We start from the raw sequence: 143,126 nt of genomic DNA, 5'->3' as shown, positions 1-143,126 counted from the left end.
GTGAACATTTCACCTAGCATACACAGTTGTACACAATTTTGCCTAATATACACATTTTTACAAAGCAATTTCCTCTAATATAACACATCATGCTGTTTTCGTGAATATATGCATTTATGTGCCCATCACCCCCCCCCCCATATATGCATTTTTGTGCATTCAGATTAAGTGTGGATTTCAAAAGGATGGCTGTGTTTCAGTTTGTGCATTGTTTTGGATAGTGCAAATCAGATGGAATCACTTTTAAATGCAAGCTGAATCAAAGTCCTCCCCCATCCCTCTTTTTAAGAAAACAAGATATTGGTGTTGCCAGTATTCAAAGTACACTTGCCCACCTTTCAGAAGGTGTAACTTGAGAAATGTCAACTCATGCCAAAGGTGAACAAGAACTGCACAATTCTTGCATGAGGGTAGAGAGGTAAAGGACATTTTGGTTTCTAGTCCATACTTTTCTCTCCTTCTCTCTCCCTGTGTGTGTGTGTATTTGGTTTCGGTAAGCTCCCCTTATCACTGATATATGCTCACTGCCATTAACTTACTCCTTTTCCAAGTTTTATATATTGATTTTTTATTTTTTATTGCTGCTTTCACATCTTCTTTAAACCAGGATGGCTTTTCCACCAATGCAACTTAAGCATGCATTGATCTCTTCAATGAAGTTTATAAATCCCTGATCAGTTACAAATAGTCTTCATTGCTTGCCGGTTAGCACATCATACGCAAGCACACTTTATTTATCTTGCTCTTCACAAACGCACTTCCAGGGCTTGAAGTCAGCAGAACTTGGCTATTGACTTAGCAGCTGTTCTTAGCAGGCTGGCGCTGTGAATCTCAGCCCACTCACCGCAGAATAGTACCGCTAAAGCCAATGTCACAACAACGAAGGTCTCGCAACACAATGAATGGTTTTTTTCAGCACAACCGTGTAGCAGAAAACCCGCCACTGAATTGTATTAAGTCAATATTGTACCCTAAGCACGTCAAAGTTTCAGTCTAGATTTAACGTTTTGAGTTCTTTGCAATCACTGCATATTCTTTAGGCATTAATAAATTAACCTGCATCTTCTTGCTTACATTGTATACAGCTTGATTGCACTCATACATTCAACTTTAACAGTGTGTGCGTGCACATCATTTAAGGCTGCAATCGTATAAAGCTGTCCAGTAACTTTGTTCTCTGGGTGGCTTGCAGCTTATAAAATAACAAAGTAAAATTTAAAAACACAATATGCTAAACAATTTGCAGCACAAATATTCTTCAGCAAAAAGCAGAATGAAAGCAGAAAGTGTGCTAATGAAAGCACATCAACAGCCATCGAGAAGACTAAAACAAAAGATTTTTCAAAGGCTGTGAGACCCAGGATAGGTACACTAGTACAGTTAAAACAGCCCAGTAAAGCAGCCATTAAGGGCGCAAAGTCTACAGCTGCCACTGGGCCAGCTGTGGGGGTCATGGGAAGTAGCGTAAGTGCCACAACACCAGAAGAGAGGGAGGCCCACTAGCAGGAGGACACGTATGTGAACAGAGACCCCCTAATAATGTCACAGAAAGCTCTGTGGGTATAAATGTCCTACTTGTGGTGGAGACCAAAATGGGACTGCCTGTGGGATGTTGGGGGGGTGACTGAGGATCATAGGCCAGCCTGTTCACTCAACACCACCTAAAAACTGGTCAGCTGCCTGCCCTGGCCAGGATTGCACTCTCCCCGAAGGAGAGTTTGGGGGTGCTTCTGGGTCCAGCCTTGTCACTGGAGGCCCAGGTAGCTTCTGTGGTTAGAAGCACCTTTTACCAGCTGCAACTGGTGTGACAGCTGTGGATGTTGCTGAGCGTGGAGAGCCTGACCTCAGTAGTTCAGGCATTGGTGACTTAAAGACTGGATTACTGCAGTGCAGTTTATGTGGAGCTGCATTGGATCCAGAAGCTGGCATGGTTGCTGGCAAGAGTTATGCACCTCCACTCAGAGATCAGCACTAGTTGCACATTTGCTACCAGGTCAAGTTTAAGGGGTTGCTCTTATTATATAAAGGCCCTAACAGTTTGAGACCTCTTCACTTGCTCAAATTGATCTGTGGGACTGACACTGTTATAGGAGCTGCATAAAACTTGTTCCAAACTTGCAAGAAATTGATCTTTTCCTGGTGCAGCACCCGCACTTTGGAACTCCCTGCCAATTGACACCAAGCAGGTGTCTTCACTCTTTTAGGGGCCTGTTTAAAACATTTTTGTTTAGGCAAGGCTTTCCAGAGATATAGATGTTATGTGTGTTTTATTTCTTTTTAACTAATGCTGATTTTAATAATCTTTTGAATATTTTGACTACCTGTTTCTAACTGTTTTTAATCAATCCTTTTAATATTTATTTTATACTTTTTGTATACCACTTGGAGGGTTGTTGTTTTTTTTTGCAATCAGGCAGTATATAAATTTTGTTAAACAATTTTTGTTAAATGAATGAATCTATTGAATATTTTAAAATTCCTGTCTTAATTGTTTTTATCAATATTTTTACTGTTTTACTGTTTTATTTTTATAAACCCCCAAGAGGCTATTTACAATCAAGTGGTATGCATATTTTGTTAAATAAATAAATGGAATAAATTAAAAGGGCCCAAAACTATGGCAGGGACCTACACCTGGGAATTCAGTGATAATTACTTCATGCACTGTATAAGATTGTGCTGTTAGTCAACCAAAATATTTTTTAAGAATAACCAAAACGAATCATTGGGACACTGTGGTTTGACAAACTCTAGAAATCTTCAACAACAGTAAACTCTTTTTTAAAAAGTTAACTGAGGCTTCTCACAGCCTCAAATGTACCTTGCAGGGCTGTTGAAATAATTACTGAGACAACATGTGTTTATTCAACAGTGTTAGTAACAGCACAGGGAACTGCGTAATACCAAGTCAGACCATTGGTGTATCTAGCTCAGTATTGTGATACTGTAGGCCCACAGCAGAGGGGGAAGCAATTTGGGTTGGGACTATGAGGCTTGCAAGTACAAGGGGGATGGAAGCTTTTCCTCTGCATCATTTCAGTAATTTAAAATGCAGACACACAGATCATCTACTAGCTGCAGAAGGAGAAATAGAAAGATACCCATGTTGTGCCCACCTTCCTCCCTTCCCTTTTGACTACGGGCAACTTCAGAGCAGTAATTTAAATCAAGAAGAGCAGTACAGAGGTAAAATTTGTCCTATAGCTTTGATTGCAGTTACTCACTTTGGCCCTAATTGTTATTTCCTCTCTCATAGTGCCAGCCCTACTATTGGGCCGAGATCCTGGATGAGCCAGGAACATCAGCAAGGTGTGGTTGTGGTTGCCCTGTACCCCCTGAGCTCCTCTGCTGTGTTCATATGCACTGGAGGACACTGTCTCTTGCCAGTGTTGACACTGGTCTCAGCTGCAAGTCCAGTTGGCTTTTGTACATGGAATGCAGACACTGCCATTTTGTCCTTAACCTCAGGCAGCCAAATTTCTGCAACATTAGCCTGGGAACACCACACTAACTCTGCTAGGATGCCTTCCTCTTCTTGTTTAGTTCTTCATCTCTCAAAGCTATGCATCTGTTTCTACATAATGAGCTTCTCCATCTTGCTTCTTCTTCCAAGGATCTTCTGGCTTGACTCCTGCCCCACAGGAGTTTGTCATGAGCCTTTATTGGCTCCTTGCGGGCAGCATGAGGAATTGTAGTCCCACCACGGCATCTTGAAAGGACCAGGTTAGGGAAGGCTGCCTTAGCAAAGCTCTGATGGAAAAGAGGGAGACCCTCTGGCTAGACTTCTACTTCTACTCTCAGTTACCTGTTCAGGACAAGCCTCCTTGAAACACACCTGAAAGGAACATGAGAGCAATTGTTCACTCAACAAATGCTGCAGCAGCCCCCAGTGGCTATCAAAGAAACTGCAGCAGCTCATATTCATTTTATTTATTTTTATTATTATTTAAATTTGTATACCACCCTTCATCCGAAGATCACAGGTCAGTTCACAACATAAAAATACAAAAAGAGAACACAAAATGCATAGCAAAAACAAACCAGTAACCCTCCACCCACAGACCGATTTTAAATGACATAGAATGGGGGGGGGGTTCAAACTTTTTTTCTCTGAGCCACACTTTCAGAATAAAAATTTGCTCATGCCACACTGAACTCTTTATTGATGAGAAATACATTGGGGAAATAAAAGGAAACATTGCCTAGCAGTTCTTGATTTATAACACAACTACTTCATAATATGATCATGGGACATGGCAGCTGCATAAGAACATGTATCATTCCCAAAATATAATGATAAACGAGCCTCTTATATATGTACCTTAAGTATGTATACAAACTAAGAGGTGTGAGTTTGCTTTTGCTGGGTAATCTCATTTATATTAGGTCTAATTTGAGACAAACCAACTCTCATCTCCTTATCAACCCAACAAGCCTTTCTCTTCTCTTCTCTTCTCTTTTCTTCTCTTCTCTTCTCTTTTTGTCAGAGTTGAAAATTCCTGTTCACAACAATATCTTGTGGAGAACTGTAGAAGAATACCCAATGCTATTCTGCAGCACTCTGTGAGAATGGCAGTTCTGAATCACATCTAGGATTGTCCTCAGTATCACTTGATGCTGTTGCTCTCATTTTGAAAAGATATCTATCCATATTCTGCAAAAAAGAAAATGATTTTGATACTATACAGTGGTACCTCGGGTTAAGTACTTAATTCGTTCCGGAGGTCTGTACTTAACCTGAAACTGTTCTTAACCTGAAGCACCACTTTATCTATTGGGGCCTCCTGCTGCCACCGCGCTGCCGCTGCACAATTTCTGTTCTCATCCTGAAGCAAAGTTCTTAACCCGAGGTACTATTTCTGGGTTAGCGGAGTGTGTAACCTGAAGCGTATATAACCTGAAGCGTATGTAACCCGAGGTACCACTGTACTATGCTAACTGCTTAAATGCTTAAATGTTTCTTTTTCTGTTCTTGAATCTTCCACACACACTTGCCAGCCTCTCCTGCCACACCAGTGGGGCGCACCACACTCTTTGAGAACCACTGGAATGTTTATCAGCCAAAGGTCTGGTTAAAGAGAAATGTTTTCGCCTGGTGCCTAAAAGGTATGTAATGAAGGTGCCAGGTGAGCCTCCAGCTTCAGCGACATGTGGAACTAAGAATTACAAGTCTGTGTCATCCTGGCCACCAATGGTTTCTAGCTAACTCTGCAGCATTCCTTATTGGCCGATAGTCTAAATCACAGAACCATAGAGTTGGAAGGGACTATGAGGGTCAAGTCCAAACCCCTGCAATGCAGGAATCTTTTGCCCAATGTGGGTCTCGAACCCTTGACCCTGAGATTCAGAGTCTCATGCTCTACTGACTGAGCTATCCCAGCTTAGTGGTATAGCACGTTCTATACAGGGGCAAGGTTCAATCCCTGGCATCTCCAAGCAAGGCAATGAAAGGCCTTCCATCTTGAAACCCTGGAAAACAACTGCCAGTCAATAAAGCAACACTGAGCTGGATGGACCAATTGTCTGATTCAGTATATGGCAACTTCCTATAACCCTCTTAATTGACACTCCTTGTGTCTTAAGAAAGGTACATGTTTGAAATGAAGCTAAATTTGGATCTTCCATTTTATTTTCTGGGGACGATATAGACCTCAGTGTTAATTCCCTGTTAGATTTGCTCATAACATTTGAATGAGAAAATATAAAGTTTTTTAAAAAAGTCCAGTAATAATCCTTGACTGGCACTCTTTTTTTCAACTTGCCAACAAAATTAATATATATATATTTTCCACCAGTAGGGCCCTTCTAATAGATCTGGAGCTTTGTGTTTCTAGGTGGAGTTCCATTTGGTATACAGTTTGGCTGAGGCTGTTAACACTCCAGCTAACATTCTGGTGGTGTCTGTAATGCTGGCTCCTCCTTGTGTTTTTTGGGTTTGAGTTTTGAAAACTAATCTATATGGCAACTTTAATTCTTAACAAAATGGAGATTTGTGTCAGTTTATGTGATATAGTAATGATGTGTCCTCGGTGGGATCCACTTAGGGCATTAGCCACTCATCAAATGGTTCCTTTTTACATTAAATCCCTACTTTGCTTTATTATTTTTTCAAAAATTGTATCCAGCCCATTCCTTAAGCTCAAAGCTGGTGACAACCATTCTAAAGTACAACACAAAAATACTGAACTAAAATGAACTAATGGATGAACGAATCCAAAAATTAATTTCGGCACATCGGGGGGGGGGACCCACCCTAAAATGTTTCATTGGATATGGCATTGCAGTTTCCCAGCTTGATCTGTTTAAAAAAATTACTGACCCTTGTTTTTTTTCCAAAATGTGCATTGCCTTTGCTTATAACATTCATATATGTACGTGTTTCTTTGTCATTTGCAACTGCCCAAATATGATGATGGGTATGATTTCTGTATTTCCTACTGAAGTAGCATTTGCTGAAATCCCACTGCCCCTCTCTGTGCCTATGAAAAGGGAGACATCTGTCTGCAGCAGGGAACCTACTGTATCTGTACATGCTTCCTGAAGAGACCCAAAATGTGCAGGGAGCCTCCATGAATTCAAGAGGTTGCCAGTCACAAACAGTCACCTTCCTTCCAAGATGGCATAGAGGAGGGCAGAACTAACGTGCTCATCCCTGCTCCCCCTACCTGTCTTCAGGTGTTTCAAATACCTCAACAGGGCTCCTGTCCTCAAATTCAGACATACAACACTTTATTGTGCATTAAATTCAACTGAAAAGACACTCAGAATTCTCTAACGCTCCTGTATATTTTGGCTGCACTCTATACAGCGGATAATTCAATTGTTCCCAGCACATGCACGACTTTTATATTTTATTTGCTTTGTGATAGTAATAAGCCATAAGCATCTTTTCAACAAACTAAAGGGGTGTTTGTCTAGATTATAAACATAATTAGCGTCCTGAAGCACTCATTAAATTGCTGACAAGCTACAAATGCCCTGAGGGGCAATGACTACAAGGTGGAAATGTTCCCATGAGTGCTTACGAAAAGTGACAAAATAATTGTCAGTTGACATTAGTGGTTTTTAATGAATTAAGATGCTTCTTAATGGCTGCAGGAACTAGTTATATTATAAGCACCTTCTGCTTATATTACATAAGCACTAGTCCATATTAAACACACCACAGAAGATTCACTTGTCAGGGTCCACTGCATACGTAATGTGTTTTAGGCATAAACTCAAAACATTTTCTTAAATACTTCCCAATGTAAAGTGTGAATACAACAAACACATGTCTGTAAATACATGTATCATGTATACATTTGTTAGACAGCCAAGACTGGCTGTGGGTTCCTCCAGATAACCTCTGTATTGAGTATTCATATGGATTTGCTTGCAGAACACTTACATGAAGGTGAGACTATGCTTGGTCTTTATTGAGCATTCATTCAGATTGTTTGGCAGGGAGGTTATATACATCAATAAGCATTCATCCTAATTTGCTTGTGGAGTGTGTACATACATCTCCTTATTAATCATTGGTTTGTCCACTCATTGTCAAAATATTTCCCCATCACTTTCCTAACTGCAAATGTTCTTTCTTAAAAAATGGATTTGTTGTGCTTGGGTGATGGAGGGCTTTAATGCACTTTATTGCATACGTCTACATTTACAGCATTAAATTTGAATCCTTCCTGCAAAACAGTGACAGTCTGGATGCACCCCAGTGTGTTCTGCACAGCGTGTACTTGGCGGTAAACCTGTGTGTGTGGTTTTGTTACATGTGATTTACTGATCCGGTTCTGCTGAGAAGTTGGCCTCCCCATAATTCCTTCACCGGCATGTGTGCCAAGTATCAGACATGTCTGTTTGCATGGGACAGCTTCATTCGCAAAGAAAGTGGGGGTCTATGTTTCTCAGATCATAGGTGTGCAGGTGAGGTCCCTCCCCCTCTTCTGGGGTATCACACCCTATAGGGAGAGTGACATGTGGGAAGGAGAGGGCTCAGCTTCTCTCACCTGCTTGCTCCTTTGATGTTAATATTAGACCCATCCACACACCTTACTTTATTTTATAATGGAGCAGAAATGCAACCAACAAACACAGCTGCCACAATCACATCCAGCTTGGTCCCAAGATTTAAATAACAGAAAGGAAAATATACCTTGTAAATACTACAGGCTGGACAGCCTCATGGGGAGTGGGTCTTTTTTATTTCATTTGTTCTTTCTTCACTGTCCCCCTCCTATCATCTTCCTTCCTTTTTTTCCCTTTGGCTTTTCTGTTTATTTGATTATCTCTTTGCTGTGCATAGTGGTTGGATGTACAAGAAGGTAATTTCTAAAATTAAAAATATCCATAGCTTTTAACCGAGGTGGATTTTTTCAGAAAGTTTGACACTGCAAAGGCTGTGTTAAAAAGAAGGTGGAATAAGCAGGTTGGAAAAATTAGATGGGGGGAATTAAAATACATATAAGTAGTTTAAAGTGAATTTATGGGTTGACAAATACATACAAAAATTAATAAAATGTAAATTACAACAAAATTGTTTGGCATGGAAACCTGCTTTGGCTGCCTTTACGTCAGCTGGAAAGTGCATCTTCTCATTTAGGCAACTATTTCACACATTACACCAGAGTAGGGGAACCTGTAGCAGCCCTCTAGGTGTAGTTACCATTATTAATTTCATTCATTAATCACTTCCCATGATTGACAACTTCTACATCATAACATATATAAAAACAGTTATGTATTTTAAAACATTTGAAAACAATTGAGTATATAAACAATAAAAAACAAGTGCAAATATAGAAACATTTTAAAACAGCAACACACAAATAAAACAATTCAGATCTAAGATGCATACCAGCTGGGTCAATAAATTTTAGAAGGCTTGTTATTTTTACTGATATGTGTGTTTTTATGCACACTTTTCTATATGCAGCTCTGTACACATTACTTGACTGAAAAGCTGCATTGCAAAATTCAGAGATGTGTGAATTTCAGAGGATGGCTGCATGTCGGTTCATGTATTGTTTGGAAAGTACAAATTAGGTAGGTTTTCCTTTAAATGCAAACTGGATTGAAATTCCCACCCATCTCTAGTTACACAGAGGGAAACCCGGGTTGTCCACAATGTGTGTACTTTCCACTGGGGCCAAAATTTCATAGTTCCTTGACAAAAGTGCTTGTATGATACAAGTGTGCAATTTTTCACATTCATACTTAATATTCTTGGGTGTGCACTTTAAATATATTGGCTATCTTCACATTAAGGCCTTTTAAATTGTGCAGTGGGGGAAAACATCCATGGGGTGATTCTGAGTGAAGAAACAGTGGGAGGGGAAAGCGATACATACAGTCCGTTACGTCTCCCGTCAACCACCCAGTCTGAACCTGCTTTCCTTAAAGAAAAGTATTATGCTGGACCCTTAATACTCACAATTAGCACATAAAATGCAATAAGTCCATTAGGTGTCCCCCTTATGACAATATGTGGGATGTCCCCAATTGCAATCTGTTTCAAAGTTTCTGTTCAAATGCTCAACAGTCTGCATTTTCTCTTGCTCTGAACACCTAAGCCAAATGAACAACAATTAGATCTTTTAGAAAAAATTTATTTTGGTATTTCTTTAATAGACTATGCCAATTTATTTCTATATCTATATCTCAGTTCATCTGACATTAAGTATTACTTCACCTGCTCAAGATGGTATTTAGTGTTTAACAGGACTGGGGATCCCAAGACATTTTGCTCCTTCAGGCAAAGGACAAGATGGTGGCCCCTCTAGTCAGTATAGAGCATCACTTGAATCTTACCACAACACTGGTAGTGTCCTTCGCTGGCTCTGAGGGCAACATCATAGGAAGGGGTTTTATCCAGCCTTGCAATGGCTGCAGGAAAGGGACACTGAGCAACATCATGGGAGGAGTGTTTCTTAGGCTGTGGTAATGAAGAAAGCTTGTGCTTTTGCACAAATAGTTTTTTGTGCTAAATGACCCGTGAGGTCAATTCTGACACGGAAAACAAATCTCTGGGCTGAGATGCACCTCCAGATGTTCAATGATTCTAAGGGTTCATCCACACTTTTGCTTGACCCATATTTTGATCTTATTGTATACCGATTAATTTCCCTGGGTCTGAGCGCTTTTCTCATTGTTCCACGGCTGTGCCTTGGGAAAATCAGATTTTAACCGCTGAGTTGAAGCTCAGTTAAGCAAAACTTCTCTCCAGATTTTCCACACATCTGATAATATCTGATTCAGCAGGTAAGATCAAATTTTCGCAAGACAGCCGCAGAACGAGAAAAGCTGTCGCATCCAGGAGGATTCGTCGATACACAATACGATCAAGATACGGGTCAAGCGCAAGTATGGAAGACCCCTAAATGTGCATCCACCCCTGATGCTGGCATTTTCTAACCCCCCCCCCCCTTTCCAAGTCAGTCTTGTACTTGGCGCATGCTGGTAGATGTTAAGTAACTCCTGGAAGCTTGACGTCCATCAACCCCTGCTTTAAAATGTTCACATATATTAGTAGAACTTAATAAAAAATCTATATATCCTCCAACAAGCAGCTCTGATGAAATGTGTGGAAACTGCCTGCTTCCCTGTACAGCTTCCCATGAATATCCCTGCTGATTTTTTCCTCCTGAATGCTGATGCAGTATTTAGCAGAACTGCTGATGATACATTTTCTTAAACACACACATTACACAAAAGGAGATTATATTTTAGCCTCTTTTACAGACTATAAAAATCTGATTCACCCTAATGAAACAGCAACTAAAAAGGCTTTCTCTTTTTCTCTTTCAATCTTTTGGCAGTTTCCCTCTTGTGCTATTATGATTCTCTTCCCCCACTCTTTCTCATATTATCAGTGTTTCTTTCTCATTTCAACTTGGTGATGTGTTGCTGGGACAACTAAGTCTGTTAACCTTCTTAACTCTGCCATTGTTATTGCCTGGTGTGTACTTAGGAGGAGTGTTTTAATTTCTTACAGGATATACTGTGTGCATGCCAACCGCAAAAGAAAGATATTAGAAAGGGAGGGGGGAATCTTGTAGTCTTTAAACGTATGCTATTCTAATCATGTCTCCACCCCATTTCCTTTAAATCCATCATTTCAACACCACAGACTACAACTTTAAACTTGCTTTTACACCACTGAAACAAATACTCTGTACAAGGACATCATCCATATTCAGACTGTTCCCACCCACACTTATGAGGTGGAGTGCTTACATTCACACAGAAAGCCATGTGTTACTTACATATGCTGGGTTTCCTGGAAAAATAAATGTTCCTAATAAAGGCCACTACTATTCTGTAACTACTTTACTTTCTCTTTAAACCTCCCTGTTATCCTTTTGATAGCAATGGATTAATGGCTATCCCACAAATCCTTGTCATGGATGGGAGGAAATAAGGAAGAGGAAAATATACTTTAGACCTACTCTGTATCCAGGCAGAAAGAAATATAATTAAATCACTTTCTCTGACTATGAGCCCTGCAAAATAAATCACTAACAAGTGCTGAATGCTGGTGAAGTTACTAAACTTACAGCTGTGAAGTAAATACCCTTAAGAGGTGGATATGAACTTTCAATTTCAGGAGGAATTGGTGCAGGCATTGCACGTATGGTTATAGGCTCCGCTATTGTGTTGCTCAAGTTCCCTGTAGGCCACTAATGATGAATACTAAGTACAGAGCGATTAAGGTAGCAGATCACAGGATGGTCCCTATGTCATTGTTTTCATGGGGAGGGATTGGTAGCTGTGGGCCAAGGGGCCTGATACGCCCATAGAAAGAGAGCACCACTTTTAAGTGCTTGGAGCTGCTTGGCAGAAGTATTTTGGGATGCTGTGGTTGCTCTGAGACTGCTGTGCTGTCAGACCAGCACAGCCTTGCTAGATGTTTCTGCTTGATTTCTACCTACTCAGCCTGTTCATGGTTTATTACAAATGACACTGTAGGCTATGGGTAGGCAAACTAAGGCCCGGGGGCCGGATCTGTCCCAATCGGCTTCTAAATCCGGCCCATGGGCGGTCCGGGAATCAGTGTGTTTTTACATGAATAGAATGTGTCCTTTAATTTAAAATGCATCTCTGGGTTATTTGTGGGGCCTGCCTGGTGTTTTTACATGAGTAGAATGTGTGCTTTTATTTAAAATGCATCTCTGGGTTATTTGTGGGGCATAGGAATTCGTTCATTTTTTCTTCAAAATATAGTCCGGCCCTCCACAAGGTCTGAGGGACAGTGGACCAGCCCCCGGCTGAAAAAGTTTGCTGACCCCTGCTGTAGGCTCTCTCGTCATCCTCATACAAAAGAAAACTCAACCTGCGTACAGTTTTTAGAAGATATTGACTCCAGACAGCACAGAGGTGATACCTGCAAGGGATGGCTGTGGTCTGGAGGGAATTGACCCAGCTGTCAGTGGGGTCTCAGTCACCATATCTGATCAGATGAAGAGCCTGGGAGAACACTGCTGGACCTAGCACTGCTCTTGAGAAGCAGGTTGGAGTTGTTGCTGTGAGTGCCTTGTGCTGCATTACCCTAAGAAGGCAGGTCAGGCTTTAATATGCTGACTCATGCTTATATAATTTGCAGGTTTGGTTACAGAAAGGTGTACTCTACATGGAACTCTTTGTCACAGTGTCTCAGAAGGGTCAGTGCTACTGCATGCCTCCTAAGAGGTGTTAGAAGGCAAGTGCATATTCAGCCTGTTTATGCCACCTGCACTCTGGTTGTCAATTTGTTTCTGGGCCCAATTCAAGATGCCAGTTTTGGACTGGTATGACCTAAGATACTCGTATATATATATATATATTTGTTTCTGGGCCCAATTCAGGATGCCAGTTTTGGACTGGTATGACCTAAGATACTCATATATATATATATATATATATATATATATATATATATATTTAAAAACCATGTATTTCCATGTGAGCTATGGTGGCCACTTACACATCATCCAAAAAGAGGACACATCACCAGGGGGGACATACACAAATGTTGTTTCTTTTCTAAAGATTTTCATAGCTGTCAGAGCTGCCCCTAGGTCCCAGCTCACAGAGGACCAACGCGAGGCTGTCGTTATGTACAAAAGTCTTTATTGAGGTTCAGTTTCCATTTCAAAGCCGCAGCGCGCAGCTCTACGTCTTAAACCCTAGACCGGCGAAGTCCCGTCTGAATCTCCTCCCCTCTGACACCAGTTTAAGATCCTAGCCCTGCTCCACCTTTTCCGCTGCTTTCTCCTCCTCTGGGTCCTCCTGCCCGCTGGGGCATCCCCCTTTCTGGACTCTTCTGACGCTGAGTCGCTTAACTCCTCCCCCTGCCTCCGGCGGGCTTTAGGACCCGGTTCCCAATCCTCATTCTCTGCTGTCCCGCGCTCCTGTACATTTGAACTTGCCTCTCGCGCCAACCCAGTGACCTTCCTCCTGACCGTTACACTACTTCTGTCACTGCTTCCCTCTTCCGGGATACTGGCCGGATCTGACCTCCCCTCCGTTGTCTGACTCTCCGATGGAGGTGTGGTCAGCCCTGCCTTATCTTCTCTCCCTGGTGGGGAATGCACTGGCCCTGATCCTTGGGACTCTTCCCCCCCACTCTGCTCTGGTGGGGAAGCTGGTCCTGATTTCCAACTACTGCTCTGGGAGTCCCTGCTGCCCCCTTGCTCCTGGGACGTTCCCCTTGGGAACCCCCTACCCCTGGCCACTGGCGCCCCCTTCTGTGAATCTTCCGATTCGCTAGAGAGGCTCATGGAATCCCTCGGTCCACTGTCCTCTTCTCCTACGCTCCCCTCGGATTCTTCCCCTTCGCTCTCCATCTCCTCTCTTCCCTGTGCCTCTGCTCCTGAGCCCCTGACAATAGCGTTTGCCTATTCTAAATTTGCATACATTAATATAGATGTGAGGGTTGAAAAAATACAATTTAATTGGAAATCCTTATTTTCACAGTGCCCTATGTGCCTGCTCGGTCTGCTGTCCAAGTGTTCCCTACTGATGGCCAGCTTCAAGGCCCCTCCTGCACTCCCTTCTTAGGGTTCTCCATCCTTGCCTGGCCCTGGACCAGACAGCTCTTCAAACAGATGATGCCTTCAAATAGAGCACTGTGATCTGTAAAGCAGAGGACATGTGGCCCCTTGCCTCCCTAATATTAGCCAACGTGCCATCTGATGTCTAGTCAGAAGACTTTACTGTCCCATGCTTAAGACAAGTTTGGATAATAATGGTTAGCAGTTGAATTTTCACTATGACTATCCTCAAATTACGGAGCTTCTTCCCTGAAGGCGGTAGAACTACCTCCATTGCCTTAGATCTATGTCTTCTACTGAGTAGTTGGTGAGAAGATGTTTTTCTATATGGCTGTTGTAATGCTTTGACAGGCTACATCCACACCAAACAAGCACTATGATGCCAGTCATGGCTTCCCCCAAAGAATTATGGGAGCTGTACTTTGTTTAGGTTGGCAGGAGCAGGGACCGAGCAACGGGAGCTCACCCCGTCGCGGGGATTCGAACCGCCAACCTTCTGATCGGCAAGTCCTAGGCTCTGTGGTTCTTAACCCGAGGTACTATTTCTGGGTTAGCGGAGTCTGTAACCTGAAGCATATGTAACCTGAAGCATATGTAACCCGAGGTACCACTGTATACATTTTTTTAAATATATATATATATATATATATATATATATATATATATATGCTGATTTATAAAAACATATGAGCTGGTGCATATGAATCAGCTGATTACCATGTAATGTGGACAGGAGGGTGGGTGTGTATACACGCACACACACATGCTGCGATTTTATCTGAAGTCGTTTTAAGACAGGATTTCCTTTTTCTTTTTGATCACAGTTGAATTGGTTCTACAAATGCAATACCCTATATAATAAGAAACTTCAGCACTTCCCAAATATGCCAGCAAAATACCAGTTAAAATATGCTCACGTTTATTACAGTTTGATTACACCAAGAATTTAATTGTGCATGTGTTGTGCATACAATCTCCAATTATTTCAATGTCAACTTGATGTCTCCCTGACATGCTTTTTGTACCTGGATCAATGCTCTTTTTAACAACTAATTGATCTTTTATTAACATGTATTAAATGTAAATTAAAGACTTAATTGAGATGCTTAATCTGGAGTGTCTCCGTATATCATCCTTATAAGCATAATGTATAATTTAATTAATTGAAACAGCTGATAACAGCATGTCATCTGTCACTATATTCACTGACCTGGGAGCCAATTCTCAGTCTGAGGAGCTTGCCATATATGCAGCCACGGTCCTGAAGACCCATTTACTCACGAATAAAACTTGTTCCAATAGGATTCAATGACAACTTGATCCACAATTGAGTTAATGTGAAGGACATCAATTTAAATGGGTTTGGCCCAATAGACTTCAATGGAACAAAACCAGCTGAAGCCAGAATTTCCACAAACACTAAAAGCAGCTTTGAGCAATCCTAGAAGTGTCCTGTGTTAATGCAAGCTAATATGTCTGAAGTGCTCTGCACACATGAAAGTGCTATATAAATGCAAGGTAATATTATTTCCAAATAAGGCAGCCGCCAGGAGAGAGTGATTGGCCCCTAGGTGAACTTAATAGCCATGTAGGGATTCAAACTCTCTGTATACGTGGCCCTCTTGTGATTATTATGTTAGCTGGTTAATGGGTTATTTATTACCCTCTTTGTAAAGAAAGAAGGCCAGGAACCACACATTCTAATGCACAAAAAGAATATCACTCTAGAAACGTACAAAGCTACCATATAGTGTGTCAGACCATTGGTTCATCAACTCATCCAGCTAACTCAGTGTGGACCACATTGCCTGGCTGCAATTCTCCAGACTACGGTCTTTCTCCGCTCTACCTGGAGTTGCCAGGGATAAAGCCTTTGACCTTCTGCATGCAAAGCAGATGTCCTGCCATGGAACCAAGGTCCTTCCACAGCTTTCAGCTTCTGTTCACACGGTGCATCTGCTGCAGGAGGAAAAGGTTAACCACTGTATGGGAAAGATTTCCGACCTTGGGATGGGGACCTGGTCCAGACATTTGCACCTGTCTAGACTATTATTCAGGGCGCGGGTGGCGCTGTGGGTTAAACCACAGAGCCTAGGACTTGCTGATCAGAAGGTTGGCGGTTTGAATCCCCGCGACGGGGTGAGCTCCTGTTGCTCGGTCCCTGCTCCTGCCAACCTAGCAGTTCGAAAGCATGTCGAAGTGCAAGTAGATAAATAGGTACTGCTCTGGCAGGAAGGTAAACACCATTTCCATGCACTGCTCTGGTTCGCCAGAAGCGGCTTAGTCATGCTGGCCACATGACTCGGAAGCTGTATGCCAGCTCCCTCAGCCAATAAAGCAAGATGAGCGCCGCAACCCCAGAGTCGGTCCCAACTGGACCTAATGGTCAGGGGTCCCTTTACCTTTACCTTAGACTATTATTCTCCTGTGAACTTCTGTTTTCAGGAGTTTTGGTTGGTTTCAGAAAGCAGGCCCTTCTTTGCCTTCATTCCCAAGTTACTGAGCAACATTTTAATGAAGCATTCTAAAGTGTTTGCCTTTGTTTTCTTTGCGAATTTAATTACGCTCTGATTACTGAATATCATACGATGGTATATGCCAAGTATATTCTCCTTCTCCTTCTGCAGAGCATCATTATCTCTCACCAATGAAGCTGTCACAGCTTGCAAAGAGAATGTTTTTTTGTTCCTATTCCACCGTGGCACAGATAACATTTCAATAGTTTTCTGCACCACTCTTCCTTTAGCAGTTTTGAGTATTTAAAGAAGGGATGTGGAACTTGTGGCCCTCCAGATGTCATTGGACTCCAACTCCCATCAGCCCCAGCCAGTATGCCCAATGGTTAGGGATGATGGGAGTTTGAATCCAGCAACATAGGGGTTTATTTGTTTTTCTTTATTAAATTTGTATACCGCCCTTCATCTGTAGATCTCAGGGCAGTTCACAACATAAAAATTCAAGATAAAAGTACAAAATACATAATAAAAACAAGAACAAAAAAGCCCAACACAATTGAAAGGTTATTGAATGTTAATCCATCAAAGGCCTGGTTGAAGAGACACATTTTTGCCTGGCGCCTAAAGATGTATAATGAAGTTACCAGCCAAACCTCCCTGGAGAGAGCATTCCACAAACAGGGTGCCACTACAGAAAAGGCCCGTTCTTATGTTGCTACCCTTCAGACATGCCATGGAGGAGGGTCTCGGATGATGATCTCAGGGTCTGGGTAGGTTCATATGGAGATTGAGATATTGTGGTACTTGAGGTATTGTGGTCCTGAGCACTGTTCCCCACCCTTGATTTAAAGCATCACAATAAGAAACCATTTCAGCCATGGCTGAAAGCAAGCCTTTTGTTCCTTACTGCTCTACAAACACCCTCAGGTCTCAAAGGGTGCCTCTCACCTGTCAGTAGTCAAAGTGCAGAGCAGGAAATTTAGACTAGCAATTAAGGTGTTCTGTTACCCTGGCAGAATAAATTCTCTTTCAAAAAGAAACCAGTTTTTGCTGTTAGGAAAGTGACAGGGAAATGCTTGAAAAGTGTGGAATGGACAAATGATCCAGGGGGACATGAATAAACGCCCTGCATAGGGATGAATGCTTACTGTTGTATAACTTTCTGTTGTGTAACAGAATAAATGCTCAGTAAAGCTTGGATATAATCTAAAATCTGTAAGCCTTATGCAAGCAAATCAGGATGAATACTGAAAAAATAGGTCATCAAGAGGAGTACAAAGATAGTAACTGAACAGTGGTTGTAGGTTCTAAAGCTACAACAAACAGATCTGTCCATATAAGCACACTTCTTCCCCCACCATAGAGCTCTTTGTGTCTGATCATTTGAGACATCAGAAAATCAAATCAGTACCCACTGATGCTGGGGAAAGAAAACATGTACAGAGTTGGCTGCCACCCAGCACCACATGGCTTGCACACAAGTATGTCTTGTGGCTATATGACCAGATAGAAAGTTCAGAGTATTTCATGGAAAGATGTGAACCACTGACCCAGGAAGCTTACGAAAGGACAAAAATGGAGGCTAAATTGTATGCGAATTGGGAAATTGACAGTTGGTGTTATTTTTGTGGCCAAGAGTGTGAGCCAAGCAATTCCTCATTTGTCTCGCCTGAGCCATGAATTGGCTTAATGTCCCAACGCACGCAAGCATTTATCCACCTCTCCCCAAATCTGCAATATGGGTATAGTAGCACCAACAATCCTTACACAGCCGTTGGAAGGATTGTTGAGATGATGCATGTGAATCACTTCAGGAAATAATGGCACTCAGGAAAAGCATGATGTAAAAGATCCCCCCCCCCCCCGTATGAGCATTGACAATAGTACATCAACAGCCTGGGTGTCCTCTTGAATTAATGGAGGCCCTGACATTGATCAGAGACATTGTCCCCATCACTATTTATGCCTGAGTTGAGGCACGTCACCCAAGCATTAAGTTTAGCTCTCGCCTCCATTAAGTGCATGAACTGTGATTTTAAAAGGCTCCATCTCTAACAGCCATTTCAAAACACCAAGTTAATTGCACTTACGATGAGATAAACAGTTGTATGAATCAGCCTTCGGAACTCACAAGGAGCCGCACAATGCAGCTTCCAAAAGGTAGCCTCAAGTTCACCTGCATCCATGCACACCTCACATACTTTCTGGAAAAGTCCCCAGACCTTTCAAGAGGACACTTAGGAGACTGCTGTAGAGAAAGTACTTTAAACAATGTGCTTTATTTTGCAAAACATTAAAATGTCACATGGATGAAATCTAGGGGCATTTCCTACAAGTATGTAAAGCTGGTTATGAGGAGCTTAGTGGTGGTTTCAGACAATGACAGGGCTACAGGGAGTTCTCTAGGAGGTTGCTGCTGCTGCTTTTATAATGAGGTTTGTGAGGATGCCTTTCAGGCTATGGTTGTGGGCTGCTGGTAGGAAATGGCAGGGATCATGATCCAGCAAGAGGACACACCGCAACCTCCTTATTATTTCGCACCTGATAAAGCCCATGCCCCCTGTGCTTGCGCCCGAGTGTGAGGACTTCCTCTCACACCATCCATTCCATGGCAATAAAGAATTTCATTTTAAGAACTGAAAGATTTAATTTTCAAACATAAAATAGGAAAGGAAGTGTGTTTTTAATAAAAAATATATAATAGTCAAGAGATGATGTTTGGAACAAAATGTTCTGGAAGAAAGCTGTTCCCTCAGGGCCATTTTTTTTTCTTTAAGTTTTGCATATTACAATCTGATTTTTTATATATATAAAAAATTCCCATTTTATATTCACACCAGTTGCCTGAATTTAAATATCTCTCTCACCTGAGATTAATACAGGCTTCACCCTGAATTACTTCCCAACCCTGAAGTACAGTTCCAGAAAGCAGAGCTCTCCACAAATTCACTTCTCTTTTAGAAGCATAAAAGCTTATAAAATATATGAAATATTAAAAGTGTGTGTATGCACACGCATACACACACGCGCACGCTAAGGCAGAAGGAGCAGAAGTAACCATGCTAGTATGGTTATTTCCCTTTCCTAAGAAAACATAGTTTGACTACAAATGTAATTACAGATCTATTATTTAAAATCATGAGATTTTTCTCTTTTCTCTTCACATACGGTGAAGGCTCAGTCATAGGCGTGTTCACTTAGAAATAAGTTCCATTGAATTCAGCTACTTCCCAAGCTAGTGTGGAAAAGGATCATGGCCTACTGTTCAACTGTAAGGAAGAATCAGGGCAGTGTTATGTACATATTGTTCCTATAATTCTTATATAATGGAAAACATTTTTTTAAGGAACAACACAGGCAGTGTTGTGTATATATTGTTCCTAGAATTTTTATATAATGGAATACACTGATTATTATTTTTCCAGGAGCAACAATTTAGTTGATAAACAAAACTGCAAGTGCTATCTTCTCATTAGTCTGAGTCTATATTAGCAAAACCAGCTTGGGGGGGGGGTGAGTGGGAGGCTGGGTGAATATTTCAAGGGTGTTTTTTATGGTTAAGGACCATTAGTTAATTGCTATTTATGCAGCCCAACATTTTTATATAAGTGTTTAACTCATTTTAAAGCCACTGTTTTGTTTCTGTTGTATAAAAGCAAACACTTAATCCACAGTAACCCTCTTCTCCAAACCCCTGAAGTGAGTTGAAAGAGGACTGACTGTGTTTCCTGGCATTTACTGCTTAGAAACTAGAACAGTCTGACCTCCCAGAGGATTAAAGGCCACATTTTATTTATTATTCCAGAGTCTAGATTTTGATAGAAATAGAGGGGGGAAATCATGCAGGCTGCCTTTTGCACTGGCTCCACTCTTTGTTTTAATCTAGCTCAGAGGAAACAAGCAAACGAACAGGCCATCTGCATTATTTGCCTCCAATTTAATAAAAGCCGGACATCAAAAGAGCATTGACATTCCCCCATCCCCAGCATCTTCCAAACACCCAAAGGGAAACTATCCTACCGCTTCCCTCCTCTCCATCTTTGTCCCACAACAGATGCCCAGGGAAATCCTTCCTTCCAAATTGGGGGTGGGTGGGTCGAGTTGCCATCATAGCCCGTTGGAGTTGGGAGTTGTTGGCCCCTTCCAAAACCATCAAGTGCTCTGTGCTGCAGAGTCAGGAGAAACATTGTGTCTGCCACTCCTGGCTTCAAAGATTGCCTGCACATTATGCTTCATAACTTTCTTTTCTAGAAGGGTTACATACTTTCTTTTTTAAAAAAATGCAAGCTCAGAGTCTGGGAACCCTGCTAGCATGGGCCCTGGTGCAAAAACTCCAAATCCACCATTATATTATTCAGCCATGTTAGGTTCTTCAGGAATTCCTGTTGCCAGGTGTCCAACAACTCACCTATTAATCTCAGCTCCAACTTCACGCATTGGCTAAAAACACTGACAGACGAAAACTGCTCATTTAGCAGGAATTGCTTAAAAGAGTACCTGCACATAACTTCAGTTCTAGGTGGGCCATGGAGAGGAGAGGACAGGACAGGACAGAAAAGAAAAGCTCAAGCACACCAATAGAGGCCTTCATAGGCACTGGGTCCCTGCCCTAATAGAAAATCTCCAGTGACGTTAACTGGGGAGTGGGAGAAATAAGGAGTGGAAACACCACAGCAAACTAAAATACTAGAATTTACCAGTGGCAATGCATTGTTTGTAGTCAAATTTCCAAGATATCCTCTAGTTAACCATGCATACGTGGGGAGCCCTCAGCCACAGGGGGAGCCTAACTCTGTGTATACTGTGCATACCTACCAATCCGCTGCTGACTGCTGCAGCCTTGTTGAAGAAGAACGTGCTCTGGATCAGCCTTTCCCAGCCTGGTGCCCTCCAACTGTTTTGGACTATAACTCCCACTATCCATGACTATTAGGTATGCTGCCTGCAGCTGTTGAACGTCTAAAACATCTGGAGGGCACCACATTGGACAAGGCCTGGATCTTCAGTTTCCTTATGCAAAGAAGCTGTGTTTCTCCCGACCCACCAGCTTAGCAGATTCACATTCTCGTTCCGTTGTTTCTGGTCTGGTTTTGTTTTCCCCAAATGTTCTGTGGTTCTTAAGCAGCCAGCGGAATTAACTGGATAGCTGTGTCTTGTAATAATTTGCTTATGATCAATTCAGGACTTTGTCATGGTCTTTTCACTTTGGGGATTGTGCTTTATATGTAAAATATGTATATACTAAAAAGGTATCTGCTGTTGGGGAAGAAGGCCATCCTGCATCTGCTCAATTCTTCCAACTGCAATAAATTTCTCTGCTAGCACTGCTCATCTGAATCAAATATAGTTTATTTCATTTTAAAGAAGTAGGGTTTTTTTTTTCCATTTCAGGAAAATGAATGTTAGAGCCAGATAAGAAACTATAGTCTGCTTTCAAGAAGGTTACAAGAAAACTGCATCTTGCATTACTAATCCTTTATCTTTCATGTTAACAAAAAGATTACTGACATATTTTTGAATCAAAGAAAAATAAAATAGCAAATGCATCTAAAGGACTGTGTAACTTTCATGCAACACACAAATCGGTTGTTAAACGTAGTTAAAAAAAGAGAAGGGAATGAAGGGAAATTCATAATACATTTCCCTTTGTAAAGTGAGCAAACCAACTTTGTGCAATAGCAGAAACTACTGGAGGGAGGGAGGAGGCTTCTTTCATGTCATAGACTAAGGATGAATTTATTTCTAACATAGAGGTTGAGTCTGATTCCCATAGAGCCATTGTATGAATGTATGATAGGACCTGAAAGGAATGTATGGCTTCCCAAGAGCAAGGCTGTATGCCAAACTTTGCCTGGGCCATGGTTCTTACAATGACTGAATGTAAGAGCCCTACTGGATTAGGCCTCTATTCAGTCCAGCATCCAGTTTCATGGAGGCCACCCTGATGCCTGTGATAAGCTTGCAAGCAGGAACTGAGGGCAAGGCAGTCTCCTGAGGGCTTCTCCACATTTCTTTCTGGTCCAAGATTTCCCCCTGCTTGTCCTAGGACTTCTAGGCACAGATCCGAGCAGGGTTTGTTTCTCCCACCGCTTTCCTCAGGAAAACCCACGGTTTAGCGCTGAATCGGAAGAACATCAATCCATTTATCAAACTCAATTTATGTTTGTTCTCTTTTTTTCCCCTTATAAAAAGTTTATTTAATCCTGGAAAAGGGCTTTGTAGATGATGGAGCCCACAAAGGGCGAGGTACTGTGTTATGTGATTGCACAAATGTGCATGGGAGGCAGTAACAAAATTAACACACACATACACATACCCATACACACACACATCCACAGATATGGAAATCAAATCCTGAACTGGCACTAATTCTTCAGCAACCTTGCCAGAGGTAGCAGGCTCAGAAACTGATGCTGGCATTTTCCCAGGCTGGGTTTTCCGTGGGGGGGGGGACCCCACTTGAACCAGTGCTTGGAAATCACAGAAAAAGCAGAGGAAATCATGGACAAAAAGAAAGTGTGGCTGAGCCCCCAATGACTGGCATTGAGAGACTGTCTGCCTCTGATCCTGGAGATAGTATACAACCAGGCAAGGCAATGTCCTCTCACTGGTAAGAGTGTTGGACCTGGAACATCAGGGTTCAAATCCCCACTCTGCTATGAAAGTCACTGGGTGATCTTGAGCCAGTCACTCAATCTCAGCCTAAACTGCCTCACAGGGTTGTTGTGAGGGAGAAAAATTCTCCACCAACAGTAAGCACCTAGATAGCAGACTGAGAAGGCACTCATAATGCAAATTTGTCCTCTTTTTTGCCATGTGTAACTGTCCTCCCCACTCACTGCATGCAGTAGCTTACAGAAATATGGTAAGCTGGAGCACCAGTTGCTGCTGGGAGCAGGGGGTGTAGTGAACAAATAATGACATTGGGATAGAAAGTTAAGGGGGTCTAGCTAATATGACAGAAAAGTTAACTGAGTACTTCTTCCAAGCAGTGGCGTAGCGTGGGGGGTGCAAGGGGGGCCGGCCGCACCGGGCACAACATCTGGGGGTTAGGGTTAGGGGGCACAAATCCACAGGTTAGGGGGCGCAAATCCACGGGTTAGGGGGTGCAAATTACTTGCCTTGCCCCGGGTGCTGACAACCCACGCTACGCCACTGCTTCCAAGACTCTCCTCTACCTTTCAGAGTAATACAAGACATGATGTAACTAGTCCGTAACTATTATTACTCAGGAAGTCTCTTAAGTACTTGCCAAGATCATATAACTGATCTTCACACTGATGAAAGCAAGAATTATTTCAGGAGCCCACTGACACAAGCCAGTTAGGTCCAGGGATTTTAGGTTAGCTGGGCTTTGGAAATGGTGTTTTTTTAATAATAATAATAATAATAATAATAATAATAACTGCAGTGACAGCTGTTGCCTATATTTGAATTGCTTAATGCAAACTAAACTGACCTCTGGAGTAAGCCCATTATCATGAAGGTGCACAAATAGCACTACCTTGTTTGAGAAAGTGAGCCCCAAATAGCTTTGAGCCTTTCATGGCACAAGCCATGGTACTTAGGCCAAGTATTAGTTTTTACTGGCCCTCTTTGGAAGGTTCCAGTTTCTCTCTCTCTCTCTCTCCACACACACACACACGCACACACATTCCTCCAAGTATAGGCCACATCCACAGCTACATCTTTCCACAGGAAATTATCTGGCACGCTTAGCAAACAGTGGTTCATTGGGAAATCCATAATTGAATTCCCTGGCCATTCAGTTCTTAAACCTCTTTGATCAGAATTAGTTAATTACATTGGGACCAGTTTGTTCCTTGATACACATTTTGCCATGTCCCCCAGATATGTGACTACACACTCCATCCGTATTGTATTCTTTGAAATGCATTTATGAGCCTTTGAAGCTCTTCCCCTTTAACAATGTATTGTTCATTAATACGTTGCCTGTAACATTTCCCCATTAGGAAATAGCTGTCCGTGACTCACTTTGGGTGGAATAAGTAATAATCCAAAGGTAATTGATAATGCCATAGAGTAATGGGAGTGTGCTACAATGTATTGCCCCCTTCTTCATTTCAGCCCATTACTCCGGTTACCTTTAGAACACCCTAAATGAATCTTTTTCCCTGCCTGTGTTTGTGGACCGACAAAGTCATTGAGAATTCAACAATCAAAAGAGTTTGTACTTTCCATAGGCCTTCCTCTACACATTTGTGCTTGTGAGAATAACACATCATCAGACCATAGCCATCATTCTGATATCAGCAGGTAGCAACCGATAAGAGAAGCAAATCTAGACAGAAGTTTAACTGCTATTAGCCACACCAGAGGTGGCAAACTTGTACCCCCTCCCAAAAAAAAATGTTGTTGGGACTACAACTCCCAATTATCCCTGATCTGGCTGAGGCTATTGGGAGCTGAAGTCCAACTTGCGGAGGGTCATAGGTTCCCCACTCATAATTCAAACCAACCAGTTGGTCACATTATTACCGTATTTTTCTCTCTATAACACTCACATTTTTTCCTCCTAAAAAGTAAGGGAAATGTCTGTGCGTGTTATTGAGTGAATGTGTGGTCCCTGGAGCCGACTGGCCTGAGTACAGGGGCAAAAATCCGATCGCGCGGAGGAGGGAAGGCTAAAGAAAGGAGGTTGCTGCTTTCCTGCATTCTGCCTCAGGGTCTTACTGCCCACCCTCTTCTGTTTCCGGTTGCTGTGTTTGCTCAAACGCAACAAAGAGCAGGGAAATCCCCTGCCCTCCTGGCAAGCAGAGGGGAAAGGAAAGGATCCTGTCCTTCCTTCTAATTCCTTCCTAGTCACACTGCGCGCAGGCTCTAGCCCACCCGGCTCAGGTTCCGTTGGCTAGGAGCGCAGCTGACAGCCACCACCTCCTCCTCTCCGTGCTCCGGTGCTGCTGCTACTGCGCCCAGCATTATAGGGACTCGCAGGCAGCCAGAAAACATGCAGATGGGAGAGGGGGGGCTGGCTTGGGTGGGTGGGGGAAAACTTTTGCCTTGCTTTCCTCCCTCCCGTTAAACCCCTCTCCTGCATTGTTAGCCAGCTGCTTCTACGCACACCCTCTCGTGCTCCTTGTCCCTCCTGTGTTTTTCCTTCCCTCCCCACTTAAAATGTGGTTACAAAGCACAGATCCACATGGATCCTCAGGATCTTTGCTTTCGGTCACCCCAAATTCACCATCAGATCACATAGCATGTCCATGGCTACAGCCTGCACCAAAAAAATCATGCACCCACTGTTGCCTGGGGCTGCAATGGTGCAAAAACGTGGTTACAAAGCACAGATCCACATGGATTCTCAGGATTTTTGCATTGGGCTACCCCAAACTCACCGTCAAATCACATGTCTGTGGCCATGGCATGAAGCACAAAAATGATGCATCCACTGTTTCATTCAGATTTTTTTTTCTTGTTTTCCTCCTCTAAAAACTATGTGCGTGTTATGGTCAGGTGCGTGTTATCGAGCGAAAAATACGGTATATTTCAGGCAATGCCATAAATCAGGGTGCTGGCACAGGGAAAGAATGACTGACTATAAACACAACCAGAACTGATATATAGGCAACAACCGATTTAGGTGTGTCACCGAACCTGGAAGTAGCTCCAAAACATCATCAAGACATCACAAAAAGGGGTGGAACAGGGTGGGGTGGGCTTAAGCACACAGGTGTCTGGAATGTAACCCCCATGCAGAACAAGTATTGTCTGTAATTGTATGAGAATATATTTATGATCTTTAGATTGACTTACCTTTTTAGAGGCAAAGGCACTGCTGGCTCAAGCTTTTCTTCTTGTGTTTTTCCTCACTTTCTGGCTACTGGAACAATGGGGAGAGAGAGGAAGAGAGCAGGGGAGCAAAAAAGTTATAATATTGCCATAAAGTTGTGTACTCCCTCTTACTGCAATTGCATACACACATGTATATACACAGAGAGACAGAAAGAGCAATCCTATTTAGGTCCACTCAGAAGACCCACAAAGTTCAATAGGACTACTTCCTGATAAGCATTCATATTATTCTTCCAGTAATATGACCCACAATAACTGTATATCCTGCCTCATATTCACTATTCCTCTCAAATAGGATAATTCATAAATAGTTTCGCAGCTACAAAACCTACATCAAAACCTAAACTGACAGAACCTACTGAAGAATACTTACTAGTCATTTGTTACAAATAAACATCAGTTCGGCTAATTTGTGTCTGTGATAATGCAAACCTTCATGTAGAGCTGAAGTCATAGGAGCCAACTCCTAGGGGCCAAGGGATCTTCACCCCCCCAATAAAATATTTGATAGGGCCAGTCGTCCCGTCCCCCCAGTTGATGGACATTGCCATTCAAATAGTGTGCGTGCACCACGTCATATGATCAATTATGCGGGGTGGGGCTTACCTGAGGGCCCCCCCCCCATATTTTATTCAAGTTGGCACCCCTGGCCAAACTTACAAACATTGTGAAATTATACTTGTTGCACAGCCCAATAGGGAAAATCTTAGGCCAATTTATGTGACATATTTTGCCTTGTAAATACACATGCAACTGCGTTCTGACAAAACAGAGACCATCTTTTCAACAGAACTGAAAGAACTTATTCTCACCCATTGCCCTTCAACATGACCTACATTGGCCCTGTGGTCCATTCATATAAGGTCCCACAAAAATCAATCCTAGAGCAAACCCACACAGAAAATAGTCTTAGGCCCAATTTGGCACGATCCGTGGGTTTGTCAGTTCATTAATTCCATCAGTTAGTGAAGTACCGTATTTTTTGCTCCATAAGACTCACTTTTTCCCTCCTAAAAAGTATGGGGAAATGTGTGTGCGTCTTATGGAGCAAATGCAGGCTGCGCAGCTATCACAGAAGCCAAAACAGCAAGAGGAATTGCTGCTTTCACTGTGCAGCGATCCCTCTTGCTGTTCTGGCTTCTGAGATTCAGAATATATTTTTTCCTCCTCCAAAAACTAGGTGCGTCTTGTGGTCTGGTGCCTCTTATAGAGCGAAAAATACAGTAAATCTGTGTTTGCTGGAGCTAGGGGAGGTGAGAAGTGGAATTCTGGATAACACTAATTCACAATATTGTTGTATTCACCACAATAACAGGTGGTGAATATCAGGATCTACCCTTGCACGGTGAAACTTTTTAAAAAAATGTTTAAGAATATAGGAACATTTCACTAGATTTGAAAATAGATTGAACCAAGAAAAAAAATGATTTTTCTAATATATTACACTATACAATGTTTGTACAGGAAGGCACTGCCTAATACAGATAGATGTTGGAAGTTTAATGCTGTGAAGGCCATGTTGAGGCCTATGATGTGGGCATGTCCAGCATTATAGTCTTTTTGGTCTAAAGTTGTTTTTGTATAACTGCTATACTGGCAAAATGTTTGATATTTGCAGATGTTCATGTAATTTTAAACTGTATTCCTATAGTGTGGATATTAACAATGGGATATAAAAGTGGGTGTTGTGAGCCCTTATGGTTCCCAAGAGACTTACTTCAAGTGTGGAAGGATAAATATTTGAATATATTTTTAATGAATGCCAATTTCACGTGGATACCTATTTGGATAGCTGGAGAGCTTAAATCAACTTATATGTTTAATTTCAGCTGAAAGTATTAATAGCTGTTGTGTTCCCAATGTGAGCTGGCAGGGTGTATTATTGTTGTCTGCATGTGTTCTGTCTTCTTTTAAAATCACAGAATCACAGAATTGTAGAATTGGAAGGGACTACGAAGATCATCTAGTCCAACCCCTTGCAATGCAGGAATCTTTTTGCCCAACATGAGACTCAAACCCACAACCCTGGGATTAAGATTCTCTTGCTCTACCAACTGAGCTATTCCAAGTGCCTGACTGAGCTTTCACCCCCTTCTTTGTTAAATTTGTCACTCAAAAAATAAATATAAAAAAGGGATTTACCCTTCTCCAAGGGAAATATTCTGGGGGTTCCCCCAAGCTTTTTGAAAATTAGAGTTTTCTACAGACACCTCTATATCCAGGCAACCAAGGTGCATTATGATAGTATGAAGGTATATTCCAGCCAGGCAAAAGTTCTTGAGGAGGGCATGGAGAAGGGCTGGTGAGGGGTGTAGTCTGGGAAGGGGAGCCTGTGGAAGGGTCTCAAAGGCCAGAAAGACATGGAAGGACACATTTTGCCCCAAGGTCTGAGGCTTTAAGATTGATAGCCAGCTTAGAAGCTGTTCCAACAGCAGTTGCTTGCCTTCCCAGCAACCCCAGCCCCACCCCACATTAACAGACCTGGATTGCATAGCAACATAACCCCCTCGTTACTTTGTTTTAAGTCTATTAATATAAAAACAAATAGTAGAAACACAAATATTAGATTCCCGACAACCTCTTATTTGTGAATTCTCTTATGTTTATTCAGCATCTTTTTAGTCGTCTCCGAGTTTGGCAAAGAGAGCAGCACCCTCATGTGGAAATTTGCGGCATGAACTTCCAACACATATTGCAGACATTGTCCGTGAATGGAGCATGGGTTGTTTCAGTTGCATCGCATCATATTGATTTGTTGCAATGTCATTTCTCAGATTGCTTGCCATATATGACTGAACCGCCAGACAGAAAATGACTTCCTATAATATGGCAAGTTGAAGCTGCAGAGAACCATTCATCTGAACCAGTAGCCCACAGATTGTCCCTCACTGCCTGGTTGGACCGCATGCCCTGCTGTACTCTTAATTTGAGGTGATAAATGTTGGGCAGCAACATGGACACAGCCCAACTGTGAGAACCAGGCCATATGATCAGCTCACCCTGTGTCATAGCCACAGACACCAAGAGCCACATTCAAAAATATCTCATAGGAAAACATTTCCTGAGCATAACACCTCAGGTAAGATACTTCATATTTACATGCTCCTGCATGTTCAGGAAGAAATCCCTCTGTGAAAAAACAAAAAGCTTTAAGAAAAAGCCTTCTCCCTGGGGTTCAGTGTGAGGGAGCACTCCATGCAGTCTTTCGTTTACATGTCTGAGGTCCCAATTGCACTATATATTTAAAACTGTATCATACCACTTTAAATAGCCATGGCTTCCACCACACACACCAAAGAATCCCGGGAACTGTAGTTTGTGAAGAGTGTTGACAGTTGCTTGAAAGTCCCCCTATTTCCCTCACAGAGCTATAATTTCAAGAATGATTTAACAGTCCATCCCTCTTCCTAGGGAACTCTGGGAATTGTAGTTTTGTGGGATACACATTGTTGTTGTTTAGTTGTTTAGTCGTGTCTGACTCTTCGTGACCCCATGGACCAGAGCACGCCAGGCACTCCTGTCTTCCTCTGCTTCCCGCAGTTTGGTCAAACTCATGTTTGTAGCTTCGAGAACACTGTCCAACCATCTTGTCTTCTGTCGTCCCCTTCTTCTTGTGCCCTCAATCTTTCCCAACATAAGGGTCTTTTCCAGGGAGTCTTCTCTTCTCATGAGGTGGCCAAAGTATTGGAGCCTCAGCTTCAGGATCTGTCCTTCCAGTGAGCACTCAGGGCTGATTTCCTTCAGAATGGATAGGTTTGATCTTCTTGCAGTCCATGGGACTCTCAAGAGTCTCCTCCATAGGGGTCCCCTAAAAACTATCAGCAACCTCAACAAACTACAGCTCCCAGGATTCTTTGTGGGAAGCCAGTGAGAGAGTGTGGACTGAGGAGGGCAGGGTTCAAGAAGAGCCCCAAGGAACTCAGGTTCTCCAGTCCTGCCACACTAACCTTCATATTTGATCTTTCCTTCCTGATTAAGAGCTCTGTGAACCCTTGACACTTTGCACGTTTAAATACAATGCATGTTAATACAAAAAGGGCGTAACCTTTTATCGATTTCTCCTCTGTCCCCCGGAGCCTATATAGCAATAGCAATCCATTACACAAATGTTGCCAGTCAAGCAACTATTCATTTAGCCATGAATTCAAAGCAAATCAAGTTAATAGGAATTTTGAGTAGGATTTGTAGACTACTTTTCACAACCGAGGGATGAAGGCAGATGTCAGTGAAACTTGCTCGCTTCAAGGCAGGGTGGCTTAAGTATGACTTTGGTTCCCTCTGCTGGATATTGAAAATAGAGCATGACTATTCTAAGACATTATGGGGATAATTGGGGACTTGTGTTTTTAATGATATGCAAGCTAGGCCCATTCTGAAGTAAGGGAAATACTCAGTGCTGGCATCAGATATCAGAAGAGAAGCAATGTGTACTTATATATTGCCATAAATGTGGCTCACACATCAGTCTGCTTAACTTGTACCAGTTCATCCAGTAGGGTCAAGTATCCCATGTGGTTTGTCTCTGAGTAACTATGAAACTGCTGTCAGTCCTGCAGAGATAAATCCCACCATGGGAGGTGACTCAGATGAATGACTTGTTGGATGGAGCAGTTGCCACAGAGGCCATTTTGAGTAACTCCTGCAGGGCAGCCATTTTGTTTGAAGTAGCTCACAGGGTCATTTTTCCAGAGTAGCTTGTTATCCTCTACATTAAATCATTCACCCTCTCCATTCCCATTGTTACTACTTCCAGAATACTCATGAGTTATCTCTCCATTATGCCAAGGTGCAGAGACTAGGCACACTCATTTTGTAAGTAAACAAAAGTAACAAGTTGCTCGTTAATTATTATTAACGACAAAGGTAAAATCAGGTAGAAGTTGGTCCACCCACTTCTGCCTCTGGCTCTGCCCACTGCTGGCATGTGGTCCTAGGAAAGTTGCCCATGAGGGAATTCAGTCCTTAGGTTGAAAAAGGTCCCCCATCTACATAAATTCAGCCTGGGGTTAAATGAAAGGTCAAGGATTTGTAAGACGGCGTGTGTGAGGTATGGCTGTACATAGAAAGCTTTGACTTGTACTACACAAAGGTAAATACTATACTTAAATTGATGGCTATTTCTTTAAGACTTACGGTGTATGCAACACTTTTTCTGTCTTCCATCAAAAACAATGTTATCCATCTCATTGTCTGCTGTGGCAAAATTACGCAATGGACTTAATTAATTACAGAAATTGCACAGCTTACAAAAATTATTACAGAAAAATGTGACCACATTTTTTCAAGACAAAGGAAACTCAATGTAAATTTGGGGTGGGGGAAGACAGAATGTGATCAGTCATGTATCATTTGCAGGCTGAAAGCAACAACAGCATCAAATATGAATCATATTACCTGCCTTGATTTCTGTTCTGGACATGGACAAATAAGCGAACACCTGCAATTTCTGCTCTTATTTCTGCAAGAATTCTCTGACATCCCTATTCTATATTATAGCCTTACATCTGCTTTATTAAATGTAACTGTCATGGCTTCCTCCGAAGAATACTGAAATGCAATGAGGGAGGTAATACTTTGAGATTCCTCACAGAATTATAATTCCCAGAGATCCCTGAGGGGAGAGAAAGTCTATTAAGCCAATTTTAGTCAGTGAGGTAAGATAAACCTTCAGAGTTTGGATTGTGGGAGGATTGTTTTCCACATTCTTGAGTGCAAGATAAAGATATTTCTTTGTACTCACATATTCACTTACCTTACACTTACAAACTCATTCCTGAATTCAGTTGCTCTGAACACTGTAGCTAATACCCGCATTTTTTAAGGACATGCATTCTGCCCATGATCATTAAAGCCAACTACTAAATGGTGTCATACTGTATTAGTCCAAGTGATACATACAGGCAACAGGATCTGCTGGATGTTTAAACTTTTCTTTTTAGTAAAAAAAAAGAAAATTCTGCATGTCCCGCTGGGACTATGCAACACTATCTAAGAGACCAGGCAGAACATCTGCACACTGATCCCCACTTTCAAAGATAAACGTGCCCCTTGCTAAGCAGCCACCAGGCATCTCTGAAAAGTTACAAATTGACAACATTCAGAGGAATATTCTTCATTCCTAAGCATATCACTTACGCCCCCTGGCACAAAGCGCATCCTGTCTTATTAACGTCTTTGACATTTTCTAGTGAAGAAGCCTAGGTGAAAAACAGAATGGTGAGTGGGGGGAAGGGAGGCAATCGGTTTCCGTTAGATTACAGGAAGAATAGAGCTACAGAGATTCATTGTAGTCCCAGCAACCATAGTGTCCTTATTTATTTAAAATATTTGTCACCAACTCCTTCATTGCCTAAGCAAGCTTGGACTGGGTTTCATTAATATCAAGCACACAGCACATATGAAAACAAAAGAGGCACGGAATATACACAGGTAACAAAATAAACAATGATGGACCATCAGTCCTCACCTAAAAGCCTGGGCAAATAAGCAGATCTTCAGCTGATGCTGAAAACTGACAGGAATCAGTGCCAGCAATATCTAAGAAGGAAGGGGGTGCCATGATGAGGTGCCACTACTGAGAAGTCCCCCTCTAATGTGTGGGGAATTAGACTCTAGTTCCCATTTGCAGAGTATGTGGAAGACAGCCCACGGTTGTTTGACCCTTTAGTTCTCTTTCCTATAAAACACGCTCTTATAAAGAACATGTAACTTGTAGCTAGTGTACTTGCAATTGAAGATTAAATATATATACCACGCAGGTGGATGTTTCTTTTAGTTGCTAAAACATCTTACATACACTAAACTGTTACAGACTAACAAACATTTACAGACTGGCTGACATTCTTGACTCTGAGGCAGACAGCAGCACAACACAACACAACATACCTGCTGCTCTGTTAAGACACCCCAGATGGTTAATAACTGAACCAAATGATGACAACTGCCTCATGCACATGGTATCACAGGGCTCTACAGCCCTTTTAAACTTTAACACTTTACATATGCATTTTGGATGCTAACATTCCATATAATGTTGCCTCATTCTGGCTTTCAGTTAATTGTAGCACAGTTAAGAGAGGCTGCCCCGTAGATGATGATTCGACTAGGAGCTGAATACGGGCAGTGAGATGGCATGTGCCACTACACTCAAGGGCAGCAGGCTAGTTTAGGAGGTATATGTCAAACCGGTGGCACACATAGCCCCTTTTTAACAGGGGACTGGCTAGGAAACCCACAAGGAACAGCTTGGACAGGAGCTGCCACAGCTTCCCCCCAACCCCACAAAAATGTGTCTGCCGCCTCAGGCAGTTGCCTCACTTTGCCTAACAGTAAGGTTGGCCCTGCACAAGAGATCTATAAGATCCAAACCAATTTTGTAGAACAATATGTCAAACATTTTAATACAATACCACCTATCCTTCCAATCTTCAAAGCTACTCTCCATGGTGCTTGTCATGGTACCATCTTCTGAACCATGACAGGGCCTTTTTGGTAGTAGCACCAAGATTAAAGAAGCCTGATTGGCACCCTCTCTTGCAGTGAAGATATTGCACTTTCACCAAGGTGCTTTAACCATTCTCTTGTGGTTTGTGATGTTGCTGCTCCTGTTTCCTTTAGGTCCCTGTTTTACTAACTGTCTTTTATTGCTGTGATTTTCTTGTGTGCTGTTTTTAAATTCTTGTAAGCAGATTTGGGGACCTTGTTGTTGAAAGGTGGGATAGAACATTAAATAATAAATAATACATTTTCTCAGATATCTTTTCTCCACACACACCCTCGAAAAAGTAGGAAAGGGAAATCACTGTCTTCACAAACAACTGACAATATCATTCATTACAAAAAGTACATCTATCTATTCCAGAGACAGAGACATCCTATCTTTAGGAAGGGAGAATTGGCTCAACAGTTTTGGGGTCTCACTAAAGAGCAGTAAATTGCCAATTATTGTATTTTTGGTTCTTACATTTTTACCGCCTTGGGGAGGGAGGCACAATTTAACTTTTCTGCCTCAGGCTTGCTCAGAGGACAAAGTGCATTCCTAATGCCCAACTTGCTGCAGTACATTTTCCCCGTCTTAGCTTCCTTTTAAGAAAACCATAAATTATTCCAGAAACCAATGGTCATCCAATGAATCTGAATAGTGAGGAACTCAGGACAGACAGAAGGGAATACTTCTTTGCACGGCACCAACTTAAATGATAAAATCCACTACCACAAAAGGAAGTGATGGCCACCAATTTGGGTGGCTTTAAATGGAGATTAGACAAATTCATGGAATATAGGGCCATCAATGGCTACCAGTCTTGATGGCTATGGCTACCTCCAAGTTCAAAGGCAGCATGCTTCAGACGACCAGTGACTGGGGAACAGCAGGCGGAGAAGACAGTCGCACCTCCTTTTCTGCTCCCAGGCTGTCCATAGGCATCTGATTGGCTGCTGTGGAAAACAGAATCGTGGACTAAACAGGCTTTGTTCTGATCCATCAGAGCTCTTCTTATGTTCTGGAGTCTTTTGTTGCATACTCTGCATTTCTCAAATCATTCTGAGCCTTCCTCACAGCCCATCTTCAAATATCTTAAGGGCTGTCCCATGGAAGATGGAGCAAGCTTGTTTTCTCGTGCTCTGGAGGTCAGGACTCGAACCAATGGCTTGAAGCTACAAGAACGGAGATTCCGACTAAACATCAGGAAGAATTTTCTGGCCGTAAGAGCTGTTCAACAGTGGAATGGACTCCCTTGGAATGTGGTAGACTCTCCTTCCTTGAAGGTTTTTAAGCAGAGGCTGGATGGCTATCTATGGATGCTTCAGCTGAGATTCCTGCGTTGTCAGGGATTGAACTAGAAGACCCTCAGGGTCCTTCCCAACTCTACAATTCTATGATTCTATTATTCTCCCTAGGCTTGTATTTCCAAAACCAGTTTCCCACACACTGGAGGACTCCCCAACTCCCACAATGTCCTCCTCTCAGCCACCATAGGTTTAGAATGCATCTTGTAACTGCAACAGTACTGAAGTCACTGAGGCTACCCTAACAGTCCCTAACAGGGCACTCTGAAGTTTTTCCCAATTCCAATCAGATTCCTCTTTCATTGAGTGTAATAGCGCTTTTTAAAGCCCCATGCTAGCCAGTCTCTCCCTCCCCCTCTCTCTCTCTTTCTCTCTCTCTCTCTCTCTCTCTCTCTGAATACCTCAGAGGAGCTACTTTGCTTAGAGGACCTGATCTTTTTTTTAAAAAAAAAAAATATTTATTAAAATTTTAAAGGTTACAGAATGAAAAAATAAAAATACCACATTAAACAAAAACAAAACAACACATCACATCACATCACAATATGAAAAAAACAGAGAAATAAAACCCATTAAACAAAAACGCAAAGAAAAATACATCAGATCTCCTCATTACTAATCTTTCATTAGCTTATTTCCTTCACCTCCTCACACCTCCCTTTTTTGTATTCTAGGTCAATTATCCATTTCAGCAAATCCTTTCCCTCTTTTAAAATTTTTGTCCTGTAAATTGTCCTAATATAATGTAACTTTACTTTTCCTCCTTTCACCAATTAACAGTCAGTTATTCCCAAATCCTTTATATCATTCCTGCTAAAATCATATAATATTATTCCAACATCCTTCTAACAGGTATTAATTTTACAATGTTTCTGTAAATAGTCTTTAAATTTCCTCCAATCTTCCTCCACCGACTCTTCTCCCTGGTCTCGGATTCTGCCAGTCATTTCCGCCAGTTCCATGTAGTCCATCACCTTCATCTGCCATTCTTCCCGGGTGGGTAAATCTTGTGTCTTCCAGTACTTTGCAATAAGTATTCTTGCTGCTGTTGTAGCATACATAAACAAAGTTCTGTCCTTCTTTAGCACCAATTGGCCGACCATGCCCAGGAGAAAGGCCTCTGGTTTCTTCAGAAAGGTATATTTAAATACCTTTTTCATTTCATTATAGATCATCTCCCAGAAGGTCTTAATCCTTGGGCACGTCCACCAGAGGTGAAAGAATGTACCTTCGGTTTCTTTACATTTCCAACATTTATTATCGGGCAGATGATAGATTTTTGCAAGCTTGACTGGTGTCATGTACCACCTGTATATCATTTTCATTATATTCTCTCTTAAGGCATTACATGCCGTGAATTTCATACCTGTGGTCCATAACTGTTCCCAGTCAGCCATCATAATATTATGTCCAACGTCTTGTGCCCATTTAATCATTACAGATTTCACTGTTTCATCCTGAGTATTCCATTTCAACAGCAAGTTATACATTCTTGACAAGTTCTTAATTTTAGGATCTAGCAGTTCTATTTCCAATTTTGATTTTTCCACCTGGAAGCCAATTTTTTTGTCCAACTTATATGCTTCCATTATCTGGTAATAGTGAAGCCAATCTCGCACGCTATTTTTTAATTTTTCAAAACTCTGCAATTTTAGTCTGTCTCCCTCTTGTTCCAAAATTTCCCAATATTTCAGCCATTTGGCCTCCAGAGGACCTGATCTTTTGCACTCCTCTCCCACTGAGTCTTGCTCAATTCTGTGGAGGCTCACCAATCCATTACAAGCTGCTGCTAACGCATCTCTCTCCTTGTGTACACATTGCAGCCAGAATTGTATAATTAGATATTCAAGGGCAAATGCTAACAGCCATTCTCTATCCTGGCAATTCTGAAAGAATAGAAAATATATTTTCAACCTGTAGTTCACGGCCACATTGTGCATACTAGAGTTAAGCTAGCAGGACACCCTACTAAGAGCTAGTACTTAACAACATATTAAAAGAGAGCAAGAGATTGCCATTGGAATAAGTGGAGAAAGGCTGAATGTTGTTCTCAACCTTCCCTCTTTGTTCCCCTTCACAGGTTGCCACATGGACATTTCTAAACAGGAATCAAAAACAAAGGCAGGGACATTTTTGCAAAAAAGCTGAACTACAGCAATAGGTGAGCAATGGATTGCAAAGGCATTTTCAGAAGTCTCAGAAATATGAACTTGAACAACTTGATATTAACCTTGGACCAACAGAGATGTCCTCAGTTCAGAAGCAGAAGAGCAACAGAAATTGCCAGACTTCCAGAGATCAAAGCTATTGACATCCTTGGTATAACCGGTAGCGATGTTGAATCTATAAAAAAAGCTGTGGAAATATGGATTTATTGCCAGGATACCTCATTCTGAATAGCACACCATATGTAGAAAAAAAAATGGCAGCATCCACGCATGAGAGAGAGAGAGATCAGCAGGTTTAGAGGAAGTCCAAAGTTTGCAAAAAGAAAAAAAAGCTTTCGCTTTAACCAATGAGAATTAAGCATACACAGTGGGCATAGAGTTCTGGCTTTCTGTTGTGGGGGTCAAAAAATGGTTGTATGTGGAATGTCATATACGGACACAAGCCCTGGCTGAAACCCTGGACAGGAACACTCCATGCAGCAACATTTTGTTGCAGGTCCCATTTATCAGCACAGGTTCCATCACAGGTAAGCAGTTAACCTAAAATTACATCTGTGCAGGCACCTACAATGCTACTGGCTTTAGGCACCTGATCTCCTGAGCATTCAGAATATCATTTAAAATTCCAAGTCAGAAAACTTTTGAGGGAAATGGCTTCCAGAGGAATAGCCACATCAAGCCTCTTTCAGCAAAAAAAAAGAAAGAGTCTGGTGGCACCTTAAAGACCAATAGATTTATTATGGCATGAGGTTTTGTGGACCATAGTCCACTTCATCAGATGCAGAAGACTCTAGCAAACAGTTGCCTTTGCTATAGTCATTATAACTAGCCTATTCACTATGCTGTTCTAGCCATGTAACAAGTGGAAAGGGACTCTTGGCAGTGGAAGGCAGAAAAGTTTATAGAACAATGAGACTGATATCCCACATTTTCCTATGGTGTGTTGGGTGGATTTGGAGTCCAGCCAACAAAGGTTATGGGCCCAGCACACTTCCACTGTCCAGTTCTGCTAATTACTTACTGTATGTAAGTAAACATGGTGGCACTATCATTGAGATCCTCTTTCTGTAGCTTGATAAGTTAAGGGTCTTGCTGCAGGGGGAATAGCAGATAGTGAGAAGAGAGAAACTCTGTTTCCTTATTTAAAGAAATGGGGGGTGCTCGTGCAACCTTTCATTGTTGTTTACTTTTACAGGGGTACCTTGGTTCTCAAATGCCTTGGTACTCAAACAACTTGGAACCCAAACACTGCAAACTTGGAAGTAAGTGTTCCGGTTTGCGAACCTTTTTCAGAGGCCAAACATGCTCCGTTTTGAGTGTTACGCTTCTGATTTGAGTGCCACACTTCCATTTTGAGTATTACACTGAGGTCTGTCAGTTTTTGCTGTTTATTTTGTGTTTTTGCTTTTGTGGCTCTTTTTTGTTGTTTTTGTGACTATATGGAACCCAGTTCAGCTGCTGATTGATTGCTTGTGTGACTGTCGTTGTTGTTTATTGCTTTCGCGTTATGGATCAATGGTCCTGTTAGATAGTAAAATGCATGTTAAATTGCTGTTTTAGGGGTTGTTTTTAAAAGTCTGGAACGGATTAATCCATTTAGCATTACTTTCTATGGGAAAGCGCGCCTTGGTTTTGGAACGCTTTGTTTTTGGAATGGACTTCCAGAATGAATTAAGTTTGAGAACCAAGCTACCACTGTACTTTTCGAAAAGCCACATGACCACACCAACTCTCTTTTTTAAAAAAGTAATAATTGTTTAAATGAAAACAATTCAAAATTGCTGTAGGTATTGTGGGGGGACTTCTCCAGTGTATTTGTCAAAGTTACTACAAAACCTGCCAAGCTGTTTTGACCAGAGGCGGCCCACACACACAAATGTGCATCAGTGGCAACTCATCGACAAAACTGCCTCCAAGCCTCTGCAGAGCTTGATTCGGCACACTCAAGGCCACGTTGCTCCAGCCCAGCGCATTTCAGCACTGGAAAAGATCCCAAGTTTGAAAGCCAATATAAACAATCATTTAGACAAAGTAGAGGGAGCAAATACAAATGCCCAGATTTTCTGCCAGGCTCAAAGAGCTCCCTGCTTGCCCAGTGGATTAAGGATGATGGAGGAAAGGAATTAATTCCTTTAGTGTAATTAACAACTGGGCCAGTTCTGGAGGATCTTGGGCTGGTAATGAACCATGGCACCACTTTAATTTCTTCCTTGCCCCACCGTCTTGTTATTAAAACCAAGAATAGGTTCCATCAAATATCCCTTAAAGGGAAAAAGGGAAAGAGAGAGGGGAATGGAGCCGGATTTGTCTCAATGGAACATGATAAATTAGACTTTGCAGGATAAAGGGAGAAGGGGCGAAGGGGAGGGCACGGACTGTGAATTTCTATATACATGCTATGTAGAGTGTGTGGTATATATACCTACATATATTCTCTTTTGGAATGACCTCCTTATGCCCCATCCATCAGCCTGGGGTTGGTTTATTCTAACTAGCAGATTCTTTTCTTCTGTCTAACAGGCCCATCAGACACAATCTGCATGCCAATTACTGGAACAGACCCCCTGATACTGAAAAATGGAAATTAGCTGTCAAGGCAAGGCATCAGCTGAGCAGTTCCGATTGCTTGCTCTCTGTCTGTGGCTCATATCCATATCCACTCTGTTCTGTCTGCTGCTCCAACAAGGGAGCCCCCACTGGAAAAAGTAATCTAAAAAAAATTTTTTTTTCTAAAACACCTACCACACTTTATTGTTATTCGCATTAGTTGCCAACATTGGGGCACAATGTGAAATTCACCAGAGGGCAAGAGCCATTTGGAGGGGAGAGAAAGGAACTCTGATAATTGCATTTTGGTGCTAGGCAGATCAAGCAATCCAATAAAAGGACACTCAAAGGAAATGCTAATGTAGGACAAGTGGAACAAGCAAGCAAAATGGCTTCCGCGCACTCAAATCTTACTCAGCTTCCCCCTTTACATAGTCATGCCTGGCCCAGCTGTCCTGGCCTAAGTGATGGGCAATGCTCTGTATGTGTACATGTGGATACATGGAGCCTCAGTTGTCACAGCAGCAGTGCTAAAATGAGGTCTCATGGGTAGGGGTTATCATAACTTATGTGTATTCGCCCTTATCACAGGATGTTCTGATTTTGATATTACACTTTTCAGATCTTTAAAAGCAACCTGCTTGTCCATCGTCTACTTCTGGATCGACAGCACAAAGGCCTGGAGTGTTGTTAGTGTTGTAATTTTTGAAAGTTGCTATATTGTACTAGCTAAGAGTGGGAGCTGGGATTCTCGTTTCAGCTAAGAACTTGCCAGGTGGACTTAGACAAGGCTCTGTTTTCCCAGCTTTGGCCTACGTACACACACACACACACAATCCCCTGAGGCACAGACATGATCAGTGCTTTTTTCTGGGGGGACACAGGGGTATCTATACCCCTAAACATTTTGTGAATCTAAGTTTGGCCTCATTGAGGGGCAGTATTTCAATATTTCAATATGAGTAGGAAAATGAGAGTACCCCTAAACATTTTTTAAGGGGGGGAAAGCACGGGACATAATAATGCTAACAATTATACGTCAGAGAGTAAATGGAGAACCTCTGGTTCCATCTATTGCCGGACTACCAACTCCCTCCATCCCTTTGCTATGCAAATACTATTATTCATTATATTATTATAATGCCCTCCATGGACTTTGCTGCTACCCCACTTTATCTCTCTGCTTTCATGTCACTATCTATTCCTGACTGCAACCTTCTCTTCTCCAGCTCCGCCCACCGTCCGCTATCTGAAGGTCTCCTGTGCCCTTAAACTATCATAGAGATCACTAATACAGTGGTACCTCAGGTTAAGTACTTAATTCATTCCGGAGGTCCGTACATAACCTGAAACTGTTCTTAACCTGAAGCACCACTTTAGCTAATGGGGCCTCCTGCTGCTGCCGCGCCGCCGGAGCACGATTTCTGTTCTCATCCTGAAGCAAAGTTCTTAACCTAAAGCACTATTTCTGGGTTGGTGGAGTCTGTAACCTGAAGCGTATGTAACCTGAAGCGTATGTAACCCGAGGTACCACTGTATTGGAGGAAGTGTTTGGGTCCTGAGCCATTTAGGGCTTTGTACACTAGTAATAACCCCTTGAATTGGATCCAGTAGCTCACAGACAATCAGTGCTTTCAGGACTGGCGACACATGGTCCCATCAGGCTGCCCCCACTCACCAACCTGTCAGCCACACGAGCAGCAGCTTCCAGTCCCTCTTCAAGGACAGCCTTGAAGGTGTAACAGCCCCACCTAGAGTGCAGTAATCCAGGCAGGATGTCACCAGGGCATAGAAAACTGAGGACAGTCCAGTCTAAGTTGGGCATAAGCACTCTTTGCTATGGAAGTCACCTGAGACTCAAATGGCAGGTTGACAGACTGGTTCAGTGTCTCTGTAACACTGACAGTAAAAAGAGAAGAATCCCAAGAATCAACTATAAAACTACAGGAGCCCCCTAAAGGCCAGAGGTTTGTGACTGTAGCTCACTTACAGGCATCTTCACTCCACCTGTGGCTGACATCCAATTTTAATTTTATTCAGGCCTGTTGAATTGTAGTTCTAGGAAGGATCTAATGAAGGATTTATCATTTGTCTCCTAAAACTACTGTCCCAAAGACCCTTCAGAAGAAGAAGAAGAAGAAGAGTTTGGATTTCATATCTCGCTTTATCACTACCCGAAGGAGTCTCAAAGTGGCTAACATTCTCCTTTCCCTTCCTTCCCCCACAACAAACACTCTGTGAGGCAAGTGGGGCTGAGAGACTTCAGAGAAGTGTGACTGGCCCAAGGTCACCCAGCAGCTGCATGTGGAGGAGCAGAGACGCGAACCCGGTTCCCCAGATTATTCAAGGAAACTGTGGTCTAAGACAGATGTAACACTGACTGTAAAGGGCTCACATTCAGGGCCCACTGACTTGGCCCCACACAAAGTGAGACCAGTTCTGCCCCAATCTCCCTTTTTCAACATACACAAACCAGGCTTTGACCTTGACCTATCCTCACTCCTGGAAATGACTTGTATGCTGCTTATTTGCTGCTTCCTACTGTTTCCCACTAAAACCACTTCTCCATGCATTTGAATCCCCTGTGGGGAATGATACAGGGTCTGTAGATTGATTTGGGATCAAACAGTCCCTAATAAGAATAAGGGGAGCCTAGTACAGCTGTCGCCCATCTTCACAACTGAAATGACAAGACTTGGTGTTACACCCCAATTTGGGGTTATTTTAAGAGTGAAAAGCAGGTAACAAATCTTATAATAAATACCACATACATATGGGCCAACTGAATGCTGGGTCAGCTGCTAGTCTGACACCCTTTGCCATGTTTCAGGTTGTTTGCATGTTTCTGAGCATGGCCTGCACTTATTGCTTTATTTATTATATTAATATTTATTGTTAGATAGAACATTTTAAAGTGCTCAGCTTCTCTGGAGAGGCCGGGAGGGGGGGGAATGTGTCTTGGTACCAACATCGTAGGTCCCAACCTGTCAAGGCTGTGTACAGACAGCTTTTGTGAACTTGTAGAACCGGTTTCTTCATAGTTTAATCCTGGAGAGGAAGAGCATGTTTAAACTAGATCTGAGTCCAAGTTTCCCTGAAGAAATTTTCCAGAGATTTTTCTTTTCTACCCACTTCTCCCACAACAGAGAACATTTTTCAGGATAGTCTTCAAATATTCTTTGCCTTTGAAGCAGGGAATGATGTTAGGTCTGGGCCATTTTAATGGTTGCAAAATGGTGGCTGGTCTTTGCGCTTCGTGGATGTCCCCATTACCCCTCCTTAGAAAATGTTCGAGAAGTTATCATCTCCATGGAGTATATGCTGCAGAATGGTTACCTTTCTCCTCCTAGAGCGCAGAGTTTGTGGCGCCATTTTAGCTCTAGCTTAAACTGAACTTGACACTTCCTGCCCAGCACCACTTTATACATGCCCCTAGTGCAGCTGAGCCAATTTCATATCATCTGTGTGTCAAGATCAAACATGTTGCCCGTCAGCTATCAGATCAGTTGTTCTCTTCCCGATTTCAGTGGCCTACAGCCCCTTCACTCCATTCATTCAAAACACTATGTTGCCACTTGAAACCATCATTGGGCTCACACAGCTACAATTCCCGGTATTACCTGGGGAAAGGGATTGACTGCTAAACCCATCTGGAAATTGTAGCTCTGTGGGGGGGGGGGACCTCCTAATAAGTCTCAACTCTTAACAAACCCCAGCTCCCAGAATTATCGGGGGGGGGAGGAGATAATCAGCATTGTTTAAAGTGGTATGATACTCCGTTAACTGTGTAGTGCAGATGAGGCCTTAATCCACTACTCACCTCATCACTTTCAAGTATACCTTGATAATCACACAACATCCTAGAGCATGAGACTATTAATCTCAGGGCTGTGGGTTTGAGCTCCATGTTGGGCAAAACTAGATGACCCTTGTAGTCACTTCCAGCTCTACAATTCTATTACAGTGGTACCTCGGGTTACATACGCTTCAGGTTACAGACTCCGCTAACCCAGAAATAGTACCTCGGGTTAAGAACATTGCTTCAGGGTGAGAACAGAAATCGTGCTCCGGCAGCGCGGCAGCAGCAGGAGGCCCCGTTAGCTAAAGGTTAAGAACAGCTTCAGGTTAAGAACGGACCTCCGGAACAAATTAAGTACTTAACCTGAAGTACCACTGTATTCTGTGACCACCTCCTTTCCACAACCAGACTGAAGCAGAGTTCCTCGCTCTTGGCCCTATTAGAGCGTGCATCCTACTTGGCCAATCCCTAATTAATACAGTATTCACAAGGGTTGTATTATTGTAGCTGCTGACAAGCATCACATAGCCCTGCCTCATTGCTACATAATAACCTCATATATCAAACTGGAAGAGACTGCAGGGCCCTTGCAATAGAAGTGCACACTTTATACGCTGAATATCATTATCCAAAGTCCCCCGTTCCCTTGCTTGATATGCAAAAATTCTTAGGTTCCCCAGAGTACCCGGCAAAGAAAATGCCCACCCAAAATGAACATTTGTTATTTTCTAAGACTTGAGGCATAACATAACCGGGAAGGGGTGGAAGGGGGGCATTGAAGTCAGCTTACCCAAAGATTTCATCAAACTGTCTCTGTGGGTGAGGAAAGAAGAGAAAGGGTGGCACCTGGTGGCAAAGAGGTGAAGCACATCTATTCAAATTAGAAAAGAACTGGGAATTCTGCATTGAGAGTGCAGGAAAGAACTTGGGGCGTAACCTGGGGTGCTTGGTAAGGAACCAAACATGTCTAATTGCTGCTTATCTCACTGGACTGTAAGCATGGCTAACTTTCTCTAGACTGCAGTTCTTAACTGCAGGCAAAGGAAATAAATCCAGTTTAGAATATGTTCTTTAAAGCAGAGGCGGGGAAACTTTTTCATCCTAAGGGCAGTATTCTCTTATTGGCAATGTTCTGGGAGCCACATCCCAGCAGTGGATGTGGCCAGAATATAGATTTTAACCTCTGTCCAATAGGCTACTTTCTATACACACTCACATACACAGATTTTCACTTTGTTGAAATATGGCAACCCTAAAGGTAAAGGTAAAGGGACCCCTGACCATTAGGTCCAGTCGTGGCCAACTCTGGGGTTGCGGCGCTCATCTAACTTTATTGGCTGAGGGAGCCGGCCTACAGCTTCCGGGTCATGTGGCCAGCATGACTAAGTATGACTAATACAGTATGTGGTCGAAAAAGCTATGAGTAGTATTAACATTTTAATGCATTTCTTCCAAATGAGGCCATGATTTTATACCTGCTCTGCTTGAGGTTCTTAAGGCCAAACCTTTAACTCAACTGTTTCATTAGATTCAAATCTGGGTGAGCCTTATAAAACCCACAAGACCTTCCGTGGTCTTAATAGCAGTGCTTTTTTTCTGGGGAGACGCAGGGTTATGCATAGCCCTAAACATTTTGTGAATCTAAGTTTGGCCTCATTGAGGGGCAGTATTTCAATATGAGTAGGAAAATGAGAGTACCCCTAATCATTTTTTTTGGGGGGAAGCACTGCTTAATACCTTAAGATAAATGTTCCCGGTACCAGGATGTGTTTTGAATACTGCTCTGTGATTCAAAGCTGGTTTTCCCTCCATTTCCACACAGGTTTGAATGAGGGCATTTAACTTTTGACTCGAGTTGAATTTAGCCACTACTGCCTTGCTTCCTTTAGTTCTGCCTGATTCCCACAAAAGCAGCTGGATGAAAGCCATCAATTTAAGGTTATGCCTTCTTGGCTTTTCGCCACAATAGTTACTAAGTTTTACGTCTCGGTAAAGCAAAACACATATTGAAGCAATGCCTGTTTGACACTGAACAACAGAGCAATCTCTCTGCAATGAGAAAACTTTATCCCTGCTATGACTGTTTTCTAACTAGTCCCCTTGATATAATGGCACCTTATCTTTGGAATCTAACAAATCTAAAATATAGAAGAGCTTTTTCGAGTGCACAACTGAATGTGCTTCCTTCAGCAATACTTGAGAGGCCTTTTATGAGAAGCCCACTCTATAACTGTACATATCCATGTTGAGATTGAAATTCTGAACGCATGGGTCCATATATTGTTATTTCATTTATTTATTTATTTTGCTTTTTGTACAGAGACTCCAGTAAAGAGTTAATCACCCCACCATTATTATCTAAACTGGGGCATTCATCTGATCATTGTATGAAGCTTTAAAGGTACTCCTGGACTTCTTTGTCTGCTTACAGTAGACTAAGTTAGCTGGAAAGACTACAAACTTAAATCAGTTTTATTTCAATATAAGAGACGTGCTGGCCAGGGCTAATGGGAGCTGCAGTCCTCTTTACCCTGACTTTACACCTGCAGTGTAACTTTTTAGAAACTCACCTTCTTTCTGTGACTCTCAATTGTTTTTAACTGTTTTTAACCTTGAGTTTTAATTGTTGTAAGCCGCCCTGTGGCTTTGGGGGTGAAGGGCAGGGAGTGCATTTCAAATCATAATAATCCAGAAATCTGGAGAGCGAAGGCTGGAGAAGGTTGAACCAATTGTTGGATTATCATAATGGAAATTACAGCAATTCTTATAGCTGTTAGGAGACCTCTATTCCCCTGACAGAGCTACGGTTCCTAGAGTGGTTTAATAGCCAATCCCTGTTCTCTTAACAGACTAAAATTCCCAGGATTCTTTGGGGAAAACTATAACTGTTTAAAGTGGTGTGATACTGCTTTAAATGTATAGTGCAGGTGGGGTCAAAAAGGGAAATGGGAGGGAATCCTGAAACCTTGCCCTCTGACTCCCCTCAGTTTTAGCCAAACCATTAGGAATATCCCTTTTAAAACAAACAAACAAAAACAGTATTCTCTGGGCTGTCATAGAAAGTAAAGGGACAAACTTCGTTTCTTCTCCACCCCCAATAATTTGAGCAAAACTCAAGTTTCCTTGTGAATGGATGTTGCAGAGATTAGTCATCTTCCTTAAAGAAAACACACAGACACACATTTTTACTATGAAAGATGACAAGCAGAACTGAACTTACAAGTGCTTTATTTATGGCATCAAGTCAGCTTTCATATTGGCTTTAGACTTAATGCTGCCCATTACTCTGCAATACGGCGGAAGGACTGGACCACTGGGGATGCAGACCCCCACTCGACAGGTTTACTATACTCTCCTCTCTCCAGAAGATACTGCCTGCCACGGAAATTGGGGTGTTCGTAGAAAACCCAGGCCCCATCCAGGACTTTGCAGGAGTGGATTTCGCGCAGGTGAAACTGATCCATGACAGAAGGGCAGTCTTCTGTGGATTCATGCATCTGGCCACTAAAGTCACCCTTCTCAAAGAGCTGAATTTGGTATTTGCCTGTACTGAGCTAGAAGGAGGAGGATAGAGAACACAACATGTTATTGAGGAGCTGAGCAGAGGCTGTGCAAAGTTCAGACGGCAAAATTGGATGGAAAATAGACATTACCCAATAAAGCAAAGAATGTATTGTGGCTGTGGATGCAGAACCAACCACCACTTTGTGTGTATTTAGTTATCTTTATTACACTTTTTATAATTTCTGTGAGATCCCTGTCAGCCAGTGCCCTCTAGCAAGAAGCAGGAAGAATCTAATTCATTACCAATTGTGAGTACAGGACAGGGATTGAGAACTTGTGCCCCCCCCCCAGTTGTTGCAGGACTCCAACTCCCATCATCCCTAACCAATGGTCATCCTGGCTTAGCCTGATGGGAGTTGGAGTTCAACTTCTGGGAGACCACAGGTTCCCCATCCCTGTTGTAAAACCACATGGTGGGAATTGCACATGGCACAGGAGTGGCTTGGCCAGTGCAGTGGAGATGCAGCAATAACCTCCCAGAAGCAATGTTGCTGCCGCTTACTGGAGGAATGAGGCAATGGTAAAGTTGGGGCTGCACAGGTGCACTGGCAAAGCCAATCCAGCACTCCTGTCAATGCACTGACAGAGTTCTTACCTCATCATCGTTCTGCCTCCTTCCTTCTAGTAAGCAGCAGTGGTGTTGCTGCCGGGAGGCTGTTACTGTCACCCCTCTGGGCAAGCTGTTCCCAATATGGCATATATTACCTTTAATATCCTATGGCATATCAGACTCCAAGGTCCCATGCGACATGAATTCTGTTAACTATGCTTTATAGCCTACCAGAACTTTTGCAGACCCAGGCAAAAGGCTCTATCAAAAGAAGTGAGTCCTCCAGCACCATCCCAGCCTCAAAAGCATGAGGTCAGGGATGATGGAAGCTGCAGTTCAACAATATCTGGAGGGCACCACTCTGACCACTCTTGCTTTAGGTGGATCAACTCATAGACATCTGGTTGGCCACTATGAGAACAGGATTCCAGATTAGATGATGGGTCTTTGCTTTGATTCAGCAGGGCTCTTGGAAGCAAGAAAGCTTTCACATTCGTCAATGCAGGCAGAAAACCCATGGCTTTCCATTTGTTGTTGAACTACAACTCCCATCAATACTTACCATGGGCCATGCTGCTTGGGGCTGATGGGAGTTGGAGTCCAACAACATCAGGAGGGCCACAGTTTCCTCACCCCTGTTTCAGTGTTTATCCACGTTAATAACATTAGATACAGATACAGTGTGAGGATCTGTGTGTACTTAAAAAAGGGGGAGACTTATAAATGAACCTGTCTCAAGTGTCAATATCCCATTTTCCCAGATTTCAGAGGAAGGAAATGTCCGACTTACTAGCTGAATAGATTTGCATGAGCTGACGCGGTCATTTAGGCCCATCCATCGTTGATATTCAGGATATTCCCCATGAGTCAGCACGTACATGTTCCCTGCAAAGTTTGGCCGCTCATAAACAACCCAGGCACCCCCCTCCACACGGATAGAATTGCAGCGGCTCAAGTCAGTGTGGAAATCCAAACAGTCCCTGTCAGACTCATAGCGGCGCCCCTGAAAATTCTTGCCTTCGTAGAAGGTGATCTGAAACACAAGCAAAGTACAAAAGGAATCATGCTTCCATTGGACATGGTGCAGCTTGGCTAAAATTACACAGACACGAGCGACGGGAGTGTATAGCAATTTCAGTTTCTCTCCATTTCCTATTTTTTTCCAAGCTTAACTCCAATTTGGCCCATATCTGCATCATTTTCCACTTTCTTTCACATCTGCATGAAAATTTGTGAAAAATGCATCCTCTACAATGCGCATTTTACATGCAATTTTACCTCATTTTTTGCAATTTTCCAGACAACTATTTTGAAAGCTATTTTCACTACTAGATGTATTTCTGTGCACTGTTTTGCTTGGAGAACTGCATCACAAAATTTGGAGAAGTGTAAATTTCAGTTCACATATTGATATGTGTCTAGGTCAGTTTGCATTAAATTTATTTCCTATCCCTAAATAACAAGCTCCACTAGGAATTCCTCTTCCATTTTTAGGTACAAGAGAGTTGCGCAAGAATACCTGCGACTTAGTTACCACAGGTGAATGCCAAGGCTCATAAACAACCCAGGCACCATTCTGTCAAGCTGACAGAGCATTTAGGCAAAAAGTACCCTGAGTGTCAACAGGAAGTCTATGGTAAGGTTGCAATTAGGTTAGCCAGTATTACAGCAATAGGTACAGATGACATTTTGCATTTCTTATGGATGACATGACTCTCTTGAGCTCACAGCATTTCCTTACTTAAAAAATGTATAAACCACCCTTCATCCAAATGTAGATTTCAGAACAGTATGCAAAGAAATGTAAAATTACAAATACAGCATACAACAAACCAACAGCACAATAAAGTTAGGAGGAATAAGGCTATTAAACCAGCTCAAAATGCCAAAATTCAAAATGCCTTGCGTGAATAAAAAGGTTGTGACCTGATGCAAAAATAATATATTGTCAGTAGCAGATGTATGTCTCTCAGGAGGGCATTCCACAGTCAGGGAGCCACCACAGATAAGGCCCTCTCTTTTGTATATGATGTGTTTCACCTAAAGATGGAACATGGAAAAACACCTCCTCTGACATTCTTAGAAAATGGGCAGCTTGGTAATGAATCCTATCCTGCTACTTCACACAAGGGCATCACACTGAGCGCCAGAGGGGGTGGGGAATCATCATTTCAGTTCAAGACAGGGGAACTCCAGGCTACCTTAAACATCTGTCCCTTTCAGAATGTGCATCAAAGCCAATTCACACAAACCCTGTTTGGACAACATATCCAGGGATAGGAACATGAGGAGGGAAAGTGAGATCACAGCTGTCTCCTCTTCCAATATGTTCTATCTGAAGCAGTAAACTTATGCTTCACACATTCAAACCATACAAATATTCAGTGGGTACACAGATTGCTGTTTGGGGGAAGTGGTTGTGTGGGGATTACCATTTGCACCCGATTCTCTGCATGAATCCTGCAGCAGAATCCCACCACTGGCCCACCATCTGCTAGCCCCACCCAGCAGAGCAAACAGAAAGCAATTTTCTATTAGCTCTGCTTCCACCAGAGTCTACCTACTGGACCCTTGACCAAGTACCAAAGGTTGTAGCTGCTTGACATTTCAGAGGCAGGAAGTGTTCTCCATTCTTGGTCAAGTCTCTTCTTCTTAAATTGGAAGAACAAGAATTTAAAGGTCACGCAAAACAATACATTTGTATTCCTGTGCTTTATTGTTTGTACAAAGACCCAATTAGGCAATCCAGATTAGGACTAGGGTGGATGAGAGGAGTCATCACATCTTTAAATGCCCTTCTCCATGTATCACTGCCAAATGAGGTGTGATAGGTGGCCAACTCTTCAGTGGCGGCATGCCCTCCCCAGAGAGGCTCATCAAATAAGGGGGTGGGGTGTTGGTAGTTATTTGCTTAGATTTTGAAACAAACAGCATCACAGATAATATCTGACAGGTGCCCATTTTCTCTTATGTGACCACTTTCCAAATTGCAGTTACAATAGCAATGGCGGTATCTCCCCAGTAATCACTTCTGGGACATGTAAGACAAAATAGCACAGCAACAGATATGCAATGCAACATGAAGGGAAGACATCTAAGCCACACACAAAATGCACTTCGTTTTTTACTCTGATAACCGATCAAGTGGGGAAATGGGTATGTTATGCAAGACCTCCCAATCTGCCATAATTGTCCATTTGGATTTGTCAATATGAGTGACCCACACTTGACAATAGCAGAAGCCTGGAAATGCCCTCAGTGAAGCAGTGTCATATCTTGAAGCACAAGCAAAGCTTCTTTCTGAGAGCTTATTCTCCTATCTCATGGTAGACTCTAGGTAATTATGAGTGGTTTTGCAGTTTGGCTTGTTAGTATGATGTGAAAGAAGATACAATTGTGCCTATGTGACCTTCCAAATTCAACAGCTCTGGTCATGCATCCCCAATACGAGAAACTCATGGCCTTCCAGATTTTGTTAGGCTCTAATTCCCATCGATCCCAGCAAGCATAGCCAATGGTTGAGGATTATGAAATTGTGGTCCAGCAATACAGTGGTAGCTCGGGTTACAAACACCTCGGGTTACAAACACTTCGGGTTACATGCTTTGCTAACCCAGAAGTAGTACCTCAGGTTAAGAACTTTACCTCAGGATGAGAACAGAAATCGTGCAGCGGTGGCACAACGGCAGTGGGAGGCCCCATTAGCTAAAGTGGTACCTCAGGTTACGAACAGTTTCAGGTTAAGAACGGACCTCCAGAAAGAATTAAGTTCGTAACCAGAGGTACCACTGTATGTGGAACATCTCAGGTTCTCCACCCATTTTATGCCTTCTAAATAAATACAAATGTAGAGCACATACGAAGATACTTATTTCACATGCAGCATGCTGCAAGTTTATCAAGCTGAGCTGCACGTCCTCTGCAAGACTATTGATTCTATATGTGAAATAAAGCTGCACTTAAAAGAAAAGCACGCCACTAAATCCATGTTCCTCTTTATTCCTCTTCCACAGAACAAAGAACAAGAAAGGAAATAAGCATCTCACACTGTCTAATGTTGTCATTCTCAAATACTGATCTCAGTTTGACAGAATTATATCTGCTGGAGCTGCTACAAGGAAAACTAGGAAAGTCCGCTAATTATTCCAGGTGTTTGTTTATTATCTAACCTGGTACGTCTTCCACTAGTACTGAACCACCTGCCTCCTTAAACAGGGAGCCACTCAAGGAGCTGCTCTTTTCTTGGTTCTGCCAAGCTGGCAAACAATGCATTCCTGTTAGAAGAGGTTCATTTTCTTGCAGACAATGAGTGGAAAAGAGGCACCACAAACATACTTACCTTGCTTCCAGTTTTGGACATGATCAGTGTGGGGTGCAAATATTCCTGGAGGAGGAGGTGAACTAGAAGCAGCTGCCAGAGCCAGAATCAGGAAGCCTCATTTTATAGCGAGCTCATTTTTAGACTAGACATTCGCTTTGTCATGAAAATGGAATCCAAAAATTGAGTCAGTGATTCTGAGGCTATTCATCTGTTCTAGAAAAACAAACAGGATTACAAAATAAAGGCAGGCTTCATTGCTCCTTTTATTTTTCGGCATTGCCTGTTGCATTATCAGGTTTTGAATGCTTTGCTGAGTCAGAACACTGAACTCCTGTCAGAAATATTCAAAATAAAAAGTGCTTGCCCTCTAATAATAATAATAATAATTTTATTATTTATATGTCACCCATCTGACTGGGTTGCCCCATCCTCTCCGGGCAGCTTCCAACCAAGTATTAAAACACACAAAACCTCAAACATTCAAAACCTTCCTGTACAGGGCTGCCTTCAGGTGTCTTCTAAAAGTCAGTTGTTTATTTCCTTGACATCTGATGGGAGGGCATTCTACAGGGCGGGCACCACTACCTAGAAGGCCCTCTACTGGTTCCCAGGAACCTCACTTCTCACAGTGAGGGAACAGCCAGAAGGCCCTCAGAGCTGAATCTCTGTGTCAGGGCTGAATGCTGGGGTTGAAGACGCTCCTTCAGGTATACATGCCCAAAGCTGTTTAGAGCTTTAAAAGTCAGCATGAACACTTTTGAATTGTGCTTGGAAACATACTGGGAGCCAATGTAGATCTTCGCTTCCAGTCAGCAGTCTAGCTGCCGAGTTCTGGATTAGTTATAGTTTCCCAGTCACCTTCAAGGGTAGCCCCACATAAAGTACATTGAAACAGCCAAACAGGAGATAACCAGAGTACCACTCTGGTATGTACCATCTTAGTGGAGTGGGCCAACACTCCCAACCCAACTTTGACATATGTATAGATATGAGTTCAACTACAGAAACCCTACAGGGGGACTCAAAATCTAGAAAACCACACAACTCCTCAACCTTGCATGAGTCAGAAGGTAAACTGGGGAACATTAGCAGAGGAAAAAAAGTGCCTTTGCTTACAGAGAATCATCTGAAAGACAGCTAAAGGGGTATTTTATTGCTTAAGGGTATCTATAAACTGCAAACTAATAAGGTATATTGCAGCAGCATGTTCCAAAATACAATAAAAACCATTAAGACATCTTAGAATAATAAAGTCCAGGAACAAACGACCAACAATGGATGTAATAAATTCTCTAAAAATGTTTGATGAAACAAAAAGGCTTTCAGCAAACAAGAAAATATCAAAAATGTGCCTGTCTGAATTCATTAGGAACAGTATTTTAACAGTATTTTAACAGTGGTGCCACTACAGCAGGAGGCCTCCAGATCTATGTGGCCCTTGGGATCCTGCCCAGGGATTTGTGGGGCAGTAACACTATCTGCCATTGACTAAAGTATGTGCCATGCTTTTGCATATTGAAACATTTCAGCTTCACAGACCCACATGGAAAAGGAGTTTAAACTGGAGCACAGAAGCTCTGCAACTACAATGCTCCAGAGATGGTCCATAAAAATAACTCCTGAGTGGTGCCAACATGTATTATTTGTAGACCATAATGTGGGAATGCTTTTGCGCATCACACAACAGCAAACCTAGGTTTGCTATCACATATTGTACCCACTTGGCTTTGGGCACTGAGTTTTTAGGTATACACCTAAAACTATTATATGAAGTGGGTGCAAATGATAGGGCTTTTATTATTCTGAGGATCTGGGACAAAAGGAGCCAGGCCTGTGCAGAGCGGGAGAGGTAGCCGCTTGTCCTGGGCCTCAGAAGACTAAGCCAGTTGTGGTGAGCAGCAAGGACCAGCTGCTTTTTTGTTTGAGTTTATAATTTTATTCAACAAGATTCCTGCCCTGGGCCTCTAAGCTCTACACAGACTGAAGGGGGCAATATCACAGAGCAATTTCTCTGCAGTATTGGTGAGGTAAGGGTTTTGTTAAGCAAACCTTGTCTCCAGAGTTCTTTAGGGGCATCTATGTTTCCACTGCAAATACCTTGAGGCTAGATTTGGGGACGTGGGTGGTGCTGTGGTCTAAACCACTGAGCCTAGGGCTTGCCGATTGAAAGGTCGGTGGTTCAAATCCCCGCAACAGGGTGAGCTCCCGTTGTTCAGTCCCAGCTCCTGCCAACCTAGCAGTTCAAAAGCAGTTCAAAAGCAGTCAAAGTGCAAGTAGATAAGTAGGTACCGCTCTGGCGGGAATCATAGAATCATAGAGTTGGAAGAGACCACAAGGGCCATCGAGTCCAACCCCCTGCCAAGCAGGAAACACCACCAGAGCACTCCTGACATATGGTTGTCAAGCCTCTGCTTAAAGACCTCCAAAGAAGGAGACTCCACCACACTCCTTGGCAGCAAATTCCACTGTCGAACAGCTCTTACTGTCAGGAAGTTCTTCCTAATGTTTAGGTGGAATCTTCTTTCTTGTAGTTTGGATCCATTGCTCCGTGTCCGCTTCTCTGGAGCAGCAGAAAACAACCTTTCTCCCTCCTCTATGTGACATCCTTTTATATATTTGAACATGGCTATCATATCACCCCTTAACCTCCTCTTCTCCAGGCTAAACATGCCCAGCTCCCTTAGCCGTTCCTCATAAGGCATCGTTTCTAGGCCTTTGACCATTTTGGTTGCCCTCCTCTGGACATGTTCCAGTTTGTCAGTGTCCTTCTTGAACTGTGGTGCCCAGAACTGGACACAGTACTCCAGGTGAGGTCTGACCAGAGCAGAATACAGTGGCACTATTACTTCCCTTGATCTAGATGCTATACTCCTATTGATGCAGCCCAGAATTGCATTGGCTTTTTTAGCTGCCGCGTCACACTGTTGGCTCATGTCAAGTTTGTGGTCAACCAAGACTCCTAGATCCTTTTCACATGTACTGCTCTCAAGCCAGGTGTCACCCATCTTGTATTTGTGCCTCTCATTTTTTTTGCCCAAGTGCAATACTTTACATTTCTCCCTGTTAAAATTCATCTTGTTTGTTTTGGCCCAGTTCTCTAATCTGTCAAGGTCGTTTTGAAGTGTGATCTTGTCCTCTGGGGTGTTAGCCACCCCTCCCAGTTTGGTGTCATCTGCAAATTTGATCAGGATGCCCTTGAGTCCATCATCCAAGTCATTGATAAAGATGTTGAATAAGACCGGGCCCAAGACAGAACCCTGTGGCACCCCACTAGTCACTCTTCTCCAGGATGAAGAGGAACCATTGATGAGCACCCTTTGGGTTCGGTCAGTCAGCCAGTTACAAATCCACTGAGTGGTAGCATAGTCAAGACCGCATTTTACCAGCTTCTTTACAAGAATATCATGGGGCACCTTGTCAAATGCCTTGCTGAAATCAAGGTAGGCTACATCCACTGCGTTCCCTTCATCTACCAGTGTTGTAATTCTGTCAAAAAATGAGATCAGGTTAGTCTGACATGACTTATTTTTCAGAAATCCATGCTGACTATTGGTGATCACAGCATTCCTTTCTAGGTGCTCACAGACTGTTTGCTTAATGATCTGCTCCAGAATCTTCCCTGGTATTTATGTCAGACTGACTGGGCGGTAATTATTTGGGTCCTCTCTTTTCCCCTTTTTGAAAATAGGGACAACATTTGCCCTCCTCCAGTCTGCCGGGACTTCGCCTGTTCTCCAGGAATTCTCAAAGATGACTGCCAGTGGTTCTGAGATCACATCTGCCAGTTCTTTTAATACTCTTGGATGCAGTTCATCTGGCCCTGGAGACTTGAATACATCTAGACTAGCCAAGTATTCTTGTACTATCTCCTTAGTTATTCTGGGCTGTGTTTCCTCTACTGAATCATTTGCTCCAAATTCTTCAGGTCGGGCATTGTTTTCTTTATCGGAGAAGACTGAGGCAAAGAAGGCATTTCACCATCTTCTCCTCTGAGTGACCCCACTGTTTCTTTGTTCTTCCTTTTGCTACGAACATACCCATAAAAGCCTTTTTTGTTGCTTTTAACCTCTCTAGCAAGCCTGAGTTCATTCTGTGCTTTAGCTTTTCTGACTTTGTGTCTACACGTGCTGGCTATTTATTTGAATTCCTCTTTGGTGGTTTCCCCCCTTTTCCATTTTTTGTACACATCCTTTTTTAATCTTAACTCAGTTAAAAGTTCTTTAGATAGCCACCCTGGCTTCTTTAGGCACCTTCCATTTTTCCGTCTCATTGGTATTGCCTGAAGTTGTGCTTTTACTATCTCCCTCTTAACAAACTCCCAGCCATCATGAACTCCGTTTCCTTTTAGTATTACTGTCCATGGGATCTCACCCAGCACTTCCCTAAGTTTTATGAAGTCGGCTTTCTTAAAGTCAAGAAATTGAGTCCTAGTATGCTTGGCTGCTCCTTTCCGCTGTATAGTAAACTTCAGAAGAGCATGATTACTCGCGCCTAATGATGCTTCCACTTCTACCCCACTAACCAGGTCATCAACATTGGTTAGGACCAGATCTAAAATGGCTGTTCCTCTTGTTGCTTCTCCCACTTTCTGGACAATGAAGTTGCCTGCAAGGCCAGTGAGGAATTTGTTTGACCTTATGCTCTTGGCTGAGTTTGACATCCAACAAATATCCGGGTAACTGAAGTCCCCTATTACTACTATCTCCCTTCCTTTTGCATGCTTGGCCATCTGTTCCAGGAAGGCATCATCTATGTCCTCCGTTTGGCTTGGGGATCTATAGTAAACTCCCACAATGAGGTCACTGTTATTCTTCTCTCCCTTAATTTTGACCCAAATGCTCTCACTTTGGCTTTGAGGTTCTAAATCTTGGATCTCTTCACAGCTATACACATCCCTGACATATAACGCCACTCCTCCTCCTTTCTTGTCTGGTCTGTTTCTCTGAAATAGATTGTATCCCTCCATTATTACATTCCAATCGTGGGACTTATCCCACCAGGTTTCAGTGATGCCTATTATGTCATATTTAGTTTGCTGTACCAAGAGCTAAAGCTTATCTTGTTTATTTCCCATGCTTTGCGCATTAGTGTACAGACATTGAAGTCCATTAATCATTCCCCCGTGTCTCTTATTTAAGGATTTTTTCCTCCCACCACTAGGTCTGCATGCTGTTTGCCCCATTTGGCCTATGACATTTGGATGATCATCTTCATCAATTGATAGACTCCTACCTTCAGGAGCACTGTCTCCCTCCCCCACATTAGTCAGTTTAAAGCCCTCCTGATGAGGTTTCTGAGATTTTTGGCAAAAACATTCCTCCCAACAGTTGTGAGGTGCAGCCCATCGCTTGCCAAAAGTCCATCTTCAAGAAACTGCAGTCCGTGATCTAAGAATCCAACCGTTCCTGTTTACACCATTTGCGAAGCCAGCTGTTCACTTCCACTATTTTTCCCTCTCCCTGGGCCACGTCGTTCAACTGGGAGGACAGATGAGATGACAATTTGTGCATTTAATTGCTTCAATTTCCTGCCCAGAGCCTCGTAGTCTCTTTTGATCTTCTGGAGGCTATTGCTTGCAGGGTCATTGGTTCCCACATGAACCAAGAGGAAGGGGTATTTGTCAGTGGGTTTTATGATTCCTTGCAGTCGTTCAGTTACATCTTGGATCTTAGCCCCGGGGAGACAGCACACTTCCCGAGACATCTTGTCAGGCCCACAGATCACTGCTTCTGTTCCCCTCAGTAGGGAATCCCCTATCACCACTACACGCCCCCTCTTAGGTCTGGTCGGGGTTCTTCCGTGAGCTGTCCGTTCCAAGGTCGCCTGCACATTCCCTGAGGACTGACTTTGCTGCTCGTCTTCATATACCTGATTGACTGTAATGAGGGAGAGATCCTCAAATGGAGTCTGCTCTTCGTCTTCCATGCTAGGGGAGAGGACCTCAAAGCGATTGTGTATTTCTAAACAATCAGAGCGAACCCTGGGCCTCCTACTTCTTTGAGTCACGTTTCTCCATATATCTGGCTCCTGTGTTGGTGAACTAGCCTCCTTCTCAGGGGAGTCCCGTTTCCTCCTTGGTGGAGACGGTGTGCTCTGTTGCTTCCAAGAAGAGCTCCAGCTCTCTAATTCTTTGGAGCGTAGCTACACGTTCCTCCAGTTGCTGGACTTTGTCTTCTAAGAGGGCAATCAACATGCAATTGCTGCAGGTAAAGCTGCCTGCAACCTTTGGCAAGATGGCAAACATTGCGCAGGAACCGCAGGCGACTGCAAGCTGTTCCCTCACCCTCCATCTTGAGAACATGTCGTTGGGGGTGGCTACAGCGGTCCACCATCATAAAAAGCGTGAAGACAGGACAAATAACTCCCCCCCCAAAAAAACCTAGGTCTCCCCCAACAAACATTTGAGACTAGCTCCCCTAAATCTACAAGATGGATCAAACTGCACGCGCCTCCCACAGCTAATCACCTGCCTCAACAGAAACCCTGCCCCCTCTGACCCTTGCACAGGGAGAGCAGCTAATCAGCCACAAAGAAACACACACACAAGAAAACCCTTTTTGCTCCTTCTTCAGCTGCTGCCCTGCAAGGTAAACAGCGTTTCCATGCACTGCTCTGGTTTCACCAGAAGCGTCTTAGTCATGCTGGCCACATGACCCAGAAAAACTGTCTGCAGACAAACGCCCTCGGCCAGTAAAGCGAGATGAGCACCGCAACTCCAGAGTTGTTCATGACTGGACTTAACTGTCAGGCGTCCTTTACCTTTTAGAGTTGGCATCCGTCTGTCTCAGGAGAAAATAAAGGAGTGAGCCTTTGAGGGTGAAGTCAACTTGTCGGAAGGTTGCAGCACCTGCTGTGGCTGTAGAGACCAATACAGGAGAGACATGTTTTGTTGCAGCTGAGGCAGATGAAGGTCCAATTGTGCTGCTGCAGATGCACCATGGAGTTTCTTCTCTCTGTGCTCCTCCCAGTGGTCATTCATCCTCTGGTTACTGCTATGGATTACCCAACTTGCCTGTCTCCAGGCACTGTGGTCGTCTGCAAGGGATTCCCGCATGGTGATGTTGCCAGCCTTCATTTCACATTTGCAGACATCTTTGTAAACCAGAGTTAGTCTGCCAGGGAGCCTGGTACATGAAGCCAGCTCCCTGTACAGCACATCCTTGGGGATCCTGCCATCTTTCATTCTGTGGACATGATGAAGTCAGTGCAGAAGTTACCAAGATAGGAGTGCAAACATGCTGGGAATGTAGGCTTGAGAGCACATCTTTGTTTGAGACTCTGTCCCATTTTAGATCAATTTAGTGTGTTTAGCAAAGCGAACACTCCTTTGCTTTTGACTAGCCCTTACCAATTTATTCCCAGAATCCTGGTGATTCACAAATTGTAGCCCTAAACTTTACCTACCATTATATCCTCTGGATTGCTACTCTACTCAGAATTAAGGATAAATCAACCACACAATTAATCTTCTACTGCATTATTTTCAAGCATTTGACCTTATAACTAAACGAACCATTTACAGAATACCAAAGGAGTTCCTAAATCTGTTTTGACCAAGCTATGCAATGTGGCAAAGACCACTGCTAAACCCAAAAACATTGCCTAAGTGATAAGAAGGATCCAAATCTATAAAAGGAAGATTGAATTGTACACAATCAACCCAGTTTTTATCATGACTTGAGATCAGCTGCATTCAGATGTTATATTGAGTTGGATGTGGGAGAAGAGAAATGAGCAGGATTTAAACCATGCAGCAGAGACACACACACAAAATAAAGCTAATTCAATGAGCCAAATCCTCACATTTTTCTAGATATTAAAATACTTGCCAACTGGCATGTTTAAAAGCAGGAAACTTACAATATGCACAATAATGCACACAATTAATTGCTCAGAAGGTTGAATTTCAGTGTGGCGCTCTTAGAACCAATTTACTTCCTACAGAACAATTTGAGCTTTAATTATCCTTTGTGTGGGAAGATTTAAAAAGTTTGAAATGGTACAGCTCAAAAAATTAACTAGACGCTCATTACACTCGTCATTGCAACCAGCTAGCAAAATATCCCCATACACTTGAGACGTTATTTAACAGCAAAATCCCAAAATGGATTTATTGGTGGAAGAAAGGGGGGACAGGACAGAAGAGAGATTAAGAGAATAAGAGAAAATAATTTCAGAAGACATGGGCTAGCCAAGAAATGTCAGACATTTAAAAAAAAACCTGAACGTAAGCTGGCTTACAGCTGTCTTTCTCCCCCATCTATTTGGCATTCTTTGGTTATTTGAGACAGGAGAAAGGGTACCCCAAAACTTTACAGGAGAGATGGGGAATATGTGACCCGCCAGCTGTTGGATTCCAACTCCCAGCAAGGCCAGCCAGCATGGCCAATGGTCAAGGAAGCTGTAGTTCAGCAACATCTAGAGGACCAGTACTTCTCCATCCCAGCTTTACAAGGATTCAGCATCCATTGGAAGAAATGGGAAAAGGCCTAGGCAGGGCCATATCCAATGGTGTCCCTCCACTGATGCTCTTTGATGCAGAGGGGATTTCTCCACAGTACCAGAGAGGGAGGGAGGCCATTTTTGCCAATTTCTCCTCCCACGGCCTCCCTCTATTTTGCTCCAGAAGGTTGGAGGACCCTTTAGGTGAGAGGTTGCATGGGAGGAAGTGGCCAAAGATGCCTCTCATCTCCCTCCTGCTGACAGAAGCCTCCTCTGACTCAAAGAGCCTCCCATCAGTGGATGGACACCATCAGATGCAACCTCTAGCATTAAACTCCTTGAGATTTCTTACATTATTAAGTAAACTGTATTTAAGAGGACTGCTAGGGTCTGGATTTCTTTCAATCTATTACTACTTAGAATGGTAGTTATGCAGAGAAACACGTTTTAAAAACGTGTTGCAGTTTACTAGCTTTGCAAAAAATAATAATAATAATAATAATGCAATGTAGTATAAAAACCTTGGTTAACTACTGCCCCACAACCTTCTGGAGCATACAGCAGGGGCATGCAGTGGGAGGGAACTGGCAAAAATGGCCTCCCTTGATGTAACTGCTGACCAAAACCTCTGCTGGATCAGATTTTACAAGTTGTTCCAAAGACTAGAAGGCACTTTTACTGTTTGTAAAGAGTGTTTTTTCATTAGTTCAATTTATCTTCCCAGCCTTCTCTTCTTCGACCTAAAGAAAAATTCCACTAGATGAACCCTGCAGCGATATTCTGTTTTGAATTCTTCCCATTCCCATGTACCCAAAAAGCCACCACGCTCTTTGCACATGATTGCACAGGTTTCAAAAGGGTGAGGGGGGAGCAACACTAACAGCTCTTTCAAAACAATTGGGATTTCTTCCAGCAAACAGTGTTATGTTTGGGTTGCACGCTTCTTCATTCCTGCTTATTGGAACATCCTCACTTAACATGCCTTCTTCCATTAGTTCCCCACCCCCAACATAAAAGATTCATCCCCATACCATTAAAAAGCAACATGGGAAGCAGCATTTTTGCAGTGTATGGAACAGGATTGGGGCATTTTTTTTATTTTGTTCATTTTAAGTTACGGCAACCTACTCCCAAGTCTTCAGGATAAAGAAATCTGAACAAACATATTATTGGAAATGCTTTCTTCACCAGAGCGATAAATAGAACTGTTTTGAAAGTAGCGAACTGCAATCTGTGGCAGGTTTCTTTCCAAAATCTATAATATATGCAAGATGTAATTTTTGAGGTATACATTTGAATATTAATTCTTAAAAACATGAAATGGGTTTAGGAATAATGTGACATTTGATCTGTGTGTGCTCCTCTTCAGTATGTTTGAGCTTTTAGTGTACTATTATCACGGTTTTTGGCGTTAATTCTGCAACAATTGAACCTAGAAACTTGCATTTCAGTCCTCTTCCATAAAAATGAAGAGTTATTCAACTGGGAGTTTCTGCTGCTTGAAAGAAAATGTGACTTTGTAAATGGAAAATTTTAAGATGGCTCTCGTAGCACTATGAATCCAGAGTATTAATGAGAGCTGACATTTGTAGTATTAGACCAATTAGGCGTGCATGCTTTGAAGTCATTATAGATGAGAAGCATAACAAAGCACTTCTGGGGTTTGATGATGTGAAAGACATCCATGTTAAAACCCTGATTCCCTTGAATATTTTTTCCCACTGCATATAAGAGCTAGATAGTTTTAGTTAATTAGAAAAACCACCATGATTTCAGAAAGGAAGGATTTTAACTTTGTCCTCCATGTTAGCATTCAAATTTAGCCAACACCAAGTACACAAACAATCCCTCTCCCTCCACTTTTATACACAGAATGACAGAAAAGTTGCAAAATGTGAGTAGAAGGGGAGAAATATGCAGCTCTACTCAGAAATAAGCCCTAAAATAAGTTTAATAGAGTTTATCCCTGTGTGTGTGTGTGTGTGTGTGTGTGTGTGTGTGTGTGTGTAGGATTGCAGGCAAAATGACTTTATCCTTTTAACAAGGTACAACAGGAAATATCTTGAACCACTACCTTTTTATAATTGAACAACTTTTGTTCAAAACTGTTATGCCTACAGTTGTCATAGATGACCTGGACACATGTTATTTCACTTCCTTACCTTCTCATTTCAAAAAACTTTTGCCTGGGCTAATTCACTGTCCTACCTAGGTGTGTCTTCAGAAAAAGCAAGGTAAGTCAGTACACCTTATGGATTCACAATGTGTATATCCATCTTTGTGAAATGAATGTTTCAGATGAGAATGCTATATCTGTAAAGTATTTTAAGGGAGCAGGGGACTGAGCAGGATACCAGTGTTTTTTTGAAAGAGGAAAAACGGTGCCTCCGTGACCCTTATTATGTTGTATAATGACAATAATGAAAAAGGTCATTTTTAATTAAAATATGGAAAAGAAGAAAAAAGAAACAAAAGAAATCACGTCAATTTAAACAAATTTCATAGTTGAAGTGTTAAACAACTGGTATAAAAATACATCTGAGTTTTATACAATACAAATTTAGTTAACAGAAGTGAAAAGGTTCTTTCAGCAGCCAGAACCTTATTCCTGTCTTCACACCAGGAAAGTAAAAGTCCTTTTCAGGGTACCTTTATACATAAATTTCATTTCAGCCATAGATAGAAGTGTTAACAGCAAAGTCTTGGCTTGTTTTCTATAGATACTGGCTGTCTGAGAAAGGTGTAGAACGAAGGGAGATACGATGACAGCTGTAACAGGGAGAGAAAGTCGATCCTTGCCTTGACAATAAACAAAGCAAATTCAAGTTTCCAAATTCATTAGTGTTTTAATCAGCTTGGCTCCAGTTTATTGCAGTAAAAACACTTTCAGTTTTGCAAAGTTCATCTCTAGAACTGTAACAAAGCAGATAAACAGATTGTATTTGTTGAATGCAGCAATCTACAATCCCATTGCTTCTTTACAAAACAACAACAATCCCATTGCTTTCTGACTACACAGCAATTATTAGCTGGCATCACACTCTCTCACTCTCTTGCATGTACACACACACACACTCCACTACAAAAACGTCATCATGTGGGTAAAATTCCAGTTTAGTTCACCACCACTATGCAACTGCCACAAGAATGAAATAAAAGTATCAGAAGCTTAGTCAAATACCAATAGTACACAGAAAGCATTTGCTTTATATCGGTGCTGTGGAGAATACTAAAGAGATGGAATGACCTTACACAGGCATGGCCAAACTTGGCCCTCCAGCTGTTTTGGGACTACAATTCCCATCATCCCTGACCACTGGTCCTGTTAGCTAGGGATGATGGGAGTTGTAGTCCCAAAACAGCAAGAGGGCCAAGTTTGGCCATGTCTGACCTTACAGCTTTAGTGACACTGAGATAGAGAACAGTTAACTAGGAACTAAAGAAGTCACTAAAACTCTGTTGAAGCAGTATGTTTTAAAAGGCAAAAGGCAGCAGCATGACAGAGAACAAGAGCTAGGTTGTTTTGTGCACAGAGTGGCACAGTGGATATTCTGAAGATGGGATTAAAAGAACCAACAGGAGAGCTTGCGCAGAATAAGACGGAAAAGAAGGGAAATGGAGAGAACCAGTGTAATGAATGACACAGTGCTTTAAATGGAAATACAAGGAGCATGGAGTAAAATGAGTTAGAAGTTGAGGAGGGAGATGATGCAAAGACTTAGGCTTCAGGAAAGAACAACCAGTGGAAAGCATATTTTGGATACCTGCTCAAGTTCACAGTGAGAGATGGGCAGTGGTTCATCTTGGACCTCTCACTGGTCTTTAGAGGCATTCAGAAGCTTCACATAATGGCAGAGCTTTCAGCGTGTACACATTAGCAGCCTGGGACGCAGTTAAGGTCATTCCTCGACCCCTCCACAGACAGTGTTTCAAGCTGCATTTTTATGTTGCTGTACACACCAGGGGACGCAGGTGGCGCTGTGGGTTAAAGCCTCAGCGCCTAGGACTTGCCGATCGAAAGGTCAGCGGTTCGAATCCCTGCGGCGGGGTGCGCTCCCGCTGCTCGGTCCCAGCGCCTGCCAACCTAGCAATTCGAAAGCACCTCCGGGTGCAAGTAGATAAATAGGGACCGCTTACCAGCGGGAAGGTAAACGGCGTTTCCGTGTGCGGCTCTGGCTCGCCAGAGCAGCGATGTCATGCTGGCCACGTGACCCGGAAGTGTCTCCGGACAGCGCTGGCCCCTGGCCTCTTAAGTGAGATGGGCGCACAACCCCAGAGTCTGTCAAGACTGGCCCGTACGGGCAGGGGTACCTTTACCTTTACCTTACACACCATTACCTAATTTGTTTGCACACACAAAACCAATTCTATTCAAGGAAGCCATCATCTGCACATGTGTAAAATGTGCACATTTCAGCTTAGCTGTACCTTATGTTCAAACCAGATAAAAACTGGTTTGAGGGAAAACACATAAAGCAACATGGTTTCTCAAGAAACCAGAGAATACATATCAATTGTGGGTGACGACATGTGTACTCTGCTTCAAAAACCAGCAGTGGGCACTTCCTGTTTCCGGCAGTGGGAAATGGTGGATCCCACACAATTGGACCTCAGCCGTTCCGATAATTCAGGGCTGATATGGGGGTAATTAGCCCTGGCAGCCTCCCCAGGGCAGGGGAGGACTATCTCGATGACCTGTGGTTTGCCCCAGATTGCCGATGTGGCAGACGGCAGGGGCACTGGGTCACGGAGCAAGGGACGGACTGACACTCCTGCGACGCCACCCCATAGCCGGACGCATCTGTTTGGGAAAATATAAAGATTTGGAAAACAAACAGACACGCTCTGAACTGACAAAGCTGAGGGAAAACCTGCAGTATGTACAGTCTCTGGTGCAAAAGATCGAGCTTCAAAGAGATCCTCATCATGACGTTTGGAATCTGGAGGGGCTTGGTATGTTTTTTTCTTCTCCCTCTAACATTAACAATTCGTATTGCATGCCAAGCCTCATTAAGAACCTAAATTGCTCTTCAAAAAGTGAGTACAGATGGATTTTCATATATAATTGGGACCTATTCGCAGCCGCTTTTCTTCTAAGATTTGAAATGCCTGTTAAAGACGAAAACAAAGAACAAAGGGCAAAATGGCTTCTACCCACCACGCACTTATGGAATATCTGAAATACTTCCCTGATTAAGAGAAACAGGAGCTAACTGATGGTTGGTCATAAAGATTGGAAACAATTTTATATATACAACTGTTTGCAAAAAGATTTTTTTTATTATGAGCGAGAGAGAGGGCTAAATGGATGTCTGGCAGCCCCCCTCTAGGGCCCGGAGGGGGGATTGGGTGGATTCCAAAGGCCAATTGTTAACTGTTTGATATATGGCTACATTGCAAACAGTCTGCTTAAGAATAAAGAAGGAGGTTTCTCTCTGTTTCTTTGATAACACCTGGACGGGAAAGATCAATGATTTAGGAGCTGCCAAAATAACAATTCTCAAAGAGCTGGACAGAACTTTGAAATTGGATGCAATTAAATGTAGTGGTGCGATGAAAAAACCAAAACAGCTGAAAGAGTAGAATATACAGACAAATCTGCACTCCATAGGGGGAAAAAATCTGTTTTCTGACATGAATGAGGATCACAGAACCAGAGTCAAAACGTGGAGGAAAAAATCGGATATGGAATTATGAAAAGCATTGAGGATGTTGAGAGGCAGGACTATGATGTTGAAAGCGCTTCGGAATTCAGACCGTGGGAAGCCAAAACAAAAATTATTACAATTTAGAAGACAATTGGACTTTTTTTTTCCAGTTTTTTTATTTTTATTGGATTTGATTTGATATGTTAATTGGATGTTTTTATTGGAAAACTAATAAACGCTTTAAAAACAAACAAAAACAAAAAACCAGCAGTGGGAGTGCACTGGAGCTGAAGTAAACAGTAATATTTGCACAACTATAATCTGAAGCTCAGTACTTGCAAAGAAGAGCCTCTGACCTTTTCCCTCATGGAAATGGACAATGCATTCTTGCTGAGTTTTCGAACTGCACCAAACCAGCAAAGCCTCTGACTGCCTCTTCAGTTCAAACTAAACCGCTTTGATGTTTTTTCTACAATCAAGAGGTATCTAAATTTTAGTAAATTAATTTAATTAATTAATTAATTAATTAATTAAGACGACACCCCTCCCCAAACTGAGGAAGAAACAGAGTCTGCCAGGGTAGTGGGGAGAGAAAGAAAACAAAGGAGACAAACTGTTTAGTTTTAAAGAACATCCTCCACAGGTAAAGGGGTGCCACACTATCTGGACCTATGAAGTGATCCATCTGAGCAATTCTAGTTTGTAATGTGTGAAAGACAATATACAAGCTTTTCACAATTGCAGAGGAGAACATGGCCTCCGGACTCACCAAATAACTGTGTACTTCAAAAGCTCTCCTATCCTGCTGCCTGCTTAGAACCTGCAGCAGGAAGCACCAGGCTGTCAAGTTGTTGGCGACTGCCTGTCTGGACTAGCCATTCGTTGAACTTGTTCTCCACATACACCTGGAACGTCTTTCTCTGGTTCCTGAAATCCAGTAAAAGATTAGCACTATAATGCATACAATGAATGTAAGACCCATCAATGAAAATATCTGCTGAAGTGCATGCACATGATTCAGAAGTTCTGGTTCGGGGGGGGGGTTGCGATTTTCATGGTCCTACCTAATTTCATTACTATTTAAGTACTGCTACATGTTGGAGAGCTATATTTATCAATTTTCAAAGATATGGAAACCTTTCCTCCACAAATTATCTTTGAAACTGTTTTTGTTTACCTTCTTGGAGAAGAGAACAGGACACTTTTGAAAACAGAACAGGTGAGTGATAGTTAAATTACACTCCTGTGTCTTTTAAAATCTGTTGAACTTATTTCTGCCCATCAGAGGAGTAGGAACCCTGCAATAAAAGGTGTGAATTCTGCAAGGAAAAACAGTCAATTTGTTCATGGGGTTTTGCTTTGGGTGGGCGTTTTTTTGTATACTTTGAGGGTAGAGATTATTTAAATGCTCTTGAGTGAAAGGGAACCTCTAATCAAGACGGCTTTGAGTTTGTATATTAATTCCTATTAATTTTTACCATTCATGCCCCACACATTGCGGATTCTACTAACTCTAAGTGGAAACTGGATGACTTGGCCAATCGTACGAATTCAAACCTTATTCAAACTGCTTCTGAAATTATGAGGTTTAAAATAACTATAAGTTTGGGGTGCTTCTGGAAGACAAGACAATTCTTAAAGCTTGGACAAAGGACACGCCTGACCAAGTAGGTCTACCATGGCTCCATTGGTTAGGATGTAGGTCAAAAGATGTTGAGACATGCAGCCTGATCCTATCCATTTCTACTTGGAATTAAGCCCCATTGTGTTCAGTTGTCTTATTCCCAAGTAAACGTGCACAGGATTGCAGCTATACGAGAGCAAATCAGATAGTAAACATCATATCCAAGCAATCCCATCTAGGTGTCAATTCAATGAAAATTTACTTGCACATCTGCGCAGTACTTTTAGAGAAATGGTGGCAGGATACACAGCATGTTTAGCATCAATGTAGTGTTTTTCTCAGTTTCGTGAGTCAGTTTAAAAAGCATCAATGTAGTGTTTTTCTCAGTTTCGTCAGTTTAAAAAGCATTAGCTAACAAGTATATGACTTATAAAAGATTAACAAATGGTTTGCAGCTGTCTTGCAGAAATTGTGAATATATACTTGAGCAACATACATGTAGCAATCTTTTTATCTGCTAACACTGCTACATTTTGTTCTTATCTGCTGCTGCAGCTGGTTCTTCCTACCTGGAAGAAGAAGATTGTTTACTTACTTGGTCAGACCCGCCTCCTTCACGGTCTTCTGCCAGATATGAATTCTCTGTTCTCGTTGACTCAGTGCCTTTTGGTATGCAGGTGGCAGCCCACCAGGTATTTCTGTGGTATCTCCTTCCATTTCAAATGGGACAACAAAGGGGTAAAACTCTGACGGTGGGAGGAGTCTGAAGACATTTCGATCACAGTTCTCTTTACATACTAACATTGGATTATCCCAATAGTTAGGCACGGTAGCCAGGCCAGTCCTGCCCATGTGGTCCTCAAGCTTTGGATAATGCGTATGGAAGGGGGCAAAAGTTATTGCTAGGTTCCCCAGTAAGATGAGAGGTCTAGTTGGGGTGAGAACATGCAAGGTACAACTGGTGGTTGATGACAGAGACAGACGGCGGCAAACAGCAATAAGTGTGACATTGTCACAGCTGTGGAGGTGAACTACTGTTTGCACTGGGCCAAGTACAAAGGTACTATTCCTGCACTTCTCTATGGTCACAGATCTGAAAGAGGAAGAAGGGAAAGCAGCCAATTAAAGCTGGAGCAAAAGAACACAACAAAAATGGTCACATAGCTTCGAAATGTGGTTGCAAAAAATGACTGGTGAAAGCTCTTTCACCTCAGGGGAGAAAGCAAATAGATGAAGGATTCACAGCAGCGATGAATCTTCACGTGCGTATCTTCTAGGGTACCTGAACTTTTTGCCAGTGTTTGCTTGTAAACTTGGCTCATCACAACGATGCGGTGTGCTGAAGGGACCATATGAGTATTGCAGGCTATCTTAGCTCGCCTGGTTGTTCCTTCAACTGCAAGAATAAAATTGAACACTGCTTTTAAAAAAAGTGAAAGAAGCCATTTTATAACAGCAAGAGAAAAGGGAGATTTTATCCTTGTGCCAAAGCTTTGATGGCCTGAAATAACGGTACCTTGTTGTGCCCATGCAAGTTTCTTCCCAGACTTGAGACAAACTGATGTTCCAAACGGGTTCCCGGTCAGACAAGCCCTCAGCCAGGACTCAAGCTTGGGGAAGGAGAAGGCTTTGGAAATCTTTGAGTAGCCACTCTTTGCATGTAATGGCTGCCAGAGTGCAAGTGCATGCAGAGGGTGGACAGTACTGTTTCTGTTCACACATCCTTCAATAAGGAAGCCAAGAGCGCGAACAGCCTCAGGTGACATCAGGCTATTGTGGGTAGAATGTGAGGAGGCAGTGAGCTGATCCGGGTCCAGCAACAGTTCGAGAATATCCTGGAGATGGTTCTGGATAAAGTCTTGCTGATAGCTGTCATTCCAGTTCTTAGACCATAAGAATAAAAACAGAAAAATATCAGATACAGAATGGACATTCACACAAACAAAATCCTAGGTGGTGGTGGTGGTTGTAATAGAATACTGCCCTTCATCCGAAGATTACAGGGCAGTTCACAACATAAAAATACAAAATGAGAACACAAAATACATAATAAAACAAAAACAATTCAATAACCCCCTCCCACAAACACATTTTAAAGGCCATAGAATGTTAGTCAACCAAATGCCTGGTTATAGAGAAACATTTTCACCTGACACCTAAGCCTATGTAATGAAGGTACCAAGCAAGCCTCCCTGAAAAGAGCATTCCACAAACCAGGAGCTGCCACCACAGATAAGGGCCATTCTTGTGTTGCTACCCTCCAAATATCTTGTGGAGGCACACAAAGAAGGGCCTTGGATGATGATCACAGGGTCCAGGTCCGTTCATATGGGGAGAGGCGGTCCTTGAGGTATTGCAGTCCTGAGCTGTTTAAGGCTTTAGTCATATCTCGGGATGAATACGCTTCAGGGTAAGCATTTTCGAGTTGCACTCCGCGGCGACCCGGAAGTAACAGAAAACGTTACTTCTGGGTTCCGCCACTCAAACAGATGCTAAAAATGACGTTACGCGCATGCGCAGAAACGTCGAAATGCAACCCGTGCACTCGTGTGTTACGTTCGCTTCAGGATGCAAACAGGGCTCTGGAACAGATCCCGTTCGCATCCAGCGGTACCACTGTATAGGTCAAAAACAGCACTTTGAACCGGGCCCAGAAATGAATTGGCAGTCAGTTCAGTCAGCAGGAACAGTGTGATATGCTATAACCATCTTGCCCAATGAACAACCAGGCTGCCATATTCTGCACTAGCTGAAGTTTCCAAACCATCTTCAGAGGCAGCCCTACATATAACACATTGCAGCAATTTAACCTAATGGTTACCAAAGCATGGATGAAAGAAGAACTCAAAGAACCTCAAAGCAATACCTTAATCTGATTGGTGGATTCTCCAGTCAGACTGTAATTCTTGGATCTAGGATTCGGCCACTCATCTCCAAGTAGATATGTTCTCAGGGAAACCTTGTTTAGTTGTTGAATATAAAGGAACAGCAGGAACTGTAGTGTGTCCACAGACAACTGAGCAGAGATTAAAAAAAGGTTTATTTTAAAGAACATTCAAGTACATAATTTAGCAAGGGTTCTTATTTTATATTTAGCAGCATGTAGTGAAGTAGAAAAGAAAAAGACAGACCACTGCTAATTTTCTTAACAACTAGAAGCAATTATAGTGGCCCAACAGCTAACCTCATATTGGATTGTGGCTCACATGCAGCATGTAATGTACTTGGGCAGGGGCATTTCTTCCACACTGAGTGCATGAGAAGCCTGGGTCAGTAAGGCTGCTATGAAGAGCATACACCCATAGTATTAAAAATGACAATATGACATTCCATGCCTTATTCTTCTGCTTCTCTGCCTCCTCCTCAGTTGCACAGCTGGATATCACCTCTGCCCATTCCAGTCGCTCCTCTGAAGTCCGTTCAACAAGACTGTCAAATAATTCAAAGTATAGCCAAGCCAAGTCCTTTTCTATCTGCAGCTTCCCACAGGCAATGTGTCGCCACATAGGCCAAGAAAGGTGTGGATAATAGCCTTCACTGGAGCGCATCCGGACATAAGTTGACATCTTCCGAAGATAATGCATGCTAAACTTGGAGGGAGGTGGGATTTGTAAGGCTCCCACTATAAAAGGTTCCATTTTCACCCAGAGATTGACACTGATTTGATCCATGTTTGCCATCCACAAAACTCACATCTATATTTTCAAGAAAATGAAAATAAGAAGTTAGTTCGACCATTAAAAAATAATAATACACATTTCCATATTTTCAGATTGAACTTTTTTGCAAGGAAGTCAATGGTCTATTTCCCCCTTCTATTATGCCTTCTTTTTTTGCTCAGTATCCTATATTTAAACATTTGCAGTCCCAAACCGTATGCACACGCTCATTCTACATAACACAGAAATGACTACTGAGAAATTAAACTTTCAAATATATTGACTGGGTCCTGCCAGCCCCAACCGGCAAATATTTTTAGCTAAAGCTGTATTTTGAATTAAGTCAAAGTTCAAAGGCGGACAACATTGGCTCTTTAATCCCTCCTCCTCAGTAGGAACAGCAAGAAGCTTGGGCAAACCATTCTCTTATTCACATTAGACACTCCTGTTTGCATATGTCTTTGCTCATGCAAATGAGGGAACAGATGGAAACTAGTACATAAGAGGAAAATGCTCAGGAGTTTCTACTGTAGCAGCTCACTCAATATAAGGAACTCTTCAATAATGGCATCTCTATTCAAGGCAGCAAAGGCACAGTAGAGTCATGTACTACTACATGGCCTCAAAGCCAGACAATATTACGATAGACATACCTCCTGTTGCCCAGACTCCAGAAAGCAGGCCAATTAAATCTTACCAGCTTTCATTATTTCTAAAGCCCCAAACTTTATTTTCAACAGTCTTCCTGCTGCTTTGCATACAAGTTTCTTCCTCTCTGTGCTATTTACTAGAGGCAGCAGGACAGAATGCTATCATACCCGTGTTTGCAAAGTTTTTTTATGGGTCTCTTCCAAGTTCCCCTAGGTCATGTGTGTCCCCCACCCCCCATTTTTTTATTATTATTCATTTAAATAAAAAATTACTACCTCAAATTTCACCCTGCAACTCATTGTTCCAAGAAAACATGTTACTGTTAAAGCAGGTGGGGAAAAGGAGATTGAGACTTTCCAGTTATAGCACCCCACCTTTCAAACTTCCTTCTCATTTCTTATTTCGGGGGGGGGGGGTTAAAAATTATTTCCCAACATTCATGTTTTAATTGTGTTTTTATCCATTTACTTAGTATGCCACTCTGAGAAGAGCCATGGCTGAAGAGTAACTGGCAACGGTCTTAATGAAACCAATGAGACCCAGCTTGTCCCAGACCGCAATTCCCACCCACCAGTTGAAAATCTCTGTCCTCTAGCTGATTCCCTAGTAGTCATACCTCAAGTTGAATATGCTTCGGGTTGAGTGCGTTCGAGTTGCGCTCCGCGGCAACCCAAAGGTAACCGAGTGTTACTTCTGTGTTTCGCCGCTCGCGCATGCGCAGATGCTCAAAATGACGTCACGTGCATGCGCAGAAGCGGCGAAACGCAACCAGCGCACGCGCGGACCCGTCAGGATGCAAACGGGGCTCCAGAGTGGATCCCGTTGGTACCACTGTATTAGGATCCCGAGGTACCACTGTATAAGGAGAGAGGTTTCCTCACTGCATCCCGCTGCTCCCTCAGTCAACACTGGCACATTTTCCCTCTCTGACAAGTAATGGAGGGCACTCCAGTGAAGCCCCAACCCACTATGCCTGCTTCCTGTCAAGTGCAGCAGGGCAAGGCGGCAAGTTTCTCTCTTCCACGTGCATTTGAAAGTCCCGCTTTTTGAGGGGAAGAGCGAATGAAAGGGCGACCCCTATTTACTCATGAAAGGCTCCAAGGCAAGCGTCCCCAACCTGCGGCCCTCCAGATGTTTTGGCCTACAACTCCCATGATCCCTAGCTAACAGGACCAGCGGTCAGGGATGATGGGAATTGTAGTCCAAAACATCTGGAGGGCCGAAGGTTGGGGATGCTGCTCCAAGGCAAGAGGGAGGAAGAGGAGGCGGAGGACGGCTCCAACCTCTGAAACAGGGGAGAAGGGAAAAGTCCGTTTCCCCGCCTGGGAGGTGGGGCCCGACAGTCCGCCTCAGGCTGAGGAAAGAAACTCCCGCCCGCCTCCCGTTACCTGCGCGCCTCCGCCGGCGCCTTTCCCGACCCGGCTGCGCCGACCGAGTTACTTTCGAAAGCCCGCGGCCTCCGCCCACCACTGCGCCTGCGCACAGAGCAATCTGGACGCCAGACGCAGATAAAACACTCACCCAAGGCACATTCGAGAGAGAGAAATGCTCGCCTAGAGCGGCAGGGCCGTCATTGCGAATCTCTGGCCCGTGGCAAGAGCAACAGCCGCCTGCCTCCGCTTACTAGCTTCCAGCACTTCCGCTAAACATGCGTAGTATTCCAGTTCGAATGCTAGCGGAGTGGCCAAGAGGAGGCCACTGCGCCCCCTGCGGAGGGGAGGAACCGTCAGATTCTTACATTTCTCTGCTATTTGACCCCCCTGCTTTGATCCCCTCACCTCGCACACATATGCCGATGTTAATTTATCTGCCCCAACCGAGGATAACACTTCAGGTATCCGGCAGTGAACTGTCTAGTATACAATTTATGGCATGAACGTATTTGTTAATTCTTTAGGCACCGCAAAGCTGTTATTATGGCAACTCCCGAAGAAACAGGAAAGAACACAGATCTGGGGATAAAGCGCTCCCCAATTCCCCAAGGCATTTAAAGGAAAACTGAAAATGGCATTAGCTTGACGTTTGAATTGATTGTCATTCATTTCGATCATCCTCACGATTGATTTTTTAATAATAGCTTTTAAAGTCCTTCCGTTTGCTGCAAACCATCCATAAGGAGCCGCAGGCAAAACAATGAGTAATAATAACAATAACAATAATAGAATTTAAGCGCAGGGAAAGGAAGTAGGAAGTCCCTTCTTGAAGGCGCCGTCAGGCTGCTTGCGATTCTGACCCGTCCCAGAAGGCGGCCGCTCGCGACAACGCAACGCCCCAACGCTACACTTTAAGGCAGCGACGCGCGGCTTCGCCCCGTCCCCATTTGTTGACGTCTCGAAGTCTGGTTGGGCGGCTGTAGCCGGGCCGCGGGTGAAGTGTGCGGTTGTGATTGGCCAGCGGCGCGCGCCGAGTCGGAGCCCGATTGGGCGGTTAGCTTCACCGGGTTCTCTTTCGTGCGTGCCTATGGTTACCGGCGTGTGAGAGGAGCCGAGAAGGGGGCGCGCTTGGAACCTGCTCGAAGAGACCCCCCTCCCGCCCGCCATGTCACCCCGCTCCCTCGGCGGGCTGCTGCTGCTGCTGCTGTGCCTGCTCGGAGACGCCGTCGCCGGGTGAGCTGAGGGGAGCGGGAAGGGACCGGGAGGAAACGGCGCCGCCCCACCGGTACTGGCAGGTGGCCTCGCGGTCGGGAGGAGCCCCCCTGCTCCCCTCGCCCCTCACCGCCGCCGAGGGGGCTTCGTCTCGCCCGCCCCTCGCCGCCACCTCTCCCCTTCCTCACAGGGACAGCTCTCGCCTTCCTCTTCCCACGCGGGGCGGGTGGTCCTGTCCTCCCCTTCCCCGGTTACAGCCGTTATGGCTCCTCCCCCTCAACCCCCCCCCCCTGCTCAGGGTGACCAGGAAGAAGGCCGGTTTTGCTGCCGCTTTCGCAGCTTGTGCAGACGAGGGAGTTTCGGTTGGTTGGTACAGTGGTACCTCGGGTTAAGAACTTAATTCGTTCTAGAGGTGTGTTCTTAACCTGAGGTACTACTTTAGCTAATGGAGCCTCCTGCTGCCACTGCGCCACCGGAGCATGATTTCTGTTCTCATCCTGAAGCAAAGTTCTTAACCCGAGGTAATATTTTTGGGTTAGCTGAGTCTGTAACCTGAAGTGTATGTAACCTGAAGCGTATGTAACCTGAGGTACCACTGTATAGTCGTGTATTTCCACCTGTGGTTTGGGGTATCAGAGTTTTCTGGCCAGGACTGTGTTCAAAGCCCTCTTCAGCCATGGGCCACACTCAGCCCAGCCCACTCCGCAGGGTTGTTGTTGTGAGAGATTGGAGGAATGCCTTTGCCCACTGCCTTGGGCTCCTTTGAGGAAAGGCAGGTTATAGATGTGGTACGTGGCACAGAAATAAGTGCTGCCCTTCACATCGCGTTGTTGTACAGGTTGAGATGCTGGTGCACTGGGAACAGGCAGGAACTGAATGGAGGCCAGTACACTGTGACCTGATCCAAAAAAAAGTGGAGAGGTACTGTTGGGGATGTGTTTGTCTCCTCTGAAGGAACAGGTTCGCAGCCTGGGGATAGTTCATCCATCATTGTCAAGGTGCAGGTTGTTGCTGTCATTGAGCACCTTTCACTGACTTATCCATGCTCTGATAACCCTCAGATTAGACAACTGTGATGCATTATAGGATCCAGTAACCTCCTGAGAGGGACCTCCCCCCTACATTGTGCTGTCTCAGCTTTGAAGTCTGCCAGGGAGGCGCTTTTGCTAATATTGTTGAGTAAGGTTTGGGAGTCTGGTTCACCAGAAGGCTTTTCCGGCAATTGCTACCTGCTTGTGAAACACACTGTCCCAGACATTTGACTGATGCCAACATTGAACATTTTTCAGCACAGGCTGAAGACCTAGCCCTTCTTCCAGGTATTTTGTGTATGTTAGGTGTAAGAACCTGTATGGTTTGATAATGATAGGTAGATTGATCAATTGTTTTAGGGTTGCACTGTATATTTTCAAAGTGCTGGTTCAAGCCCTTTATAATATGGGGCTCAGGGTACATGAAGGAGCGCTTATCCTTGTATGCCTATCTGTACATTAATATCTTCATAACTGGTCCTTATTTAGGTTCCCTGCCATCTGAGGTACAGTTGGGTGAATATTGGGGAAAGGGCCTTCTCAGTGGTAGCCTCCCAGTTGTGGAATGTTCTCCCAGGGAGACTCACTCTGATGTCATTTTGGGTTCAGGGAAAGGCCTTGTTGTTTCTCAAGACTTTTAAATTCATATTGATCCATTTTGTCTTGGTTGGACTTGTTTTTATGCCTTTTCTATTTGTATTATTTTTATATATTTTGATTTGCTTTATTGTGAATTGAAATTTTGCCAGTCACCTGGTTACACCACTTAGGGATCGGTGTGATTAAGCTGTGTACAATTTTTTGAAATAATTAAAATATATAAAATATAAATCTATAATAAATAAAGTACAGGAGCATGCTATTGAACACAGGGTGTCTTACTTCTGAGTAAATATGTGTAGGCTTGCCCCAAATGACATTGAATAAAGATAAGGTCTGGGAACTCCAAGATAAAACACAGCCACTGTTAGTTTGTGTGTAACTTATGTTTTCTTATCCCTTCTTGTGACGCTGGTTGAGAATGTACAGTATCATAAATCCCACAAGTAAATTTACTTATTTGTTAGCTTATACATTCCTTTCTTTTGAAATTGCAATAATCAGGGAAGCTTACACAATTAAAATAAATGGCTGTGGCCCGATACAGCCACCTTATTGGAGCTAAGTATGTCTGGGTTTGGTCTGTTTCTAGATGAGTGTGTGTCTTGCAACCCTATGTACATGACTTGGAGTTCCGTAGTGGAAGAAAGGCAATATATAAATTTGCCTAAATAAATAATAAATGCCTAACATATATAAGTCTGCTAAGACTGTACTGTATTAAAATAATTCAATCCATCAGGCCAAAAGCCTATTGGAACACAAATGTTTTCAATAAATGGCAGAAGCTTAAGAGTGGGGACCAAGCAAGCCTTCTGTTTTTCTTCTCACTGTAATTGTGTGTTTTTGGTAACACCTTTTATTTCATATACTTCACATCCCATTTTATTTGCATCCGCTTTCTGCCAATGTATTCAAAGGGGTATCCAATTTAAATACTAATGTATGCATGCCTACACACAAACACACTATTGTAGCCTTCTTATCACATCAGCTCCTTAATTTTTGCCTGTGTTTCTCCTATTTTTTCTTTCCCCTCAGGGGACACAGGCAATGAGTAGACACTTGGGAATATGCATATTATTAATGTGTAGATTAAGACTGCATAGTACATTTATAGGGCAATCTTAAGTTTATTTACTCTGGAGTAAATCTCACTGTGTTCAGTAGGCCTTACTCCTTAGTAAGTGTGTTTAGGATTGCACTATTAGAGAGAGACTGGCTGTGTATATGGCATGTGGTTTTCAGTGAGCTCACATTTTAAAAACAGGACCTTCCCTCCAAGTATTCTCTGGCTGAAAGTTCTAATACTTCCTTGGAGGCAACATTTCTGTCATTCTCTGGATGCCATGCTTGTAGAGCTTTATTACAAGTTATAATTGTTGTGGTAAACAACAATATTGGAGGGGAAGAAGGAAACGGAGCCCTCCTCCTGTTCTCTAACTTTTAGTCTGAGTATGTGGTCACATTAAAGAAAGAAGATGCACAACAATAACTGGCTTCGCTTTTCTTTTAGGAGAGATTTCTACAAGATCTTGGGGGTGCCCCGTAGTGCATCTGTTAAAGACATTAAGAAGGCCTACCGAAAACTCGCCCTGCAGCTTCACCCAGACCGGAATCCTGATGATCCACGTGCGCAGGAAAAATTCCAGGATCTTGGGGCTGCCTATGAGGTTGGTGTATTTGGGGAAAGTCTGTGCCCAACTAGTGCACCTATTGCTTTCTCTGTTTCAATCTTTGCTGTTTGGCAAAACCTTAGCAGAGTGAGCAGTAAGTGGACAATGTCTTAAGTCAACTACAGCGTGGTTATGATAGAGTGTCATTAACAGGCATTCCTGGAAAGTCATCTCCATCCCCTTTCCTATCATTCATTTCTTTAGGATAATTTATAGACACACCTATACAGTCATACCTTGGATCCCGAACGCCTTGGTACTCAGACATTTTGGCTCCCGAATGCCGCAAACCTAGAAGTGAGTGTTCCGGTTTGCGAACGTTCTTTGGAACCCAAACGTCCAACTGGGCTTCTGCAGCTTCCAGTTGGCCAATCAGAAGCCACACTTTGGTTTCTGAATGTTTTGGAAGTCGAACGGACTTCTGGAACGGATTCCGTTTGACTTCCAAGGTATGTCTGTATTTGAAAATGGTCTGTAGGTGGTTTTAAGTTTGGTAAACAGACAAAACACAGGGTGTTTTTTTACTGTTGTTTTTACATTAGCAACAAAATGTATCATATCTGTATTTTATCTGTGCCGAATTAACATGCTCTACCGATTGTCTTTAAATTGACATAGTGAAAGGACTTCTTGAAGTTAATGGCTGGTTAACAAAAAATCATTAGCTTGTTGGTTGGCCTGTTATTGTGCTTTTTGGGAGCATAGGTGAAGGATTTATTTAACAAAATTTATATAATGCTTGCTCTTCTTTTAAGCCTCTTAAGGAATTTACAACAAAAGATTTTATATTTAGTCCAGATGACATCTCCAGGGAGCCCAAAGTGAGCACAGTTGTGATTCTTGTATTTGCAAATGCTAGTCCAAGCTAATGTACAAGTGGAGATTTTAGTGTTAGATAGGCCATGCCTGGCTTTCTGGTGCATCTTCCTGATACGGATAAAAAAGCGCACTGGCCTAACCACTGAATGACACGTTACAGAAATTAAGCTCAGGAATGTTATGGGCAGAGGAAGGTAAACAGATGAAATTCTAAACATTTTATGCATTGCTCATGCCTCATGTTTCTGCTAGCTTTTTCTAGATAGCCAGATCTCTCTTTTCTGAATTGAAGAACAGGAATCCCTTTTGACAGTTTATCCATTGCTCTGTAAATTCAATGAATCAAGATACTTGAACAGGCTGCAACATGGAATGCACAGTAGTGTGGGTTGGCAGGAAGAGAACTCTAGAGAAATAAGAACTATTGCAATAGGAGCTTGCAAGCTAGCTTTATCTAGTTGACCGCTTCTTATGCTGAAATTAAAATCTGCAGTATGTTATTAAATATGCAATTAATCACCCTAGCCCTAACTTGCCTGTTGCTAAATTTTGTATGACGTGCTTTTGTGTAAACATAGGATGTGCAAATGAAACACATAGGGCATACATCTTCTGATTATAAAGAATGGACAATGAAAAAATGTTTTGCAAGCCTTTATACAGCTTTCACTGCATTACAGGTTGAGAATGGAGACCAGTGACTGTTGCTTATCTCATCTACAGTGTCAATAAAAATCACAAATTGTTGTCTAAATATTTGGTTATATCAAAGAGTGTCACTCAACTGACAATAAAGCTTCGATTGTTAAAACAAGGAGAGGAGCAATTTTTTGTGATTCCCCCCTCCCCCTGCACCCACCCTAAATCTTCTCTGGAGGATCCTCCAACCTTCTAGAGCCCGAGGGAGAGGGGGTTGCCAGTGGAAAATTGCCAAAAAATGTTTCTTTGCTCATTCTGCTAATTGAAACCTTACTGGCAGCTGAGTGACAATATTGGACACAATCCATTGTTCAAAGGTTTTATAATGCTGAGTCTCCATGCAGTTCCAAGAATAACTGCATTCAAAATCTTCCATCAGCCTTAAGACATCAAGTGCAATCAAGCAAACAAACATTTTAGGCTGCCATAAGGCCACTGCTGAAGGCATTTTCCTGACAGAAATCAGTGGAACATGTTTCCACTTGAAGTGGAACCAATTAATAACAGATTTCACTGCTTTGTAACAGTTATGTTAAAGTTTTGCCTGATACATAGATGCTCACTGTTATCTCCTGCAGGTATTGTCAGATGAGGAAAAGCGAAAGCAGTACGATGCATATGGAGAAGAGGGATTGAAAGAGGGTCACCAGAGTTCTCATGGAGATATTTTTTCACAGTAAGTCTGTTTTATTTCTCCAACATATTTGCACAACATTACAAGCTTTACAATGAACCGATATCATTGGTAGTTCATTGCAGCCAACACTATTGCTGTAGTTTATTGTCTTGAGGTTCTTCTCTGGCTTCTTTCATAATGAGTAACATGTGCAAGAATATATTACAGCAATATAAGTCTGTCATGGTGAGTAGACACTGCACTGAATCCATATCACACAAGTGAATATTCCTTTTTTTAAAATCAGCTATAGAAGAGGCAGGGAAGAGTTAGGTCCCTTGTGACTGAGAAGACAGAACCAATTAAATTTGATTTCTGCTGGAGCAAACACTTCCAAGGGGATCTGAAAGTCAAACTAGAATGTCTGAATCTTCAGTTTCTTGACTGATGTGAATGGGTCCTCCATGTGGACATTTTCATCCTCCTTACAAGGAGAGGCCCAACATTGGCTCAGTTCACATGCAAGAGGAATGCCAAGGCAGAACAGTTATTTTCCAAGTTCCAGGTAGTGAAAGCAAAGGCAAAAAGCACTCTCACAATTCTGTGGCCCCGGGTCTGATTTTTTCCCAATGATTTCACATCTTGCTTTGGGATAGGGTTAAGGTTTTCCTCCAAATATCAAGGCCACTTGAACAGAGATCACCTTGTTTGCTTCATTTTGGCAGAAACATATTTGGTTCTTGGAGCTGTTAACCCTCTAGACACAGAAGCCATGGCAGAGTTCACAGTGGCTCTCCAGTTCCAACATGTATCATGGCTTCCTATTTCCAAGGCACAGCAGCCTTTTGTTATCATGTTAGCAGTTCCAAATAATTTTCTGGAGGTAGCATGTGGATATGCTTAATAAATCTCTGCAGCTCTCAGAAGCAATGTTAAAGCTGAGAATATCAGTGGTTTTATGTAAGATGCTCTGAAGCAAGGTAAATATATTTAAAATAGTTAAATAAAAAGCAGTAAGCCAGCTGTATAGTTTTCCCTGTCCACGTGTATCAATTTTGTAATGATGCACAAATTTGCAGACCTCTTGTTTTAGGAGATATATTCTGTAATATTTTCATTCCCTGAGAGGGCACAACCACTTAAAAACCCACTCTGGGATCTGAAGCAGGTTTTATACAGCCCTTTCCTTTCTGTTCTGACACTGTTCATTTAGTAGAAGAGTAGGCAGACCCACCCATGTATAGACCAGGCAAAGTTTACTGAGAAGGGGGCTCAGAGTCTATGCAAAACTGAGTAATAGAGCTGTTTCTGATTGCCCTTGTAAGCTTTTTTCACGTTTCAATTTTTGCAATTTGATTGTCTTAGTGCAGTTTGCTTCACAGAAGTTATCCCTCAAATTGGGAAGAGATTCCTTTCAGGAAGGTGATACAAATCTGATTATTCCCATCTTCTGAGTTGATGAGATTAACCCTTTCATGCATACTCTCCTACCAGTTGAATTGAAGGAGCCCCACAATAGGCCCATTACTCTTTTCTCTTAAATAATGATGGTTCATTTCTTTACAGTTTCTTTGGAGACTTTGGTTTCATGTTTGGAGGTAATCCTCGTCAGCAAGATAGGAACATTCCAAGAGGAAGTGATATCATTGTGGACCTAGAAGTTACACTGGAAGAAGTGTACTCAGGAAATTTTGTGGAAGTAAGCTTGCCAATCTGCCTCCTCATCTTATTATTTTGTTGTCAGAACATAAATGAGAGTTTACACTGAAATTTGGCATCAGGCTTATGAAAGAAGAGTGTTCTTCCCATGAATGTCATACGGAAAAGTAGCAAATCACTATCACTTTTGTATTGCTACTCAGAGTTTGTGGTTTCTGCCTTTCCTGGCACTTGTGCCTTTAACAGACCATACAATGAAGAATGTTGTTGTCACCAGAGTGCTTGTTGAGCTAGTCTTGAGGGTATTGCTAATGTTCCTGTGGAACAGCTGGTAGTGCTTATGTTCCAGTGGAACAGCTGCAACAATATTACTGGTCTAACTAAAGCTTTTGCTAATTGATCTTTCTGCCTTTCGTCATTACTGAGCAGGCTGCCAAGTTATTTCTGCTTCTAGTGTGTGTAGAAGGAAGTGGCAACAAACTCAAATTGCATCTTGCCCTCTGGAGAGTTTTGTGTGAGGTGAAACAAGACTGTGATGCCGAAAAAAGAAGACTGCTAGTAGTGGTTGGGTCATATTTACTGTTGCTTTTTCAGAAACAGTCTTTAACACAGCTTCTACCTTCTGCAAAGGGAGATAAATCCTTCCCTCAATCCTCAAGCATACTTTGGATTCAGAGGGGAACAACCAGAGCTGGACACAAATAAGGGCTGGCTTCTGGTAAGCCCTATCCAAATTTGTGGGTTCCTGCTCTAACTGCTGCAGGTATTCACAGATCGTTGAAATAAGTTGTTCTTTTGGTATTCATAAGTAGGTCAAGATTGCTATTAATATTTACTAAACCTACGAGTCGCCTATGCAGAAAAAGTGTAGGCAGCTTTACAATTCAAAACATCAGCAACATACAATATAAGGAATACTGTACAGTGGTACCTCAGGTTAAGTACTTAATTCGTTCCGGAGGTCTGTACTTAACCTGAAACTGTTCTTAACCTGAAGCACCACTTTAGCTAATGGGGCCTCCTGCTGCCGCCGCACCGCCAGAGCACAATTTCTGTTCTTATCCTGCAGCAAAGTTCTTAACCTGAAGCACTATTTCTGGGTTAGCAGAGTCTATAACCTGAAGCATATGTAACCTGAAGTGTATGTAGCCCGAGGTACCACTGTACACATTTTAAAATACCTAATTTAATCTTCACCAAGCAACAGCTATCAAAAACACCTCTTCAGACACATACCTAAATTAGGATATGTTGGTATCTAACTGACTTGTTCCATCAGAGTAAGGATTTCTGCTGCACAATGGAATTCCCCCCCTGTGTGCCCCCCAGATCTGTTCTCTGGGTCTCCTCAATCCTCCAGAATAGATTGGGGGAGGGTGCAGGAGGGATCCATTGCACAAACAGAGTGCATTGGATAATGCCCATTAATACAACAGAGACAACCAGTCCTATCCACCAAATATATAAGCATTGTTAGAGGTAGCTGCAGCACTCTCACTACTGCTAGGCTGCTTTGTTTTGTCCTTATATATGTGCCATGCCAGCTGCAAAGCCTAAGGTGGCAAGCTGAGGTAAGTGGAATGTGTGCCTTTACTCAAGCCATCAAGATTAAAGTGCTTCATGTGTATAATCTGAATATGAGACTCTTTATATTTCTGCAGGTTCTTTATATTTCTGGTTCTTTATATTTCTGCAGGTTATTCGAAACAAGCCAGTAGCAAGGCAGGCACCAGGGAAGCGGAAATGCAATTGCCGGCAAGAGATGAGGACAACTCAGCTAGGCCCAGGGCGTTTCCAGATGACCCAAGAAGTAGTTTGTGATGAATGTCCCAATGTCAAGTGAGTCTGAGGTCCTCTGGCTCTTTGGTGCATGCATAGTTTGTAATTATGCATCACTGTTGAAAGTAGCACAGAGAGAGAATGATTACATTACCACTTTGAGCCACATGGTGGTGTATTGTGTAGCTCATCTATGGGAATGAAAGAAGGAGAAATTGTTGGAAAACCAGGGTTACTGACAGGAATTTGAATAATTGCCCCACCGATATAGATTCCCTGATAGATTTTTTTCCCTGTCAAATAGAGCATTTCATTTGTGTTGTTGGAATGGAATGGAATGGAACTTGTGAATGCTCCCTGCAGCATTCTTGTAGATGACTTCTTGAGTCATCTGGAAACACCTTGTTTCTGTGTACCTCCAAGGTTCCATAATGTAGTAAGCCCAAAGAGTGCTGCCTTTCTCCCCTGTTTCTTAGGCTTGTAAATGAAGAACGAACCCTAGAAGTGGAGATAGAACCTGGTGTGAGAGATGGCATGGAATATCCCTTTATTGGAGAAGGTACAATATTCCCTTTCTATCTGGAGTTAATATCTTGTTGGGTCTGAGGTAGTAAAGAACTTGGGTGGGGGGTAGAACTTGTCAGAAAAGCTGGTTGATTTTTTAAATTGGTTTCCTTTTTGAAAGAACCTGTTTTGGGGCTAGAACAGCAGTAAAGATTCACCTCTTCTAACTCAGCACTATCTACACAGAACATTATCCCCACAGCTACCTTAGCAATGGCAGTTCCAGAGGATGCTCTGGTGGAGAGCCTCCAATTGGCCATGGGCAGCAGCCATGCCCCCATCAATGGCACCAGTTGCATTAGGCTATAATAAGGAAGGGATGCGGGGTTTCCATTAACTCAGCTAATAAGTCAGGGTTCTTCCCCTGACACCTGGCAGCAGCTATTCTGTCAGGCTGCAGCAAAGAAGAGAACGAAGGCAAGACCACACCATCAGTACAGCTGAGAAACCATCAACTTTTGGCACCTCTTTTCCTTTAACACTTTCACCCCAACTAGTCATTAGATTTGTACCTGAGTTTACTTATTTTCTGCCATCCAATCCATTTTACTTTTGTCATTACTTTGTAGATGGTAAGTATGTGGGCAGGGACTTGAGTGAGGATTTTTTGTGTGTATCATCTGTAAGCTACTATACAATCCTATTTTGGTGTAAGAGCAGGATAGAATTATTTAAACATCTTTTTCTTGGATCATGTGACTATCGGAAAGCTTAAAGGGAAGAATTGGCTTTGGGTTTCATTTGTGGGAAGTGAAATGGTTTTGAAACCAGACCCAATCCATATTTGAACTTCCACAGGTGAACCACATGTTGATGGAGAGCCAGGTGACTTACGCTTCCGAATAAAAGTTCTCAAGTAAGTTGCTTAGTTATTTTTGCCTTGTTTACCCATAAATTAACCCCCCCCCCCCCCCCGAAAAAATCATATATTAACTACTTACTTTGCATAAATATTTCCACCCGCTAAGCTGCAGAAGGTTTTGATGATCCCCATAGAAAATTGTCCCCTCCTGCAAAGACTGAGGTGGATTTATTGCCTTTGGCAACAAGAGTGACAGACTTACAGGATAATTCACAAACCTTCATTCATTTTTTAAAAGTTAAATGCTAGAGAGTTTGACAAGTATACAGAAAAAAATGAAGTAACAAGTAGAATATGTTAACATTTTCTAACATCTTTCCTACAGGCACCCAGTTTTTGAGCGAAGAGGAGATGATTTATATACAAATGTGACTATTTCGCTGGTTGAGGCTCTTGTGGGTTTTGAAATGGATATTGCCCATTTAGATGGGCATAAGGTAAGGTGGTTTTTTCTATTTGAAATAATACATTTTCAGAGTAGTCTCCTATGTTATTTCCATGATAATTGCATCTGTTGACGCTAAAATATGGGGGGGGGGGTTGCTGATGTGTCAAAGTATCTAGTCACAAATGCTAATCTTGTAAACTCTTCACCACACTCCCATCTACTAGGTGCATGTTGCCCGGGATAAAACCACAAAGCCTGGAGCCAAGCTGTGGAAAAAAGGAGAAGGTCTTCCCAACTTTGACAACAATAACATTAAAGGCTCTCTAATAATTACATTTGATGTAGACTTTCCCAAAGAGCAGCTGACAAGTGAACAACGAGAAGGTTTGTATCTATGTATCCCAGAATAGTGTTGCTATGGTAAAATCCCAAATGGTTTGATCAGTAATTCCATTTACTGATATATTCTTCATGCTGAGATCTGGAAGTTACTTTGTCATCTAAGTGTCCATCTTGTGGGTATCATTCTGTCATTTTCCAGTTTTAAGATTCTGTGTTCAGAAAGGCATCCCATCTATTAGAATAGGTTGGCTGCAAGATAATGATTCAACCAGTTTGCTGCAGCCTGTCAGAAAGGGCTGCTCTGGCTATAACATGGTCCCAGCCACTACAGACATTGTGACAAAAGTGACAGGATCTCTTCAGGGGTATGTTCTGGAAGACTAGGGATGATAGGGAGGAGAGCAGCCATTGCTGCTTTGTACAATTTTTTAAATATTGCTAACTTTTCAAACAGTAAAATTTAAAAACAGGTCAGGAATCTTTTCCAGACATCTTGCTTGTTCCTAGTCTGTTTTAGTTATTAACCAAGGTAATATCATTGCTTTTGTAGCATATCTGTTTTTCTATGTTTGGGGAGTATTTGCATAGACATCATTCTGGGAGTTTTTCTCAAAACCGTTTTGAGTGAGCTGGTCTCAAAATATCGAAACTGAATGTGCTGGCTTAAAATTGGAAGAGCCTGAATTCATTTGATTTTCTTTCCTCCTTGTGACATATTCAGAACATTGTATGGTTATTACTTTTTTCAATCTTTTGCAGGTCTCAAACAACTGCTGAAACAGGCATCAGTGCAGAAGGTGTACAATGGACTGCAGGGATATTGAGTGGTGACAAATGAACTTTGTCGCAAATGAGAGAAATCAGTGCTATGAACTGCAGTCTTCTGGTTGTTGTAGAACAAAGCTGAGGGGTGTTGGAGTGACTGCTGAGCCCTCCATTTTTACAAATAGTGAAGGTGATTTGGGGACAGATCAGAAGGACGGTAAAAGAATTTTCCTTATTTGGGACACAACTGGTGCTCTATCTGGAGCAATCAGGCTCTAGCAGTTGAGAAATGTGAGGCGTTTTAACACACGTACCACGTTTGAAATTCTGGTTTTTAAATATATTTTGATGTTACTTTTCTTGCCCTCTGAGTGAATTTTCATAACTCGTTCCCTATCCCTCTGTTTTACTTTATATTGTCTCTGTTTCAGACTTTTAAACTAATGGGTTCTTTGCTGCTAGCATTTTTGGTTCTTGGGCCCAGCTTGGAAAATATGGGTTTAAAATCTTTTCAGTCTCCTAATTTCTGTACATACCTAGTCCTCTTATCACTCACTCTAATGGAATTGAGGCATGAGAAACCCTAATCTCTGCAGTTGAAATTTCATTTGCTTTCTGCATTGTCCTCTGGGGTTTGACAACTGTCCAGATACTTCCTATTGTTTGTACTGTGGAAGTGTACTGTAGCTGTTGCCACCCCACAGTTTTGCATTTCGTTCCGCACAAGCATTGCTGCAGTACATGACACTGTCCATGAAAAATTTTGACAGTTTGCTATGCATTTCTAAGAGTGGCAGCAGTACTTACCACTGGGTTTCCTTTATAGACTATAGCAAATGTGTATGGATTTGTAATCTGTGGTTCATAAACAGACAATCCAGCAAGCAGACTATGCAGTCCCTTAGATGGAGCACCATTTGAGTAGAGAAGGTTTACACTTGGTTATATGGGGTGAAAGTGATAAGACTCTCGTTGCTGATAGAGAATTTGCTCCATGCAGCTCCAAAAGAGAAATGTACTCCCCACTCCTGCACCTTTGTGCAGCTGTTGCTGCTTTCCCCCTATTTCTTAGAAACTGCATCAAAACACTTCCTCCCTAGCCTGTGGTTCAACAAATTCAGTCTTTGCATTTTATGCAATTGATGTAAGCCAACATACTCATGTAGCCTTCTGTGGGAACTGTAAAGCCAATTCATATTTTACAGAACAAGTATGTTTGCAGCAATAAGCGATGTGGTAGCCCCAGCCACTCAGGAACCTAGGACACTTTGAGCTTCCCATATGCTTACAAAACATTGCCTCCATTTCACACTGCATATGGTATTGTACTCCTGCAAACACTGGGCATATATGCAACACACACTTTTGTATCTGAATTTGCCCTTGTTTCCAACTATTTTGAAGACTTGTTGATAACACATACATTCATGCAAGACAGAAAGACTCAGAATGGTATCCAGCTCTTCCTTTATCATCCAAACTGTCCCTTGGCTAATGAGCACAGCAATCTTAAAATCTTTCAGGCTCCTGAAGTATATCCCCTGCAATTAGTTGTGTATGTTTCAATATGGCTTATGTTCTCTTCTTGGTGAAATGTTAGTTGGATTTTTTTTTCTTTATATATCAGCTCCTTGTGCTGGATAAGAGTGAATCAGTGCTTATTTTCTCTTCTGAAGATGAAAGTGTTGTATTGGCACTAATACTATCTGAAATAACAGCCATTGAAGTAACAATGTATTGTCACCATAATCTATGTGAACAGAGAACTAGAGATAGATTAGCATTGAAAGTGTCCACATAACTGTTGATAAATTGGAGTGCTTTTATAAAAAATATCCAGCATTTGCTACATTCAGACAGCCAGACCCTTCCTATCCTTCCTCCTACTGTTGAAAGTATTTTATGTATAAAGAGAAGAGGCCTTAAAGAGAGAGCTGGAAGGGTTTTAGAGTTGCTTTTAGTAAAGAACCTTTACCATTTCAAAGCAGAAAGAGACAAGTTTGCTATTTTGCCGAAATAGTAGAGTTTTACCTATTTGGGGTGTAACCCAGTGAGGCTTGATTGAGCAATGTCTAATGTTCCTAAGAAAATTTTTAAATGAGTTTTGGCTTTCCACTCAGATCTGTTGCAAGGATAAAATGTGTAGAGTTGAGGAGCAACTCCTGGTTTGTCCCTTGCTGCTGTAATCTCAAGAAAGTCCGTGGAGAGTAAGTTAATGGGAGTCCTGGCTTCTGGAAGTGTTCTTGTATGCTCAGTACTAGCTTCGGTAAGAGAAGCACTCTTTCTAGCTTGGCTTCCTTTTCATCAAAGTAGACATTTCTGTGGCTCTTGATTCCTCCTCCGCCCCCACTCACTCACCTAGTCAATAGATATTCCTGAGATGTTGGGTTGTTATTGTTGAAACTTATCATTCTGCATTGCACGCTATATATCCAAGGGAGGTATGAAGATATAACAAGAGTCGCACGTGGCTTTCTTCTCCAAAATCTGCTGAAGTATACCACAGTGCCTTGGATATACCTGCCACACGAAACACTACAGCAGAGCTTTCCAAACTGTGTCGCGACACGTTAGTGTGTCGGCTGCAGCGTTTAGGTGTGTTGCGTGATCTGTGTCTGTATCTCTTATAAGGGGTTGGTTTGAGCTCTGGTTTGCTAGGAGAACTGAATTAATGTGTTGCAAAGTGATGCATGTCAAAAAGGTGTGTCACCAACATGAAAAGTTTGGAAAGCTCCGCACTACAGAGTGATCTCACTGCTGCTTCTGAAGACTGGGGACAGATGCTGCAATGCCCAGTTCTGGATCCAGAATCATTCCAACATCCCTTCTCGTCCAGCATTCTGTTTCAACAGCAGTCAGCCAGATGATTCCAGAAAGTCAACAATCTGGGCATAAAGGCAGTAGTTTGTACATGCACATACACGCACACACGCTCACTACAGCAACATGATGCCTCAAAATGGAGGCTCCATTCAGCCAGTCTTTCTAATACCCATGGATAGACCTATCCTTCATTAATTAGTCTGGCCCAAGAGCCATTGCCACATTTTGTGGCAGTGAAGACTTTATTTTAAAAACTATACATCGATTCCATCTCAATATCTTATGCTGTTGGACTGAAATAATGTCAAATAGGAGCAGTAATAATTCCCAGATTTAGGATGCTTTAAAAGAGGCTGTGACTGAGCAAAACGAGGTTCAGGTATGTTCTCATGCTGTGCTTCTGTGGTGTCTGTCCACTGATGTGGGTGAAACACTAAAGTTCTATGGGGAGAGGCTGTTTGCCCTGGTAGTAATGACAGGAGATGGAAAGATTCCTGTGAGACCAGCAGTGATCTTGCTGCTGTTCTAGAGCCCATCTTATTCTTACAGGTAGATGTGAGGCAAGGGATACAGATTTATATAGACATTGGCTTGTTTCTTCATAAGAATTTTTTTTTAAAAAAAAAGAGGGATGGGAGGAATTTGAATCAGTTTACATTTAAATGTTAACCTACCTAATCCACACTTTCTTTAAAAAATACACAAAAATACACAAAGCAAAATATAGCCATCCTTTGAAATTCACCCTTCTCCGAATTTTGCAATGCAGCTCTCCAGCCACATAACATGTACAAAAATGCATATATTGGTGAAATGACATAGAAATTCACACTAAAATAATGAATTTACATAAAGACTCTTAAAATAAAATTCTGATTGGTGTGGAGAAGTGGACTCAAAATTGGAAAGATTAGAAACGGAATTGGGCAGATTCACCCATCCCAATTTCATTGTTCTTCTGTTGTGTTTGGTTAACCCATCTGCAGAGCTGCTGGTCCATATAATACTTGAGATGCTATCTCTTCCCTCCTGTGCATAGGAAGATGCAAAGAGCTAGTGCCATTACAGCAAGAGCACCAAGGCTGATGCCTACCACCAGTGGAGTGTGTGAACGTCCTTCATGTTTCCCTGTAAGGCAAAAAAAAAGAAAAAAGATTTGAGAGTTTTTTTCTACAACTGAGGGGTTGCAGCTGCATTCTAAGACTTGATAAGTAAATGTTGCTTTAGCTGTTTAGGTGGGTGGGTTCAAGGATTGGAACTTTTGTTTTCAAGATTTAAGTTGCTTCTGTCTGAGCTAATGCATTCACTCTCAAAATTCTAACCATTTGAGTCAGCTCATGAAAAAAGTTGGGTAGGATGGTGTTTGCGGGGGAAATATGACTGAACTCATGGACTCGTCCACTTTCAACCCACTGCTTCAGCAGGAGATTGTGGGTGTCCCTTGCAAGGAAGAGGAAACTCAAAGCAAATGTCAGTTGGTATATTCTCTGCACCAAGATAATTCTGGATTCTGCAGCTAATAAAGCATTTTACAGTGGTACCTCTGGTTACATACTTAATTCGTTCCGGAGGTCCATTCTTAACCTGAAGCACCACTTTAACTAATTGGGCCTCCCGCTGCTGCTGCCACGCCGCCGCCACACGATTTCTGTTCTCATCCTGAAGCAAAGTTCTTAACCCAAGGTATTATTTCTGGGTTAGCAGAGTCTGTAACCTGAAGCGTATTTAACCCGAGGTACCACTGTATATGTGTGCAGAGCTCTGCAGCTAGTCAGAAGCAGCAAAGCTAGCAAGGGTCCTGAAGTCTGGATCTCTGGAAAGCCTCTGTAATATGCTGCACTCATTCTGCCTCGCCACCCCACTGTCGCCCCATGACATCTTACAGAATTGTCAGGTGTTTTGCATCCCTGCTTTCATCAAACACTCCCAAGACTATCTTCAGCATGTCAAGGACAAGGTGCTTATAGTTCTCTATTTAAAAAAAGGCAGTGATTCAGAATTCTGTACCTCATTCCAACATCTATGCTTGTGGTGTGACAGCACCACAAAATATACCCATCCCTGTCCATTAGTGTGTGTTGGTAAGAAGACTGCCATAAAGGATACTTGGTTGTATCCTCCCTTGGACAACCTGAACAGGGTAGGAGTGCTTCTCGGACATCATATAACCGGTGTCTCACATACCTGTAAAGGCTCCTTTCACTGCGGTGTGCTCTGTTACAATATTGATGCAAGTTTCCTTCAGGAAGAAAGCTGGGTCCACACTGGTTTCATTGTAGTTGTTCAGCTGCATACTGGTATAGCTGGCCACAGGAGTTTCCTGTAAAGGTACCCAGCTCTTATTGGCTGCATTGAATCTCAGGAAATCAGTCCCATTGACTAAAACCTCGTAGAAGGTTCTGTTGGTGCCATTCCCAAAGATCTGGCACCCCAAAGTACAATGCATGTGTAGGGGGTCTGCAACAAAAGCAAATGTGTTAGAAATATTTCCCCCGTAACTGGCCTCTTATCTTTCTCACATGCACCCTTGTATTATGCTGAATTACCTAAGGAAGCATTCTGTCTGTACTTCTCAGGGAAATTAGCCCTGACATGTCTGCAAAGAGCTATTTCACGTATACAGTAGCAAATTGTGGCAAACAGGCTACAGCTAATGCTAGCTCTCCAGAAAGTGTAAATATGCATACAACACAATAAGTAAGATGTGCATGTTTTCAAATAATTGTTTGACCACGTCCCTATTTCATACTTTTTGATAGACAAGGAAAAAAATAACTACACCTCAGAAAGTAATAGGGGCAGAAGAAATAATCTTCAGTATAGGAGGCTGGAAGGTTTACCAAATGCATCCCTACTCTGGGAATATTTTGAGAAGACAAACAATTTTTCTTTTAAAGATCTCACTTTCTCAGTGCAAAATCTGAACTGACATCAGACAGGGCAATTTTACCTTTTATTGAGGCGTTTTAGCACTTACTGCCCACTAAAATATCCAAGCATTGAACGTGCTGGATCAAAGCAATGCATCTTCACTCTACAGCCCCTTTGCCATCTCTTGCTTTCTTTAGCAAGTCAGTTTTACTAAACCTGTGTCTTTATTTGACAAACTTATGCAAGCATATTAGAACAAGGCCTGGAATGTGTTATAAAGCATAATACAAAATGAAGCACCTTGAGAGTTCTTAGTATTCATTAAGGGATATAATATGAATAAATGCATATATTAATATATAATTTTATTTCCACCACAGACTGCAAATTGGTCTCATAGCTGGTCTCATAGCTGACTGCAATAATAGGAGGTGGCTTCTTGGCTGCCTCTGTGGCTTAATTTTACTTAACAGTAAATGGCACCATACTTTCCCTCATACGCAAATCTCTAGATAAACTATTTACTCCGTGATCACACCATGTCCCAAAGTTTGGTGCTCAATGATACCATCATCTTAAACAGCTGTGACAGTTGCTATGGCAACAACTCTGCCCATTACCATCGCACCACAATACTCACATGGTACTTTCCTTTCGCTAGCATACAGGTTGACCAATGTCTTGAAAAGCTCAAGGTAATATTGCAGTGCACTCTTCCTCTGCTCCCAGAGACCTAAAGATTCCAGCTGGAGCAACTGGCTTGCATTCATTTGCTCATTTTGATACTCCATGCTGTGGGTAAGTTTTCCATCCAGAGTGGCATTACCTACCATTTCCACTGAACTGTCGTTTGGGAAGTAGGCCAGGTGAGTCATAACAAAGGCATGAGATTCTGAGAGGAAAACCAGAACAACCTAAGTTATTGCCTTCAGTCACCTGCAAATGAGAAATAGCAAAAGCACTTTCTTTCACACTAGCCTATCCTTGCTCCCTTTTGCTCAGAGGCAACCACAAGTGAATAAAACTAAAGTTGACAGGAAACTTCATACAGAAAGGGAAGGAAGGGGTTTCTTTCCTGGCTTATCCTTCAAGGGGATGCTTTTCTAGTCGCAGGGCTGAAAGTGGCATGAATTTGACTGCCATCCCATTGTTGTTCCTAGACTGGAAGGCACCACCTTTTCCTGTGGTGGCTCTGTTGCTCGAAAGCAGCTAAGAGGGAAATATATCTCCCTCGCGAAGGGAGCAGGTAGCTTCCTATATGCAGGAGCATGCTGTGCCCATGGTAAATGCCAGCTCCTTATCATATGGCTGGCCTTTCTCTGAAGCAAGATAAATTTCAGAGGGAGTGCTATTTCCCTGCTTCCATCCTCTCTCTGTGTGCAGTCAAACGAACAATGAGTGGAAGTGAGGTATCAATTTGAATTTTGCTGTAGCTGCAAATAATAAAATCCATTAAGGCCAGCCCTGTGCAGTCAAGGTGGTGAGATGTAGTTAGAGCTTGGTCACAGTCTGTCATACGGAACTGTACTGGGAATTTTTAAACCAATTGGCATGCTTTATTAAAATTTAAAGTTACAATAATTCTGAATGTTTTATATATGTATTCCATATTTTTGTTTATCTGGAATGTTGGCACATTTCCTACCTGATTCATTTCTGTCCCTCTCATGCTTAAAACGAAAAGGGAAATTTTCCTCCGTTCAAACAGGGAAACTAAAATTCAGAATTTTTACAGTCAGCGCTTGCTTGGAATTTGTTTAAAATACTGAGCTTGAAAAAGGATGCTATAATATACCTGCTTCAAAGGCTGCTGTTGAATGATGAGCTCTCTCTGAAAACAAATATAAACCATTTGATGCATGGTGATAAGAATATAATAATAATTAATAATGGAGCATTATGTCAAATGCCATGCCAAATAGTCACAAGATTCTGGCCAAGAGCTGACAGTTATTTCGAATCAGTAGTAGGTGATATTTACCCAGGGCTATAATGGTCTCTATTGTAGTGGAGCACTTTTTTGTGCCACATAGAAAAGTCAAGATCCCAGATTAGATTTTCTTCCTATGTAATGGTTCCATGGTTAGCAGGAGACCTTGAACTCTGGTGCATGGTGTAAGCATAGATGCCAGAGTCAACCGAAAACGTTTTGCTGCCTGCTGCTAAGTACAAAAGCTAACTAGATTGGGAGTAAATGCTACTTCAACTTTGGCAATCTGTGCTTAGCTTAGGGGCCCAGGACAGGGCTTCTGGAACGCAGCTGTGTCAAGACACTCTTTAAATCAGGGAAGGGAACCTGTGGCCCTCCAGATAGTATGTAGGTTGTGATAGTATATTCCCAACAATTTCTGGAGGGTCAGAGTGCCCTCACCTGCCTTTAAGGGTTGCTTCTTATTTAAAAACACCATTGCTCTATAGAACGTAATGAATGTCTCACTGAACAATATGACAACTCTGAAGTAGTATGTGTGTGTGCCTGCATATAGTACTTTAATGGATCAGGCAAGTCTGTTTTGTTGAGACCAACAAGAGCTGTTCTCATAACCAGGTCTTGCACATGAGGCTGAACTCAGTTTCTACTTTGCAGTTCTGTGTTCTTGCCAGCTGTTTCCATCTTTTGCTCTAAGCCGAACTTACAAACGCTGGCTAGATTCCCAAATATCTCTTGTTCTGATTCTCCACCCCCCTCACCCAGATTTCAGACCATAGTCTTACTTATTTAAAACATTTTTCAAGGCAGCGTACACCGTAAAAACAAAAGGATGAAAGCAAAAGAATAACAGGACCAACTTGTGCATGTTTATGCAGAGTGAAGCCCCACTGTGTTGAATGAGGTTTAGTTTGGGTGCTTTAAGGATTGCTGGCTAAAATGATAACTATTTAAATGTCTGGATAAATACAAATGTTTTTGTCTAATGCCTAAGCAGCTGTGAGTGGCGCCAGGCAAACTTCTTGAGGAGGGTGTTCAAGTAATCCCCTCTGCTTTGTAGATGTTCTTCAAGACTCTGACGAGACACATGGAGGATGATTTTACTGAACAGGCGGGTTGATACAGAAGTAAAGATATGCATATAGATCACACACGAAGGGAGCCCCTAGGTAATAGACATTTCTGTCTCCACCCCAAAAAGTTCTCTACAAACATTTTCAGTTTAATAAAACTGCACTATGCCATACACCACTCCCTGTCTTAACAGATTGCATGCTATAATTCTGTGTGAAGTTTTCTATCAATAATCTAGCTTCTTTCTTCTGAGTAGAATTGCACCATTAGAGAACAAGGCATTTTCACTTACCTACGCCATACACCCAGTGGCAGAGAGCCCAAGCGAAGATTATTTGCAGGAGTAACATTCCCAGAAGGTGATCGCTTGTTTGCAAAATCCAGGAGTGCTGGAGGTACTGTGCAGTGCTGTAGTCTGTGGAAAGAAATCCAAGCTTTCTGTATCTCAAGCCACCATGAGCTGAAGTCTTTTGGAAATGCAAACAAAATCTGGGATCCAGCTCTCTACCCTGCCCAGTCAGGATTAGAGGAGGGAGCCCAGGGTTTCTTGGGAATTGAAGGGTGGAGCATGTCATTCCATCTATCTTCGTATTTCCTCATCTGCAGTAGAGGAACTGACACTTTTCCTTGCCAGACCTCGCCCCTCTTTTCTCCCAGAGCTATTACTATTGCAACATTCCCAGACTATAACTGGGAAATGATTTTTTTCAAATTTATTTAAAGGATTCCCCAAGTTTATTGTGTGAAAAGCGGGTGGGGGGGGAGGAAATAAATGTGATGAGGATATAAAAATAGGGCATTGTGGGGAAAGTACTATTTATACCCATTGGAAAAGAAAACCTGTTTCCTGCCTCTAGCAGAGCTTTTTGGGTTCACAGGGACTTTTGCAGTTACTACACAGTTTCAAGGCTCAAATGTGTAAAGTATATTGTTGCAAAGTCTCTACTTCCCTAAGCAATTAGATTACTCCAGAGGCTGCATTTTTGGTCTAATATCCTATGCACAAGAGATTTATGCTCCCTGTGATATTTGCTGCATTTACTAATATATGTGGAGGCACAGAAGCACTTCTGCAGGGCAGCGTGTCCACTAGGCTGCAGGTCACCAGGGATCCTGTATCACGATTTTCTTTCTCATTAAATTACCCATTGCTTTTTAACACACATGCATGTGTGTATGTGCTTTTGTATACACACATTCTCTTACTTTATTCAAATTCTGATTCAAAAGCACACAGAGAGATTTCCATCTATCAGAAAACCATTCCATACCACTCCATCCTGGACTATTAACCAGCAATTCATCTAATAAAGCAATGGTCAACCAACAAGTATATCAGGATGATCTCTTCAGTATAGATATGAGGATGCAGACTGGTTAATCCATCTCTGGGCTGAGTAATTCTTAAACCCCATTCCTTTAAAACATGAATTAACTCAGTAAACATTAAACAATTTTAAACGACTACTATAAACAATGCAGAAAATATTGCACAAAACCCCCTCAAAGTACCAATCAACTTGAGAGTGTTGAATGTCCTTCACTAGCTAAATTTTAAACCTATATGAAGAAAGGTTCCTTTTCAGACTGTTTGCTTTGCTTTTTCTTTTCTGCCTGACCCCTTTATTCTTTTCTCTAGCTCTCTACTCTCTTCATTGTTGACTAAACCATTTCTAACTCACAGTTCCAAAGTTAAAACAAAAATTCATTTCCTTGCAGCTTTGATTAACCCTATCAGTAGCAATGACTAAGTTAAGTAATTCCAAGATAGTGGATATTACCAGAACGACTAGAAAAATCTCCTTTCAGCAGATAGCAAAATCTCGTCTGTGTGATGCAGGGCTCCCAACTTTAATTAAACAATAGACTTTGTGTGTTTGACAGAAAATCCCAACATCCTGCTGTAAGCCTTTTAGCAAGCAAGGCTGGAAACTTCTGGCTTTATTTCAGGCCAACAGAAAAATGAGAGTACAAGCTTTTATATAAAAAGTAATATGACTGTATGGCAAAGGGATGTAAACCCAGATCCATACTTCTACATCTCCCCATTTTGTTGTCTCCAGGGGTGGTGTTAGAAGTCTGTCTTGCTGAGTGCCTGACAAAGCCCACACCCCTATAGGCAACCCACTGCTAACCCTCGAGTCCCAGATCCTGCTGCCGTTTTGTGCTCTCAATGCATGTTCAGCGGCTCAAGACAGCAGCTTTTATCTCCAGGTTTTGGTATGGATTGGGCCCGAAGAAAGAGGCAAGCAAATTGGCAGTGATCTCAGTATGTATGTAAGTAGGTATGTATGCACTATATTCATATCCCACCTTTCCTCTGAGCAGCTCAAGGTGGTATACATGGGTCTCTATAAGGTAGGTTAGGCTGAGAGACAGTGACTAACCTTATGTCACCCAGTGAGCTTCATGGCTGAGTAGAGCTTAGAACCCCAGTATCTCAAGTAATAGTCTAACACTCTTACCACTAAAAGGAGGGGAATCCACTAAAACATCTTGTTCTCTGCTCCGTTTCTCACCTTACAGAGCTCCAATGGTCATGTATCAGACCCCCTCAGCCCATGCAATTCTTTCATGGAGCCAGTGTGGTGTAGTGGTTAAGAGCAGTGGACTCGTAATCTGGTGAACCGGGTTCGATTCCCCGCTTCTCCACATGCAGCTGCTGGGTGACCTTGGGCTAGTCACACTTCTTTGAAGTCTCTCAGCCCCACTCACCTCACAGAGTGTTTGTTGTGGGGGAGGAAAGGAAAGGAGAATGTTAGCCGCTTTGAGACTCCTTAGGGTAGTGATAAAGCGGGATATCAAATCCAAACTCTTTCAGTAATGGAGAAATATGATGGTGATATTCTGCTCCACTGGGACTCATGACAAAATGAGTCAAAGGGCACCCCAAACTATGAATCTGCTCCTTAAGAGGAGTATGGCCACATCCAAAGTGGGCAATTAACCAATTATTTGGACATGCCCACTGCGCTTCCTTATTGTCAGGATTCAGTCAGTTTATTAAAACACCAAAATGCTTACATGCTAAGTGTTCCAGCTGGAGTGGGTTCAGTAAAAAAAAAACCATATCAAGAGGCCTTCTTTTATACAGCATGTTTCTGGAGTTCTTCGTTTTAATGGTTTTCCCGGTTACTGTGCCTTGCCATAGCAAGGATGCTTCCTCCCCCCCCCCCCCACTTCTCTGCAAAGAAAACGAAGTGTGGTTTCAGAAAGTCTGTTGTGGGAGGTGCACTGGTGGAGTTTTGAATGAGGTATAGCACAGCCAGACCCAAAACATAACAGCACAATTATAGTTGGAACAATTTTCCAGAAGGAAAGACTCCTGGTGGGGGAGGATCCAACATGGCGGCGAAGGTAGTTTCCGAGTAATTTCGCTTACCCCTATCAGAGTTTTTAAGTGGTTTTAAGCGGTTTTTATCCTCCCTTGTTTTTATCCGTGAGTTTTAATGATCTGCTGGCTGTGCTGGCTGTCTTTTAGTATCTTTTAGTATCCCGCTGCTTGTGTTATCTTTGTTTTCTTTTTATCTGGGTTGCTCTGACGCCCGGACTTGCCGCCACGGCTGCCGCCGCCTCCCTAACTGGGAGAGATAAGTGAAAGGTTCTCCTGGGCATAAATCCTCTGCCCTGTCGACCAGCTCTTTCCTTTAGCTTTTAGTTTATTGCATACTACGAAGTGAATTTTGCCCGACTGCTGGAACCGAGCTGTCTCGAAAATCCTAGGAACAAGGAAGAGGGGAAGGAAGAGGCTTGAACTAACTGCCTTACTGTGAGTAATTTTATGGCACCTCTCTCCTGGAAGTGGTAGTATTCTTGTGAGGAAGACTCAAGGATTTAAGGAGCTCCCCAGCACAGTGCCCACGACGGTTCTCCTGCAAAATTGACTTATGGGTCATGGAAAACGTCCAAGAGACTCTGACGAGGCATTATCCTCTCCGAGGCCTAAGCAATTAAGAAAGGGTTCACCTAAAGGAGGGAGAGGCCCCGAGGAATGTACCTACTCAATAGCAACTCAAAATCGTTTCGATCCTCTAACTGCCCTTGAAACAACATCAGAAGATGAGGCCCCTGAGATGTTACAAATTGGAAACGCTAATGGTAACACAAATGGGGACGGTCCCTATCCGAAGGAGGAGTTGGCAGCCGAATCGGACTGCACAGGATGCGAGCAACTCCATCTAATAATCAGAACTCTAAACTGTATATTTAAGAGAATTGACGGCCTATCCTCTCAGCTGCATAACCTTCAGCAAAAACTGGATGACCAGCCGGCACAGGTAGCCCAAGATGGGGCAGTAGATGTTCCATTGCGTCGGCAGAAAGCTCCACCAAACACTGATTGTATGAAGAACCGCAAATACAATCTCAACCCCGCACTGAATCACCAATCCCTGATTCTACATCCAAGGAAGATCTCCCTAACCTTCCGGGAAAGGGACCTAAGTTGGACAACGCTACATGGGTCTAAAGAGCACCTCAGATGGCTTCTAAAACTCGAGACATCACAAATAGATCTTTGTGCTGTGCTTCCCCTAGTCCGCCAGAACAGATATCAGAGAATAATGCTGGCTTTCCACTCTGCAAAAATCCCCTCTCTTATTATTCAGCAAAAAGTGTTTTTGAATAGTCTTGGCATTTTTCCAGCGGCGGACAATTTTAAATAAATATTTTACAACTTAAACTATCAATGACTTCTGTTCTTCTCTTTTCATGGTTCATTTTGCATATCTTATATCCCTGCATATTTTGCAAAAACTATACCAATTGGTTTTCCATTATTGCACTGATCAAAACTTATTTACACTGTTGAATTTATCTTAATGCTGCCAGCATTTTCAGCTGTACACAATTATTTTCCATTTATTCAATAAACACTTTTAGCATTCATCACAAGCTGGCCAGATATATAGATATGCCCCAGGAATAATCACGGATCTTTCTGGCCAGCTCACTGGTGTGACCAGTGCCTGATTTACGCATAAGCTAAACAAGCCATAGGGACGCAGGTGGCGCTGTGGGTTAAAGCCTCAGCGCCTAGGGCTTGCCGATCGAAAGGTCGGCGGTTCGAATCCCTGCGGCGGGGTGCGCTCCCGCTGCTCGGTCCCAGCGCCTGCCAACCTAGCAGTTCGAAAGCACCTCCGGGTGCAAGTAGATAAATAGGGACCGCTTACCAGCGGGAAGGTAAACGGCGTTTCCGTGTGCGGCTCTGGCTCGCCAGAGCAGCGATGTCACGCTGGCCACGTGACCCGGAAGTGTCTCCGGACAGCGCTGGCCCCTGGCCTCTTAAGTGAGATGGGCGCACAACCCCAGAGTCTGTCAAGACTGGCCCGTACGGGCAGGGGTACCTTTACCTTTACCTTTAAACAAGCCATAATGGCTTAGGGCCTCACTCTCCCCCCCCCCAAATATACCTAATTGTATTTCACTATTAATATACTTCTTCTTAATTGTATTTCAGTCCAACAATTACTTTGATTAAAATACATATTTTGTTATGTGCAAATGGCTTTAGATACTATTTAGGTCCATAAATTACCATATAGCATATATTCAACAAAAAAAATACAACAATTTGTTGTTGACAAAGGACAGCTGGACATATAAAGGGCCCCATTACCTTCAGTAGGGACGCAGGTGGCGCTGTGGGTTAAAGCCTCAGCGCCTAGGGCGGTCTGCCGGAAGAGCAGAGAGCCCCTTCCTCCTCAGAAAACCGACCCCCGGGGAAGCCTTCGCGCCGTGACGTCTGCTGCCCGGCCGAGGCAGGTAGCCCCTCCCCTTGTGGGCGGAGCCAGAGGCTGAGGGCGGTCGCGGGGGGCGTGGCTGAAGGGAGCTGGACTCGCGGGCTCCGGGTGCCGCCGCCGCCGCCGCCGCTTGCTGTCATTCTCGCCGGGGCTCTGCACTTTGGACGCAGCCGGGGCAATGGCGGGATCCGGCCTGGGCTCGGCGGGGCTGGACCTGGAGAAGCTGCGCATGGCGGGCGCCGGCCTGGCTCTCGCGGTGCTCACCAGCGGCGGCGACGCACAAGGTCAGTCGGAGGAGGAGGAGGAGGAAGGATCCTCCTCAGCATCCCATCCGCCTCCTCTCCCTGCCGCCTTGGAGAGAGACGGGCGCGCTCGAGGGAGGATATTGCGTGAGGGGGGCGGGGGGGTGGACTCCCGTCTCGCGCCGCCAGGTGGAACGTGCAGGCGGACACGGCAGGAGGATATCTATTCCTCGCGAGGCCTGAGTAATGGAAGGCCGGCGCCCCGAGGGGCTGAGCGGGGATGGGAAGGGTCGCCTGCTCAATCGAAGCCAGAGAAACGGATTCCTCAAGGATTCCTCAAGCGACCGGCGTCTCCTCAGGCGAGCTCCGCCCACCGCTTCCTCTCAGCCACTCACTCCCCAGTTACTTCAGAGGGCTGGGCGCGCGCGCGCGCGTCCCCGCTGCTCCCCTCGGGTCACGCTCGGGGTCATATCCTCGTGCTGCAAGGCGTGTGGGAAGGCTAGAGTAAGAGTAAAGAATGTGTGAAGCAGCAGCGAGAGCGCCCTGGAGCATGTGAAGAGTTCTCTCGCCTGATGAGTGGGCAGAAGCAGGCCTTGTACATCTGGGGTTGGGGAGAAGGAGCAGATTCCCACTGAGAGCCCACTGGACTCCCGTCAGTCTTCACCATGGATGGGCCTTTGCCTAGTTTGGCGCTGTTGGAGTCCAGCAACATTAGGAAGGAACCAGGTTTCCAATCCCTGACCTTGTGGCTAAAAGTAGTCACCTTGGAGACGCTAAGCAGTTCTAGGAGGCGCCTAGGTGGGAAACCACCTGAGAATTTCGCATGAGGGAGAAAAAGCAGAAGAGAAAGTACAGTGGTACCTCGCAAGACGAATGCCTCACTAGACGAAAAACGTGCAAGACGAAAGGGTTTTTCGTTTCTTGAGTTGCTTCGCAAGACGATTTCCCCTATGGGCTTGCTTCGCAAGACGAAAACGTCTTGCGGGTTTGCTTCCTTTTTCTTAAAGCCGTTAATACCCAGGGAATCCGCGCTCCGCAAGACGAAAAAATCGCAAGACGAAGCAACTCGCGGAACGAATTAATTTCGTCTTGCGAGGCACCACTGTATGAGAGTCAGTAAGCAGGAAAGGCTCCATCCCTGGTTCACATTCATCTCAGTCATGAACTCCTTAGCTTTATTTAGGCAAGCTGCGCTGTCTGCCTCATCCCTCGCTTCTGTCTGCAATATGGGGATAAATGCTGACCTACCATAAATAATTATTTTAAGGCAGCAACCAAACCATTATCTCCTCCTGCCCCCATGGGCCAAGTTTGACAAGTGGTTGCAGCCACTCACTGGTCAATCACCTCACATAACAAAGTCAGGAGGCCTATTTTTGTCCGCACAGTTTGAAGTCAAACTTTTCAGGCAAAGACACAGCCCACACATTGTAGACAATCAGCACATTGTACTCTGTGCCAATGATCAGCTGATGGTTCAGGTTTGTGAAGCCCAGGGCCAGCTCTTCCAAGACCCAACCATGACCTGATTCTGTGAACCGCCCTGAGACCTCCAGGCAAAATCATGTCTACCTACCCCCATGCCTGATTTAATGTAAGATGTAGGCATGTCTTAGCTGAAACAGCCTTGCCAGCCAAATAGGACAGGCCTAACTGGGCCCTTGGCCAGGTGTCCCCCCCGCCATGCTTTTGTAAGAACTGCCATGAAAATTTATGCAATGTGCATTCTAGCAGTGCATGCCAAGATTAGGCACAGGAGGGCAAGGGTCACTGGTCAGCATCAAGGGTATACAGCACAAGTGCTGATCTACTGAAGCATTGGGTCCAAAATACATTTATTGATCATTTCATGGGTGGGGTGGGGGGGAATCAGCTACACTAATTTTCATATTTTGTACATGCTAATTTAGGAGATGCATTGCAAGCTAATTACAGATATTTAGGCACTCTTTGAAACAGCAGTAACCATGAGATAACCTAGATGATTTAAGTGTGACATCAAGGCTCTTCTAGTTCCCTTCCACTGCAGTTAAACTATACACATGGCTCCAGGGGCCTGGATTAGGTTTGCCCATTTTACTCTGTGATTCCTGCCTGTATCTCTGTAGCAAGCTAGAATGGAACAACTGTTACATTTATAACTTCACTGACAAAAGATATTTTTCCTTCATATGGAAAGGAAAACTATTTGCAGTTAATGAGTTTTCTGGTATAACTGGGCTAATTTATCTATTGACAGTTGCACATGTAGAAGTTCAGATTCCTCTATGTTAATGGTACCTTAATGATTTTTCTCTCTCTTTTGAACTTGCCGCTGTTGTGTGTTGTGGTGCAGCTGTGACCATCATAGGAACCTATTAAAAATAGACATACAGCTATTTTTGCCTGATCAATTTGCTTTGCCCTTGATGGGACAGAGCCATCTTTGAGTCTGTATACTATGATGGAGTAGGGATAAATATATCGTGATGCTCTTCTATACAATAAACATATTGTTGAGGGTAGTAGTGGGTTTTCTCCAGCCTAGTTAAGCAGATGGGTGCAAAGTGTTTATCACTATTTTGTTTGTAATTGCTGAATGTTAAAACATTAGTTTAGAATACTTATTGGTATGACAAACTCCCAAGAAAAATCAAAATTAAGGGTTCAATACATATAAGTTTTATTCATTGTAGATCCCTTTAGATTAATGAACCTTAGTCATGTTTATTAACTGCAATGGGTCTATTCTGAATTGAACTTGGATACAGCCCTAAGACTGGATGTTAAGTTATAACACTGACTGTTTGTTGGATGTTATAATATTGTCTAATGATAGACAATATTCTAGCATCCAACTCTTTTTAATTTCAACTCCCTCTTCCCTGCCATTTTAGCAGTAAAAATTTTGAGCTTTGTTGGAATACAGGAGATCCAAATAAATTTATCATGTGCAACAGTGAAGGCTGATTGAATTTAATTTTCACTTTGTGGGGGGATTACATAAAGGCTAGGAATAAAATGAGAATGTTTCAGACAAACTGAATTTGCTGGATGTTTGTGTGTGGAGGGGGAAATTCTGGAACAGCTTTCTACCCTTACACAGCTTTCTCTTTGCCCTTGTTTTTTGTTCTGTAGTTTCTGTGGTCATTTGTAATGAAATAATCTGTTCAGTTTAGAGTGAAGAATGTTTTGAAGAATGTTATGACACATACCTTGCCTGCAAAGCACCATGCATTATAACAGCACTATAAAAACAATCAATTTAATATTCCTTGTTATGTGCCCTTGAAACCATTCCCCTCTTCCACTGGCAAATTGCATTCATAACATACTTGGAACTATCCAGTTCCTGCATCAACCATCAGTTGGCAAAAAAAAATTGCCCTTTAGTCCCACTAATTACTCCTTTGTCTTGGTTTCTGATCTTTACTGTGGATATGCTCCAGGGCTTGGCAAGTTACTTAATTGCTGAAGTGGAAGCATGTAAGTGTATCTTCAGTGGAAGCAGCCTAACGTAAGCCAGTAAAGGATGTACCGTATTTTTCGCTCTATAAGACGCACCAGACCATAAGACGCACCTAGTTTTTGGAGGAGGAAAGCAAGAAAAAATTTTTTCTGAATCTCGGAGGCCAGAACAACAAGAGGGATTGCTATGCAGTGAAAGCAACAATCCCTCTTGCTGTTCTGGCTTCTGGGATAGCTGCACGGCCTGCATTCGCTCCATAAGACGCACACACATTTCCCCTTACTTTTTAGGAGGGAAAAAGTGAGTCTTATAGAGCAAAAAAATACGGTAATCCATTTAGTATGGAAGAGGTAATACATCTCTGTTGTGATTCTGAAGCATGCTTGTGGACCTGTGTGCTCACTTGGTGCTTGGAGCAAATTTTTGGAGGGCAGTGCCTAGCAAATCCCTTCTCAAAGCCTTCTGATGTGGAAAGTCTTGCTGGTCTGTACTTTCCCTGAGAGAAGTGCCTATATTTCCCCTCGCCCCAAGGTAGGAAGGTACGTAACATTATCACTTGGCTAGTGCTTTATATGACATAAACAGGGTTGTTGGGGGGGTTGCCTCTTGTTGGGGCTGACATCAATGAAGGTTTCTGACATCACCATGGTATCTTGTAGCAAACCAGTGTCTCTTTCTAGATGCTTTGCCCACCAAGGGAGAAAGCTGTAGACATGGCAGAATATTGGCAGGGGCTACACTTGTGTAGCTGATGGGGCCTGTAAACAAAGCACAGTATGATAACAACTAGACAGATGGCACCAGATGGCCAGTTGTGATTGCTGCCTCTAATCAGTTAAGTCAGTTCATGTCCTCTGGCACACCTAATCCCAATGTTTTAAAACCGATTTAAAAGTCATGAAGTTTTAAAATAAAATAATGTTGCAATGAGTTTTCTTCCATGCATGCAGCCTGGTGTAGGCCTCCACTGAGCATGGAAAACCACAGCACCTTGCATCATTGGGAAAAGAATATCCGTGGAATTCAATAAAATTGCTTTGTGTGCATGTGGGTACTGTATGTATTGTTACTGGTATTGTCCTCCCCAAGGAGCTCAGGGCAGCAAATGTTTGTGTATTTTTGTGTTGTTTGTGCTTGAAATTGGTTACATCCAGTTGGCCATGCCCACTACAGGCCTGGGGCCCCTGGAGGGTTGACAATGCAACTTTCCAGTAAAAAGGTTTCCCCCACCCCTGTTTTAGAACTTCACATTGTCTGGCTTCTCTCTACAGTGGTTTTAATACTTTATTTTTGCACAAAAAATGGAAATTAACTCTTAAGTAGCTGCCTTGATTTCTCCTAGTAGATGAAAAGCAGAATAGAAAACTTTAAAATAAATACGTTGTTTAATCCTTGCAAGTTTTAGCACAGTATACTGGAGCAAATGGGGTAATCTTCTGATAGCAGAGTAAATGGCAGTATACTCAGAATCAACTTTTGATCTCTCATTATTGTTTGGGCATCACTTTTAATGGTATTGAAAAGTATTTTATGCAATACATGCCCCAATATGGCAAATTAGTTGAATAACTGGGACTTGTTTTACACATTAACTCCAATGCAGAGTTGACTCGCATGACAAGAAGAGCTGCTTGTGACTTGTTGTACACGAAGGACCAAAGTACAGTAGGCATATACAGATCAGAGGCAGGTAGCAACTTGTATCTGAGCACAGAAGGGAATATCTTAGATAGTAGGAGTTGTCCAAAACATCTGGAATGCACCAAGCTGGGGAAAGTTGGACTAGATGGCGAAATAGTCTGACCTGGCACAAGTCAACTTCCTATGAGAAGCAAGTTAAATCTGGTCTGAGCTATTGTGACACACTAGGCATATTTGTATTTTGATTCTATCTGCTTTTCTCCAAGGGAAGTAAAGGTAAAGGGACCCCTGACCATTAGGTCCAGTCGTGACCAACTCTGGGGTTGCGACGCTCATCTCACTTTATTGGCTAAGGGAGCCAGCGTACGGCGTACAGCTTCTGGGTCATGTGGCCAGCATGACTATGCCACTTCTGCCGAACCAGAGCAGTGCACGGAAACGCCGTTTACCTTCCCGCTGGAGTGGTACCTATTTATCTACGTGCACTTTGGCGTGCTTTTGAACTGCTAGGTTGACAGGAGCAGGGACCGAACAATGGGAGCTCACCCCGTCGCGGGGATTCAAACTGACCTTCTGATCGGCAAGTCCTAGGCTCTGTGGTTTAGCCCACAGCGCCACCTGCGTCCCTCCAGGGGAAGTTGGTCTCTGTAAATAGCTGATCTACTTGCATATTTTGCAGGGATGAAGCCCTGATAGCACATCTGCCCACTGTGTTTTGTTTATCGGGTAGCTGACACAGCTCCCGGCTGACAGAAGTTTTTTTGCCTTTCCTTGTGACCTGTTACAGTGGGAGAGTGGGATGGATCGTCCCATCTTTAGAGCAGGGAATTGGACTCCATGGATTCAGTGTGACTATGAGGGGTCAGTATCTACTGGACTGTTTGAAATTAGAATTCAGACCCCATGTTAAGGAAATCTATTGGCATAAAATACAAAGCCGCTGGATATGTGTTGCAGACAGATAACTTTTTTACATGAGCATCTGATGGAGATGCTATTGAAATCTAGGGAAATATGGGACTCAAAGATGGAAGGGTATATACTGTACTATACAAAGGGGAAGGAGGTGAAAGTAAGGAAAAGAGAAGAGAAGAGAAGAGAAGAACCAGATTTTGAAGAGTAAGCTACAAAAAAACCAACCAAAGTGAGTGGGGAGAGAGCCATGAGAGAGAGAGACAGAAACAGAGAGACTAGCTGCTGACACTCAGTCAAGGACAAGAAAAGAAACAACAACTAAATGTACCAAGAAAAAAGAAACATCCTGCATAACTGGCTTATTAGTTATCTAAAGGAGAAAGAGGCCTTTTTTGGAAAATGCCCATTCAAATTTCCTGGCTTCCAATGAGCCTTCTTTTGTCAGATTAAAGAGAGAAAATGGTACTTAAGAGGGGGAAATTGTGCTTTAGGGTTCCCATTTCTCTGGACAGAAGAAAACATGATAAGTGGAGCCAAATTGCATTTTCTCAGTTTTGGAACTTGTGCCATGTGAAACAGTGCAGAATGTGGTTTCAATAAACTGGGAATTGACAGTTCAAATCCCAGCTACGGGTACTTCTTATGCTTATAACCCCCACTCCCCACCATTGTGAGTTTGCAATATGAGGGTAATAATAAATATCATTCTACATTGCAAGGCTGTTAGGGTTGCACAGATAACATTTTTGAAAATGATTTGAGTTAGGAAAGGCATTATATAAATACCAAGATTCAGCGTTGTTGTGATGAGTTAAGAGAGAGTATATGAATTTTGGCAAATGACACTGGTTCTAATATATTTCATGCCTCTCTAGTTTGACTGCCTCATGTTCAGCCCAAAAGTTAATGAAATCTGAGACTTCAGTGGGTATCTTATTTCTCATTGCATCTCTGCCACAGATTGCAGACACTGTTGCTTTATTTCCAATCAAAAAATCTCTGGAACTAGAATAGCTAAAAAAGTCCTATCCTGTTTTGCCAAAGTCAGGTGGATCTCTTGGTTAATTTATAATGATTTATTAAAAGTTAATACATTTTTATTTAAGAACATACTGTACTTCCCTCCTCTCCAGTAATTCTGCCCAAAGTGAGAAGGAGGCAACATCATCTTTGGCATTTTCTTTTGGCAGCTAAAGTGAAATAAAGTCAAATGTACACCCTGAATACGTCAAGACAAACATTTTGCAGTTGCATTTTTTATTTCCCAGGTATGTTGTGCCATTTTTGTGGGATTTCATACATATTTCTTTTATCATTAAATTATACTTGTTTCTTGCCTTCATTTTTGAGTGCATTAGCTTTTCTGTGCAAGGAGTTTTAACATGTTCCTGGCAACTTGCATGCCACTAATGCCACCCTGAGCACTGTAACAAAGCAAACCTAAACATTCGGAAGGAAATCCCACTGTGTTCAAAGGAGCTTGCTCCTTAGTAAGTGTATTTAGGACAACTTCCTGAGTCTTGTTGAGCTCATGGGGATCGTAAGTCTCATGTGCCCTTCCTTGAAAATAAGTGAGAATTCAACATTTTTGCAGTGTGTTGCTTTATGCAAAACTAGCTATACTTCTTACCAAAATAAAAGTGCAGAATTCTGCATCACTTTAGCTCAGGTTTGTACCGTTTATTTACCTTGTCTTCTATATCTCCAGGTATGAATGCTGCTGTCCGAGCCGTGACTCGCATGGGGATATATATTGGAGCAAAAGTGTTCCTGATCTATGAGGTTCAAAATTTTTACCCATCAAAATGCTGTGTTGTTTTTTTCTTTGCATGTGGGTGGTTATTGGTATAGCCTTGTTCTTTTTAAAATTGCTGGATAGTTGCCAGGAGACTCTGGAATCATGTAAATGACAGCGGAGCCTGGTTTGGACTATACTGTTTCCTACCTTCTTCCTCTTAGCACTGGGAGAGTGAGATCACACCTTTCTGCCCTGCCCACCATGTGATTATCCATCCTTTTGACACCACTTGCAATGCTAGAGTGTAATGTTTACATTGGGCATGCATGCATAAATTCCACTATGGGAAGGGCCAGTTCCCAGATTTGGCAGGGTGAGGGTGGAAATTGACTGTGTGATTTGGGCTAATGTGCATTGAATTTTATGGATCTATAATGCTATTCAAACTTTGTGAACATATTGAGAGAGTCGAAGGCAAGTCATGTGTGCCTGGCAGGCAGAATAGGATGGTAAGAACTCCACCTCTACACAGTCAAAGGAAGAAGGTAGAGTATCTTCCAAAGTAGGCCTGGGTCTCATTGATGTGGTAACAGCATCAGTCTCTTTCTCTGAAGGTTGGTGCTCAGAAATTGTCTTAGCAGGGGTTGTGTGGTTAAGAAACATAACTGACTGTTTCACTCCTTTCCCTCTAAAAAGCCACAGCCTGGAAAGGTGAATTTTGCAAATTTCCCATGGGCAGAATCAGTATCATTAAATAGTCCTTTGAAGTTAGGGAAATCCAGGGTGCAGTTTCTAGAATGAATATATGGGAAGTAAAATTAGATATGCAAATTAAGCAAGTGTGTATGGCCACCTGGATCCTGTCTATTGCTTCTTCCATTTAAAAACAAACCTCCCCATCACCTATTGAGATTAAATAGCATGCCTGTGTGGTTTTTAAAAAGGGAAACCAAGAATCTAATACGTCATACAGGCACAGGATGTCACATCTGAAGCCAGATTTCACAATTCACAGCATGATTAGTCATGCAGTAAACTAGTGCTCCTGGGTGCAGTTGTTTCACATGACTAGTGATCACATGACTCTCACAAAGAGCCCAGAGCATGGCACCTTGGCAGCCCCTGGCCAGGAATATGAGGCAACTGTAAAACGGGGCTCAGGGGAGGCATGATGATCAAGTTAGAACTAGATGTCACCTAGGATACCACTTCACAAAAATTGACAATCTGTGCATTCTCTGACATACAAAATTAATTGTAGTATAATAATTTAACAACGTGCTTTACAAGAACAAATGCTGAATACATTATATTTCTGCAGCTGAGTAGCATTGAGGGATCTTTCAAAAACGTTAGTATACAGTGGTACCTTGGGTTACATACGCTTCAGGTTACATATGCTTCAGGTTACAGACTCCGTTAACCCAGAAATATTGCTTCAGGTTAGGAACTTTGCTTCAGGATGAGAACAGAAATTGTGCTCCGGTGGCGCGGCAGCAGCAGGAGCCCCATTAGCTCAAGTGGTGCTTCAGGTTAAGAACAGTTTCAGGTTAAGTACGGACCTCTGGAACGAATTAAGTACTTAACCCGAGGTACCACTGTATTCTTCATAGTAAAGTTAAAGCAATGGCACTGGTGAGATAAACAGGCAAAAACGCCTTTGTTCTTGTGATAACTTTCAAACTGTAAATCCCCAAGACCTATAAATTGTGGCAGACAGTTCCATAGTTTTCCTCATGAGCTTCTCACAGTCCAGCAAGTTATACAAGAACTCTTGCTGTGGTACTGTAAAATTGCCAGACCTCAAGATCAAATCCTGTAGAAATGTTGTGATAACATGCCATTTGTCTTTGTAATGTGTGTCCTTGAAGCTTTTGCAACTTTATTTTTGTATATTCAAGGGCTTCACATTTAATTGTCAGTCTTTGTGTGATCTGAGGAGTATGGAGAAAATATGGGTGGCTTAGAGCTGTTTTAAGGGATTCTTGCAACACTCCTTATGCTGGATTAATTTTAAAGGGTCATGGAGCAAGCTTTCCCTAGTGCAATGACGCATTCACACTGCTCTCTTTCCTCTTTGCAGGGTTACGAGGGACTGGTAGAAGGAGGAGAGAATATCAAGCAAGCAAACTGGCTCAGTGTATCCAACATAATTCAACTGGTAAGGCCCAAATGGTCATGCTGCCTGACTCCCAGCTGTGGAAGCAGATAGGCCTCATGACATTTCCCATCTCAGGTCCGTCTATAGCCACACATTGCCTTCTGGAGTACAGAGCTCTGACTTACAGTAGCTCTCTGAGTGGTTTAGTTTAGTTGTACATTTCTGAGTTGAAGTGCTAATTTATGGGTGCTAGTGAAGACAAACCACCTCCTCTCATGGTCCCATTTTTCTCAAAATTCATGCAGATGCAATTTTCTCCTCATAGGAAGGGAGAAGGACTGTGCTGGGGTAGCAACATGGCCTACATAGTTCTGCAAAAGCTCTGTTTGATTCTTCTCGGCCTTTGTCTCCCAGATCACCAGTTATGACCTGTTCCACCTCCCCTGCTTTCCTGTGCCCTTTATAAATAAAAGTTCTGCTTCCCAAAATCTTGATTAGATAGGCAGTGAGGTATTCCTTCTCCTAGAAGGCTCCATGTTAGAAGGAAGGAAACAGGAATCAATTGGAGGAAGAGTCTACAATGTATGAATTCACAGCAGTCGGTATAGGTGTGGCACAGCTGGTTAGGTAACAGACCAGAAATATATGTTGACTAGCACTGGAAATGAGATCTCTTGGTCTGTTTAAGAAACGTTCTGTAGCTGCCTAGCGTGGCCTCATGAGAGATGGGAGTTGTACTTGGCTGCCACTGCAGGGAGAAAGGAGGAGTGTTTTGGTACATTATCGTACTCTTAAACTGACTTCTAAAAGAAGCCTGAATAATAAGATTGCGGGAGCTGCCCTGAATTGAATCCATTCATTCTAACCTGGTACTGTTTGTCCCAGCTAGCAGAAGCTTTAGGAAGATTGGGAAAGGGCCAGAGCACATGCTTCAGGAGGCCCCACATCCAATTCCTGGCATCTCCTGCCTGAAACCACAGAGAGACACTGTCAGTCAGTGTAGAGAATACTGAGCCAGGTGAACCAATTTGGTCTGACTCTGTATTAGGCGGCTTCCTGTGTTCTTATGTAAGGTCTTCCATGTCTCAGGCAGAGGTCCCTTGTAGCCTCTCTACCTGATATGGCCCCAGTTGTGAGATGAGGCAGGGTCCCTCCCTGAATTGGGATATTTAGCATAAGCTTTGCAGTAGTTTACCAAGAAATGTTTTCTTGGAGGAATCACAAGAAAGGGTTGAGTTTTGGAGAAAGCAATCCAGTCAGTTAAATCTCCTAATTAATTGATTTCACATTATTTCATACCTGATGCATTCCCCAGTCCAAAGATTACATCACTTCTCCTTATCAGTCATTGTTACTTCATATGGCCATCCTCCAGAGAGACTCCTTTGATTTCATCTGTCAGCCTGGGATGCTTAACTTGCCCTTTCACCTTTATGATTTCTTCACTGTGCTTGGTTTCAGGGAAAGTCAAATGGTGGCTTTGGGTTTGTGCTACAAAAAGAGCCATTTATTGTGGGTGGATTAGACATATGCATTCTTTGGCCCACCACAGTCACAAGTGATAGGAATTAATTTGTGGTGGCACAGTTTTAAAATATCTGTGTCACATGATTTATTATTATTACTATTATTACTATATTATTACTATTATTACTATTACTATTACTATTACTATTATTATTAGGCAGGTGCTAAATTTCCTTTTTCCTTCTTCAGGCTCAAAAAAGTGTGTGTTGACAGAGAAATCATCATCAGGGCCTTGTCAATTTTAAGTTCTTTACCTAAAATGCCTAATGAGAGCCAATGCTTATATTTAAAATACATGTGTGATGCATGTCTAGATTTCAAGGAACCCTGAAATGGCCACAGCTTCCTGCGTTGTATACATATGTGTAGGGTTATCATATTTCTAAAAGTGAAAATCTGGACACAAATCTTTAAAAAGCAATTTTTAAGGAAATACTCCAAAAACTCCACTTGCAACGATTTCCACTGTTTACGAGGGCCTAATCCACGCTATGTCCAGGCATATGGCAGCCCTACCTATGTGAGAATTGTGTTTTCCCAATAAATCTCTCTTTCTCTCTCGGAAGTGACCTTGCTTTGTTCAGGTGTATAGAATATAACTAAGTGTAATTTGCAATTTCTGGCTCTTGACTCTACTCCTGTTTTTATTTCTTTCCACCTGGTTCATCATAACAGCCCGAGTTATCACCTGGTAATTCCAGATGTCTCAGAAACTCTGCTGTAGGCTGGGTCTAATCCAACTCAGCTCCATTCATCTGGGTATAACATCTACCGCCCGCGGGTAGTCTGGGAGTGCTGCAGTTCTCACACCACTGAGCTGGAATTGCTTCCTAGGTGATCCTGATTGTCAGGAGATTTCTGAACTGGGACCTGCTCAGCCCCCTCCTAATAGTGTTTGTGTTGTTGTTTTTCCCCTTCTTAGAGCCTTTCCCAATTTGACTGGTGTGCCTCCTTTCCCTCAGGTAACATTCTGGTCTTGCATGCCTCTGCAGGATTTCCCCTTCTTGTCCCTCACCCTCCGTGTCTTTCTGATGCTGTCAATGCAGCCTGCTGTTTCTGATGGGCTTAAGCAAGGCCAGCATGCTGTCTGCAGTGCTTTGATTTACCTGCCCATGTAGACATACCTTCAGAAAGATGAGGGCAAGGGTGGCGGCTGTGTCAGTGACTGTGGTGCTGGCGCACCCCTTTAGCAGGGTACAGCAAGCCTCCGGGCAGGAATCTTAACTGTGCTAACAGCATGTTCTCCCTCTACAGACCTTCACAGCACATTGGTCTTTGTATTTATTCCAGTAACACTTGCATCCCTCATTGTTGTGTTTCTCTACCCTCTCTTGTTTTCTTGCTCTAACATGACACTTGTTGGTCATAGTCTGGAGTTTTAGCTCAATGGATGTAGGTTTGTGGCGCTATTCCTGTAGCTCTTGTGCTGTGCAAGAGTGGTGAGGGCGTTCAGGAAGATCATTTCCCCTGCCACAGCAGCGTTAATCAACATTGTGAGGATCCCAGCAGGAGATCCGACTGAGCAGCAGTTTTGTGTGAAGAGCATCGAAGGCAGTGTTAGAAACTGAGATATGAAAGCCAAGAGCTAAATGGCACCTTAAACCTAGGCTATGAATACAACAACAGAATGTCTAGGTGTGCTTTTTTATAACAAGAATACAAACCTGAAAATGAATGAACTGCAACCAAAACTATTATGTTCATTTTTCACATGGTCTAGTCCTTCCCCTGCTCACCCCTCTAATATTCTTAAGAGGGTCTCTTCTCCAGTCTTCAGAGAGTAGCCGGAAGTGGGGAGACAGAAAAAGGTGCTCCTTTTCTTCCACTCTGCAATTTTTAACTGAAATCTTAGGTGCATTTTTACGCCCATAGCTCAGAAACTGCTCGCGCTAATGAATTTCCCTGTCGCAAAATGCACCTAGAATAATGTAAGTTTTGAACACTGATCAAGGGGCAGGAGTGATTTTGAGTGAAATGAGAGATGTCCCTGTATTATGGTGGGGGACAGGGCAGATTTGTCACACTTGGCTGGGTTGCAGTGCACAGACTGGGCCAGGCCTGTGCTCCTCTAGCTGTGTTGTCCAAGACCCTTTCAAAAGGAGAGTTGTCTGACAGTGAAGTCAGCTGTTCAGTGTTACATGTTACATGGTGTCTCCACCCCCATCGTTCTACCTGGACATTGAGGTCTAGCACCGAGGGCCTTCTGGCGGTTCCCTCACTGCAAGAATCCAAGTTACAGGGAACCAAGCAGAGGGCTTTCTTGGTAGCGGCACCCACCCTGTGGAACGCCCTCCCACCAGATGTCAAAGAGAAGAACAACTACCAGACTTTTAGAAGACATCTGAAGGGCAGCCCTCTTTAGGGAAGCTTTTAATGTTTAACAGACTACTGTATTTTAATACTTTGTTGGAAGCCTCCCAGAGTGGCTGGGGAAACCTGCCAGATGGGCGGGGTATAAATAATAAATTATTATTATTATTATTATTATTAGCAATAGTCAGAGCTGCTGTTTATCAATAAAATGATTTATAAGGACTGCAACAGTACATGATTTATAAAGACTGCAACACCAAGTCCACTGAAGATCACAGTTCTGGCAGCAGCATGACTGGATAGAGAAAGAGACATTTCCATATCCCTTCTTCGCATTTCAGTATACATAATGGTGTATCAGGGTAATCCCATGCCTTGGGGTTGTTGCATTTATCTTCATACCCACTAGTACTGGAGTCCCCTGGTACATCAGGTTAGAAATAAGAATCCTGCACTTCTTGGGCCGATGTGGCATATGCCTTCTGTATTTAGAGGATATTGCAATCCAATTCTGCTTGAATCTGGAACTTCAAAGAAACCATCTTTTAAACAGTATCTCTGTTTAGAACAGGGTTGGGAAACTTGTAGCCCTCTGGGGTTTGGTGGACCACAGCTCTCATTGGCCGTTCCAGCTGGGAGTGGTTGGACTTGTAATCCAACATCTGGAGGGGATCCCCAACCCAGATGTAGAAAGTCCCCATGCTTTATTCCTGTTGGAACTCCCAGCCCTTCAAGATGTTGATGACCTGTGTGCTTATCCGTCGATCTGTCTGCTGACTTCTGATTTGTCTTCCGAGCTTCCTTTCTCACCTGATTTCTTCATTTGTAGGGTGGCACCATCATTGGCAGTGCCCGCTGCAAAGCTTTCACGACCCGGGAGGGCCGCCTCCAGGCTGCCTACAACCTGGTGCAGCACGGCATCACCAACTTGTGTGTCATTGGTGGGGACGGAAGCCTGACTGGTGCAAATATATTCCGCTCGGAGTGGGGTGGTCTTTTGGAGGAACTGGTCAAAGAAGGTACGTGTGAACCTTAGTCCCCTTCAGAGCACTACTCCAGTGAGTCAACCTGATGCCTATATCGGAGAAATCCTAATAGCAGTCTTGGATGTTAGAAATCCCTGTAACAATGAGCCCACATGGTAGAGGCCAATAGAATTGGAGCCAAAACTAAGCCTTTGAGAAACAAGAGAGATGTATCAGCATGCTAGGTTTGTAGAGGTACCCCCTGCCAAAAAAAAGGTTTGGTTTAACCCCACCCACTCCCAGTCCACTGAGGACAGAGCATCCATTGCTCAATATCTTCAAAATGTTGAGTGTCAGTTCAAAATTAAAAACAAAAATGGGGGTGGGCAGGTGTCATGAGTAAAATGTCCTGCTTGATTCCCTTACAACTTACTGTATCCTGGGCATGGACCTCACAGGCGGCCTGGGATGCTGTCAGAGCTCTTGCACTGTCTTCCCAAAACTGGGTAAGCCTGCAATTTCAACTTTCACAGGGGTGGGGATAAATAAATAGAGTGGATTTCCTCTGCTGTCCATTTATTTATTTTAGCTTCCATGCAAAGCTACTATCACGTAAATAAAAGAACCGTAAGATGCAGGTTACCAGTACAAAAACTCTACACGGTACGAGGAAGGAAAATGGGTCATTAAAAACTCGTTCTGAAGCAGTTTCATATACATGCTTCCACCCATTTAATTCCCCCTGCCTCCCTCCCTTGGCAGCATTGTCTTTACAAGGTCAATCTTCTGTGAAAGTTTATCACTATGAAGGGCCTTGAAACTTACTGTGACTATGTTTTACATTCAATTACACACCCACCTACCCTTTCATTCCTCAATACATGCATGCAGTGAGCAGAAGGGACCTTCAGTAGCACAGAAATAAACACACAGGATCCTGACCACCGAGGACTGTTCGAATTTCTTGCTAGTTTGCAGACCTTCAATTTCCAAAAACAAATACTGATTTCATACAATGGAGAGGAAAAGAAACTCAAATATACAAGAGAGCCTATGAACACTACTTTGTTCATGATTTTTAAAAAAGAACAAAATAGAGCAAAGTTAAAGATGAGCACTCCTTAATTCTGCAAAAAGTTGCTTAGCAATCTTTATAGCTTAGAATATAAAATTTGCCAGTGATTCAGTTACATGATATTGTGTATCCATGGCCAAGATGTTTGAAAGGAAACAATCAAGTAACAAATGAGTCTGGCTTTTTCATCTCTCTGAAAATTACACAATAGTAACACATTTAGTATATGAGGCTAGTTATACTTGAGTTTAGAAAGCTTTCCGTCTCAGTGGAGTCAATGCTAACTAAATTTGTAGGGCTTAATTTGCTGCCCTGCTCCTTCTTAAAATTCTTTTTTCCCCTAGTTAAAAACATGATTCTGCAATCAAGCTATTATCAGTGCCAAATTATGGTTTTCAGATTATCAAGATGCGATTGCAAATCAAGTTGAAAAGGCATTAAGGTTATAATCTCATTTACAGTCTCAAGTTAATAGGAAAGAAATATAACTTCACACAAATTAACAATTAACCATTACTAGTTGGGCTAACTCCATCCTGTTTTCTACTGTAGGATATGTTCTCTTCATATGTACAGTAATTGTCATTTCCATAGTCCTTTCCCTAGATAGACCATCTCTCATTCATATCCATTTGTTAATATTTTTTCTCTCTCTTTCTTTCTCAGGGAAGATCACTGAGGAGGTGTCTCAGACATACTGTCATTTAAACATTGTGGGCCTGGTGGGCTCCATTGACAATGATTTCTGTGGTACAGATATGACCATTGGCACTGACTCTGCCCTGCACCGGATCATGGAGGTGATTGACGCAATCACCACTACTGCCCAGAGGTCAGCAAATGATTTCTCAGGTCTTTTGCTTCCTATGTTTCTTTACGAAAGACTGCAGCATGCCTAGGACTAGCCTGAGAGCTATGTAACTAACAGATAGTTCCTGCCCTGCGGAAGCATTTTTCCAAGGGGTGTGTAGATGTGATGAACCTGCTTCTCTGGGACTAACTCCCTATTAGGGCCTTCCCAGATAGTTGCACCACCCAGAACAATTAAGTTAGAGCCATTGAAATCAATGGACCTAACAGTCATTTTCATTGAGTACATTCTGAGTAAACCTTAGTTGAATGCCACCCTTGGCATTTCCCCTTGCACTATAAAAGGAACTCATTAGCCAAGTACACAGAGGTCTTCATCAAAGATGGCACTTGTGTTGCTGAGTTGTTATATTTCTCCCCACTCATTCAGCAACATGTTGCTAAGAAAATGTGAATCCCTACCTGCCTGCACGACATGTGCAGTCTTTGTCACATGAGCACTCTTTCACTTTGGAGTTCCTGTGCTGGAGGCACCATATAAGCAATATCTGCTTGCCCAAATGGTTCAGAAGCAAGACCTGGTTGCCTTCCTTGATCTTCAGAGACAAGCAGCCACTGCTGCAGCAGCCTTCTGCTCCTTCCACAAGTAGCAGTTCACTGCATCTTTCCTGGGCTAAAATGCACAACCCTACACTATTTCAGAGAGGTGGAGGAGAAGCAGCAGCAGCACCACAGTACCTCCCTGCTCACTCCTCCCTGGTGTGGCTCATTTTCTAACCTAGGCTCTACAAATTTTGGTTGCTCCTCCCTCTATGAGAAAATGTGGAGTCTTATTTGTGACATCCTTCTGAGCGCTTCCAATGTGCATGCGACTTCAGGTGTTCATCCCTGTCACAATGATGTTTCCTGAGTAAACAGCAAGATATTCTTTCCCAAGTCTGGAAACGTTTTGATTCTTTCCAAAGTCAGCCCAAGGCCAAGGAGACTGGAGGGAAAAGACAAAATTAAAAATGTGCTCACCAGCAGCAAGCTCTCAAGCACATCTGTGGGCTCGTGCTCCCAGCATTGATGCTGTCTCTTCCCCTGTCCAGCTAATGTTTGTGTAAATACTGCACTAATGAGAAGATGCAACTGAAGCATGCACTGAATGACCATCTGGACAAGTCTTTACTCTCTTATTTTGCTTTGCAGTCACCAGAGAACATTTGTGCTGGAGGTGATGGGCAGGCACTGTGGGTAAGGAGAGAGCTCTCTTGTTATTGGTTTCGTTGAGGGAGACCTGGGTTTCCAATTAGGGGTTTAAATGTAAACATGGGTATATGCCTGCCATCCACCCACCCATCTCCCAAATCTTTCACCGTGATTGATACCCCCGGGTTCATCATTCACAAGCTGACTCTCTTCTTCCTCTGCAGGTACCTTGCATTAGTTTCAGCTTTGGCTTCTGGTGCAGACTGGCTTTTCATCCCTGAGTCACCTCCTGAGGATAACTGGGAAGATTTCATGTGTGAGAGGCTTGGTGAGGTGGGTGTCGGTGGTATCTGTTGCACAACAAAAATGAAATTATGTGCTCTTTCTTTGATAAGTACAAATGGGGGGGGCATTTCATTTATATTCTCTTCTTTAGTGGTCTCATCTAAGTTGATGGGGCCATATTTTTTTTTCCAGAGAGCTTACAGGATCAGATCTATTAATGCACTGTACACCAGCTCACAGCAGCATTCCAGAGCTCTCTATGCTGCTGATGTGTTGCTCTTTGTGGAAGACCTTCCTTTGTGTGTATTCTGTACTGCAGATAAATGCAGGTGACACTGGGTAGGAAAAGCTGGCCGACGGAGGCATGGAGCTGGGGGGAAAAGGACAGGATCTCAAGGGAGAGAGAGTTGAGGATTGGCAGCTTTTTAGTTTAGAGAAGGTGGATCGAGAGAAGCTTTTCTTCCTCTAATACTAGAATTTGGGGATATTCAATGAAGCTGAATGTTAGAAGATCTGGGACAGAAATACTCCTTCGCGAAGCGCATGGAATTCACTCCCGCAGGAGGCAGTGATGGCCACCAACTGGGATGCTTTAAAAAAGGATTCGACAAATTCATGGAGGATGAAGCTATCAGAAGCTAGCCCCCCCCCCCCCCGGCTGCATTCTCCCTCCACTCCTGAAGGCAATAAGCTCCTGAATACCAGTTGCTGGAAACTGCAAGAGGGAAGAGCGCTGTTGTGCTCAGGCCCTGCTTCCAGGTTTCCCATGGGCATCTGATTAGCCACTATGGGAGCAGGATGCTAGACTAGAAGAGCCACTGACCTGATCCAGCAGACCATTCTTAATATCTTAGTATTAGATACCGAACCACCCAGCTGCCTTTAGTCATCCTTTCTCAGCATGCAGGAGCTACAACAGGGGCAGGGAACATTTGGCCCTCCAGATATTGTTGGACACCCCCAACTCCTGTTAGCCCCAGCCAACATCACCAATGTTCAAAAGTGATGGGAGCTGTAGAGCAGCAACACCTGAAGGACCATTGCTTTCCCATCCCTGAACTGCAAAGTTGCTGATGGGGAAAGGCTTGACTGTGAAGCTTAAGGTGTTAATGTTCGGATTATGAGAGAGTCTCCATTAACATAGCCTTTTGCCTTTCTCTGATGGATCAATCATTGGCTTCCATATTTTTCTTTGGATAGACCCGGAGCAGAGGATCCCGGCTGAATATTATCATCATCGCTGAAGGTGCCATAGACAGGAATGGAAAACCAATCACTTCTAACTACGTGAAGGATGTAAGTAACTGATTAATGTTGTAGAGCCATAGCAGTGAAAGTATTTTTCAGCACATGGTTATTAGAAACAGGCTTTTCCATATTTTGGAACTATCTTGAGTGTAAAAATATCCTGTGAACTTGACAGCTGTACATTTTTCACTTGGGCTTCCCAGCTTTCTTCGGGCTTTGAATCACTCTGGAGAATTTTAAAGTGGGCATTTGCAGCTTCAATGCAGATGTAAACATTGCATTGGCAACCTCATGGATTACTGCGATGCACTCTATGTGTTGTTGGAGTGGATCTGGAGGCCGTAGCTGATGCAGAAAACTGCGGCTAGGTTGCTTATGGGGCAAACAATTTGCTTGCAGGATTTGCACTGGCTGCTAGTTGGCTACTGGGCCACGTTCAAGGTGTTAGTACTAACATACAAGTCCCTATACAGCTTAGGACCAAGTTACTTGAGAGACCGCCTTATCCCTTACACACCCAATAAATCACTGCTGTCCACAAGAGAGTCTCTCCTACATGTACCAGAAGCCTGGCCTATGGTAACTTGGAGCAGGGCTTTTACTGTGGCCACCCCTCTTCTGTGGGACAGCATTCCTGTCAATATATGACAGGCACCTACTATCTGCATTTTCCACAAGCAGCTGAATGCATTTTGTTCCAGGAGGCTTTCGCAACTGGATAAATGGGTCTTTACTATGAGTATTCACTTGATAGGGTTTCAGTCTTGTTTTAAATGTATTTATTATATTTGCGGTTTTAGCAGTTTTTCATCATGTAAATCGCTTTGAGACAGTAGTTTAGAAGGTGATTAATAAATTGATAATAATAGTAATAATGATGGTAATAATAAATGTCTGACCTAGAGCCCCTCTCTCAGTTTACCAGGGAATCTGGTACAGGGAGGGTGTAAGCATACTTTAACTCTGGATTTTCTTTCTCCCTCCCCCCACTTTCTGATCAGCTGGTTGTCAAGCGCCTGGGATTCGACACTCGTGTGACTGTGCTTGGCCACGTGCAGCGTGGTGGGACCCCCTCAGCATTTGATCGTGTCCTGGTAAGTGTTACTCTTTTTCTTTTGCTAGATGTCTGGGATGTTCAGGGTATGTCTAAGGAATGGCTTCTCACTCTCTTGGTAAAGTGTTGTTGGGTTAACTGCAGAAAGGCGAGTCAGAGTCGAAGACCCTGAAAAGAGCAGGAACTTCACAGACTGAGTGCATGTGCCCTTCTGCCATTTAGAAATCAGTTGCCCACACTGGTTGAGCATTATGCCCCACTATATATAGGTGGAGATAAGTAAGCCATAACTAAAAGGAAACACTGCTGGTATGTTGTACTGCAAGTCCTCTTTCAAAACTGGCATGCAGAACTCACAATAGGCAAATGCAGTAGACTGGGTGGCAAGAAGGCATTTTCTGCACCCTGCAAGGTGTTTGCTTTGTTTATTCTTGGCTTGGCCACTCGGAAGCAAACAGAAAAATTGCCCTGGTTTTGCAGGCTCTGGTGTTAAATGCAGAGGCTTCCTGGACCTTCTCTTAGGCTAGTGCTTCTAGATCTCTGGGTGTGACTTAGTCCTGTCTGAACAATAAACCCTGCTGTGCATAATAGAGACAGCCTTGTGTTCTTCATTCCATTGTGTAGAATGCCTGATCTATTTCTATTTAACACTATTAGAAACCTTTGTTAACCTTGAAATTTTCCAGGATCTCAGTATTCTTCATTAATGCAGGAATGGGGCAGTCTTCACTTTCAAGATAGTGTTACATCTTGTTGCATCTTGCAGTAGTTAACTTGTAAATAATCCAAGGGCTAGGAACTCTCCCTGGCTGGTCTTGGCTGGTCAAAAGCAAGATTCTCAGCAGAGCTCCATTCAGAGCTCAGAATACTTAGATGCTTCTTTTTTCTATTCCCTCTTTTGCCCTCCTCTTTGTTTAGGACTGGACTTGGAAGGAGAGGCTTTTCATTAGGTCATGGTTTTCTTTTTGTCTTAACCTTTCCCACTGCTCCAGAGGATTTCCTGCAGTCTTTTCCCACCCCACAAAAACACACACACTATTAAACAGGGTATCGCACCAGGAATTCCTGTGCCGCAAGAAAGGAGTGGGTGAATATTTTTCTGCATTTGTAGGCTAGACCGTTCTAAGACCTGGGGATGACCTTCTGTCCTGTCTTCTTCGTGTTTTCTCTTTCGGAAATGGTCCATTAGATGTGTTTTTACAGAATTATTTGTCCAGTTGGTCAACCTGGTGTTTGGAGAGCTGAATTTTGCAAACTGCTGTTTTATCCAGTACTACAGGATAGGAGGAGTTATTTTTCAGCTTCTGGTGCAGCCTGGCAGTGCCCTCCTTGGCATCTTTGCAAGCTGACCCTGTGACCCAGAGGAAGCACTGCCCTCAAAGTAAAGGCTGCCCCTATCTGCCACTACCAAGAATGGGAACTAACAGAAAAAGACAGATTTCCGTTTCTCAGTAAAGCAAACAACCCAATTAGTTGCACGTATTCAGTTTCCTCTGAAGAGGTGTCTCTCTAGGCCTGTTAAACAAGATCGGTCGACATGATAGTTAGCAACGTGCACTAAGAAGAGAGAAAATACAGTAGTTTGGAAAAACAGCTGTTATGAGAACGTGTCAGATAGCACTGCAGAACTTTGTTGGGTAAGAGGGAGCGGCTGTGGACCAAAGCCATTCTGTGCTGCTCCTAATGTGTGAACACCTGGGAAGAGTTTTTTCTGTCAGAGGAAACTTTGAATACTGGCTCTTCCTATCATCTCAGTTCATATTCCTGCTGCTGGGAGTTTTTTGTTTCTTTAAAGGCAAGCCTTTTCCCATTAGCACTTCTTTGTAGTCTTGCTGCTTTGTAACTTTAGGAGATGCATATTATACAGGTTGTGTGCTGCTGCTGATGTGAAAACCGTGGGCATTTGTTAGCGTCATAGTTACCCCATCTTTCTGTCTCAGTGGTTTTTACATTGAAACACGTACACATTTTTGAATGGGTGAAGTATGATTTCCAGTGCTTGGTGAGACAAGGCTCCAACCTTCCAAAGCATGTTGTGCTGCAGAATCCCACAGATACATGGTATGTGCCTAAATATGCAAGGTATACATAGCTGACTGTCTCTGGAAATGCATTGTGTGTCCCCCAGAGCAGCAAAATGGGGATGGAAGCTGTGATGGCACTGCTGGAAGCAACACCAGACACACCTGCCTGTGTGGTCAGTCTCTCCGGGAACCAGTCAGTGCGCCTACCCCTAATGGAATGTGTGCAAGTGGTGAGTATTTCACGTGATCATAGAAGCCAAATATATGCAGTGTGGAGAAGCACAGCATTGGGGGGGGGGCTCCATTTTTATATATGTGAGTGGGGTGACAGGGAGCTTCACAGTTGACACATGATGACTGATAATCAGCAAACAAGCAGATATTTGGAAGGGGGGCGGGAATTGTGCATATGTAGAGGGAATATGGCATCTGAGATGGAATACCAAAAATATTTGCTTTCATTGAAACAAACAAGAAAAATAGCCAACGTAGAAAGAAATCTGAAAACATGGTATGAGGTTTTGGTATGAGGGTAGGAGGTATGACTAAGCTTGCATTCTGTAGTTGGGGTTGTTTTTTCTTTTTTTTCTTTTTGTTACATTTCCTTACCTGCTCATTCCCCTGTTTTATGTGAACTTTCGCACAACATAAAAACCACCTCTAGTGGAAGTTTAGCACTGATTTCCATTTTAACTGTTTCTACCAAAAGAGTCCATTTGCAACCCTGTTCACATGGAAAATTGCAGGAGTTTTGTGTCGTAACTGCACATGACGAAATCTAAGGTGGCATCCCAGTGTACGTGTCCTTTCCCACCATTAAAATTTAGCATGGCAAGGTAGTATGCTGATTGAAAAGCCACAGTTCCATAATGCGCTACAACGTAAAAGAAACATAAGAAATCTAGCAATATAATCAAATTAACAGAAAAAACAACATGTCTGAATGCAGCCTTGATTAGCATAGGTACCAGCCTCTCCCCATGCATCTGCACCCTTATATATAGCTGTCCAGTTGTCTTTTGTCCCCATATTTTCCCATGAGGCCTGAGTCTTAAGCTCTGCAAGGAAGGCTTATTATGGTCCCATTGATGGTTGAGGCCTGGTCTGTGGTGATGCTGGGCCTTTTCTGTCATACTACACTCTAGTTGTGGAATTCCCTCTCAGTGGAGATATAGCTGTTCTCATATTGTCAGCTTTTCAACACACTGGTTTTTTTTTTCCTTTCCAAGTTTTCAGGGATATGTGAGCTTAAGGGTTGGTCTGTCTGCAGCAAAATTGTATATATTACTCCCCGACACCCCCAATACTTACTGCTTTATAGTTTTAATATTACCATGTGTTGTATATTATTGGAATATTTGTTTACCACCTTGGGATCCTTTGGGATGAAGCACTGTTTAAAAACATAATTAACCAGAATAACCATTTTCTTCTGGTTCTTGACAAAATAAAATTGATTAAAAAACAACAACTTCCCAAATCAAGTATGCAATATGCATGCATAAGTTGTCGCAATTCGTCAACATGGAGTTTGTAGGTGTATGGTTTTGGATTTTTGAGCGCAGAACCTCCAGAGCCCCTGGACCATGCCTTTTCAGTGCCATAAACATTTGGAGTCTGGCATACATGACGGAACAGGCTGTGCCAGTAAACTCTCCCTGGGAGAGTTCTTTTTCTTGGTTTGCCCTGGCACAGCCTTTCTGGAGAATGCATCTCCCCCAGGGGTTCTTGCAATCCTTTGGTCCTTCCAGCCTCCCATTTTTATGCTGCTTTTTTCTCTGTGCCTGAAATGGCCCTCCAATGAGAAGAGAATTAATCTCACTGTACCCTTGGTTTTATTAGATTTCTACTAGAGCCTCGCTATGATTCTCTAACCCCCCACCTCCACAATATCTTTATAGACCAAAGATGTCCAGAAGGCAATGGATGACAAAAGATTTGATGAAGCAATTCAGCTCAGAGGGAGGTGAGAGATGTTTCTGGGATCTGGGTGGAAATTGAATTTCCTCTCATCTGTTCGTTTATATTAACATTTAAAATAACAACAGTTATGAAGGCAAGTCTCGCTGTAGACCTTTGGTATTTAGTAGCAAAGACAAGAACTTGTTACTCATTTGTTCAGTTCTCTTTTCTTAACATTTCCAAGGTGTTTTTTCATAGGAAATGTGAAGTCAGGTACAAAAAAAGCATTTAAAAACTCCTCTAACATTACAGAAGTTCTTTACCTCTTTTTTCCTGCCCATAGAGAAACCCTGACTCCCCACCCCATAGCCATGATTCACAGTTTAAGGAAGTCTCTAGATGTTAGTGGATCTGTGTTCTTTTTTTCAACTTCTAATGGCCAGTCCTATTTATTGTGAGCCAAACGATCAGAGCTGATGGTTACTTTTCCTTCATTCTCATTTCTACTGCAACCCACTTGGCCCATCTCCTTGACATTAATAGCAACATGGGCGTCTTAAGTGTCTTATATATGGACTAACCTTGTTTCTTCATGGATCATTAGTTCACGAGAATGAAATAAATCTCACACATGTTTTGGATTCCGAGCAGTTGGTTTTCTTCCTATTTTAATCCCGTTCTACTACTACTTGGATAGACATACAACATACATACATACTATGTATGTTCTGGTCACTCATTCAATGACAAGATCTCTCCATAACTATATGGTGTTATAGGAACTAAAATTGGGGGGGGGGGGCAGAATTAGGCAAAACGTTGCAGTGAGAATTGGTTCTGTTTAGAGTTCTAGCCACTCCATTCCATCATTTCCCTTTTCTGCTGCTCTTTTTCCTCAGAGTCTGTTAGCTTTCCACGACTACTGCACACTTAGCCCTCATAAGGCTGTTTTTGGAGTCCTTCCTTAGGGTTCCCATTTTTCAAGGTTTTTTGTACTTCTGCGTACCTTGGGTTTTACCCTCTCTCATGCATTGATGGCCCCATTTTGGCTACGTAAGCAATCCACTGAAAGTCTAGACATCAAAGATAGGGAGAATTTTTTTTACCAGTATTCTGGTCATGCCACTCTTTTAAGTAAGTCCTTAATGCTTAAGGAAGGAACTGCAGGCTAACGCTTTTTCCTGTCACCTATAATACAGTGTCACAGTGACTGCTATAGCAGACTCAAGGCCTAGATAAACTATCAGCCTATTTTGAAAACAGAAACATAACATATTGAGGAAATGACTGATAACCAGTTGCAGCAAAACAAGGCAATAATTTATTCTGTACACAGTGGGGAGGCAGCCTTCCCCACTTAGTGCCGTCCAAAACATCTGGAGGACACCAGATTGAGCAAGGATGAGGAACTTGTGACCTTCCAGATGTTGCTGGACTTTTGCTTCAATCATCACTGACCACTGGCCATGCTGGCTGGGGCTAATGGTACTTGGAATACAACAATAGCTGAAGGAGTCCAGCAATAGTTAAATTCCCTTGAGAATTAGGAAGCCTGCTTTAAGTGATCTTCCTGGCAAGGAGAAACAGGAGTAGCAATTTAAGACTGTTTTTGGGAGTGCAAATATTCTTGTGTGTATTTTTTGTTTAAACAAATATAAGTAAAAAGGTCTGAGCATGCTTTAAGATGCATGAGTAGAAAATTCACTTACTTTAATTGAAATAGGTGGAAGATTCCATAGGTCAGCACTTTCAGGCAAAAGCTAAATTAAATTTGAGAAGTTACATCCACAATGCACTTCAGTGATGGTACATTTTCTGGAAGGAATTAAAAAGAGGTTCACGTTTGAAGGTGTTGTGCATCTTAGGAGCATTCTAGAGTCCAAGTAAGAAACAGAAGAGACTTTCTCTCTGTCTCTTAGACTTGGCTTTGGTGGTTTCTTATGAAAAAAGTTTACCAATATAATTGTGGGCTTGTTTTACCAGGAGTTTTGAAAACAACTGGAACATTTACAAGCTTCTTGCACACCAGAAGCCTGCAATGGAAAAGGTGAGGAAGCAAAGAGAAACAGATTTTGTTCTGCAGGTTTCTTGCAGTGTGAAAGGAATAGCTGTTATTTCTTTTACTGCTTTAATGTTTCCATATTTATCATGGTCTGTTGTTTGTTGTTGCATGTTGTAAGCATGTTGCTTTTGTTATTAATTTGTTTTTGTGAGCTCCTTGTAAGGAAAGTGTTTGGAAAAAGCCACCAATAAATAAATAAATAAATAAATTTGTGTGCACAAGCACAAATCAAAAGCCCCAAGGCAGGTCTCAAGAGGGTGCATCTGGACATTGAATGATGGACGGACCTATGCAATGCTGCAGCTCCAAAAAGGACTTCTGTGTGCAATGGAACTTCCTCTCTTGTCCCCACCAGCCCCCTGTACACACTCAAAATTATATTGGGGGACCCTCCAGAGCTGATTTTGGGAACCCATCAGGGTAGGAAAGGGAACAGAAGCCCTGTTGCATTAGTGGAACCGTGCTGGCACATCATTGGATACAATGCAAGGTTTAAAAAATGTCCACAAATTGCACTTGCATTCTATGTTCACAGACAATAAAAGCAATGTCTTCCTGACATGTAATCACTGTGTATGCTAGAATCCACACTGTATATCCAATAAATGTTTCCAATACAGTCACAAAAGAAGTGCTGTCTCCTGGACATCTCCCCCTCCCATTTGCAGATGCTTGCAGCCTCAAAGCAGTTGCTTACATGCCCAGCCTTTTTCAGTAGAGGTCAGATGTGTCCTTACAGACCAGGAAAGAGCTGCCATCTGTACTGGAAAAAGATCTTCGCCTGCTTTGCTCAAGGGTCAAACAAAGGAATGCAGAAGCAACCTCTGGCTTCTGCAGGAAATACCAGCAGCCCTCATATGTGCTTCCTCCCAGGGACATAGGCAGCAGTGCCATGCCTGACTCCCTGAGCCGCCTGAACAGAGGTGCAAAGAGATGGAGAGGGCAGGTGAAAGTAGGACCCAATGCTGCTGCTGCTATATGGAGCTCTGAACTCCTTGCACAGGGTGGAAAAACTTGACCCTCTTCTACAGCCAAAAGTTAGGCAAAGACTTTGTGAACTGTAATTCTTATGTTGATATATGGTCTTCCTGTCATTTCTTTTAGATCAGGGTATTCCAGCGTGTGGCCTTTTTTGGCAGCCCTCAGCAACATTTTCTCTCCCCCCCCCCTCATGCTATCTTCCCAAAGCTGGGTAAGTGAGGCTCTGGACTTTGGGGAGGAAATGCGATGCTCTGGCAGGGTCCTAGAGTCCTCCTTCCTCCTTCCCAAAGCCTAGGTAGTGCTTTCCCAGCTTTGGGAAGAAGGTGGGAGGACTCGAGGACCCTGCCAGAGCCTTGCAGTTCCTTCCCAAAGACCGGTGCCTCACTTAGCCAGGACTGAGGGGGGGGGGGTGTCAAATTTTGGCCTTGCTTCCTTCCCCCCACACAACAAGGCAGTTTGCAGCCCTTGGGTTCTGTGCCAAAGTACTCTTGCGGCCCTCCTGGTGTGAAAAGTTGGACCACCTTGTTTGAGATGGTTATGCAAGGAAGCGAGTCACATCTCAGCCGAGGCTACTCAGTGTCTTGTCTGAAGTCCTCAAAATACTTACCTGAAGTATTGCAGGACAAGGAAGTTGCACAATGTCCTCTTACATAGCTTGCTTTGTAGCAGAGGTACCTCCTAAAGGCTCTCTGCGCTCCCAGCACCCTCTGAGTGCTGACAATGACTTCTTCCAGTTGTTTATTATCCGTTTCTGTTCCGGGCAGAGCAATTTCAATATTGCCATTCTGAATGTGGGAGCCCCTGCAGCCGGCATGAACGCAGCAGTCCGGTCAGCTGTGCGCGTTGGGATCTGCCAAGGCCACACAATGTATGTGGTGAATGATGGCTTTGAAGGCTTGAGCAAAGGACAGGTGAGTCTCTCTAATTGGAAGGGGGTAGGTCCTCCCTCCTGTCGGACTACTAGTCCTTCTCATTACTTTGTAAACTAGAACATCTACAGGGCAACATTCATTTGGAACTCCAGCTGTCATTTCTGCTGCAAAATTGGCACCATGACTTATTAATATCTGATTGGAGGGGGGGGGGGTGAGGCAGAGTTGGTTGTAACAGGAAACAAAATATCAATTTGATCTTTCTTCTTTTAAACCACACTGCTTTCACTTTCAAATCCAAGATTTGGAAGACAACCTGGTGCAATGCAGTTGGGAATGGCTGGGCAAATCATGAGAGGTCTAATGAAATGTTTCTTCTCGTAGATCCGAGAGGTGGGCTGGCATGATGTTGCAGGCTGGCTAGGGCGTGGAGGATCCATGCTGGGGACCAAAAGGTAAGTTGGCATGACAGCCCACAGAGTGGTTCTCTGCGGATGTGGAGAAATTGCAGGACTGAGTTCAAAGAGGGGAGATACAGGTAAAACCTTCCAAAAGGTTGGTACCTGTTACGAAGTGTGTAGTGAGCATGCAAGCCTGCAATTCTCACATGCAATCTGGCGCTCATTTAGGGATCTTTTGTTCTAAAATGGAATTAGTTTATTATCTCAGGGGGTGCATAGCATAGCAGTTTTACACAATTGTTCTTCACCTAAAACAGAGCAAACCTTTCTTAACCTTTCATGAAGGTGATCAGGGATGTATCACTGCTTAATTTATTACAGAACTATTGTAATTTAAGAATTCTCCCCCTGCAGCTTATCTTACCTCTGCCTTCCAGTTGTGGAAATTAATTGTTTGTGTGGTTGTTTTTCCTGTATGATTTATTCTTTAAAATTGCTGGCCACTGTCAACATATCAACATATTTCTCTGAAAGGTCTCTTGATAACATACCAAGCTTATGACAGTCAGTTTTTCTATGTACTCATCCTTTGCTGTTCTATATTCTTTTCTTAGCATAGTCATCTCATACCAGCTTTCTCCATAGACACTTTCCCCCTTTAACATTCCAGTGTCATTTGTCTTCTTCATTTCTTAGACGCAAACCTAAAATTGCCAAGCTTCTATCTTATTTTTTCAGCTGTCGGAAATGGAAAGTGCATGCCTGAACTTCTTGGACAGTCATCATGCTCCTGTATTATCTCTACAGGATCCTTCATTATTGTTAGTTCACGGCCCTTTGTTTATTTTATTTCTCTTTCATAGAATGCTTTATCTGTTTCTCCTGAATGTTTTGGTGCTCTATGATAAGCAAACATAATGTTTTCTGTTTCCTACTTCCTTGCCAATTCTTCATTGTCTCATTTGGAGGGCTTCCAAAATATTTATTCAATGTGGAATTGCCATGCTTCATTCTCTCATTTCTGTATAGGCCACCCACATGCTGCAAGTCTTAAAGTGGGAGGCTCGCAATGGCTTTTGCAAGGTTCCTCCCCCGCTTCCCTTTTAATCCCCCAGTCTCACTCTAACTGTAAAGGTTAGGGAGGCCTGCAAAGGCTTTTGGAAGCCTCTTCCTGCTCCCCGCCTTTAATATTGGGGTGAAAGGGATTTGTGACAATAGGGCAGTCCTGCCCACCTGTCAGTCATGTGATGTCATAATGATGCCACCTGTCAAATTTGACCCACAAGGCAGATCCTAATAAGGATCTCATTGGTGAAGCCAAAAAAGATTCCCACCCCTGCTTTAGGTTGATAATCAAGTTGTGGAATGTTAGAATGGGTGAGTCTTAAGTGTTGCAAACACTTGGGTTTGCATAATAATGTCATGAGACTTGAGTCCCATCAGGCAGGAAGCATTATCTCATCCAAATTGCTCTCCTTTCTGGTAAACAGGGCAGGGGGACCTACTGAGCTTGCCATTTATTCCTGTGGGCTCTGACATTTTGTGAGGGTTTGAAATGTGATGGCAATGGTGATGATTGTGTCTGAAACCTGATGGGGTCGGCGTGCATGCAGATACTCATCTATAAATTACATATGGGGCAGAGGATCTTAAAATGTGTACTGCAAGTATGAATTTGGATAATGTTCACCATTTGCACACACTTGCCATAAAGTGCATGCGGCTTGTACAATAACTGGTTTATTTAAACTGGTAATGAATGCAAAACCAGATCTGCTACAGACACAAGTTTCATTGGACTGTTTCACCAGTCAAGAATACCTGTGGAATTCAGTCCTACAGAGATTTGTCTCCTTACAGTCCTCGGTCTCAGCTGTGCTATGTCGGCTTAACAGATAATTTCACTGTATATCCTTTTGCTGTACCCAGAGGTCAGCAAACTACAGCCCACGGACCAGATCCGGCCCAATTGCCCTCAACATCCGGTCCACGGACAGTCTGTGAATCGTGTGGATTCCTTCTTTAAAAATTTTTCGTTAATTTTTTTTCTGCGCCACCATTTTTTTTTGGGGGGGGCACCATTTCCACGCACACACACACACACAGCGGCATCTCCTCCCTCCCTCCTGGTTTTTCCTCATCCTTTTGCCCGCCCTGCATAGAGGAGGAAGGGGGCTGGGCTGAGCTGGCTGAGTGCCATTTTGGGCAGCGACTCTCCGGAGCCAGCCAGCACCTTTTGGGCCGCTCTTGCCGCCACCGCCAGCCTCTGCCGCTTGCAAGGGCAGGCACAGGAGTCGTGGTTGGCAGAGTGCAGCGCCTCTACCAACTGCAGCTCCTGTGCCTGCCCTTGCAAGTGGCAGAGGCTGGCAGCGGCGGAGGGATGAGCGGCCTGAAGCAGCCCTTTCGGACTGCTTGTCCCTCCGCCAACAGCCTCTGCCGTTCACAAGGGCAGGCACAGGAGCCGCAGTTGGGAGAGCACAGCGCTTCTCCAAAGCCAGCCAGCCCTTGCACCGGCAGCACCATAGGTAGGGAGGGGAGGGGCTGGGGGAGAGAGAGAAGCCCCCTCTGCTGGGTGTGCACGCGGACCGGCCTGCGGTCCCATTGCAGAGACTATATACCGTATTTTTCGCTCTATAACACGCACCTGACCATAACACGCACATCGTTTTTAGAAGAGGAAAACAAGGGAAAAAACATTCTGAATGAAACAGTGGATGTATCATTTTTGTGCTTCATGCTGTGGCCACAGACATGTGATCTGATGGTGAATTTGGGGTGACCCAATGCAAAAATCCTGAGAATCCCTGTGGATCCATGCTTTGTAACCACGTTTTTGCACCATTGCAGCCCCAGGCAACAGTGGGTGCGTGATTTTTGGGGGGCAGGCTGTAGCCATGGACATGCTATGTGCTCTGATGGTGAATTTGGGCTGACCCAATGCAAAGATCCTGAGGATCCATGTGGATCCATGTTTTGTAACCACGTTTTTGCACCATTGCAGCCCCAGGCAACAGTGGGTGCGTGATTTTTGGGGGGCAGGCTGTAACCATGGACATGCTATGTGATCTGATGGTGAATTTGGGGTGACTGAATGCAAAGATCCTGAGGATCCATGTAGATCCATGCTTTTTAACCACGTTTTTGCACCATTGCAGCCCCAGGCAACAGTGGGTGCGTGATTTTTGGGGGGCAGGCTGTAGCCATGGACATGCTATGTGATCTGATGGTGAATTTGGGCTGACCCAATGCAAAGATCCTGAGGATCCATGTGGATCCATGCTTTTTAACCACATTTTTGCACCATTGCAGCCCCAGGCAACAGTGGGTGCGTGATTTTTGGGGGGCAGGCTGTAGCCATGGACATGCTATGTGATCTGATGGTGAATTTGGGCTGACCCAATGCAAAGATCCTGAGGATCCATGTGGATCCATGCTTTTTTAACCACATTTTAAGTGGGGAGGGAAGGAAAAACACAGAAGGGACAAGGAGCAGGAGAGGGGTGTGCAGAGAAGCAGCTGGCTAAGAATACAGGAGAGGGGTAGGGAGGAAAGGAAGGCAAAAGTTTTCCCTCACCTACCAACCCAAGCCAGCCAGCTCTCTCTCTCTCTCCCTCCTGCATGTTTTCAGCTTTCCCCTCTGCTTGCCTGGAGGGGAGGGGCTTTCCCTGCTCTTTGTTCCGTTTGAGCAAACACCGCAAGGAAACAGAGGTGGGTGGGCAGTAAGACCCTGAGGCAGAATGCCGGAAAGCAGCCGCTTCCTCTTTCAGGTTTCCCTTCTAGGAGACGAGCGATTTGATTTTTGCCTGCTTTTTTTTGCCTCCCCTTGCACCATTTGGCTCCAGGGACCACACATTCGCTCAATAACACGCACAGACATTTCTCCTTCCTTTTTAGGAGAAAAAATCTGCGTGTTATAGAAGGAAAAATACTGTAGCTGGAACAGTCACAGGTTGCAAGCATGAACTCATTTCCAAATCATTTACAAGGCCATTGCAAATGTAACAGTTTTGCATGTTACTGACCCTGCTTCACTTGTGTAGTACAGTATTTTTTAAGGTAGTGGGATGAGTAGCAACTGAAGTAACCACCTGCTATGTGAACTGCCAGGATTATGTTCACATAGACAGCCTCGTTTCTGCTTAGTTCTGCAGGTGAAGAGTGACCAGAGACCTTTATGAGCTATATGGCTAAGTAGCTATTCTACTGGGCTTATCTGAACATAAGAGTCTTTTCCAGAGTATCTGGACTGTACTTTTCAATTGTTAGCATGGCCAAAGTGGGAGGAAGTTGGTTTAATAAGCATGCTTCCTCTTGCTGGTCAGTAGGCCATTCATTCTGCAGGAAGCAATACAAAAGGTGCATTGTTCCTAAATGACTTGCACTTGCCAGTCTGTGGGAGTGAGCCTGTCTGTCTCTGCTCCCTTGGCAAAGAACATATCCTATCAAAGGCTGGCTGTTGGTGTATGCTCTAGCTTGCCTTTATGCTGTTATTTGGGAAGTAAGGCAGCAAATTAAACGTGGAAGATTTCAAAGGATCTCTTTGCCTGCTTCATGGAATTGGCCTCTCCTCTCTTTTCCTTCACTGTGCTAAGACAGTCCTATTCTTAAGCAGGTTCGGTAAAGCAGGAAGAGGCAGGCATCGTGGTGCAGCTTTTCTAACAGTTTGTTTTGTTTTTGTTTTGCCAGAACGCTTCCCAAGACATGCATGGAAAAGATTGTTGAAAATGTCCGAAAATTTAACATCCATGCACTGCTCGTTGTTGGAGGATTTGAGGTGTGGAGAAGTTCATTGGACACTTTCAGATTTGAATGAGAAATGCCTCTCTTCTTTTCCTAAAAAGCTGGGCCAGGCATGATTGCACTGATGTTGGTACTTCAGTGTGTAGACAGACTGCAAGGCTGGAATTACCCACATTGAGCTCCAGCTGAGTCATAGAACACATGCCCCTTTAACCCCTTCCACTTCCACCTTCCCCATCCCAATTCCTCCTCCTTTCCAGCTTTCTTCCACTCATCACCTAAATAACCCTCCCATATTCCCCCTCATATCTCCAAATGCCACCTTAACCAGTCCCCTGCCAGTTCCACTTGCTGCTTCCCCAATTCCTCCTTTCTCTTCCCGGCAGCCACCAAAGAACTAAAACTGTCATATACAGAAACTCTTCTTCCCCACACCAAGGCCTTCCTGTAAGCCCCCCCCCCCCATCATGTACTACAACGAGTTTTCCTTTTTCTCCCCGCCCCCCTGCCCATCGTCTTTCCCCTACTCCTGCCTTTCGACCCTTGGAAAGCAGCCAATAAAAACCATGTGATGACGGACTAGGTTAAATATAGTATATAGTGAGATCTATAGAGTTAGTCTCTTTTTGGTCTCTTTTCATAGGATTGCAATTTTTTTTTCAACAGTTGCAATCCTCTTTAGTAAACATACGCTTTAAATGACTATGTATCAAAAATACCTCTGGACTGATAGATACCCAGTTTCCAAGGGTTCATTTCAAGGTCATGACTCCTACCCAGCTCAAGAGAGTTGATCAAAATTTTGATTTAAGATGCTCAGAGGTGTAAAATTTCTTTTTATATTTTACTTCTTGCAGCCCAGTGCTTAGGCTTGGGTATGTGGCTTACATTTCTGCCACTCTTGTCTTTTGCAGGCGTATGAGGGAGTACTACAATTGGTGGAAGCTCGTGGGCAGTATGATGAGCTTTGCATCATTATGTGTGTGATTCCAGCCACCATCAGCAACAACGTCCCAGGCACTGACTTCAGCCTGGGTTCTGATACAGCTGTCAATGCTGCCATGGAGGTAAGATGGGTCTATCCAGCAGCCACAGAATGCCGGGAACTAGGCATGCAGGGAGATGAATTATGTAACCTTTCTTTCATCAATGTATTTCTATTGCGTATATCAGAAATGTTGGCAAGAAAGATAGAGGAGGCAGGAGGTGGAGTAGGGGAGTAATACAGAGCACGTAAAACTACACCTGCCCCAGAATGGTAGACAGAAACTCAGCTTAACACCTGGGCAACTAAGCATCCTTTTCCTTCCTCCCTGATCTGTAGAGCTGTGACCGTATCAAGCAGTCCGCCTCGGGCACAAAAAGACGGGTGTTCATTGTGGAGACGATGGGCGGTTACTGTGGCTACTTGTCTACAGTGACTGGCATTGCAACAGGAGCTGATGCTGCCTACGTCTACGAAGATCCTTTCACCATTCATGACTTAAAGGTGTGTTGGTGGCAGAATTGCATTGGTCAAATGTGCAAAGGGCAGAGGGCTGGGTGATAATTGGGGGTGGATGAGGAGGGAATATGGAAAAGAAGATGAATCCTGGTTGGGGAAAAAATTCCAAACTTCAAATCAAGGCTTATCTGGAACCTATAAATTGTTATTGATTTGTGTACTTCATGTCGCAGCCCTCCCCTTTCATAAGAACTTGCATGAAAGTGGCCTCCCAGTTTTTCTCACAGGCTCGTATAAGTTCAGCACAAACAGTTGGGCCTGGTGAGCATTTAAGGTCCCCAACCCTAATCTGCTGGTTGCCATCTGATTGGATTTTATTCTGATCCTGATCATATTTCCGGATGTATTTTAATTGATTGGCTGATTTTATGTTAATGTGTTATACATTTGATGTTAGCCGCTCTGAGCCCGGTTTTGGCCAGGGAGGGCGGTGCATAAATAAAAATTATTATTATTATTATTAAACAATATTTGAAAAAGCAAGACCTAAATTACATATGTAGTTCTATAAAATGCAGACATCCTCTCTTACATAAGTCATGTTCCATCTGTGAGAAGACTGAAGTGTTCCCAATGAATCCTGTAACTTATCTGGATATTGGAAGTGCAGGTGAGATGAACTGGCTGAAAGAAAGAGGAAGTATTAGGACCACGTGTGGTGGCAATGCTCATCGTGACAACTTGTCTGTCTCCTTTTACAGGGTAAATTAAAAATGAGGCAGAATGAATTACCCCTCTGCCACCCTTTTCCGCTACAGCAAATTTTGGCTCCAAAGCCCAAGGCAGTTAGGATGGAATTCAAAGTAGCTCTGTTACATCAGACAAGCATTTTGCTTGCTTGAGGCAACAATCTCTCCTCTCCTTAGACATGCCTTATACAAGCATTTATGCTAGCAAACTCCTGATCATAGAACAAAAGCAATATATAATCTGATGGTGACCACTTCTCCATTTCTGATTTTTTCCATTCTTGTTCTGGGGGAGCCTTTTGCCTTTGTCATCTTTGCTGGCAATGAATACACCCAAGCTATAAAATGGTTTACTTCAAGACAGCCTTCTGCAACATAGTGTCTTCCAGATATTTCTGACTACAACTCCCATCATCCCTGGTCACTGACCAGGCTGGCTAGGGCTGATGGGAGTTGGTGTCCACCAACAACTGCAGGGCACCAGATTGGGGAAGGCTGACTTACATTGATCTCAATGGAACAAATGTAGCAACTGTTGTTCATATAAATGTGTTGCTATCAAGAACAACAGTGACTAAGATTATTTAAGCTGCTAAAACATTCTGTTTCCCTCCTGGTTAACCTTTTCTATTCACTTGTTTGTTGCACTTAATGACAGTTGATTCTAACACAGTCAGGCTTGAGCAAAGCATTTATAGTCTTGTCTTATCTAATCTCATTCTCTCTGTAGCTCAGAAGTGACATTTCCTTCTTCCTTTTTTCTGAAGAGCTGTTTTCTCTTAAATCAGCAAAAATTGTTCCAATGAAAACGATTGGTCTTTGTGTCTTTCCAGGCAAATGTTGAACATTTAACTGACAAAATGAAAACAGACATTCAGAGAGGCCTAGTACTGCGGTGAGTTGCGGAAAAGGCTCTGAAACGGCCGTGCTTCAGTTCTTGAAGAAGATGGAAATCTTCAGTGTCATCTGGCACTGAAATAACTTTTATCTCTGTAGCTTTTTGAATACACAATTTTATATTGAGTGTGCCAATGCTATGGCAGCAGCTCTTTTAAAAGGGTGAGATGGTAGCTGAAAAAGGCATAAAGAGATTTGGGGCTCAAAATGGGTTCATCAGACTGTCTTTTTCAGACTGTCTCCCTCAAGAAAGGAGGGAGCAAGTGATGTGTTCAGCAGAGGGAGTGTACTATGCTGTACAATATCTGTGATAGGAGCATCTGTGGCCCTCCAAATGATTCTGGACTCCCATCTCCCAGCAGTCCCAGCCAACATGGTCAATGCTCAGGGATGATGGGAGCTGGGTTCACTGCCTCTGAACTATGGGAAGCATCAGCTAATAGTGCAGGATGCCATCACCTGCTCCTGGATCACAGGGTTGGCACTGTTCTCTGTGACTCTGCTGACCCAATCCCTGGAGTATTGCCAAGACTTGCATCTCTGTAGCATGCGTGAATAGTGACTCAGCACAAATGAAGGAATTGCAGCCTAGAAACCTCTGAAACACTGGAAAGAGATGGATGGTTTTAGAAATGTGATGAGATTGGGCTTGGCTTTCTGCCGGGATGGAGATCTGATGAATTCTACCGCAGTCCTGCGGAAAAGGGCAGAGGAGATTCCTCAAGTGCAAGGCTAGTACAGGAGAGAGAATGGTTTTGCCAGTGCTCAGTAGCTGGCTACACTGTCACTGGTTTAGTTCTGCTTCCTTTGTCTAAATTTTGTCAGCATTTGCCTGAAACCCAGTTCTCTGTGTAGTCCTGGCAGAGCAAAACTTTAAGAATATTCAATCCCGCACACTTCTTGGATCATAAAGGACTCTTCTCCAAAGCTCTTATCCCTGGTGTTGTTAACTTGTGCAAACAAACTCACTTCATTTTGATTTTTCTTTCCAAAAACTGTCTTTCCCTTGTTTTGGAATTAAGATAAATTCTGTGTGCAGAATTCAGAACCTCAGAAAATATTTTTAAAAGCTAAAACATATATCCTGAAAAACCCAATAAAAATGCAGTGTACAATCAGGAACCAGTCACTGAAACAAGATCAAGAATGAGTTAAGAATGAGTGACCCTGGTGTGTTTCATTGGATTTCTACCAAGAAAGCCCCACCCTTTATTCTTGTTGTGGATTAGGAGATGAAACCTGAAGCAGGGCCCTCCTTATGAAATCAGAGGGCAGAAGGTCTTGTATGGAAAAAGCCAGTGTATAAAAAACACGAGACTCCGCCACCGAGGGCTTCAGCATTTTAAATCAGTTGGGCCCATGATGCTTTCTATGCTGTATTTTCTGTGAGAGATACAGTCATACTCACTTAGTGCATCAAAGGGGAGGAGGGGCTGTAGCTCAGCAGGTAAAGCACATACATTTCATGTAAAAGTCCCTGGGTTCGATTCCCACCAGGCCTGGGAAAATGCTCCTTCCTGAAATCCTGAAGCTCCACTGCTTGTCAAGTGTCAACAGCACTGAGCTAGATGAGTTTTGACTTGGTATTATTAGGCAGCTGCCTGTGTTTTAAAGTGCCTTCTCCCTTTTGCTGTCTTCTTAGCAACGAGAAGTGCCACGAGCACTATACCACTGAGTTCCTCTACAACTTATACTCCTCCGAAGGGAAAGGAATATTTGACTGCAGGATCAACGTCCTAGGCCACCTCCAGCAGGCAAGTATTGCTACATATTGGGTAGCCACAAGGCAGTGTCAGGCTAAGTCACTTCTAATGGATTAGAAGATTACTGGTGGAGAAAAGGCAGGCAGGCAGATATTAACTGGGAAAAACAGCAGAGCTTTTGTTTGAGAGTTTGTAACCGGAATACTTTTTGTCTTGCATGAAAACACTCATCAGCTACTTCTTCCATTCAGGGCAGTGGGGTACATGCCAAGGTCCTGTTTTCCAGCTTTCAGCTGACCGGGGTTTTTTGTTTAGTTTTCATTGAACTGTCTTCATTTTGCAGAAGAGGCTTGCAAAATGGCTGCTCAGTGGGATGGCCCCAGCAGAAGAACAGCTGGGCCTCCCTTGCAGCAGGAGTGGCATGACCACCCTTTGGGCTCTGCCTTCATTTCCTTTTCTCTGTCTCTAGGGAGGTGCCCCAACCCCCTTTGACCGCAACTACGGCACCAAGCTGGGTGTGAAAGCTGTACTGTGGATGTCGGAGAAGTTGAAGGAAGTTTACCGCAAGGGTATGTTCAGAGAGGATCACCTTGGGAACCGAAAATTTTCACCCTGGTGTTTTGTAATAGGGAAGATCCTCAGGAAAACTTTGGCAGAATGAGGTGAACTTCTTATGCACCATGCCTCCATCTACCTGTCAACCACTTTTACGGTTGCTAATCAACCGAGGAGAGGAATTAAGGGAGTCAGGTGAAGCACCACTGCTCCTTCAGTAAGAGACAAATGCCAGGAGGCTGCTGTGCACATGTGCCTTTCCCCTTACTATGAGAGATGGTCCATTCCCTGCCAGGGCCTAGCCAGGACTGTGCAGGGTGGCACCCCAGGGAACCATTGTAATTTGAAGCATCTTGTCTATACCTAGGAGGAGGATGCTATCCTAAAGTGAGGCCTCCTTGGTTTGCTGTGCTTGTGCTTTGAAGCTACTGAGTGCTCTGTGGGGACTGCTCACGAGGCCAGCATTTCAGTGTGTGCCCATAGTCATTGAAAACAGTATGCAACTAATTTTCTTGAGTCCTGTTGACTTGCTGGGGTTCCAGGAGCCTCTATAGCTACTGGCTCTCTGCCGGAGACAACTAGGGTAGCCACATCCAGGCCTTCTCAAGTAATGGCAAGCCGTTTGGTTGACATCAGAATTTCTCGGCACCACACCTAAAAGTCCTCTCTGTTTCCACAGGCCGGGTATTTGCCAATTCTGCCGATTCTGCCTGTGTGATAGGCCTGAAGAGGAAGGCTGTGTCATTTAGCCCTGTGACTGAGCTCAAGAAAGTCACAGATTTTGAGTAAGTAGGCACCTCTTTTGCCATCTGAGTCACGGAATGTGAGATTCTGGGAGCAGGGAGGACACTTCCTGCCAGTGCTTTTCATAGAAAGGACTGGTGGGCAGAGCGGCTGTGAGGCGTTAACTACAGTCCTCTTAGCTCTGTTTTGTGCTTCCTTTCTAAGGGAAGTGGGAAGTGCCCAGATATTTTGGGAAATGGTGAGGTACTCTCTGTTTGTTGGCCAGCCTTGTGACTTGCTTGCCAGTGGGGACATTTTCATCCCTACTGGGAGTCAAATGTTCAGAATTTAGCATACTGAGCATCAAAGTGAGCTGGGTGAGTTCCTTGCCTGCCTCTCCCTTGATGAATTCTTACTTAAGATATGCTCCACAGCCACAGATGGGTGGAGGCTGCCTGTAAACAGGGATATGGGCGGGCCGGTATGTTTCCGATCTGTGTCAGTTTCACATGTGTTCAGCCATATCCCCTCCCATTTCTGCATTAATCTCCTTGAGTTTTAAAAAACTTCAGAAGAAAATGTTTAAATGGTGTTTAAATATGTATATTTGGATTTTTTTCCCCACAACATACAAATTGCTGAAAGCTTTTCCCGTCAAAGTAAAGGTAAAGGGACCCCTGACCATTAGGTCCAGTCGTGGCCGACTCTGGGGTTGCGGCGCTCATCTCGCTTTATTGTCCGAGGTAGCCAGCGTACAGCTTCTGGGTCATGTGGCCAGCATGACTAAGCCGCTTCTGGCAAACCAGAGCAGCGCACGGAAACACCGTTTACCTTCCCGCTGGAGCGGTCCCTATTTATCTACTTGCACTTGGACATGGTTTCGAACTGCTAGGTTGGTAGGAGCAGGGACCGAGCAACGGGAGCTCACCCCGTTGCAGGGATTCAAACCGCCGATCTTCTGATCAAGTCCTAGGCTCTGTGGTTTAACCCGCGTCCCTCCCGTCAAAGTGCACACTTGTAATTATACCTTATCGTAAAATACGCATTTTGCTACACTTTTTGAGCCTTCTGTGTTCAGCACAGAATCTGATCTGTACATCCCTCTGGGAGGTAAAGATCTGGGTCAATTCCTGTTGCAATTTGCAAAGATTTGAATTCCCCCAACTAGGAGAGGGGAATTTACTTCATAGGTGCACAGAGCTGCTCTGTTTATTGCTAACGACATCACACATTCCAGGGCTGAGCCCCAGCTCAGATTGAACCCTCGTGCTGACTTCGCTTTCCCCCTCCTTTCTTGCAGACACAGGCTCCCCAAGGAGCAATGGTGGCTGAACCTGCGCCTTATGCTGAAGATGTTGGCCCACTACCAGATCAGCCTGACTGAATATGTGTCTGGGAAGATTGAGCATGTCACCCGTCGCACGCTCAGCATCGAAAAGGGGTTCTAGCTGCAATCTTCTCTTCTGCTCACCCCAGACTAGTTCTCCATTGTTTTTCCCTGCACACACCCACAACTCCCCCCCTTCCTCTGGCCTTCTCATGCCTTTTGAGTGCAGTGCTGGTGCCACTGTGAGCCTGTAGGAGTGTGACTGAGGCCAGCCTGGCTGACATTGCAGAATCACTCCATACCCACTGCTGTATACCCCTTACTGCCTAAGAGGGTGAGTGTTCTTCTGTCCGTGGCTCCCTCTTTGGAGCCTATTCACTCCAGGCAGCACATTCACTCCAGAAAGGGTCCATCCCTGTTTCCCAGGCTACTCTTTTATTCAGACTATTTAAAGAATCATGTACTCAATAATCTGATGGACAATGGGGATTGGTTTTAGATTCTTTCTGGGCCTGGTGCCATGGAGATTGCAGGAGTCCAGAAGGGGGTGTCCCTTAGATGGGAGTCACAGAGAATGTGAGGTCCCCAAGTGCCTCCCCAACTTGGGGAGTGCTGTAAGACAAATGATGGGTCTAATTTGGGACCAAGAACTTCTGCCCCAGTGGAACAGCTCCTCTCTTCCCCTGCCCCACCTTCCCTCACTGGGGTGATGCATGCCAACCAGGACATGGCAGCATGTCTGAATGCTGGGCTGGGGTTGCCCAGTGTGTCGTGGATTTGCATGGGAAAACCCTCTTCTCCACGCTGTCTGACTGGTTTGACTGAGCCATCTTCCTGGCTACAGCTGCGATGGTGGCACCCGTTTTGCGTACTCTTCCCAATACACTTCTGTGAACTCAGTGTCCTGTGTTGCCTGTATTTGTCTGTGCCACAGCTTTGTGACTTCTAGAAGTACATTAAAAGAAATCAATCAACCAAGCCTGTGTGTGTTTTCAGTTTGATTCTCTTTCCTGTTTGGGGAAACTGTCTCTGACCTCACAGCATGGGATGGACTAACAGGAATGATGCGGTCCTGTGCTGGAATACTAGCCTTATGCACCCTAAGTTCTCTATCGGGGGAGAAGTTGGAACATGAGGAAGGAGGGACAGGAAAGGTGATGGATCTTCTACCTCTAGTCTCCTCACAATGAAGACATAAGAACATGGAAAACTTCCTTATACTAGATCACAGTTTGTGCCTCAAACATTGTCTGCTCTGGCTGGCAACAGCTTTCCAGGGTCTCAGACAGATCCAGTCAGATGTCAAGAACTGAACCTGG

General features: G+C 43.2%; 5 protein-coding genes across 12 annotated transcripts; 2 read left to right on the top strand and 3 right to left on the bottom strand.

The window, feature by feature from the left end:
• Positions 1-46,802: 46,802 nt before the first annotated feature.
• Positions 46,803-52,289, bottom strand: CRYGS (crystallin gamma S). The gene is made up of 3 exons (XM_079977336.1): positions 52,045-52,289; positions 48,496-48,738; positions 46,803-47,145 (listed from the first exon to the last, which is right to left on the bottom strand). The coding sequence occupies exons 1-3, from the start codon at positions 52,063-52,065 to the stop codon at positions 46,873-46,875; spliced, it is 537 nt and encodes a 178-aa protein (XP_079833462.1). The 5' UTR covers positions 52,066-52,289; the 3' UTR covers positions 46,803-46,872.
• A 10,650-nt stretch (positions 52,290-62,939) lies between these two features.
• TBCCD1 (TBCC domain containing 1) lies at positions 62,940-74,152 on the bottom strand. Of its 5 annotated transcripts, none has more exons than XR_013839248.1 (9): positions 73,439-73,565; positions 71,076-71,435; positions 70,607-70,756; positions 69,257-69,623; positions 68,950-69,136; positions 68,336-68,833; positions 66,886-67,043; positions 66,452-66,585; positions 62,940-63,381 (listed from the first exon to the last, which is right to left on the bottom strand). XR_013839248.1 is itself a non-coding variant. In XM_079977066.1 (8 exons), the coding sequence occupies exons 2-7, from the start codon at positions 71,418-71,420 to the stop codon at positions 66,914-66,916; spliced, it is 1,677 nt and encodes a 558-aa protein (XP_079833192.1). In that variant the 5' UTR covers positions 71,421-71,435; positions 73,829-74,152; the 3' UTR covers positions 62,940-63,381; positions 66,886-66,913. The 5 variants fall into 5 exon arrangements, 3 of the variants coding, with proteins under 3 accessions (XP_079833192.1, XP_079833191.1, XP_079833190.1); XR_013839249.1 differs by having other exon boundaries at positions 66,473-66,585; XM_079977066.1 differs by lacking the exons at positions 66,452-66,585; positions 73,439-73,565 and adding an exon at positions 73,829-74,152.
• Positions 74,153-74,491: 339 nt separating this feature from the next.
• DNAJB11 (DnaJ heat shock protein family (Hsp40) member B11) lies at positions 74,492-86,794 on the top strand. Its single transcript, XM_079977067.1, has 10 exons — positions 74,492-74,656; positions 77,783-77,939; positions 80,039-80,136; positions 81,643-81,775; positions 83,432-83,574; positions 83,991-84,073; positions 84,877-84,934; positions 85,266-85,377; positions 85,553-85,712; positions 86,430-86,794. Exons 1-10 carry the CDS (start codon positions 74,589-74,591, stop codon positions 86,492-86,494), a joined length of 1,077 nt encoding a protein of 358 aa, XP_079833193.1. The 5' UTR covers positions 74,492-74,588; the 3' UTR covers positions 86,495-86,794.
• Positions 86,795-89,481: 2,687 nt separating this feature from the next.
• Positions 89,482-96,215, bottom strand: LOC307216646 (endothelial protein C receptor-like). 2 transcript variants are annotated; one of them, XM_079977068.1, is made up of 5 exons: positions 95,426-96,214; positions 93,925-93,960; positions 92,770-93,021; positions 91,443-91,715; positions 89,482-90,386 (listed from the first exon to the last, which is right to left on the bottom strand). In XM_079977068.1, the coding sequence occupies exons 1-5, from the start codon at positions 95,706-95,708 to the stop codon at positions 90,274-90,276; spliced, it is 957 nt and encodes a 318-aa protein (XP_079833194.1). In that variant the 5' UTR covers positions 95,709-96,214; the 3' UTR covers positions 89,482-90,273. The 2 variants fall into 2 exon arrangements, with proteins under 2 accessions (XP_079833194.1, XP_079833195.1); XM_079977069.1 differs by lacking the exon at positions 93,925-93,960 and having other exon boundaries at positions 95,426-96,215.
• Positions 96,216-100,826: 4,611 nt separating this feature from the next.
• Positions 100,827-142,785, top strand: PFKL (phosphofructokinase, liver type). 3 transcript variants are annotated; one of them, XM_079976168.1, is made up of 22 exons: positions 100,827-101,158; positions 108,829-108,902; positions 110,942-111,019; positions 115,629-115,818; positions 117,506-117,671; positions 118,841-118,885; positions 119,065-119,173; positions 120,326-120,421; positions 121,375-121,467; positions 123,556-123,681; positions 125,353-125,417; positions 127,337-127,400; positions 129,161-129,307; positions 129,653-129,723; positions 134,356-134,443; positions 135,324-135,476; positions 135,734-135,898; positions 137,436-137,497; positions 139,142-139,253; positions 139,672-139,771; positions 140,437-140,542; positions 141,781-142,785. In XM_079976168.1, the coding sequence occupies exons 1-22, from the start codon at positions 101,053-101,055 to the stop codon at positions 141,926-141,928; spliced, it is 2,364 nt and encodes a 787-aa protein (XP_079832294.1). In that variant the 5' UTR covers positions 100,827-101,052; the 3' UTR covers positions 141,929-142,785. The 3 variants fall into 3 exon arrangements, with proteins under 3 accessions (XP_079832294.1, XP_079832293.1, XP_079832295.1); XM_079976167.1 differs by having other exon boundaries at positions 139,142-139,257; positions 139,676-139,771; XM_079976169.1 differs by lacking the exon at positions 100,827-101,158 and adding an exon at positions 108,316-108,388 and having other exon boundaries at positions 139,142-139,257; positions 139,676-139,771.
• Positions 142,786-143,126: the final 341 nt, after the last annotated feature.

Source organism: Podarcis cretensis, assembly GCF_951804945.1.
Source record: "Podarcis cretensis genome assembly, chromosome: 5".
Classification (NCBI taxonomy): Eukaryota; Metazoa; Chordata; class Lepidosauria; order Squamata; family Lacertidae; genus Podarcis; species Podarcis cretensis.
Note: the sequence above shows the minus strand (reverse complement) of the source record. Positions and strands in the feature narration are given on the sequence as shown.

Coding starts and splice junctions, on each gene's coding strand:
- PFKL (XM_079976168.1), top strand. CDS start 101,053: ATGGCGGGATCCGGCCTGGGCTCGGCGGGGCTGGACCTGGAGAAGCTG. Junction 118,886..119,064: donor GTGATGGGCAGGCACTGTGG/GTAAGGAGAGAG, acceptor CTTCCTCTGCAG/GTACCTTGCATTAGTTTCAG. Junction 119,174..120,325: donor TGTGTGAGAGGCTTGGTGAG/GTGGGTGTCGGT, acceptor TTCTTTGGATAG/ACCCGGAGCAGAGGATCCCG.
- LOC307216646 (XM_079977068.1), bottom strand. CDS start 95,708: ATGACATGCTCCACCCTTCAATTCCCAAGAAACCCTGGGCTCCCTCCT. Junction 93,022..93,924: donor AACAGCAGCCTTTGAAGCAG/GTATATTATAGC, acceptor TTTTCCTCTCAG/AATCTCATGCCTTTGTTATG. Junction 90,387..91,442: donor AGTGAAAGGAGCCTTTACAG/GTATGTGAGACA, acceptor TTTGCCTTACAG/GGAAACATGAAGGACGTTCA.
- DNAJB11 (XM_079977067.1), top strand. CDS start 74,589: ATGTCACCCCGCTCCCTCGGCGGGCTGCTGCTGCTGCTGCTGTGCCTG. Junction 77,940..80,038: donor ATCTTGGGGCTGCCTATGAG/GTTGGTGTATTT, acceptor TATCTCCTGCAG/GTATTGTCAGATGAGGAAAA. Junction 81,776..83,431: donor ACTCAGGAAATTTTGTGGAA/GTAAGCTTGCCA, acceptor ATATTTCTGCAG/GTTATTCGAAACAAGCCAGT.
- TBCCD1 (XM_079977066.1), bottom strand. CDS start 71,420: ATGGCAAACATGGATCAAATCAGTGTCAATCTCTGGGTGAAAATGGAA. Junction 70,757..71,075: donor CAGAGAAGCAGAAGAATAAG/GCATGGAATGTC, acceptor ATCTCTGCTCAG/TTGTCTGTGGACACACTACA. Junction 69,624..70,606: donor AATCCACCAATCAGATTAAG/GTATTGCTTTGA, acceptor TTATGGTCTAAG/AACTGGAATGACAGCTATCA.
- CRYGS (XM_079977336.1), bottom strand. CDS start 52,065: ATGTCCAAAACTGGAAGCAAG. Junction 48,739..52,044: donor TGTCCAAAACTGGAAGCAAG/GTAAGTATGTTT, acceptor CTTGTGTTTCAG/ATCACCTTCTACGAAGGCAA. Junction 47,146..48,495: donor CATGCAAATCTATTCAGCTA/GTAAGTCGGACA, acceptor TCCTCCTTCTAG/CTCAGTACAGGCAAATACCA.